This window comes from Cervus elaphus, chromosome 25, assembly GCF_910594005.1.
Source record: "Cervus elaphus chromosome 25, mCerEla1.1, whole genome shotgun sequence".
Classification (NCBI taxonomy): domain Eukaryota; kingdom Metazoa; phylum Chordata; class Mammalia; order Artiodactyla; family Cervidae; genus Cervus; species Cervus elaphus.
In genome coordinates, this window is record NC_057839.1 from 9,126,254 (window position 1) to 9,270,432 (window position 144,179).

Consider the following 144,179-nt stretch of genomic DNA (forward strand, 5'->3'; position numbering starts at 1 on the left):
CACATGAAAGCAGAGAACATATTATTCTTTTAATTTGGTTAATATGCAAAAAACACCCTGTGTTTGTAATGACCTGCTTTCAGTGAATAGAGGCAGGCTGGAAATAGTAGCAGCTTCCTCTAATGAGGGTGTTGGCTCCAGGTCCCAGCTGTTCATCACCAGACGCTCCACGAGCTCCCTGACCTATGCGCGCACGTGCTCCTCTGATGAGGATGCCGAGCCATTTCGCGCCAGGGGAAGAACTGGACGCCTGTGTTTGCTCTGCTGATGGAACCAGTTATACCTGCTCTGTCAGTGGGGGGAAAAGGCCTCGGGCATGGGGTGGAGGGTGGCAGGAAGGAGTGTTCACACACACAGACACACACACAGTGGGAAGCAGTGTACACACACACACCCCGCCCTGTTCACACACACACACAGTGGGAAGCAGTGTACACACACACACCTCGCCCTGTTCACACACACACACACACCCCCCGCCCTGTTCACACACACACACAGTGGGAACTCGTGTATACACACACATACCCTGACCCTGAACCATACACATACACACCTTGCCCTGTTCACACACACACACAGTGGGAAGCAGTGTACACACACACCCCCCGCCCTGTTCACACACACACACACACCACCCTGTTCACACACACACACACACACACAGTGGGAATTAGTGTACACACACACATATATACCCCGCCCCCTAACCATACACACACACATACACACAGTGGGAAGCAGTGTACACACACACACACACACACACACCCCGCCCCTGGACCATAACCTGTGAAGAGTTAGGGCCTAAATCTATTAATAAGAGATTCCATTGTGATCTAGTAATTCTTGTCTTCCTCGTGTGCAGCTTGTCTGCCACGCAAATAAATCCTCCGTTCTGAAGTCCCCTGATAAAGGGATTTATTTATCAGCCCGACCTGAGTGTCCCATTTGCTCCTGCAAATTTGCTTCTCCCTGCTCTTGCGCACTCCGATTTAGAACCGGGGATGCAGGTTCCCCTGTGTTATTGGTATAATCACCCCACTCCCTCCGGGTCTGGCTTTGAACCGAATCTTCTCGCCCCCCTGGCCTGCGGAACTGCTCTGGCCTCACCCAGAAGAGGTGGGGAGGGCCGGGCGGGCCCGCGTGGCGCTGGCCTTCCCGTGACACCCTGGAGCAGGGTCCAGCCGCATTCTTTCTGCCCAGCCCTGGTGCCAGCCTGCCGGAGGACCCCGCCCCGGGACATCCTGAAGTGGCCTATTCTCCAGCCAGGCACTGCTTTTGTGTTTTAAAGGAGGACACTTCCTCTTCTGTTTTTTCATGTTTTTGTTTTTTCTCCTGTTCGTGTTTAAAATTTTAACTCTAGGAGCTATCTTTTTTTTGTGAAGTTAGTTAATTTACAATGCTGCATTAGTTTCAAAACGTACAGCAGGATGGTTCAGTTATACATATATATGTTTTTCTTTACAGGTTATGACAAGATGTTGAATATAGTTCCCTGGGCTGTACAGTAGGTCCTTGTTTACCTATTTTATACATGGTATATACAACATATACATAATTAACATGTATATGTTAATCCCAAACTCCTAATTTACCATGCTCATTGTAGAAAATTTAGGAAAAACAGAAAATACTCCATTAAAAAATAATCTAAATCATACTGCCAAGAGCTTCTACATTCCCATTTGAGGGTATTTCCTTCTGATCTTTTCTGCCTGTGGTAGAACAGGTCACTTCAGCCAGTGAGAATAGTCTGGGCTTCCTCTATTTGTGAAGCAAAAGCTAAGGCAGGATGGAAAAACACTGTGCTGTATTTTAAATATTTACATGCAACAATCAGAGTCACATGATATTAGCAAGAGTATATCTGTGACTGTGTGACTATGAGAGGATCCCTGTGTTTATTTATAGAACTGTATTTAGAGATCCTGTCAAAAATCTAAACTTGAGACCTTCAGTGAATGTGAGGCCAAGTCAAATCGCTCTCCTGGGTCCCTTACCTCACCCCCACGGGTCTTACCTGTGTGTATTCGTGCTTATATCGTATTTGAGATCAGTCTACCTTCACTTTTTATATTAACATTACTTTGGTCACATTTTTATAAATCAATAAAATTCCTCTTCAGTAAGTTTTGATGGCTACTCAGCATTCCATTATGTAAACTTATCATTTAAGTTTTACCCATTATTGCACATTTCAGATAATTTTTTTTTTTTTTACTATGTAAATAATACTGCATTGAACATCTCTCTGTCAAAATCTCTGCAACTCTCTGGGATTATTTCCTTTGGATGGGCTCCTGAAACGAAAATTACTGGTCATAGGGTAGGAACATTTTAGTGTCTTGTTTCATGTTGCCCAATTTGATTGTAAATAAGCGGTACTGACTTACTCTGAAAGAACATTTTCATCATGTCAATTAACCTTTAATTGCAGAAGTCATTCACAGAATACAAGCTCCTTGTAAAAGGTTTTAAAAGGTAAGTCCTATAGCTCTTATCACCACTTCCTCTAGTCCCTGAACTCCTCAGCGGCAGCCATGGTTCTCAGTTAAAAAGCCCTCAATCAATGCATTTATATATGCATTTATAATGCATGTGCTTATATAAAATGTGTGTCTACAAACTAATATAAATTTGCATATCTCTGTAACTATGCAAAACATGGTTTTGTGTGTGGATTTTTTTTATGTGAATGATATCATATTGTATGTATAGTATGTGACTCCTTTTCCTCAGCTTTCACTATAGCCTTGCTGTATATATGTCATATAAATCAACCTTACTCTTTCTAACTTTTCATACATTTCTCTGGGATGGATTCAGCCTCATTTTGACAGTCATTCACCTATGCATAAATATTTGGGTTGATCCAATAGTTTTTCATTTTGACACAAAATACTGCAATGTACACCCTTTTATACAAGAAGTGATTTGAATAGGATTTTCCTCTACAGTAGAAATGAAGGAAGAGAATTTCTGGGTTATGTGGTATGCACACTTTTTCTTTTTAATAGATATTCCCAAATTGTAGAGGAAATTTTAAATTATTTTTATTAAGGATCTTCTAGAATGCCTTGGATTGGGGCTTAGTTATCGGATGTAGTTCTAAAGTGTCTCATCAGGTAGGATGTCACCAAAAGGTCTGCTCATGTATTCGTTCACTTGCCTACCCATCTCTGTCTTCTGAGGATCCAGCATGGCCCCTGATACATAGTGCAGAGTCCATAAATACCAGTTTGGTCCTCTCCTCTGCACCATCACACCCTCAAGGGGCTTCAACCCAACACCTGGTTCCTTTCTGCAGCTGCCAATCCCCAGCTCATCTCTCCAGACAGCGCTCCAATATCCCCTCTTCTTGGAAAGCCTCCCTGGAGCCCAGACTGAATATGGCAGCTTCTCTCTCATGCCCCCATGGCACCCTTATTTACTGACCTGTGCTCATTGCAGCATGGAATTTACTCACCTCATCCCTGTTACACTAGGTCGCCTCAGGATTTCAGTGGCGCATGACGCTCAGGCATCACCTGATCAGTGTTTGTGGACTGTTGATAGAACAAGCCTGTCTGCATGGTAGCTGTTGGCTTTGAAAGAGAGGGGGCCAAGTGTATGCAGCATTTTTCATATCAAGCTTAACAGCAAAGGGTTGTAAAAAATTAGATGGTGAAATTGACCCTTACCAGTGAATATGTTGATAAAAATGATGAATGGTGGGTAAGTAGGGTAAATCACAAACTCTCACACACACAAATGTAGAACCATGTCATTCACCTCTTGGGAAACATTTATAATTCTCTTCACGTCAGTATTTCTCCATGAAATCTAGAAGTTTTCTTACGCAATTTATCTTTTAAAGTGCATCACAGGGAGTGACAAACAGCAGCCAGAAAGCCGTTCAAATAGTTGGAGTATGGCAGCTTATTGTCATAAATCTCTGGGTAAGATCTCTACATTGAAAAGAAACATGAAAGAAGATGGAAACAAATATATCAACATGTTAATAATCGCCGCACCAGTGGGGTTAGGGGGTGATGTGTGATGTGACTTTCTTCATCTTTTTACTCTTTTTTAAAAGCCTTTCAGATTATGTTATCATGTACGTACATTCATTTTATGTCAGAGACACAGAAACAACCACAACCACTTCTAGCAATTAATTAAGTTTGTAAGAAGACAATTTTAAATAATTTGTGATGTGTGGACAGCTATGACAGAAGAAGATAATTCCAAGAGGACTCACCTGAACTAACCTCTCAGGTTAGACAAGTCACTCATTCAGTATGAATTGGGTACCACAGCCGAGCACCATGCTAGGGATGAGGGGATAAGGTGCAACATCAGGTACACTTCCCACCCTCATGAGGCTCACAGTTCTAGTGGGGACCACAAACTCAGGCAGTAACGGGGGCCAGGCAGCAAGGAGAAAGAAGTGAAGGCCACCAGTGGACCCGCTTCTAATATTTGCTAACATTTACAGGCCCTGGGAAAAAGTTTAAATGGAAGTCCATTTGCCAGATAACTCAATACTTAAGTCAGAAATCAAGCTAACAAATTGAAATAACTTCTAGCCTCCCTCCTTGACAAACGTACCTTTATAATGACCTGGAAGGCCAAGTTCAAATGTAGAATTCTCAGACTCCTCAGAATTCCTTACCTGAAGATGATGGAGAACACTGGTACCCATGCCATAGGCCTCCCCAAGCCCGCTCAACACAGCGTGTCTGCTCTTCTTCTCTTCTCAGGCCTGACTTCATCTCCCGTAGCTAGGAACTGTGTACAGGTGGATGGACCCTGGGACCTGTGCATTCAAGCTTTGGTCCCTTGCCTCCACCCAACTTAGTCTTGGCCACCCCTTGGGAGAAATAACTGAGGAAGAGATCTCTGCAGGCTCTGGAAGCAGGCTTGGGTCATGTGGGGAGGGAATTCCAGGTCTAGAAGGGGTAGTGCAGGGATCCCTTGGTTACATGGGGTCAAGGGCAGGGGTCCCACTTGCCTGAGCCTTAGGGCAGCACTGTTGCCTTGGGAAGGTTGGGACTACGTTGTGTTGTAGAGCAAATGTCCCACTTACAACAGCCAGCCCTAAACTGCCGTATGTGGCGAATGGATTCAGATGGCTACCTCTTCCACTTTTTTTAAAAGACAGGACACCAGGGAATTCCCCGACAGCCTAGTGGTTAAGGCTTTGTCTTCCAATGCAGGGAATACAGGTTCAATCCCTGGTGGGGAAGCTAAGATCCCATATGCCTCCAGGCCAAAAAACCAAATCATAGAACAGAAGCAACATTGTGACAAATTCAATAAAGGTTAAAAAAAATAAATAAATAAAAGACAGGACACCAATCTGGGCTTTCTTATGAAACTGCCTAATTTTTACATTACCAAGTAATGATAATAATTTAAGAAAACACAAAAATCATTCTGCTGGTCAAATTAAAAGTATCTGTGAACCACTGTGACCTCTATGAAAGGAAAGAAAATTAAAATTCCATTCACAAGTTGCTTGACCACCATTTGGTTCTGAAAATGATACTCACCAATTAATTAATGTCACTTTAGCCCATAAGTAAATGATACGCCTCCATCACCATATATATGTCTGCACTTCATGTACTTTCTGTTCCCCAGTAGAAATCTAATTTACTTGGTACCTCCTAGTAATGATGAATGTATGTCCCCTTAAGCTATCAGGAAAGGCCTGATTTTTGGATCTCTACTTTTTTCCCTCCTGACACTGACTTTCATCATGTTATCCTCTGGCTTGCCATGATAACCTGGGCACGCACCTCTCACTGCACTTCCCTACGCCACTGTCATTAGCTCTATACACACCTGTCACTTGAAGAATTACCTCCATGTCCCTAGAGCCTGTCATATGGTACACACCTAGCACATTTGTTTGTTCTGGACTGAATTCATTGGTGGTTGGTTCTTTGTGATGACCCACATCTCCCCAATCACAAATGAATAATCATCATAGATGACATTTCTTGGTTCTTTGCTATAGGTAGGCACCATGCTAAGAGCTTTACATGTATTACCTCATATAGTCCTCTCAACTAATTAATTTTTCATCTCCATTTTCCAGATACAGAAACTGTGGCTCAGAGATATGAAAAAATACACAGATAAAAAATTGAGGCCATTTACAAACGATGTTGGGTGAATAACAAATAAAATGGACATTCAGGTGACAAATGTCAGAGGTTGACTTGAACCAATCTTGCCTGATTTGAAAGGAACTTTGTGCAGGTGGATGGCCCCCGGGACCTGCGCATTCAAGTTTTAGCCCCTCCCCTGCCCCCAGCTTTGTCTTGGCCACGCCTTGGACACAGGGTATCCTCCTTAGCAGTACTATTACTCAACCAGTAAGCCAGGCTTCCTTAAAAGTGCCACTGACCATTCTCAAGATGTTTTTAGACAGCACAGAGGAACTCTTATTTCAATTACTAGGCATTTTTTGGACTCAAATATGTACTTATTTTAGTGTGTGTTAGGAAAAAAATAAATGACAGCATCTGTTTATGGCATGGTGTGTTGATTTTTCTATTTACGTTAGTGATACAGGATTTTCCTTTTAAATTTATTAAGTTCTAAAAAAACTGAGTCCATTTACAAATGATGTTGGGTGAGTAATAAGTAAGATGGATCATATAACAATAAAGCAGAAATTATGTGTCTGGGTTTATATAAAGACTAAAATTTGAAAAACACTGCCTCATAAACTGGCATAAATGGACGAAACACACACACACAATGAAACTAACTTTTAAACTCACACCATGCACTTACAAGTTTGTAGAATGTTGCTTAAAAAACACATCCCAGAGTCTACCTAAGAGGACTCCAACTAGCCTCTAAAGTTCTAAATTTGAAGCGTGTTTATTTCTTTTTCCTCTTTCTATTTTTGGAACTTAAATAGCCAAATGGATGAAAAAAAACTGCCTCTAAATAAAAAATGAGCTAGGGGCCTGGAGCTCTCCTCTGCCTCATTTCAACTCTGAGCAAATGGTGAATTACAACACCCCTGGACATAGTGGTTTCTAACTACCAAGCTGCCAGGCTTTTAAATAACAGCAGCACAGAAGTGCAGCCATAATGCTACCTATTTCCCTTGCTAAATTATTTATGCATTTATTATATTTTACATGGGCTGTTGAACCTGAAGTTACTTCTGTAGGGGCTAGGTCATTTCAAGAAACCCATTACTGAGAATCAACTCAGCTACATTAGAAACTGACACATTCAATTGTATGGGATATTGCTCGTTAATATTACATAATTACTGCCTCTGCTGTTGTTTTCAGGTGGTGATAACTTTCTATATGTGTACACGTGTGTATGTGCACTATTCAATGGCTTCTAGGCAATTTGCTTCATTAAGAGGCAGTTTAACACTAAGGTATATCAATAAAGACTAGCTTAATGCAATCATGGAACTGCACCTAAGATGACTTGGCCAAATGAAGCTATTACCCTGTATAATGTGTTTTACATGAGAATGAAATGGTTTACTAAGTTTATAAAAACCACCTGCCAGGATTTACAGTGATGGATTCACTGTAAGATGAGCAGCGTTTTAGAAGTTTTATGTCAATTGAAACTTGATGTACATTATTAGGAAATTTCCCAAATTTTCCAAGGCTTGTTGTTAAAGTCAACCTAACATTCATTACATTGAACTTTGTTATGACTCATATATCAAGAAGAAAGAAAATCGATTAATTAAACCTTAATTCAACAAGCACTCATTAAAGGCCTACTGTGTGCTGGGCATAATGCCAGGCTCACGGGATACAAAGGAAGAATTTCCTGACTTGGAAGAGCAACTGCAGTGGGTGTGATCTAGCCAATTACATAATATTCAGTTACGTGAGCAAGTGTCTGTGCCAGCCTAGGAGATGCCCACCTCTGCTGGGGCAGGGAGGCGGGCTCAGGGAAGGAAGTGAGGGTGCTCGAGTCCAAGCTTCCCTGGTAGGTGTCTGCCTAAGAGGTTGTGTGGTGAGCATAGGATACATTTGCTGATTCCTCCAGAAACTTTCCTACTCCTTTGCTAGGAGAATTCTGATTTTGTTTATTTTACCTCGGGGTCCTTGGGTCTCAGGGAAGGTTGGCCCAGGTCTGGTCTAGATCACAGCATGTGACCCCATCTTGAGCATAAAGATATAATAGGAAGTGTGCTTGGAGGGTCCTTAAGAAAGACCTTTTCTCCCTGATCAGAGGACAGCTCTTAACCAGAAATGCTCAGCTCTTCGAAGCCCTCTGTGTCTTGCTTCTGAATGTCATGGTATGATGACTGGGGCTGTGGAAGACATCTTAAGACCCTGAAGGCAAGGGAAAGAACATCCAGAGATTCCAGCCTAGAGCCTTGTCACACTTGACCAGCCAGCATCAGCAACTGCTCACCTCTAGACTTCTTCATGTGCAAGGAAAATCACCTCTTATTGTCAGTCTTACTCATACATTCTGTTACTTTCAGCAAATAGTATTCCTGACATTATAAGTTCATGGAACCTCAGATTTTTCAGAATGGCTAGAACAGTGCTCTCAGAGAGTTGCAGGTGATGATGCTGAAATCTCATGCAGGTTCATCAGGTGCATGCGGTACCACATTCAGGAATCTGGCAGTGCTTTTCAGACAATGGCTCCCTTCCCACTGGCATACATGAGACAATGGTATACAGATAAGACAGTATATAATCTTGAATCACACAATGAGAAATTTAGTTCCTTTTCCATTCTCTTTCAGTCCTTCACAAGTAAAGAAGACCTTTCCAGGTTGGGCTGGCGAGTCTTTAGCACCTCTCTCTAACCTTATTAATCTTCCCTTTTAACAAAGAGAAAGAAAGTCTCAGACTTATGGCCTTTGTATATATAGAGGATCTAAGAGCAATTCAATACCATTATTTTGTTTTCATTGTTTTAAATGTGATAATTACCTCTTGATTTTGGGTGGCAAATCAAGTTGCCTGGACTGTATATTTGTTTGCTTTTTAAAGCCAGTTTATAAAAATGTTAAAGGAGTGACAATGTAGGAACTACATCCATATGGCAAAAACTGGAAGGCTGGGATGAAAAACACTGAAGTTTGAAGAACAGAATTGAATACATCAGGAAGCTACTGAAAGTATCTAAGCAATACAGTAAGGTCAGTAGACTATTTAGAAAAATCCAGTGAGCAAGGCCAGGTATTAAACCTGGCTTCTGCAAAAAGAAAAAAAAAAAAAAAGAAAAATCCTGGTGAGAAATAATCAGGTTTGAACCAAAGCAGAAGGTGGGGAGAAAAGGGAGATGATGACGTAGCAAAATGAAGAAAACACAGGACCAATTATTAGCTGATGGAGAAGTAGAAGGAGGAGCTTAGAATGACTCCTAAGTGTGGCTGAGGCAACCCAGAGAACAAATCATGGCACCGCTGAGTAAGCTAGAGAAGATGGGACGAGCACCAGGGCTGGGGTGGTGGGGCGGGGCAGGGAAGCCAAGTGAAGTGAAGGGTTCAGTTGGTCACATTCAATGGAAGGGGCTTGTTAAATTCAAATAGAGATGGCCTGTGGACCAGTGGCTCTCAGAGTGATTTCAAGAAACCAACAGCATCAGCATCACCTGAAAACTTGTTAGAAAGGCAGATTCATGGCTTTACCCCATACCTATTCAATCAGAAATTCTGATTTAACTCGTTTTCCAAGTGATTCTGATGCTTGTTAAAATTTGAGGACCACTGAATAAGAGGGAGGAGTTTTGAGTCAAGATACCTGGGCAAAATAACTGAGTTATTTTAGACAAGGCCCTTCCCTGGACCTGTTTCCTCAACTGCAGAATGAGGTCATTGACTTGGCTCTAAGGCCAAAAGCAAGTCATGAAACCTCTCTGGGCCTACATACCCCACCCCTGATATCTGCCTCCCTTTGCTTCCTTGGTAATAAAATATCACTTTTTAGCTTCATACATACAGCATGAAATAAAGACTATATTTCCCAACCTCTTTTGCCATTAGGTGTGGCCATATGTCAAATTCTGCCCAGTGAGAAGAGAATGAAAGTGACGTGTATGTCTCTTGAAAAGTTTCCTCAAAGAGGAGCATTGTGTCGTTCTTCTTTTTTCCTTTGGTCTGGAATACAGATATGATTGCAAAAGCTTGATCAACTATCTTAGATCCCAGGCAGAAGTTAAATACCGAGGAGGGAAGAGCAATGAAATAAAAGGAACACTGGTTCTGATGATTTCCTAAAACTATCTCACCAGCCCTATTATTGACTCTTGCAAACTTCTTTTATGCAAGCAAGGCACTTTTTGTTAATTATTCTTCATTTGGATTTTTCCTCTTACATTATTATGAGAAAATCTTTGTACTTTATAACTTTATGAGAAAATACTATGAAAAAACTTAATCAGAACATTGTGGGGGCAGGACCTGAGAATTTGCATTTGATGGGCTCCTATGGGGACTGATTATAGTTTAAGGTTGGATGATTATGAATCTGGCTTCCCTTCCCAGGCAGTGCAGTGGTGAAGAATCCACTTTCCAATGCAGGAGACATAAGAGATGTGGGTTCAATCCCTAAGTCAGGAAGACCCCTGGAGAGAAAATGGTAACCCACTCCAATATTCTTGCCTGGAAAATTCCATGGACAGAGGAGCCTGGCAGGCTGCAGTCCATGGGGTCGCAAAGAGTTGGACATGACTAGGCAGGCACAACATATAAATATACATACATATATATACACTTCAAGAATAGAGAATCAAGAAATTCGGATGTAAAAGAAAATGGCCATCTCTAGTGCTTTTGTAAAAAATATATTAATAGATGACTTTCTTTGAAACTTTATTGCTTACCAGTTCCAATATGAAATTCCTTTGGTGGTAAATATCCTGGCTGAAAGGAAATCATTAAATTGAACCAGTGCCTGTGGGTTCAAGGCTATACTGGGACTAGAATTTTGGTCTCTGACTCCTAGATCTCTGACCTCTGGACTCTGCAGATTCTCTGCAAGCTCCAAAAAGCTCTTCTTTTTCCAGCATTGCAGCTGAAAATCCCCTAGTCTAGCCACAGCGTGTGAGATGGCAGCAGTTCGGCTGCCTGGCTGTGGTTTTAATACAGGGAAGTGAAGTGTGTCCAATCAAAACAGCCAGGGGTAATCTAGGTCAACTGCCCATCCACACAGGTGACTGGAGCCACAGAAGAATCCAAGTCATTCCATGTGATACAACTCACAGTTTGGAAGGTCAACCCTCCGTTCAGCTCACCTAAATCTTTGCCGGGATTTGCTGACTTCAGGTGAAGCATGACTCTGTCCGAGACCTTTCCAAATCTTTTCTTCAGTGACAGTGCACTGAAGAACTGGCTTCATCAGTCACCACCACAGTGGGCTGTTAACTATGGACCTCATATTAATGATAATATCTGAAATGTGAAAGTAGGAAGAAAACAGTATTTAAAATGCAGAGGGCTTGTACAGGTTATAAAACAACAAACAAAAGGAGAAATTGTAACCTGGCAATTAACTGTAAAAATAAAATGGTGCTTTCCAAGTAAATATACCCACCTTCCAATACTGAAACAAGGTGAAGATCAGAAGTGAGTTTAATGAAATCTGCTTTCAGGACCTGGTTCTATTTCTGTCCAGGTTGCCTTCTGGTAGTGAGCTTCTACTCTTGGAAAAGAGGATATTCCACAAGTAATTTCACCTTTTTCTCTTCCCCTAACCTCACAGGACCTGGTTTTGAATGTAATTATTATATATATTTTTATTTCAGTAACATACATATTCCTCTACTACGTTAGAATGCTTATTAATGCTTCTAGGCAAAATAACTGCTAGGTATTAATCTCTTAGGGGAGTGGACCATATACTTGCCTGGACTTGTCTTCTCATTATAGCTCCCCACCCAGGACAACACCAAGGACACCGTGTCCTTCAGTTCCATTACAGAACTGGGCCACCAAATTTAAAAAGATCAACTGCTTTACATATTTCTGCATGTGATGAGCATGTAAGATTATTGTAAGATATGATCATTTCTGTTGGCTTTGTGTACGTGTCATATTTCCATAATGTGCCTTGGTATCTCATGGAAATGAACCAAAGCAGACTGCATTGTGCAACTCCAGGGGAGTGGCATTCACATCATAGTCTGCGGTGCCTTATGGAGTTGCACAGTGCACAACCTAGGCAACCTTGGGTGGTGGCTCTGATTGCTAGTCATCAGACAGGCCCCTGAGGAGCTTGGGTGTGTGCTGTTGGGAGAAGATCATGTCTGCTTCAAGGGCAGTGGTGGAAGACATTAGCTAGCATGGGGCAGAGTTCAGGCTGTGTGGTTATGGGGTGAGGTTTACACCACTTGTCAAGTTTAAAAGAGGCTGGTGAAGGAAATATTAGGGGGGGCTCTGAGTTTGGGTCTGGTTGACCTCAAACCCCAGAGGGGGCAGGGCCAGCAGAGTCCACTCACTAGCCTACAACATCTTGGAAAGTGTGTCGGCTCTCAATGGACAGGAATGGAGAGTTTGTTTTTTCAAGGTTTAATAAAAAATAATCTGGTAGCTCCTTAATGTTCAGGCACAGCTCCCTTTCTCTGCAACCTGAAAGCTTCCCAGTGAGCATGTTTCATGGGAGGGGCTCTCTTCTGCTAACAGAGTTTTCACGCCAGCACTCATCTGCAACTGTTGATCTCTTTGGAAATCCTAAATAGAGCTGCTGAATTGTTGTCATGGTTACCTGGGGCAGTTTCTGAGCCAGAATGTTCTCAAGGAAGGCAGCCCTGAGCTGGGTATCCTGGGTTTCTGAGTAGTCAACTGACTCAAGAGAATTGTTTCCCTCTTCCTTCTCCCATGCTCTTAATTTAATTGCTACCCAGAAGTCTGATGTCTACAGAGATCATCTTAGCTTCAGCCCAGCCCAAACCCTGATTTAGCTTTAAAAGATCAGGCTGACCAACCAGCATCCTGACTATGGCGCTGGTGTGCCTCCTCCCTCTACAAAGTGACCTATGTTCCTAGATTCACTCATGCATGCAGCTTCTGGGAAAAAGACACTAGTGAAGTAGTTCTCTAGGCTTAATATGTCAATAAGGAACTGACATTTTTGAAAACCTCCTATGAGCCCAGCACTTCACTTGTATCTCATGTAATTTACTACCTTCTAGCCAGAGAGGAACTATCATTCACATTTTATTGATAAGGAACCAGGGGCTTGTAGAGGTGATTCTTGCCCAGAGCTCTACAATTAGGCAGTAGATCTGGGATTCAAATAACCAGTTTGGTTCTAAAGATAATCCTCTTTCCTTCAAGCATGGCAGCCATTTCAGCCACTAAGAATTGGCAGCCCCAAAAGACTCTCAACCATCTACTGAACACTGAACATTCATTCATTCAATAAACATATTCTGAGTCCACTCTGTCCCAAATCCTCTGATGGCCATTAGTGACACACAGATAAATCAGACAAAATCTCTGCCTGTGAAAAAAAACTGACAACCAGCAGTAACTAAATGAGAAGAATCTACAAAATGCTACAGAAAGGAGAGTCAGGGAAACCATGCTGGAGGAAAAGACACCTAATTGAATCAGCTCAGTCTCAAAGTATGACCAGTTATGGGGAATAAAGAGCAGAGTAAGACCCAATCCCTAATACTCAAGGAACTCAAAGCAGAGTCACAAAGACTTATGTTCAGGACATAAGACAATAAATAAATAAATAAATAAATAAATAAAATCACTGATGAAGATCCCAAACAGGTGTTCTACATGGAAGTATGGGAGGATTGATAAACTGAGGCAGCAGAAGTTGGGGCCATTGAGGAAAGGCTAGGGAAAGGAAGTGGAAGTCATTTCTTCTTATGAGATCTTTCTTAAAAGTCTGTGATCTCTCTCCTTTTTACTCACTACTTTTGCCATAGTCACTTGTGGATTTACTCTGATTTCATTTTTCATTTTCTACTAAAGGAAAACACTCACTACTCAACATCTTTAGAACCTTCGCTGAGAGCGGGCTGTTAATATAGGTCCTGATGGTGGTCATAGTGGTGGGTATGTACAAATATGAACAAGACAAGGAACCCTTGAGTAGCAAATGAATAACCTAAATGATGAAAGTTTGAGAGACGTTAGCCCCAAACCAAATGGCAGACCTGAAAAGAGGATTCAGGAAGGATATCATTGTAGTTGGTTTGTTCACTCTTTTTTTCAGCATCCATTCGCTGATGATTCTTATCTATCAATACAAGGTCCTCTCCTCAAAGAGCCCACAGGTGACCACAGGTCCAGGAGACATAAGCAACCATTACAATAGAGGGTGACAAGCATGAGAAATATACTGGGCCATGGATATTCATTCAAGAGGGATTTCAGAAGACAGAATTGGTAGCTTTTGAACCGATTCCTAAAACTAAGTAAGAGTTTACCAGGTGGAGGAGAGAGGAAACGGAAGGTAAAAAGGAACTGAGATTATATTTGGAGGAACTTGGTGTGGGGCGTTTGGAGGAGATGAGATGTTAAGATATACTGCCCCCAGAGTGCAAAACCCTTGAATATCAGGATAAAAAGTTTGGTCTTTTTCAAGGAGGTAGTGGGCAGTCGTAGAGAGAGCAGAACAGGTGAGGATCCTGGTTAAGATTCTTCGTTTTGGAAATGTTCCCCTAATAAGCGGGTAGGGTCCATTAGAGCGGATGGGAATAAGGAGGGCTCGGCCACGGACGCCTAAAGCAGCTGTATCTCTGTGCCTGAAACACTGCACCGGACGGGAGCCTAAACCAAGCAGGAGTGGGGGTGGGGGGATGGAAGGTGAAGGGAGAGTCCCGTTTAAGATCCACTTTCAGGACAAGGACATACGCAATTCTAGGCACCTTACAGCAGCTGGTAAAACCCGCCTCCTCTTCCAGATCCCTCTGGGGCGGAGCTCGAGCCAAAGCACGAGATGCCTGGGGAACCACGTTTACTCTGGGCAGTCCTCTCGTTCATCCGCGGTTTCATGGGTAGCCACTCCGATCTCCTACTCCTGGGCTCTTTTCCACAGTGCTAGGGCAATCCGTTCTCTTCCGCGCGTCCCTCTACGCTCCTCCTGCAGAGCGCGGTTAAGCGAAATAAACAGCGCAGTAGTCCTTTGCCCACACTAAAGATGGCGACTCGCTGGGGTCCCTCCGCGTAGTAGAGCGAGTTCCAGGCTCCAGGCCTCACTGGGCGAGGCGCAGACGGAAGGGGCGTCTCTCGACGTAACTTTTCGACCTTCCTGGGAGGGCACCTGGGTTATGGGCGTGGCCTTATCTGAATTCTAGCAGCTTATTGGCCTTTAGGCAGGTGGGCGGGGTGTCTACCCTAACCCACCCCTCCCTTTTCGAACCGGAAGTGTCTCTAGGTCTTTCCAGCTGGTTGTCATTTCACTCGGCTAGGTCCTGAGGAGAAGGACTCAGCCGCGGCTGCTGGACCCGGGCACCGGGAGGCGGCGGCGGCGGCAGCGGCAGCAGCAGCAGCAGCGGCGGCGACAGCAGAAGAGGAAGAGGAGGAAGAAGGAGAGAAGAAGAAGAGCCAGGCGGAGTTCGCAACTACGACAGTGGGGACTGCGGGACCGGGGTAAAGCAGCGGCGACGACGACGGCCCAGCAACCGTGAGGAGAAACAAAAGCCTTCTAAATTATAGTTTTTAAAAAAATCTGGGGGCAAAAAGAGAAAGAGCAAAGGGGGGAAGCCCTTCTCTTTTAGAACAACTAAGCTAGTGGGGTTTCCTTTTTTTCCCTCTCCCTCCCCCCCCCGCACCCCCCTCCCCCCTCCCCCCCGCGGAGAATCGAACTGAGAGAACTGAACAAACCGCCCCTGGGTCCCATGAGGGAAAAAAACCCCGGAGCCGCAGAGAGGGGAAGAGGCCGAAACCGCAGGACCTTCCAGGTCGCCCCCTTGGTCCCCGCACCCCCGGGCCGCCAGCTTGTCCTCGTCGAGTCTCCCTAATCCATCCTGATCGCGACACCCCTACGAGGGAGAAACGGGTGTGTTTCCAAACCATTTCATGGGGGAGAGGAGGCCAGGGGGAGCCCAGGAACAGCGACCGCAGCAAGATCTGCACCCAGAGCTTCAGGAACAGCCCCAGAGGCCAAAACTGCACCCCGTGAAAGAGCAGAAACAGGACCAGGAAGAGCAGAAACCTCCCTGCAGTCATCTTTCCATTAGTCAATGCTGATTTCCTCTCCCGCAACCAGGAATTTGCCCCCTATCCCAGATAACCTAATATAATCTATATATATAAATATATAATATATAATGTTCTTAAATTATTCCTGATTTTTTTTAACCAAGCTGCCAAGAAAAGAACCTATTCTCCTCTTAGCCCTATTCTAATTTTTATGTGAGTGAATCTAAACTGCTGAAGAAGACCATATGTGATTGTTAAATTATATATATATATATTTTTACTCCTCGCAATGCTTATTCTTCTACATCCATAGATGCTTGAGAAGCTGTGTTTTTGTCATTCATGTACGTTTTCCTTTGGAAAAAGAAAGCGCCTATTTTACTAACCAAAGACTTGATTTTTACCCTCTTCGTTTTTATTCCCTCCTAGAAATAAGCCTAGTTGAATTCATGTCAGTGTTTTAAGATTTTTTTTTTTTAGTTTTTTTTTTTTCTTTCAGAGACCAGAATTCCAAATCTGAACTATTTAGGGTGATAAGCTGCATCTTTGAGCTAGCTAAAATAAGACGTTTCAAACAAGCAACTTACATTTGGAGTAGAGGATACAAAGGCTTGAGATACCAGGTTGTTGTTTTTTATCTTAAGATTCTGAGCCTAAAAATAATAAATGGGGGATTACGGGTTTGGAGTGCTAGTGCAAAGCAATACTGGGAATAAATCTGCTTTTCCAGTCAGATTCCATCCACATCTGCAGCCTCCACACCATCACCAAAATGCCACCCCCAGCCCTGCTGCTTTTATAAATAATAACACAGCTGCCAATGGCAGCAGTGCCGGGTCAGCTTGGCTGTTTCCTGCTCCGGCTACCCATAACATTCAGGATGAGATCTTGGGATCAGAAAAAGCAAAAAGTCAGCAACAGGAACCGCAAGACCCTTTGGAAAAGCAGCAGCTCTCCCCCAGTCCAGGTCAGGAAGCTGGAATACTGCCTGAAACTGAGAAGGCTAAACCTGAAGAAAATCAAGGGGACAATTCTTCAGAAAATGGCAACGGGAAGGAGAAAATAAGAATCGAATCACCAGTGTTGACAGGGTTTGATTATCAAGAAGCCACGGGGCTAGGTACTTCGACCCAACCCTTGACATCAAGCGCATCGTCTCTCACTGGTTTCAGTAACTGGTCAGCAGCGATAGCGCCTTCCTCCTCTACAATCATCAATGAAGATGCAAGTTTCTTTCACCAGGGAGGGGTCCCAGCTGCTTCGGCTAATAACGGTGCTCTGTTGTTTCAAAATTTCCCCCATCATGTCAGCCCTGGCTTCGGAGGCAGCTTCTCTCCTCAAATTGGGCCTCTCTCACAGCACCACCCTCATCACCCTCATTTCCAGCATCATCACAGCCAGCATCAGCAGCAAAGGAGGTCTCCTGCCAGTCCCCATCCCCCACCTTTCACACATAGAAATGCTGCTTTTAACCAGCTGCCTCATTTGGCGAATAATCTTAGCAAGCCCCCTTCTCCGTGGAGCAGTTACCAGAGTCCCTCTCCTACACCGTCTTCTTCCTGGAGCCCAGGAGGTGGTGGATATGGTGGCTGGGGAGGGTCCCAAGGCCGGGATCACCGTAGAGGGCTGAACGGAGGAATAACGCCCCTGAACTCCATCTCGCCTTTGAAGAAGAATTTTGCAAGCAATCATATTCAGCTCCAGAAGTATGCTCGCCCCAGCTCTGCCTTTGCTCCTAAATCCTGGATGGAAGATAGCTTGAACAGGGCTGACAACATTTTTCCTTTTCCGGTAAGATTATGTTCCATTAATAGATTAAGGTGAAATAAGGAAACGGCATGGTGTAATATCTATGTAACTAAGAGAGTTTGAATTGTCTGTATTCATATCAGAGCTCTTCTTAGAAAAAGAGTTCATTGTCAGACATTATTTTGGCAGGAGAGCAGTGTAATTTGGAACAAAATATTCAGCTGTTCTTTTTTTGTAATTTTCTAATTGTTATCTTTCCATAGATAACCATATAAATTAGCATAATTGTGAATACCAGGTAGTTAGTGATGTCATGATTATTAACTGCAGTACCTTTCTAGCCTGACAAGAAAATCGTGGTAGGTTTTTTCCTACTTATTTAAGTGAGAATAAATAATGTAGATATAAATATATTTCGTTATGGAAACTGATTAGCATTTTCTGCCCATATGCATAACTATATACCCTCCCAAATTTATTTTTCACCACTGTAAGGTAGTGATTCGCTGAAAACCAACTACTGAAATACAGTTTTCTTTCTGCTCATATTTTAAACCCGAAACCTCTCTGAACCATGCAGTCTGAACAGTTTGCATTCATCAATTTGGAAATTCCTATTAAACATTTTTTTGCAAATTCTGGCTTGCCTTGTGTCAGTAAGGACTGCTAGAGAAATGATGTAAATATTTTCTTGATCCCCAATTATTTTTGAATACTATGAAACTGTTGGTCTCTTTTATGATGCCTTTTCACCCATTTGTTTATTTCCCAGTGTTAACACTAGGGGTGTAGATAATTAAACCATTCCTAAAAATAGGTCCAGACAAAGATTACTTGTCTTTTTTGCCACCAGTGTATTCTTATTCTCCAAGAGTCACATTGTTTGATGTTTTTGAATTAATGAGCAGCCAGTCTAGTTGATAGATATAGTATAAAGGGAATTTCAGAGTTGATTGAGCATCAGATGCCCTACTAAATTTGTTTTCTTTGGGGGTATGATAATTTATAAGTGTTTAGGAAATTTATATGAATCAGTCCTCACAATGAACCCCACAAGGAAAGTTCTATTATTACCCCCATTTTAGAGATGAGAAAATCGAGCATCAGCAAGATATAATAACTTGCCAAAAAGCACACAGCTGATGTACTAGGCTAAAAAGCAAGGATTAAAACATACTGTGCTATATCTTAAAAGTTATTTTAGAGATCTTTCTGCAAAGGCTAAAACAGATTTCAAAATAGTTGTACTGTATCCAGACATGATGTCAGCACAAGTGGAGTTATCTGTTTTAATTAATAATTTGCTCAGAGGGAGGGAAATTTGCTAAGAGAACTCTGTGTCATTCCCAGGAATTAAATATCCATTCTCTAAGGATTCAGGTATAATAGTTAGGATGTATCAAAATATTTGGTGAAACCTGTTTTTAAATTTTTTTTTTAGTATTTTTTTTGCCCAGGTTGAAAAAAGATGTTGGCTTTTGTTTTTAGAAAGGGTTTTCACTCAAACTGAAGAGAGCAATTTTCATGCTCTAGTGATCAGGTAAAAGGCTGTTTAATACATTGGCAATTCCATGAAGTCTGTTTTTAAAAAGTTGGTTTTGATAGTCCTTTGAACATAAATTTAAGGGAAGTTTAATGCAAAGGTAACTTTTGCAAATTATTCATATATTCCAAATTAAAAATCCAAGATGGCATTCTCAACATTTTAACTGGGTTAAGCTGACAATTGAAAATACTTTTCTTTTTTATTTTGCTACTAATCAAGTGACAGAATGGATTTGTGTGACTGCATAGTTTGTTTTCCATTCTCAGTTTACTGACTTTTGATAAAGATTTGCTTTGGGAAATTAATTTCAAAAAGTGACTAAATTATACATATATACACATTATTAATATTTTTATGGGGCTGATGAGATGTGTTTAACATGTGAGATTTTTTTCAGTCAGATGATTTCTTAAGAGATTAAGCTGATGTATGAAATAATAATGTAGTAGACTAAGATTGATACTAAAAGATATTGTTAGAAACCAGCTCTTGCCTTAGAATTGTCTGTTATGCTGAGGGTGGAAAAAACGATGAGTCAATATACCTGGTTCAAATATGGTAGGATTAGGAACTAAGTTGTTGATTTCTGTATACCATTCCCACCATTTTTAGGAGAATGTGTGTGTGTATTTCTGTGTGTGAGAGAAGAGAAGAGAGAGAGAGATTGGGAGTTGGGGAGCTGAGAGAAGGGTGATTTGAAAGTCGCAATAAATATAAGTGATCTGAAAAAATTCTTTATGAAAAAAATTCCTAATTGAGTTTTGAAAATATAAGAAATTAGTAAACTGAGTACTTTGGTGCTTACTTGTATGTGTGTGTGTGTGTGTTTAAAGAATTATTCTTTAGAAAAAATTTTTGGCTAAAAAAAATGCCATTTTGAGTTGGTATGAATTACTTGGTTAAATTTGATATGAAAATATTTGAAGGAACATTTCTTTGACTGGGAGCTCAGACACCTAGTTTGTGGTCTTCGCCCTGTCAAAGTCATAGCATCTGGGGGCCTCAGTTGCTTCATAAAATTGGCATGGGGGGTGACCTAGGTGATTTCTAAGTTCCTTTTGATCCTAAAGCAAGCTACTGTGAAATTTAAATTGCTGCACTCGCAGTCCATACTTTTTTCTAAACACTGCTATCTTATTTAACTTTATTAACTTAAACTGTTAATTTTAGGAAAGATGTTTTAGACATTAGTAGTTCAATTTCAATTGCTATTAAAAAGAATTCCTTAGTTGTTACAGAGAGATCTTAAAATTTACTACAGAAATTACAGGATAGAATTTACATGGTTATATTATAATATTGGTATTCAAAGTCTAGCATGGAATTATTATATTAAAAGGAAATAATTTACCTGAAATGTAACTAATACTGGGCAATGTTTATTTTATTTTGAAATAAATCAGAATGGTTTTTACATTTGTTTAACACAGGTTTGGCCACATACAGTGAATTAAAATTCATTATGACATTTTAAATTAATTTTTTTTGGCCAGTCTTAATCTTCTCTTTTATCCATGTTTATGGAACCAGGAACAAAGATTGAAAATATTGAATTATCTTCTAAATAAGTGATATGACAGGCATTATATCTTGGCATTTTCTTTGTATTAGTATATGTGCTGCCGAAGCAAGTTAAAGTTCTCATTACGTGAATTCAGATAACATGCCTCAAATCCAGTTTTCAGATAACTAATGTATATTTAATAATTGCCTGCTTATGATAATCTGTTTTCACATGTATTAATTCATTTCACTCAATCCCATGAAGTAAATATTATTGTTATTATTACTATTCACACGTGAGATTAGGCTTTTAACCGTTATACTACAGTATCTTTTCACATAGATATGATGCAGATGAGGAGTTGGGGGTGGGGGTAAGAAATGCCTGCCAGAAGCATGTAGGTAAGAAGAAAATTTTTACAGTGAATAATTGATACCTGGTGTTCAAAAGCTAATTATCAAGTTTTGAAAGTGGAAAGTAGTAGAATATATTTGTCAACTTCAAAATATTAAACTTAGATAATAGCCCTCAAATGAGTATTTTTTTGGTTTTAGTACATGCTAGATATCAGACACTGAGCTAGGTGCTTTCATATTTGTTATCTCACTTCCTAGATAGGATTTTTCAACCCTATGAGGTTTAGTTTTATTGTCTTAATTTCAAAATGAAGAAACAAGGTCCATATCTTGTGACTAAAGGCATGATTTGACCCTTACTTCAAGAGGAAAAGAATCCTACCTGTCCTGCCGAACACATCCTGGAATCCTGATGTGCAAACCAAATAATGTATTGGGCACCTGCCAATAATTATATTTGAATATAGCACGTTTTTGGAGGGGTGCCTAGATCTTCTGTCCTTACAGGAAGTAAATGAAAATTGTGTGCTATAGATTCTAGTATTCTGTTATATTTAGCTCAGTTATGCCCGCATCTCTATTAGCTAAGAACCAAGAAGTAGGCCAAAAAAGAAAAAGAAAACAAAAAGAAAGAGGGGAGACAAAATCTGTCACAAAGATTGTCTTAAAACTGGGTTGTTAGGGAGACATTTTAGGATTTAGAGTCCATTTGCTTTGGTCACCATGAATTTGTTAAGTTGTCTTAACCAGGCAAAATAATTCATGTCACTTTAATAACTCTCCTTGTGTTGTCAATTTATTGATCTACAAAATTCTACATGGCATCTTATATTTGAAAACAAAGTTACTGCATTGCTTTATGTTCAAAAGTCATAGTGAATTATTAAAATTATCTAAAGTGCAACTTTATTACATTACATTTTTTTACCATGTAGTCCCAAGAGAGATCTTTGCATAGGAAACATTTTCTTTGACTTATTATGTTTATTTATATTAGAAGAGGGGAAACTCATTATTTTTAACTGTAAAGCATGGGTTAGATGGTTCTGGCTCCAGCAGAATTGATATATTGGGAAAACTTTGGGAAAAATCTACCAGATACAATTTTACTCCTTTTTGTAGAAAGCCTTTTAACTAGGTTTAATTGCTTTTATGATGAAATCAAAACTTGGGCAGGGTAGTTTTGAAATTTTTTATTTTCTGTTGTGTCTTCAGAAAAGCCGTGGAATATGATCAACACACTGTTCAACATCTTTCAGGAAATGCCTGTTTATTGCAAGCCTAGTGAATGTGGTTGTGTTGCTAGTTGCAGTTGGAAAGATGCTGTTAGTTTATGAGTTTATGCTTTTGAGAATAGTTTTTGTTGGTATTCGTAAGAAAGAAATGGAAAAGTAGGTTTAAAGTTAACATATGCCTGTTTTGAATTTTGCAGTCTAAATTTATTTTCCGTATGACTTTTCTCTCTCTTGCTATAAGGAAAATAAGCTTGAAGTACCATTATCACATTTTTTTCAGCACTACGTTGTACTTTAGTTTTTGGTCCCAACATAGATAGTATATATAATGCATTTCTCAGGGAGCTTGTAACATGAGCATTCATTTTAACTTTTCCTGACAGAAGTCATTTTATGTTGTTCAGAGAAAATTGTTCTTGCAGAAATTAAAGTGTATTTTTGCCATGATACATTTATAGTAAAGTATCATTTTTTAGAAGGAGTTTATAATATTATAATACTTTATAAAGTTAGAAGGAGTTCCACTTTCAAGTTTTTAGAAAATTCTTAGTATATGGAAATATATAGGTATAGATCCTATTTTTAATCAGTTTCTAATTACTGAGAAAGGCCATCGTGTGAGGCCAAAAATACAGTATACTCAAGCACAGGTCCTGAATCCAAACAGACTTAAATTTGACTCTGATCTCTATTTAGCTTGACCTTGAGCAAGTCACTTAAATTTGGGAAGACAGTACCTCATCAAGATATTAGTACCTATAAGTGAAGGGTTATTGTGAGGTACTTTATGTGGCCATATTAAGTAGCTTAGATTTTTTTTGTTTAATTTAAAATAAAATTAAAATTTCTAATATTGAGTACAATCTTGAAATTAAAGTAATTAGAAAAAGCTTCAGTATCTATGACAGATTTTTGAGCAGTTCTTAGTATTGTATCTTATCATACATTCTACACTTCTCAGAATACGTCTTTTTTTTTCTTTTTTTTTTGGCCATGCCACCTGGCATGCAAGAACTTCATTCCCTGAACAGGGATCAAACCATGCCTCCTACAATGGAAGGGAAGAATCCTAACTACTGAACTGTCAGGAAATTTCATCAGAATACTCCTTTAAATAAGCTAGATGCAACCCAGGGCAGATAAAACATTTAGCAGAATTGTCAGTTTCTTTGAAGAGTTTAAAATTGTTTATGTACTTAAACTTTTGTTAGCAATAGCAGTCTGCATCTTTCAGTAGTCTAAAAGATTTTGCCTATTTTTAAGAAATTTACAACATTTGGTTGTTTTTGTATACATTAAAGGAGACTGTACTTTGATGGGGTTGGTTAAAAGACAGGAAAGGCACCATAGATTTAAATTGGATATGTTTTAACTTTTATCCTGAAATTAAGTTTTTTTAATATATATTTTAATTAATTTGTATAATGGGCTTCCCTGGTGGCTCAGCTGGTGAAGAATCCACCTGTGATGCAGGAGACCTGGGTTTGATCCCTGGTTTGGGAAAATATCCTGGAGGAGGGGAAGACTACCCACTCCAGTATTCTGGCCTGGAGTATTTCATGGAGTGTATAGCCTGTGGGGTCACAAAATGTCAGATGTAACTGAGCAAATATAACACATTTGTTGAGAACTTTCTATGTTATGAGCTAGGCACAGGACTGGATATCTCATAAAAATGGTTTCGATTTGATTTGTAATTATTTCTGATCTGTTATAATCTTTTAATGATACTAAACCTGATTTTTTTCTCATTATAAAAATATTAACAACTAGCCCAATAGTTATATATATTTCATCTTAATCCATGGGTTGTTTAAACTCTAAGGAAAACTAACAGGTTAAGCTTTAGGTATAGCAGAAACAAGGTATAAAGGGCATTTTAAAATATTTTATTAATGGTTACATTTATAAATATACACTTATTACACATGTGCTTTTTTAAAATTCTGTGACAAACTGGTACCACAAAAGGCAAACTTTAACCTGTGAGTCACAGAATTCAGGTCTCATTATATGTCAAGGACCACTCACAGGTCCTCTCTCATGTTTGTAAACTGAATTTTTAAAGTGTAAAGTCTTAAGCTAAACACTTATTTTTCCTATTGTAGAATATTTAGATTGGGCAGTTACTGTTTGCTGAATAGTTGCCAGGTATATCCCAACCAGGCTTTCCTGGTGGCTCAGTTGGTAAAGAAAGCACCTGCGATGCAGAAGACATAGATTTGACCCCTGGGGCGGGAAGATCCGCTGGAGAAGGGAAGGGCAACCCACTCCAATATTCTTGCCTGGAGAATCCCATGGACAGAGAAACCTGGTGGGCTACAGTCCGTGGGGTCACAAAGAGTCGGACATGGCTGAATGACTCTCTCTCTCACACACACACACACACACACATCCCAATCATTGTTTTCTTGCAGATCTATAGTGAGTTATAGTTAATCCCTCAGTATTATACGTTTTAAAGCCATGTTTGTATTTACATATTATGCAGCATGTGCTGTGCTGTGCTTAGTCGCTCTGTCGTGTCCAACTCTTGTGACCCCATGGACTGTCGCCTGCCAGGCTCCTCTGTCCATGGGAATTCTCCAGATAACAATACTGGAATGGGTTGCCGTGCCCTCCTCAAGGGGATCTTCCCAGCCCAGGGATTGAACCCAGGTCTCCCGCAATGCAGGTGGATCCTTTACTGTCTGAGCCACCAGGGAAGCCCCATTATACAACATATTTTTAGTAATAGTTCTTGCAGGTGTTTTTGAGGAATGCATCTGGTGCTGGTCAGTAAAACAGTTGCTATAGCCTTACTGTCTATAAGAACCTTAAAAAGAACCAAACAAAAAAAGTTGATGTAAGAACATTGCTACTCAGAAAAAGCTATTAATTATTGTATGGAATTCAGATCTGAGTTTCAGCTATGGCTCTGCCACTTGCTAGCTCTGTGACGTAAGGTAAGCTACTCAGCTTTCCTGAGCCTTCATTTTCTCATTTCTTTTGTCTTGTTTTATTTTGGAATAAGATGAAGTATTTCTAATATTTGGCTTCCAAAAGATTCTGTTGGTATAAGAGAGAAGGTCATCAACTAGAAATACTAATTCAAAATTTGGAAATCACACAGATTATTAAAATGTGAAAACTGTTGTTTAACTGTTGTGTGGTAATTCGAGCTTAACTTTAAAGAAGAATTTTATAAGCTGAACTATAATTTTGTTTAGTAAACTCAGTGCACTAGGGAATCAGCCCAGATGATGCTCTCATTTTCTTGAACACTGCTGGAAAATTTAGTGACCAACTGGCTTTTTTGTTTGCTTCCTCTTTGGGTAAAGTCTCTCCCCCCATCCCCAAGTCTTTTGAATTTCTTATTAGGGAAAAATTTAAACATATTCAATAATAGAATATATAGTAAAATCCCATGTATATGTCTCCTGGCTTCCAACAATGATCAGCTCCTTGGCAGTCCTCTTTGATCTATCTTCCTAACCCTCTCTTCCTGCTTTCATGTTATTTTGAAGCATTTCCTAGGTACTGTATCATTTCATCTGTAAATGGTTTAGTATGTGTTTCTGAAAGATAGTCTTTTTTCCCCCTCTTAAAAACACACAAAGATATCTTCTAGTTGTTTTTTTAAAAAAAGACAGTGAGAAACTGAGGCAAGGCCCATATTTTTGTTGTACCTGCCCAGCCTGTTTTACTGCTCAACCTGATGCTAATCTCTAAAAAAGCCACTATTGGCCACATCTCCCTTCTCAGACAAGAAGGGTGCTGGTGGTCACATGTCTGTCAAAGAAAAGGGAGAGAGATCCAACAAAACATTAGAATATCAGCTGATGACCAGGTATCTGGGAAGGGATTGTCCAGTTTTCTCTCCGCCATCTCAGCTTTCTCCTGGCTTTATATTTCTGTGAATTTGTGAGAAGGCTCTCCAAAAGGAGAGAGAACAGGACAGGACTCAGAGCTTTTTGGCTGTATTTTTGTTTGTTTGTTTTTGTTTTTAAGGGGAATTTAAAGGTTTGGGATCTTTTGCAGGCCTTTGGACTGCCTCACACTTTTTCATCTCTTGTTTTTCAACCCGCAAATGTTTTATGCTTTCTATGGACCGTATGGTGGGAGTACATGACCAAGGTAGACACACTCTCCTCCTTATGAACTGAACTGTCGGTGACCTCTTGCTTTGTGCCTGAATATTGAGAAGTGCCTTCTGCTGAGGAGACATTGGAGAGCTAAGGATGTGAGGGTGGTAGCTGTGAGAGCCCAGAGGCTGCCAGTGGGCACAGGCTGCCTTTTGACGTTATGGTCAAGGCTCATGGAAGAGAAGAAATGCTATGGATTGTATGGGGTACAGGATACAAGCCTCAGTTTAGGAATGAAGATTGTGTATTTGGGTGACCATTCTCTCTGATGACTCAGGACCCTGATCACACCCAGCAGATATGTAGCAGAGGAATGCTGACTGCCAGTAAGCAGCCAAAGACAGAGGTAGGCCTGAGTTTTAGTAGAACTTACTCACTTTCCTGAATTAATGATCTCTTGCCCCGAATAGTGTATCAGGTAGGAAAGATCTTTTCCCCCCTTTTTTGTTTCCCTCTGAAAATGAGCTATAGGAAGTAGCACGGAACAGCTGAATTATCCAGATACAGACAATACCTAATTTAATATGTTGGTTTGGGGCTCTTCTGCCATCGCACTGGAGAGGGAATGTTTGCTGAGTGGATCTCCTAACTGGTGGGTATTGTGCATGATCTATCATGGACTTCATTTCATTTCTCCTCAGCCCAGTTTTATAAGGGAGATGTGTGAAATAAGGGAGATCCTAATTTCACTGATGAAATCAAGGTTCAGAGATGATATGGTGTCAAGACCACTTGTCTAGTAAGTGGTGATTTAAACACAAGTCTTAGAATAGATTTTAGTTATTTTCCTCTGCCAGGTAAAGTGGAAATGAATACATGGTTAACAAGAAGAAGGGGTCTATTGATTTAGGAACTGACTAATCAAGTCTAGAATGCCAAGTTGTTTTCTTAATATGGTCAAGTGGTGACAAGAAATATTTATCACTCTAAGGATTTCTAATACTGAACATGAATGTGGTTTATTTAGTGAAGGTGGAATAAAAGCAAATTTTCTCAAAGGCTTTCTGGAGAGATCTGGTTCATCAGTTCACATGGGAGAAAATCAAGCTATTGATCCAATCAGGGTAATATACTAAAGACATTGATCTGTTTTGTTATAGTTTATTATTCTATTAGGAAGCACTTGGTAGCCTAAGATCTGTAAGACTGTTTGCCTCATTATAAAGTGGTCATAATGAGAAAACACTGACTGAAGAGGGACCCTGCTAAGAAATGTGAGATGCTAGTAACTGTGGTTTTTCCTACTTCAGATAATTACTTCTTTCACTTTAACCTCTGACACTTGTTCTCTGTATTCAGACCCTGTATACAGTGAAGGATTTCATACCTTGCCGGTGTTGAGAGATTGAAATTTCTAGGTTGTGACAAAGTTCATTTAATAACGGACCACTTTTCTGAGCTTCTGCTATAAAGTAGACTCCACCACTTAACTTGGTGACTTTGAGTGCAAGTACTTAACTTCTCATAGCTTCATGAGAAGCCTAAAATGGGGGCAATAATTGTACCCACTTTACATGATGGTCATGAGGAACTAATGCACAGAAATCATGCATCTTTTATTTGAGACACAGCACAGAGCCAGAAGGGACGTTCGCCATTTCAGTAATGATGGCGGCAGTGATGAGGGGCTTACCATGGGCTGCACAGTTGGGCAGTCTGTGGCTTTCGGATGAGTGGAGCTCACAGTCCAGGGAAGGAGGGAGTGGGTAGCCATCACAGAACTTGCTTATAAATATGGGCTGTCAGTGTGCTTGGCGGATATGGGAAAAGGGGACTTGTGCTTGCATAGGGATGGGAGGGTCATCTGAAAGTGGAATCTTGAAAGTTGACTATATTGCCAGCTTTTGATGTCTGTGGCCTTAAATATTTAATCCAAGGCAATATTTACGTTTTGGCAAATTTTGGATTAAAACTGTCATAGTTACCTTTGATTAATTATGGGTTCTGCTGGCATCTCAAATTTCGTATTTATTTTGGCAACTGTTATACTGGCACAGACTTTGCCTTTCAGACCAAAATGTTTTTCTTTCCCTTCTTCACCAGGGAGAAACTTCCAGAGTAAGCCAGAGAGAGAAAGTTCCAAAAGCTAGTACAGATACATAGCAATCTGAGAATGATGCTCACAGTCATGTATGTCTTTATAGGAAGACAGTGAGTAAAGGGTATAGCTGAATTTTGGCTTTGATTCTTAAGAATGTCAGTTCAATTCAGTTTAGTTGCTCAGTCGTGTCCAACTCTTTGCAACCCCATGGACTGCAGCACTCCAGGCCTCCCCATCCATTGCCAACTCCTGGAGTTTACTCAAACTCATGTCCATTGAGTCGGTGATGCCATCCAACCATCTCATCCTCTGTTGTCCCCTTCTCCTCTTGCCTTCAGTCTTTCTCAGCATCAGGGTCTTTTCCAATGAGTCAGTTCTTTGAATCAGGTGGCCAGAGCATTGGAGTTTCAGCTTCAGCATCAGTCCTTTCAATGAATATTCAGGATTGATTTCCTTTAGGATGGACTGGTTGGATCTCCTTGCAGTCCAAGGGACTCTTGTGCTTTAGTCAGGTCTACTAATGCTAAAACATACTAACTCAAGTATGACAAGACAAGAACCAGTAATGGAGTGGTTATAGTGGTGGTTCTGTTGAAATTGAACTTAATTGTAAAAAAAAAAAAAATTGCATCTTAGAGCTTGGAAGAGAGGACTTTGTTTTTGGTTTTGAGAGCAAAAGCTTTCTCTTCATAAGGAAACTGTAAAATAGTTGATATTTAAGCTGGACTGCATCATAATTGTTAAACAGGGTGTAAGCTATAAATCACATTCTGAAGTATCTAATGAAATTAACCTGTGGAATGGACTTGCTTAACTCAGTGGTTCTCAAAGTGTGGTCCCCATCTTCACTTGGAAACTTAGTAGAAATGTGAATTCTTGGACCTACCGAGACCTACTGAATGGAAAACTTTAGGTGTTGACCCTGTAGGCTGTTTCAATAGGACCTCCAAATGATTCTGATATTCTCTTAAGTATGAGTAACACTGGCTTTTATTATTCATCTGGATATATTTTTTAAAGTCTATGAAATTGTAATTTTGGTTTGTGGCATAATTGCAATCAGGTTGTTCCTCCTGGTAGTAATGGACCTACAGATTCATGTGCTTCTTGTGGCTACTTCTGGGATGTTACAAAAAGCCGTGTCATCAGTTACTTGCTGATGTGAATCTTCCTATTTGGCTGTGGCAGTCAGAATTATTCAGGTGTACATTAAAAGGACAGGTCTTGCTCTTTGAAATGCTAATTTGTTTTGCCAGAAGGTTATTTTTATCAACTTTGATTTTCATAGTGGCTTTTGTGGTTTTTCCTTTAGAAATTGCCCTGTGAAGTGGAGATGACATAAACTGAAACCAACCAGTTACTGATGCAACTCAATATATTAAATACAACAATTGAGGTTACCAAAAAAAAGAAAAAAATCATCTCCGCATTGTAATCAAGTTTGCTGAGCCTTGAAAATAATTGGTGGTCTTTTATTTTCATTCGTGGTTGTTAAGCTCACATTTCTAAAGTCAGGCTGGTGGTTCGTTCTGCATTCTCTGCTTAACCTGACATTGATAAAGTTACTTAATCATGCTAAGCTATGCCTTCATCTGTGAAATGGGATAATAACTGAACACTTTTTATATAGAATTTTGTGAGGACTAAATGAGATTCTGCATGTAAAGCATTAGATCTTGATAAATGTTATCTGCTGATATTACTACCACTACTACCATTGCTGCTCCTGTGGTTGGCTCTAGTTAACCTAGAGATGCATGTTCAGTTCAGTTCAGTCGCTCGGTTGTGTCTGACTCTTTGCGACCCCATGAATCGCAGCACGCCGGGCCTCCCTGTCCATCACCAACTCCCGGAGTTTACTCAAACCCATGCCCAGCGAGTCGGTGGTGCCATCCAGCCATCTCATCCTCTGTCATCCCCTTCTCCTCCTGCACCCAATCCCTCCCAACATCAGGGTCTTTTCCAATGAGTCAACTCTTCGCATGAGGTGGCCAAAGTATTGAAGTTTCAGCTTCAACATCAGTCCTTCCAAGGAACACCCAGGACTGATCTCCTTTAGGATTGACTGGTTGGATCTCCTTGCAGTCCAAAGGACTCTCAAGAGTCTTCTCCAACACCACAGTTCAAAAGCATCAGAGATGCATGTTAGGTCTCTTAAAATTGTGGACCACATCGATCTGTCATCTCAACAGGAAGAAGGAAGATAAGCCTTCTCTATCTCTTATGTTTTTAGTATCTCTAGTTTTATATTATCCTATATTTCCTATATACATTTTGTTCTTTTTTTTTGTTTTTCATTTATTGAGTCATGCTTGAGTGCCTCTTATTTGCTAGGTACTAGCCAGCATGTTCCTCACCCCGGGACCCTTAAGGCAGGCAGAGTGTCTCATTTATTCTAATACGTATCTTAATTAGTGTGGTCTTTTGACTGCCATGACCATTATTTTACCCAAAGTAGCACCACCTACTTTGGAGTGAAACTTGGGTTCTTGAATCCAGACTAAGCTGCTGAACTAAGCAGTAATCTACCTGTGCAATAAACTGTGTTTTTCCCTGGTCTTAGTTTGTATCATTAGGTTGAGAATTGTTGTTTAATTGCTCAGTTGTGTCCGAGTCTTTTGTGACCCCATAGATTGTAGCCCCCCAGACTCCTGTCCGTGGGATTCTCCAGGCAAGAATACTGAAGTGGGTTGCCATTTCCTTCTCCAAAATTGAGAATAAAACAATCTAAATTATAAGGAGGTTTGAAGATTACTAATGACAGTATTTAAAAACTACCTAGAATATTGTCAGATACTTAGTAGATTCTCAATAAAGAATAGATCTGCTTTTGTCTGTGGGCTGCCAAGATAAACTGGTAGTGGCGGGTTGAAGCAAGTAGAGTCATCAGTGTTTTTGTTTTATTTTGAGCTTTTATTGGAAATCAGAACATTCCCCCTTCAATAAATTGTGGTTTGTTTTTTTTTTATAAAGCTTGTTATTTTGCATTATGTATAGCATAATGAAAACATAGTGATTGTCCTTTTAAGACTTAATAAGAGTTCATTTTCTTATTAATCAAAAAATTAATTAACTCCCACCTTTTTATGGGCAAGAAGTTATAAACTTTCATCAGTCATCCTCATTCACATCTTTGATTCCTGCCAAACTCATTATAATTTAAACTGCAAATCTTGAAAGAGCACAGACTATTTTAGGATATGGGAAAGCTAAAGTACAAATGTATTTTGTTGCTGGGAAAGGAACCTTAGAGGTTTAATTAGACTCTTTCCTGTTTCAGATCAGGAATGAGGTCTAGAGGATGAAAATGCCCAAGCTCACATGACATGTCACACTTCCTAGTGTCTAATGTTCCACGGATTTAGGCCGATGTCCATATTTTGGTCACCATCTCAAGTTAAATTAAGAAGATTCTATTCTATTAGAAGAAATTTTCTTCTATTCTAATAGAAGAAAATTCTATTACTTAACAATTTCTATTTTATAGTTAGTTTACTTTCTGGGAAATGAATTTTAGAAAGTAAATAAATGGTTATGACGTTTGGCTCAATTAGCAAACCAAAAAGGCAAAATCTAAGGATGAAACGTAGAAATCAGAACATTCTTGATTTGACACTCTGGTTTTTGGGCAGAAAAACCAGCATTGTCTGTCTGTTCTTATTTCTTGGGTTTATTTGTGTCTGTCCCCCTCCATCTACTTCTTAATGGCACAGATGTTTATACTTTAGTCCTTTTGGTAAAATTGGGTATTTAAAATAGAAAAAAATCAGTGAGAGAGTAATCAAAAATGATAAACTTTGGAACCTGTCTGAGAACAGAACATTTGCTTGGCAAAATATGTGGCTTGAATTACTATAGCATCATAAGAAACAAAGTGTTATATAAATGTAAAGTAGTTGTAATAATTATAATTTCAAATAAGATTGAATTGTGGGGAGAAGTACATGTTAGACATATTAGGCAAGAATACTGGAAAGGGTTGCCATTTTCTTCTCCAGGGGATCTTTCCCACCCAGGGAATCGAACCCAGGCCTCCTGCATTGCAGGTAGATTGTTTACCCACTGAGCTACGAGGAAAATGAACATATTAGACCAGGGTTGGCAAAAATGTGGTTCTTGTGCCAGTAGGACTTGTATCTTGCATTTCCATGTGTCTTTTGAGGCACTGTTTTCTTCTAAATCCATTCAGAGCCTGAAAATTCTTCTTAACACATTGCATCTGAGAGTCAGAGTTTGTATATTGGTATTTATTTATTAGATTTATATTAAATTGTGACAAATGAAAAGAAAGCTAGTCAAAGTATAAAAAGGATAGAGAGTTTTTTGTTTGTTTTTTAATTCCATCAAGCACTACTAAAAATTTAGATACTCATTTAGGATTTTAGTTTTAATGTACTCTACCAATCATAAGTCAGTGGTTGTCATTTTAGCAAAAACCTTTATGTTTTAGACAATAGTCTGGAGAGTCCTGGGGCGGGGCAGTATGAAGTGGCTTTGCTGAATTCCACTACCACATTTGGAAACCTCTAGGTGAAAAGGATGCTTCTTGACTTACCAGAAGCAGCTGTCATAAAACAAACCAAACAAAAACACTAGTGTTTTTTTCCAACTGATTCTCTTGGGTGCTCTTGTCATTCAGTGATTGGCAAAATGTAAGTCCTAAAAGTTCACAGGTTGCTCACTACTGTAGTTGCATTAAAAAAAAAGGCTGAGGTCTCCTCTTACATCTCCCACACAGCCATTACAGTTTTATTTTGATTACTTACCCCCCGCCCAGCTCTGAAAGGGGATTTAAAAAACAAACCTCAAGATAAGGAAATAGGAGAGGAAAAATACTTTCAACATTTAATAAAAATTACTCAAAGGAATTCATTCATTCATCAATTGAGGAAACGTGTGTGCTTTTTAAGCTGCCATACCCTGTGTGAGGCACAGTGATACAGATACGTGGAACAAGGCTTTTCAGCCTGTTTCACGTCATGGCATACATAGAAAATGAAAATATAGAAGCAGAAATCGTCTGCCAGGGAGTTCCTGCCACATCAGGCCCTCTGGGCAGTCCTGTGTGTTGAGGAGATGAACATCTCAACACACCATCACCCTTTGGGAATTGTACACATGGGGAATGTTTGATGTAAGACATACTTCCTACCTTTGGGAAACCGACAGTCAGAGGACATAGGCAAGTGAAGACACTGAGCATTAGTGTCTCCAAGACTGATTTTGTTGTGGAAATAGAGATAGTGGCTGGCCTGATTTTGAGTGTGACTTATAGATTGTTGAAGGCAGGACAGATCCAGTGACTGCAGAATGAGATAGTGGAATTTGTTCTTAACTTCTTTCTCCAGTTATGCCTCAAATCCACTTGACTTCCAAAAGAATATGCAGTAAAGTTTTGATTTAATTCAGTGCTTGATATGAGGAAGGCTAAAAACAGAAGAGTTTCTCCTTTTTGTGAACACACTTAGAAGTTCTCATTCTGGCCACCTGTCCTCTTGCCTCTCTCTGTTGACCATATTGAGAAGATGAGGACAATGAGGAAAGAATCAGGAGGAAAAGTGGGAAAGATATTCTGGGGGAGCCATACTAGTTTAGAGCAGAAGAGCATGTTAAGACATCTACTCCCCTTCCCATCTTTATCCCCTGCCATCACAGGGGAAAAAACCTGTAACACTGTCTACTTTAAATATAGATTATATCCAAGTATAACTACCCTTGGACCCTTCAGGTTGTGGAACTTAAAAAAAAGTTTGTGTCCCATAACAGTGAACATTTCTGGATATCTGTTTGGTGGGTGGGGTCAAGAGGAGTGGTCCCTATTTCAGGGAAGAATAATAATAGTACAGGGTGAGTAGTGTTATAGAAGGACAAAGGAGAAATGTCAGAATGATCAAAAGATGGAGGAAGTACTCTATCAAACTTAAAGTTCTAGAAGTTAGCTGGAATGTGGAAAATGAGATCCTAGTAAGTCTGAAAGAAAAGGGGGGAGGGGATAAAATTAGGCATATTATTTGAAAAAGCCAAAACTTTGAATTAAAAAGTAATGAGAGAAAAATACTTCAATGGAAGAGCGAGTTCTGAAATCATGCTTCTAAAATTCCTTTGGAAGCCCCTTTTTATTTAATAACCTTAATAATCTTTGTAGGTGTATATTTATTCTCAAGGTAGGTCAGAAACATGTATTGTACTGCTTTCCCTTTAGTATTTAACTTGAAAATGTTTTCATCTCCTTTTCACTATCAAGCTAAACTTTGGTTTTAGTGATCTCTGATATCCTGAAGAATGCCGCAGCATCAGCATGGTTGTATATTTTCAGATTCCTCACCCACTCATGAAGTCCGTTTTGTTAAGTGTTGAGACCAGCAGTGTTCTCCATATCCTGTCTTCCCTTTATTCTAATGGCAGAAAAATCAAGACTACTTGGCCACTTAGTGGTCTTGTAGACATTTGATGACTATTTTCAGATCTTGGCTTATAAGTAAATATAGCTATTCTGAATAGCACATGTAGATGTCACCTTAACAGATTACTGCTGGAACAAGTTTGGGAAACTTTGCCACATTACTGAAATCTTAAGTGACAGAGAAATATTTTTATATGTATTTAATATTCTTTTTTTTTTTTTAATTTTTTTATTAGTTGGAGGCTAATTACTTCACAACATTTCAGTGGGTTTTGTCATACATTGATAAGAATCAGCCATAGATTTACACGTATTCCCCATCCCGGTATTTAATATTCTTAACCATATGAGAATAGTTTTTGCTTTGTTCTTGAAAGTAATGCTTTTATTGATGATTATTATTGGAAATCAAGTCAGTCTTTGCTGAGTCCTGGGTACTTGTGATTTTGGTGTTTTGCAAGTGTTAAAAATAAAATGTAGTAATAATGTGCCTTACATGGAGAGGGAAGAAAATTCCGGCTTTTTGATCTGTGTCCCATCAGATGCAGCTTATTATTTTCTTTTATAATTATATGCTATTTTAAAAGTGGTTTCTGGCTGTTTGTGTTTACAGGATCGCCCCAGGACTTTTGACATGCACTCATTGGAGAGTTCACTCATTGACATAATGAGAGCTGAAAATGATTCGATTAAAGGTAATTTTCCAAATGTAACTATTTGATTTTAGTAAATAGTGTAAAATGTGTATTATTATTATCTGTGTAACTTGATGAGCAATATGGCAAATATTATAGGTTCACATTTTAAATATCCAGTTCCATCTATTTTATACATGTATCTCATTTTGTTCAAAAATCAAACTTACTTGATAGACATCCACTGTAAGCTCTTTACAATACCAATTAAGGGAACTACAAGAGTACTAATTGCTAAGGGAGGGCAGTTAACTGGAAAGATGGGAACCATGCTTCTCATTTTTTTAGTCTTTAAGGCAAAACCTGCTTAGTATTGCTCACCTGTATGTCTGTTCACCAATGACAATAACTATACATTAGGAAGAGTTCAAATGTTGATAGATCTTTTGGCCTAGTTTCACCTTTTTTTTTTTTAAATGGCCAACAGTTTCAAAGTTAAAATGAAACTTTGTAGTTCTTGAAATCCTTTTTATATATTATGTTAAAAAAATCGTGCTATTCCCACTTGGATCCTGGTCTCAATTCTTTTACTGAATAAGATATTGCAGTTTGACTAGGCCTCAATTTCTTCACCTCTAATAAAGTACTTAGAACCACTCTTATAATAAGGGACTTAATAATGGGGAACTTTTAAAAACACAGATGCCTGGGCCCTGTTCCAAGTGTGGGATGGGGCTTATGATTTTTTTTAATATCTCAGATGATGTTCATGTGTAGCCAGAGTTGAGAATGACCAGATTAGGTGTTCTTTAAGGGCCATTCTAGCTCTGATGTTATGAAAACTACCCCACAAAATAAACATTTTTTCTGCAAAAATTCTCATTTTATTATACTGCAGAGTTTTCCTGTTTGTTTTTAAAAACATTTGGGTTGTTTGGTATATTTGGTCCTATCACTTAAGTTGTTCATTCATTCAATGTTTATGAGTCTGCTTTTTGCCAAGACAGCTTTGTACTAGGATCAAAGGTGGCAAGGAGCCTATGACTTTAAGTGGTAACTATCTTGGCCTAGTTTTCTTTCTGTTTGGTTTACTGTATTTCTGATGCAGTAAAACTGTTTTTCAGCAGACCTATAACAGTAACTTTTTTAATGAGAAATTTTTTTAAGTCTGGAAAGATGAAAACTAATATGTGAAAAATATGTATCTCTCTGATTTTGAAATAGGATTATTTTGAATGTCTTTACTGAATTCCTCATGGACTTCTGATGTTCTCCAGTGGGGTTGTATGCTTTGTTTCTGAGGAAAGATGGTCTTTCGGAGTTGGCTTTTTATTTTGTCACTTCTTAGCACTCTGACTTTGGCTAGTCCTTCAGCCTCTCTGACCCTTTGTTTTCCCAGCAGATAAGTGAGGAGAGTCTAAGGCTCTTCATAGCACCAGAAAAACTGCACACTTTAAAATAAAGTAGCTAAAGGAGAAATCCGAATATAGTTTGTGGATTGTAGAGTCTCACTTTCCTGGTTTTGTACTATAGTTACATAAGATGTTCCCAATTAAGGACACTGAGTAAAGGGTACACAGAATTTCTGTACTACTTTTTGTAACTTGCTGTGAATCTGTGGTTGTTTCCTTAATTGATTTAAATTGATTTAATCAGCAACTTCTTTTAAGAGCCTCTTCTCTTATGTTGTAGATACTAGGGATAATAATTAGAACTCATTTTCATGATAAGTGCCTGTGTCTTTTATCAGAGAAACAGTTTACAAATGGCAGCAGTCATAAACCCTTTATTATGTCATGCTTCTAAGAAGTAGGGCTTCCCTTGTGGCTCAGCTAGTAAAGAATGCCCCTGTAATGTGGGAGACCTGGGTTTGATCCCTGGGCTGGGAATATCCCTTAGAGAAGAGAAAGGCTCCAGTATTCCTTTTAGAATACTCACTCCAGTGTTCTGGCCTGGAGAATTCCATGGACTGCATAGTCCATCGGGTCGCAAAGAGTCAGACACGACTGAGTGACCTTCACCTCATTTCATTTCTAAGAAGTAAGCCTCTAGTATTTTTATAAGAGTTTGTACACATTTTTCCAATAGGATTAACAACATTTGCTTGGTTTATCAGATGTAGTCAGGACAACTCAGATTTATTTTTTCTTTTCTAGTTCACTAAGTGGCTTATTGTATAAACTTCTGCCTTTATTCTATGAAAAGAAAGTGTTAGTTGCTCAGTCATGTCCGACTCTTTGTGACCTCATGGACTGCAGCCCACCAGGCTTCTTTGTCCATGTGATTCTCCAGGCAAGAATACTGGAGTGGGTAGCCATTCCCTTCTCCAGGAGATCTTCCTGATCCAGGGATTGAAAATGGGTCTCCTGCATTGCAGGCAGGTAGTCTTTACTATCTGAATCACCATATTCCCTTTTTAATCTCTTATTACCAATATTTACCTAAATAATTACCTAGACTAATTTTCTAGAGATAATTAAAAGATAAGTCTGGTGATAGAATTAAATCTGATTGATCTAATATGGGAACACAAAGATTTTGTAAAATTGTGATTTATAAGAGGAAATAAGGCAGAATGGAAAGACCGTGGGTTTTCAAGCTAGATAGACTGGGATTTAAATTGCCGTTCTGCCACTGGTTTGTGGTGATTTAGAAGATTAAATGATATGATATGTCTATAAAATCCGGCATACTGCCCAGTTCATTGAGAAAACACTCAATATATGGTATTGATTTTTATTACTAAACATCTATTTGTCTGTTTTCATGCTTATCAAATGAGAAAACCAGTTTCAATATAAGGTGCCAAGGTGACTTAAGCATATTAAATGAATTTGTGTATTTTTTCCTTTTAAGAGCAGTAAGGACTTCATAGATGAGTTCATGGCCCTAAAATGTCAGACAGTAGTTGTGCTTTATTTTTTTTTTTTTTAAACCAAGATGATGAACTTTGTACCATTGTAGTCCATTGCAGTGCAGTTTTGCTCATGGGAACACTTTATTTCTTGTCAGACTCTCCTCTTTCCTTTTAAAGTAATAATGCCTATCCATTTTAAAGGAAATAAGTGGCCTCTTCATGTGCTTTGCTTCCTTAGAAATAGAGTAGACAGAAAATAGGCATTATTTCTGTGAGATTAGTGTAGAACAATATGGTTTTCAGAAAGATGGTATAAAGATGCAATTAAAAGAATTAATATGAAAATTATTTTTAAAAAACTATCATGTGGAGGCAGATTTTATATTTGGGTTCATTTTATCTTAAAATGATTTTATAAAATGTATTTTGAATGACTTCATTTATTTTTATTTTCATTTGCAGTCCCACGTAGATATGTGGTTTGTGTGTATATGTTTAAATAATAAAGCCTAAAATTTATACAAGATCTGTCAATTGAATGAATTTGAAGGCTGTATTATTTATTTACATTTAAAAAAATTAAATTAGTTAATTTTTTGGGGGGGGAAAGAAACTCCCTTAATAAAGTGGATTTAAAATTTTATTTTTGCCATCAACAGACAAGATGTTAATATGTCTATGTTTAGAAACTTTCAACTTTCAAATATAATTTTTCAGTTTTTTTATGAATATGATGTTGATTCCAGTTGGCTTGTTTAGCAGCCTTTAAAAAGATAAAAGAAATGTGCAAATGGAATAGCTAGCTTTCATTTCATAATTTACATTAGGTTTTTTTTCTACAGTTTATTTAAAAATAGTTTTTCTAAGAATTTTAAGGCTTCTTATCATCTTTTCCATGTACAGAGGTTTACCTCTGAGAGGAAAAGGTCCTCCCTCTGCCTATCTGTGGGTCCTTTCACTGATCAGCTGGCATGACTGTATGTTATTTTTACCCATGAAATTATGTATTGCCTTCTCCATAGCTAACACCAGTGACAATCTGTAGCAGTTCTTCCCCAGAGACCGATTTCATTTTCCTCATTGTATACCCAGTCTCCTAAGCTAAGAGCCTGCGCTGTACACCATTTTTGAGTTATCTCTGAGATGGCAGCTTGCACATTGCTACAATAATTATTAGGCTTATCAAGTAATTCCTTCACCTGGACAGGAAAATCTTTTACCATTGTAGATGCTGAGATGTTTATTTGGGAAATATTGTGTCTTAGTGCTATTTGTGTTTTCTCTTGCCTGTGAAATTGGTACTTACTGTTTAGAAATGGAGCAGCATGAAATAGATTAAAATCACATGCCAATGCATCTGCTTTTAGTCTCTGAAGCATAGCGTGGACACAGAGAAATAAAGACTCATGAAGAGGTATTATTTTCAGTATACGTAGGAGAGTCCTCTAAAAATTAAGGGGCTTTTTTTTTCTTTTCTGTATGTGAATGGAATAATAGGCATAAACCAGTTTTCTGGTTTATGGTTATTACTGGAAGCAGAGGGAGACAGCACTGGAATAAAGAGACAAATTATCAGAAAGAAAACTATCAGATGTCAGACAGTTGAACAATCCATAGTTTCATATTAGTGGTTGAGTATTTTAAATCCTATATATGAAAACAATTTAATATCCAGTTTGCTTCATTTCACTGGAAAGCCTAATGAGACAGCAAAATTATTGAGTGAACAAAGGCAATCTGTAAATTGTCAAAACATATAGTTGTTCTTCAGATATTAATTAACTAAGTTACGATCAGAATACCATTTTAATTTTCCTCGAAATATTGTGAAATTAGAGTCTTTTACTCTTCATGTTGTTACAGAATGCATCTTGCTTCCAGGTTTTGGAAGGGGGAGCTCAGTGTTATCTACCCCAGTCTCACTGAGTTTCAGGCATTTTAAAATACTTAATTTGCATGTGGGCAATGATGATTGCATTCAGAAATGGAAGTTATTTAAAAGTGCCAGTCTTTTACATATTCCCCTGGTGCCCGAGAAACCTATTGCATATGCTGAGTAAGTGTGGGAGTATGTTGTACAGTTAAACCTTAGTGCCTTACTTGCGTCATGTATTCATTTAAGAAGAACTTATTTGAAGAGCTGGACCTATCCCCCAAATGCTATGTATTTTAACTCCTGACTGCTTAAGGTATTGTGACCTTGCATTTTAAAACAACTTCTGGGAATTTTTTTCTTTATCTGCACATTAAATTAGAGGGCTCTCCCCCGACTATTTTTCATATGTGTGAATTTGTTTGAAACAAATGCTTAAACGAGTGCGCAAGTGATGATTCCATCTGTGCCTTTTTTCTTTGTTGCTAAGAAAAACCATTTAAAATAATCTCTCTAGAAGAAAATCATGAAAGTCAGTTGAAAGTTGAGTACACAAAGCCAGTTTTGTTAATTTTGAGTAAGATTTTTTGTGTCACTGTGAGAGAGAGAGTGACTGTTGGAATAATTACCTAAATTCTGTATCTCTACAGCAGTGGAAGGAGTAAAGTTAGTGCTACTTTAAAAAGATATCATAAGTAATAACCAGAAAACCTTAAATTTTCCTTGGGATTCACAGTTCTTTTCATATTCCTATATGTAAAATTGTAGTCACGTAGTTCTGTGTCTTCAAGAACAGGTTTTATATACTGATACAGATGTTTTGAACAGATATTGTATATGACTTTATGTACACTGAGATAGCTCTAGAAACTTTCCATCAGAGTTTCTGAAAATAGGACTAAATTTTATATTCAGTTATAAACGTGAGTTTCAGAGTACATGCAGTTTTAAATAGGAAAGGAACTTTTACAAAGTAATTTCTATTGCTACACTATTAAAATGAATTATTTGAAATAGTGGTGGGGGGATATAATTTCTTATAGTGTTTTATCACTTTCTGTTTAAATCAGTGGCAATTTGTGGAAAGACAGCTATGTACTACTATGCAACCCAGTCCCCAGTCACCTTTTTAAAGGATTAGATGGACGTTTTTCTTCAAGGAAAAATGCATATTTTCTTCAATGCATATTTTTCTTAAATATGCACCATATTTAATGGTGCATGATACAAAGTACCATAGAGAAGATATGGATAATGCAAAGCAACTAAATTATACTTGGATTCATAGTCAAATTTCTCTTTCCTAGCAAATTACCATTATGTGGTATCACATGTCTTCTGGTGAATTGGAGTATCTTTAAATACTACAAGCCTTGAAGACTCAAGAGTCTTCCAGGCAGCTGCCCTGCAAACCTGGCTGGTTCTTTCTTCCTGAGTTTGGATGATACCAAATAATTCAAAGCAGCGTAGCAGGGGAGTGAGTAGCGGAGGGCTCTCGGGAGGAGAAAATTGCCTTACTCTTAGAAGCCTTTTGAGTAATGGAGTAAGGCACACAGCAGAGAATACAGTTTATAAACTTGGTTATAGTGAACTTTGCGTGTGGCTGTTCAGAAGTGAAGTGAGTTCCTCTCCTTCTACACTCTCCCTTTCCTGACTGCTGAAATGGAACATCCTAAACAGTCTTTTTCTTTTGCTTAGTTGTGCTGAAGGATGGGACCTGGGCTTCTGCGTTGAGGTAACTTCCTTTGTGAGGAAGGAGGGGACAAAGTGGTGGACCATGATTGTCTTTTCTATTCCTGGTGCAGGTTGGTTTCTGAATTCAGACCCACTCCTTTCTGGTTCAGTGTTGCTCAGGATTCTTTTGATTCCTCATAGCACTGTATACGCAGAGTTTACAAAGGTGTGGGTTTCAAACTGTGTGACTGTACTTTTCCAGGTTGGAGGATTGCTGTTGTTTCAGGTTTGTTTTGTTTTAAATTTTTCAAGGGGAGGAGGGGAAAGGGAAATTCCTGGGAGAACAGAATGGGATGTCTGTGAACACTGATGTGCTGGTAGCCTGAGACTGAAGTCTTCCTTATTCTAAGCTCTGAACTGAAACCAACCTGGTTCATACTAAATGCCCCTTGTGCCTTGGCCAGATCCTCATCTGCCGGACTTTTTATATAACATGTGCTGGTAAATACAAAGTAGTGATCCTTTGCCCTTCACGTGTTGGTGATGAAATATTGACCCTTGTTCTTATTTGTTCTGAAAATCATATAAGTAGGTGTCACAAGGGGGGAATTTGTCTTATGTCATCCATGATCGGTCCATAATTACTCAAGCAGTCGCCACATCTTAATCCTGAACGTTGAACACAAAGAATCTTATTTGAGTCCAGGAAAATTGAGTAGGCATCTTAAAACATTATTGTAACACTGTTTTTACCCAGTTGAGAAGTGAGGGTAAAGGGGGCCAGAGGGGAAAGTGACGATAAATTTTTTATGTTCTTTAGAAGGTTAAAAAGCCTAACTATTTCTAAAGATGCTTTTAACTCACACAGCTTTTTCTTTTTTTTTTTTGCAGCTGTATTAAAGCTCATATACTTTATGGCTGTTGTGATTTAATTTTGTTAGACTCACATTCAGGGCAGGGATTGGTAAAGAAATAAATGTTGGTAATATTTATTGGTAAAGAAATTGGTAATATTTATTGGTTAAGAAATAAATATATGTGACAGTTTACACTTAGAAATACCATATCAAAACCCAAGCAGCAATCAGGTAGCAATTTTATGAGTGCTTTTCTATAATGTACATTTTCACATTAAGTATTGTGTAAAACTTAATAAATATAGATATTACAATGTGGACAGATAATAATGTTATTTTCCATTCAGAAGTGAAATCTGAATAGCATTTAAGTAGTAAGGTTTTCAGACTTTGTCAGCAGGTTGTCAGTGTCAAAGTATTAGGGATCTCCCTACTGTATAAAAAGTAGAAGGAGGTCCAGAACATTTATAGAGATCCATTTTGTTCATGCCTCATGTCTAAATTAACAATAGTATATTGTACCTTTTGATAGTGTCACTTATTATTTTTCTGTTTTTTCCTTCTATATGGTAAAATTCTGTAGAGAGGTGACTTGCTGTTTCATTTCCTGATAGCTACTAGAACAGCTCTATATGCTATTAATCTGCATAATGAAAGCCCTTTTGATTATGGAGTAATACAATGGTGAGTTGTCTGTGAAGGTTTAAGATTTTCTTAATCCTGTTATATAATCCTAGAATGTTATTTGCTGACATTGAGGGAGGGGAAGCCATGCCACTTGATTCATAGCTCTCATAAAAATATCCGAGATTCTCTTTGCATTCAATTTAACAACAGGAAGCAGAACAGTTGCTTAAACTGTGCCACAAATTATTTCTTCCTGAAATGTATGGAATCTCAACCTAAATATTGTAGGCAGTTGATTCATTCATCAGTTGTGTATACCTGATTTGTTAATTTCTTTATTTGCTACTCCTTATTTATTCCCCTCATGTTGCCACTCTCCTCACTACCAAATTTAAAAGAGGGAAAAGAGAGAAGTGTTGATGAACTTGTTGCTGTTCTGCAGTAAAAATTTGCAAAAGGAGTACCTTTTAGCTAGTTTTAAACTAGTTCACTTCAGTTCAGTCGCTCAGTCGTGTCCGACTCTGTGACCCCATGGACTGCAGCACGCCAGGTCTCCCTATCCATCACCACTCCTGGAGTATACTCAAACTCATGTCCATTGAGTTGGTGATGCCATCCACCCGTCTCATCCTCTGTCGTCCCCTTCTCTTCCTGCTTTCAACCTTTCCCAGCATCAGGGTCTTTTCCAGTGAGTCAGCTCTTCACATCAGGAGGCCAAAGTATTGGAGTTTCAGCTTCAGCATCAGTCCTTCCAATGAATATTCAGGACTGATCTCCTTTAGGATAGACTGGTTGGATCTCCTTGCAGTCCAAGGGACTCTCAAGTGTCTTCTCCAACACCACAGTTCAAAGGCATCAATTCTTTGTTGCTCAGCTTTCTTTATGGTCCAACTCTCCCATTCATACATGACTACTGGTAAAACCATAGCCTTGAGACAGACCTTTGTTGACAAAGTAATGTTTCTGCTTTTTAACATGCTGTCTAGGTTGGTCATAGCTTTTCTTCCAAGGAACAAGCATCTTTTAATTTCATGGCTGCAGTCACCATCTGCAGTGATTTTGGAGCCACACAAAATAAAGTCTGTCACTGTTTCCTCATCTGTTTGTCATGAAGTGATGAGACCAGATGCCATGGTCTTAGTTTTCTGAATGTTGAGTTTTAAGCCAACTTTTTCACTCTCCTTTTTCACTTTTAAACTAGTTACTACTTTTCAGGTCAGGTATGGAGATGGCCTGGCTGCCTCTGGGCTTCATTATTTTGTCTGATTTGTCTGACAGACTGAGTCTGAATTCAGTTGCACATCAGTGCACTCCATTCTAAAAGCAGGTCTCTTTTTTATTCTGCTTATTACCTGGTAACCAGTCAATTAAGAACATTAGTGAAACTCTGAAGGGAAAGTCGTTCCATAATCTCTTTGGTATCCAGTTGAGCTGATGCCAGTTGCTATACATTGGGAAAGAGAAGGAGGAATCAACCAAATAGAGGAACTTTTTTTAATTCTTGAGAACCAGAAATAAAGTCTTTACTTCTACTGGCTATAATATTCCAAATAGTAAATGTCTGTCATGATTAATTAAATGGAGATACTTATAAATTGGCCACTTGATGTCTTTATTGTAAAAGATCAGAAGTTGGTAGCTTATAGTAGACTTTCCCAAAATGTAAGAAATAAAGAGAAGCATTGAGGAGTGTATTAAGACCTGGTTTTGCCATTAGCAGTTACATGGCTTAAGTTGGTCACTTCCCTCTAGATCTTGGTGTCTTCACCTAAAAGAGGAAGTGAAGGGATTGAACTTAGTGAAGTTTAAGTTACTATCAGCAATTCCTCACAGTCTCTGGCATGGTATTCCTCAATGTCAAGATTAAAGGTTTAATGACTGGAAACAGCATATGGGTTTCATGTGAGCATTTACTGTTGAGTAGCTTGGAAGAAGGGATGAACCAGAAATCAGTCAGATATGCTCAGTTGGGTGGAGGCTTTGTTTCTAGAGTGCTTTTTTTCTTTTTGAGACAGGCTAAAAATGCTATGTCTAGAAAGCAGTTGTTTACACTTGGCTTTGTGTAATGTTTCTGTTCTTAATTTGTGGATCATGGGCCTCTTCCGCTATGGTAATTATTTGATGGGATCCAGGAACCTCTTGGACTTCCCTAGTGGCTCAGACGGTAAAGCATCTGTCTACAATGCGGGAGACCTGGATTTGATCCCTGGGTTGAGAAGATTCCCTGGAGAAGGAAATGGCAACCCACTCTACTACTCTTGTCTAGAAAATCCCGTGGACGGAGGAGCCTGGTGTCCATGGGGTCACAAAGAGTCGGACATGACTGAACGACTTCACTTAAGGACACTGTTAGAACCAAGCATTCCAGTTAGATGATAGATTTGTTATGTGTATGTTGCATGATTATCTTTTAAAGCATGCAGATGCTGATGTAATACAATGAAAATACATTTAAAGGTGTTGCTGAATTCACAGTAGCCTTTTATTATTAAGGGCTTTTCTTGTGATGGTTTTACTTGTAATATCCACTGGAGTGGGGCTTGAGGGCTTCAGTTATGGTGGGGAGCCTCTGCAAAAATTTTGATTAGCGTAGGTCTTAATAACTATGAAATGTTATGAAACACTGCTGTGGAGAACTTCTCTAATTGTTCAGCTTTAAACTCCTGCCATTAGAATGTTCCCCATTACCAAAAAGAACATAACTGAAAAAGGAATTCCATAGAGGAAAATGGTGAGGATGAGGACAAAGGGGGAGTAAGGAGTCACTTACCTTATCCTAGCTTATCATTTCCACCACGTATTACTAGCATTTTGGAATGTTGTCTCCGGGGGCATCTGTAGCCATCTTTTTGCTTTTTGAAGCATGGCTAGGGGTGTGGACTGTTCAGATTACAGCTGGCATAGTGCCAGGGGCACAGGGAGCCCTGTGACAATGGGGGTGCACCCTGGTGTGGGGTAACACGGCGCCCTTGTTAGGAGGGGGAGAGGGCCTTCTTCAAGCCATGTAGTACTTCTACATTTTAGCTTCAGCTTAAATTCCCGCTCCATGTATTGGGTAGCAGTAGACCACAGTGCACATTTGATGCTGGTCTATATATTTCTTTTTTGATGTGGACCTGGACATTCTTTATAGGAAGCAGTGTTAACAACAAGTTTCAAGTGAAAGGGCAATTACTTCTGATACCATTTCTTTGACTTTTATGCTTTGCCCCTTCTGAAACTTATCTCTAATTTAAGCCTTACAATAACCTTCCATGTGAGTTTTGTGGTCTCCAGTTTATGGTTGAAGAGACTATAGTTCCGAGAGATACAATAGCTTTGGAAGTCAGTCGACTAACTGGTGCCTAGAGAATCAGGATGGGAACACATAGCCTCAGGCTGATGGTCCAGTAGCCACACAATAGATATTTATGTGCAGCATTTATGAGGAGACAAACATTAAAAACGTTTATTTTAGTACACTTTAGGCATTCAAGTGTCTTAATTTCTTTGTAGGAAACTGGGGACAGAATTTAAAATCTATATTTTATCATAATCTTCTGTAAAAATTCAGATTTCACACACCTGCCAATTTCTTATTGGAGGGTACCTTTCAGAGGGTGAAGGTCTGGAATCACTGAGGGAACTTTTCCAAGCTGGCTTTTTCTTTTTCCTCATTCTGATTCACCAGGTCTGTCGTGAGACTTAAGCATGTTTATTCCAGAAGTGATTCAGATAGACTGCTTTCCCTCCTCACCCCACCCTCATTCTGCTTTGAGAACCACTTTGAATATATATGTAAAGTCTGAAATTATGGGAGGCTGTTCATAAAACAAATATGTTATCAAGCAGATAGTGCCAAACACTATTTTAGCCTGTTGGGATATATCAGGAAATAAAAAATAAGACTCGACCTCATGCAGCTTATCCTCCAGATAACTTGCAGACATCTTCGAACAGCCTTTTTATTATTTAGTTTTGAAGACTAATGAATAAGAGGAAGACTAAGTGCCTTTAGTATTAATAAAGGAAAATAAGAACAGGGCCTTTTGAGAAATAACAAATGAAACTAGATATGAAATTCAAGTGAATGTTAAGATTCAATCAAGTCATCAGAATTTATATTCAGTAAGTGATTAGTGTTGCTGATAGGTGTGCATGCAGAATGCCAGTTACTGACTGCTGATTGCTTTTGGGGTTTGGACTTCAGTAACCAGTGTTAAGGGGCTTCCCAGGTGGCACTGGTGATAAAGAACCCACCTGTGCGTGCAGAAGACATAAGAGACTTGGGTTCGATCCCTGGATCGGGACGATCCCCTGGAGGAGGGCATGAAAACCCACTCCAGTATTCTTATCTGGAGAATCCCACGGACAGAGGAGCCTGCAGGCCACAGTCCACAGTGTCACACAGCTGAAGCGACGCGGCACGCATGCAGCCAATGTTAAGAGTGGCTTGTCTCTAAAGTTCTCAGTCATTTGCAAGCAACTTATTTTATAGTCCCTAGGAACTCCATAAATTTGTCTTGATCTTCGTGTCAGTGCAGGGAGCCACTTCTCAAAATCTTTACCTTCAGGTCAGTTCTACAATTATTTATTTTTAACCACTGGTTCTTTTAAAATATGTCTCTTATAACACATGCTTGTTTTAGTCAACCTTTTTACAAGATAGAATTTTAATTAATTTAATTTTAATTTTAACTGCCTTGGCTTTGTTTCTAGATTGCTTAAAACTTTTTTACTACCCATCGGTCTGTTTTTCCACTTTTCTTTCCGTTATATTATCTTTTCTTTTTTTAACTGGCTTTGGCTGGTTTACTTTGAATAAAAAGTATGCCTAATATTTTAAAGCTTGAAAAGTTGCCATTAATCTCTGGTATCATAACATCCTCTTAAGGCAAGTTATCCTGTTGCTGTGTCCTCTGAATGTAGCATCCAGAGTCAGAAGGCCTCTGGCAAGGATAAAAATAGCCTTCCTGCTTGCTGGTTTGTTGTTAGGTTTACTGGCAGTAGGAAATCTTTTGAATTCCTTAATTGGGTCAGCTCTTTGCTGGTGTCTCTCTAGACATTCCCTTCTGCCTGAAATTCTTAGATGCTTTTAGATCTTCCACCTTTGTACCTGCCCTCGGTTGTAGTTAAAGCAATCCTTATGAAACATTCCTCAATCTGTAGAAACATAGCCCATTGACTTTACTTATCTTAAAGATAAAATGTTATTTTCTCTCTGTCTTTTTTTTTTTTTGCCCCTCTATACTCTGATTTTCAGCTACCATATCACAATTGAAAAATTAAATCTGAGCTATTGGCACAAAAAGAAGCTCCTTTTTGGCTTTTATTGAAAAGAATATTTTTAAGTTGAATTTCCAGAGTTTTTATTTCCTAAAATACTGCTGCTACTTAGCCAGTTTGGCCGTCATAAAAGAAAAGAGTTAGGTTTTTTTCTCTCATCTCCTGAAAGAAGAATTATATCCCTGTTTGTAAGTTAGAATATTAGAAAACTCTCATTTCTCTGAAGCTGAAAAATCCCCCAGATGGCCACTCCCTTCTTCAGGGTTCCAGTTTGGGTCTTACTTGGCAAGGAGGAATCCTTCCTCTTTCTTTCTCTCACAAGTGGGAAACTGTTCATTGTCTCTGGCTTTTAAGTTACTGAAGGGAAAGGAATTACTATTAATTGAACACATAATCTATCCAGGGGGACTTTTCTGGGCATTCTGCAAAAGTTATCGTACGAATTTCTCACATGTACATGGAAATATCTCCGTTTTTACTTCAGAGAAGCTAAGTGACTTGAACCTGCCTCACTGGATGAGACTGGTCCAGCTCTACACGTTGCACTGTCTGTTTCATGCCAGAGAGACCACTAGCTGCTAGCTCTGTTTTATTTATTCGACAGCTTTTTATTGAGTGCCTTTCTCTGCTCTAAGCTCTGGGATGTGAGACCCAAAACCTGTCCTCAAAGATTTTGTTGTCCTAGAGGAAGAGAATTTAGAAATAGGTGATTTAAATACAGTATATAGTAAGTGTAAAGAGTGTTGTATGGAGCCGACAGGGCTGTCTGAACCACGGAGCAGGTGGCTTTGGGCAGGTACCTTCCATAGGATGTGAGGCCTAAGAAAGACGCCACCTGGATAAAAGGGAGGGGGCTTGAGTGGTGAAACACTGGAGACAGAGAGAAAGGAAGGCATTCCAGACAGAGGAAGGGACCCAGACGAGAAAGTTAATGGGCCAGTAGTTCTGAATATCTAGAGTATCTAGAAGAGAAATGGCAGTGAGTTAAGCAAGAGAATTCAAGTATTTTTTACAAGCTCCAGACTTGAAATTGAAAGTCAAATCTATCCTGGAAAGGGGTTTTGTGTAGTCTGAATTCTGTGTGTATGCGTGTGTGTGTGTGTGTGTGTGTGTAATTTAAATGGCTTTTAGGGGAGGGGGGCAAGACCCTTCATCCAGTTGATGTCAGTCCCAGCTGTTGTCTCCTTCATAATTTTGCATGGAAACATTTTTACTGGAAGTTGATTGTATCACAGATAGGTCATGAGGTAGAATAAGGTTACTGATTATGCTTTGTGGAGTTACTTTTAGGTCAGTGGAAGAAATTATTAAAAATGATTATCTTTGGGAACTTGCCTGGGGATCTAGTGGTTAAAACTCTGAATTTCAAATGCCGGGATCACAGCGGGTTCAATCCCTGGTCGGAGAATTAATATTCCCACATGCCAACAATAAAACACAAAATGACCTTTGTATCATTAAGTGATAGAACATAATGAGCACATTTTTATCAGTTCATATTGATATGTATTCTGCATTTAAGTATAAAGTTAGTATTCAGAAACTGAATTTATCATTTCTCGGGCCTTGCTTACGCCGTGCAGGCCCCCACAGTGCCATCTTGCTGCAAATCTGACAATGTTGGTAGAAACAGCAAATGTAGAAAGACAGGAACAGCACCCCCTTTAAACAATTATTTATGGCAGTAAGAGCAGAACCAGGAGAAACATCTCCAGTTAAACAGCAACAAATAATGTGTATGTATATGTATGAATATATTTGTGTGAGTGTTGTGCTGTGTTCATAAACTGATATGTCTTAGAAATGGACCTAAGTCCATGCTTATCCTTTCCCTGTGAGAAATTTTAGTGATGTCCACTGACAAGAAAGAAAAGTGAAGTCGCTAAGTTGTGTCCGACTCTTTGCAACCCCATGGACTGTAGCCTACTAAGCTCCTCCGTCCGTTGGATTTTTTAGGCAAGAGTTCTGGAGTAGATTGCCATTTCCTTCTCCAGGGGATCTTCCCAAACCAGGGATCGAACTCAGGTCTCGCACATGGCAAGCAGATGCTTTACTGTCCGAGCCATCAGGGAAGCCTGTCCACTGAAAGCCTCTCCCTTTTTGTTAGTATCTAACAAAAGTAACTCAGAGTTCCAGGCTGTTTGTCACTGTTTTGGTCAGCATGGCTGCATTTTACACAGCCTTGCAGAGTTGTCCCCTGTATCTTTCCTTGGCCTATACCATGTTCCCAACAATGCTCGCATGACTGAAAAAGAGAAGGTCATAGCATGAAATCTAATAGCACGGTAGAACATTTGATATTTTTTATTGCTTGTGTGTTTGAAATGGCAGCATTTATTATATCATTTCCTGCTGCATCATCAGTAGCAATACTATCTGGGTTAGTTTTTAGAAAATAACTTATTTTACCTAATTTTGAAAATAAGAGATACTAATTTATTAGAGCATTTCCTCCTAGTTTTTTTTTTTTCCTTCTTTCATCTTATTAACTTGGTTACTTTAGTTAGTGTCTTAATATGATAGTTATGATAGTACATACTGTTCTTTTGAGCACCTCCTCCCCCCAGTAATTCTTAGTCATTCTGGTTGGTAAATATTGGTTCTTTCCAACTCACAAATGCCTACTTGGAATCTGAATCTTTTCTAAGCTGTAGAATTTGGTAGTGTAGTTCCCCAGAGTCACACTGTATCAGTTGCCTATATTTGGCTAGGTTGAGTCATGTCACCAAATATAGTCTATGCCTTCTGCATGATGTATGCCAGGCTTCTGGCTCCAAATGCCACAGCTGGCCTCCAGGGACAACTACTTTTCCTGTCATAGCGTCCCTTAAGGTTAGGACTGCTGATCTGGCAGTATTTCTTTGTATTTATAACATAATCAATAGTAAGACCCTCCAAAGACTGAATTTTATCCACGAAATAGATTCACTTGCCAGAAATCCTAATGCTTTCCTTCTCCCTTGAGGAATTCAATTCTAAATGTACCAAAGCCTGGGTTATGTTTATAGATAAATGAGTTATCAAAAAACCAAAAAACAAAACTCAGCAAACACTGGGTTATATTCATATTTAGATTTTATTTTACTTCAGTGTATTCATTTGTGAAATGATGGTGTTTTAAGTTCAGTGGAATAAACTCATTGAATGCTTATTTGGTGCCCAAACAGGAAACTCAAGATACCTAGGTTTAATGACAGCATCAGCAACAACGAAGCTCTAGTGCTTAAAGAGAGGGGCTATTACTTAAAAGAGATAAGATAGTTAGTGAGTAGCTGAAATGATTACCTAAGATGGTTGTCTATTGCAATATAGATAGAAATAAAATTTGGTGAGTTAATCTAAAAAGGGGGGTTCTTTTTTGGGAAAGGTGCCTTAGGAAAAATAATTGAAAAAAACACAAGTAAACAAAAAAGATTTGAAAATATTCTCCATTGGAAACAAAGAGGTCTTGGAGGGAGGGAGGAGGGGGTTGTTAGTAATCTAGCCATGGAATAGAAAAATGCAAAAATGCTGGAGAAAATTGGCATCTTTAGAGCAGAAATAATGGAGAAGGCAATGGCACCCCACTCCAGTACTCTTGCCTGGAAAACCCCATGGACGGAGGAGCCTGGTGGGCTGCAGTCCATGGGGTCACGAAGAGTCAGACACGACTGAGCGACTTCACTTTCACTTTTCACTTTTATGCATTGGAGAAGGAAATGGAAACCCACTCCAGTGTTCTTGCCTGGAGAATCCCAGGGATGGGGTCGCACAGAGTCGGACACGACTGAAGTGACTTAGCAGTAGCAGCAGTAGAGCAGAAATGAAAGGGACACAAGGAGAATGTGAAAGGCTTGTAGAAGACTTTAGAGTAACGTGGAACTTGTAATGGGAGCTTTCAGAGGACTTCCAGAAAGGAAGGGGTCTGTGTTCTTCATAACAGATGTCATGAATGGATGATTCTAAATATTTTAATTATAGAAAGAATTTATAGGATAGGGCAGGTAGGGTAGGGAAGCATTATGAAAGTTTTTTCCAAAAGTTTTCTCATGTCACTGCTAATATTTTAAAATTGAAATAGAAAGTATTGCTATTTGTTTAACAAAATATTTAACAGGTGTATTTTTTATACAGAGGGCATAACTGATTCCAGCCCAATAGGACTCATCATAAGAACAGGTCAAAAAATAAAAACAAGTATCACTTTCAGAGTTAAACTGTAAATTTTGCCAGTGATTCTTCAGTGCCCTATTGTCTTAGCTAAAGGATAGAATTACAGTATTTAGAAGTCTGAGGAGCAGAAAAAGTCTCAAAGGATACCTACTTTGTGAGTGCAGGGTGGCATCTCAGGAGGTGTGTGTTGAGGCAGACTGAGAGAACTGAGTGAGGGGATATTTTTGTGCCTGTTTTGTTGAAATATTATCTCCTTCTCCTTAAAAGGTACCCCAAAGTGAGTTTCTGATAAGGTGGAACTTGACTAGTTAAATTGGGCCAGCTAGTGTGGGAATTTATCTTTGGATTCTCATTGTTAGATATCCTTTTTTAGTATCAAATAAGAGGCATTATAGTTCATACAGAACAGCCTTGGTTTCATTAATGATACCTTTTTAAAAAGTTAAGAGTATCTTCTTAGAAATAGCAGAAACTTAACTTCAGTTAATATCATTAAATATTTTTGTTTCTGTGTTGATTTATATCATCTTTTTAAAAAGTGTTTTATGATAAAAATGGTATGAGTGATAACTGTTAGTTCATTGACTAAAGGGTTTTACAGCTGCAAAAGTAATGCAAGTGTTTCATCACAGAAGATCAGCTGCTGCTCCGAGTTAAGTGATTCAGAAACACTACTCCCTCCCTCCCTGGCGCCCTCCCTCCCTCCCAAGTTTTTAACAGTTAAGGTCATGTTCTTGTTCCAGCATCTCAAGTCTGTGCTTTTTTAAAGATATTCTTGTGACAGGTCATATGATCTGGGCTTGCAGTTAAAGCAGTTAAGCTGGAATTCACTGGATTTAGATACTTGGCTGTGTATATAAACATTAAATAACAAAGCCAATTTTTAGGAAGAAATTGAAATATCAAAGTTAATTTTCACCTCCTCCTTGCCTGTCTCCATCCCTACCTTTCCTCCCTAAACAGGAACACACTGAAATTTTAAGTGAAGCAATTTGCAATTTAAAAAATCCTTGTATTTGGTTTTAAATTGTAGAAAAACTTTCAGATTTTGTTTCATATTAGACTCCCAAGTTTCACATGTGGATTAATTAAAGCTATTAGCAACAGAGAACACTTTTCTCTTTTCATGGCATGAGTTTATTTCTGTGGAGACTATTTGAAAGAGGATTTTGAGAGACTGAAGGATAGCTGAGGTCTAAAGTTCCTTTCTAAATACTTTTAAATGTGTGGCTGCTGGTGAATAGGACCACGTACTAGCTCCCACAGTGCTCATTGGAACTAGGTGGGGTCTGGAGTCTTCCCGGCATCCTGAAAGGCTTGCTCCTCATGGGAGAAGCTCTGCTTACCCACCGTTTTTATTGTCTTGGAGAGTCTGTTATGGTTCTGTGGGGTCAGAGTTTAAACTGCTGTTTCCTAATTGGAATGTTTGTAATTCTGAGTCAATTTTATATTCTCACACTACTCCTGATGCGTAGAGTGCTGTACTCTGGTAGGTAATTAACCATCAAGTTCCCCTTTCCATTGCTTAGATGAGCAAGACTTGAGGGTTCTTTACCATTCGTATGAAGGGCATGTGGAATATGGAGACATAAAAATGTTGTAATAATGAGTTTTATAATTTATAGCATAGATCTAGGTTCATAGTATGTGCAGTCTGGATACCTCAACTTACATGTAGAAACTCTTCCAGAGTAGAAATGCATTCCCCCCTTTATTTGTGGAAGATGGTGTATCCTCCAAAAATTTTAGACTTTCATAAGCCCTTTTCTCATGGGTATCTTGAGTACCCATTTTAGGTTCAATATTCAGAGAAAATTAACCCAGCATTTATTGAATGCTCTTCTGCCTCTTGTGCATTTTGCTATGTGCTTTGCTATTTTCTTCATGTGTAAGTACAGTGAAATGTGTTCCTTTACTTTCTGTATTTATTCCCTTAGATGTGAATTTAAACCTACTGGCATGTCTGTACATGTAGGCATAAAACTGGCACTTTTGTTATGATTCATATAAAAAATACTACTGCTAGCTACATACTTTTAAAAAGCAGTAAAGAACTGCACATGAAAGAAAACTTGCACATTTATGGGGGAAAAACATGAAGATTATTATTAGGAGTTGATATGAGGACATCATGGTGTCAAGATTGCTTTGGATGGGGATTTGGAAATTAGAATGACTGAATAGTGAAATATAAGGGTGTTTTATTTTCCCACTTTCAGGCTTTCCCTTCTGAATGTTTGTGAATATGCTGTTTGGTATGTCCTCTGACTCTGTGTGTTTATTAGCACAGCTAAGTTTTATTCCCATAATATGGTTTTTAAAATACCTATTAAGCAATTAATTCAGCTTTGTTGTTGAATATATTTAAACCATCTATGGAAAAAATATAGTAATGGCCTTCTTCTACCCTTAGGTCGTCTAAACTATTCATATCCAGGATCCGATAGCTCTCTGCTTATTAATGGTAAGTGATAATAATTGATTCACCCTAGTGAAAGTCACAGAACTGAAACAAGTTAGTACTGGTTAGAAAATATAGTAGTTGTGCTTCAGCAGGTGGAGAAATGACATTAGTTTGCCCTGCAATGATAACTGCAAGTTGCTATTAATCTGTCAGATACTTTATGAATAATTACTAGTCCTTCAAATTAGAGCAGAAACTTTTTTTAAACTATGAGAGCCAACTAATTTGCTGTCTTAAAACTGGTGACAGTGAAAATAAATGAGGATCCCATAATGACACATAAAGAATGGCTTAATTCAGTGTTTGCTTCTGTAGAGTGACCTTTGAAATGTCAACACGAAAACCATTTCTGTGTAGTTGGAAAAGGAAAGGGAAGGTAATCAGAGATCTAAAATCAGAAAAAACAGCCTAAGACCACAGAGCTTGACCTTGCAAAGGACAAGGTCATTCACTGTTTGTTATCTGATGACAACAAGAAAAATGAAGTTTTATCAGCCTTCGTAGTGCCTTTAGTAAATTCTCCTTGCCTATTCTAAATATTACCACTGAGCTGCTCTCTTTTTATATGTGTATTCTGAAGCAAACTATATTTATTAAGGAAGGAGGGGCCATCTACTCACAGAAGGAATTAAAGAATTTTTAAAAAGTTTTTTATAAGACTATAGTTTAAAATAATTGGGTGGAATACAAAAGTCTTGTTTACTTCTTTTTCACTCTTTTACTATTGTATATGGATTTCAAATTTGTGTATTCATAGTGCCATCTACTATGAATGAGTTGCTAAATGAGTTGCTAAAACTCATTTTAAGTCCCACCACTTCTGTGAAATATTCTTGACCAAATAACCATATTCTCCACATTCCCCAAACAAAGCAAAACCAAAAAAATCCTCCTCCTTGTCCATGGTCTAGTATGAATTAGGAGTTGAAACTTACTTTTTTAACTGGATTTCTTTTTCTGTACTGTTTAAAAATCAGTGTTCTGTAGAATATAGGATTATTGAGCCAAGAAAAGTTAGAAGGAGATTTGATTTATGAGAGTTGCATGCATTAGATCCTCTGGAGACCATGTGGCTTGTGAAAACCTCCATTGTTCATCAGTCTTTGGTCTTTACATGCTACAGTGCCAGAAATAATGCCAAAATACAGTCTTTGAGCATAACTGTGTATAGACTGAAATCCCAAACTGGTGACAGTGGCGTCAGGATAAGGAGGAGTAATATAAGGGTTGCCATTGTAGCGTGGTTTCATCTTTTCCTGTGGAATGAGTTCCAGAGTCAGGTGCTGGAAATTGCAAGCAACCAAGATCTGAGATAGTGTTGTTCTGTCTTAGGCAAAGGGATCAACTCTTCATTCTCTCAATTGTTTCATTACTGCTAAATTATTAATTAGGTCAGTTGTCCCTGGAGTATCTTTGTTGAGTTGAGAAAAAGAAACATTCTCTGCTGGGTTTTCCTTAAAGCCAAATTCACTTAGTTTTTTAGAGTCTACTATAAGATTTTTTTCCTCTTATACCCCCCCACCCCCCTTAATATCCTTTCTTTCAAGATTAGGTTATTTTTTAATGACCCTCACTTGGCAAAGGAAAAATAAAGGTAACTCCCCCCCCAAAAAAAATATTTGTGTTTTGAAATTTTACTGCCTACACCCTCTAGAAGTAGACTAGATGGCTTTTTACTGTTATATACATGGAAATTTTATTCTAGAAGTAAACTGACTGAGGTTAACACTATCTCAAACTGAAAGATAGGAAGATAAAGAACAAAGAGATGTCAAAGAGGGGAAACTTGCTACCTCCTCAGGCAAGACCCAGAGTATGGGGTTATGGCTGCCATGGTCTCAGATCCAGTATTCAGCTTTGTAGGGTCCCAGAACTTGATTTTGTCAGTATGATCAAGTGTTAGTTCTTAATAACAAGCTGACTTATACTGGATGCCAGTTTATACATTCATAATGGGGAAATACTTCCAGTATCTCTAGATACTGGAGTCTACTGATAGATCCATTCCCTCTCTGACAGCAGAGTCCAGAGTATAGAAGGTTGCTTAAAAATCTTGAAATTAACACGAGGTGGAGGGATGTTAAGACAGTTCTTTAGTCACCTTGATTTAGGCATGCAGGAGACTCCAGTTTGATCCCTGGATCGGGAAGATCCCCTGGAGAAGGAAGTGGCAACCCACTCCAGTACTCTTGCTTGGGAAGTCCCGTGGTCAGAGGAACCTGGCAGGGTCACAGAAGAGTTGGACATGACTGGGCAACTAAACAGCAATAACAAATTGCCCATTCTCTTCAGTCAGATTTTTGAAACATCTTCCATGGTGGATTGCTTATGTAGATAAATTGGTCTCATTCGTATGATAATTCTTTTTTTTTTTTTTTTTTGATAATTCTTGATAGCACTTTGTTCTCACTATAGCTCAAGTTTTGGGGGCTCCTGTATTGCAGAGCTAGTTTAATGTATTACTTGTGTTTAATGAAGATAAACTCAAAAATCACAAGTGATACCCATCTTGTAGGATTGTGGGGGAGATTAAGTACATGTAAAATCATTTAGCGTAGCACCTGGTATGTAGTCAAACTAAATTAATTAGAATGTCATTTTGGGAATATTAGTGCTAAAGATTTGCAAGGGGACAAAGAAACACAAACCAAGAGATTATGGTGAGTTGAAAAAATTATCTAATATTGAACATGCTTTCTTTGTCTCTTATTAAGATAGATAACCTGAAATTTAATTTATTTACTTTTAAATGCAGTCTCTTTACATCTTACATCCATTCAGCCTTTTCTGAAAGCTGAAAATAAGCCTAATATGTTGTGTTGCTTTGTATTCATTATTCAACTTTGAGACTTTAAGGAACCAGCAGGAGCTGTTCTTTTCTGTCCATCACAAGTAGTCTGTTCAGGCTTTTAAAAACCTTTAGAAAGGTGATTATATAGCTACTTTACTTTGCTTCAGTTAATAACTTTCAGCTTTTTCTTCCAAACCTCTGTTGAATTGAGAACCATTTCTTGCTTTATTTGAATAAACATATGAAAGAACTGTTTCCTAACTTATATGTACTTTGGAATTTCAACGTGACTTTTATTGTATAACTTGTTTTGAAATTTTCAAGCAATCAAAGGTTTGGGGGAAGAAGTGGGGTTTAAATTCTAAATAAATAAAAAGATTCAGAATACTTAGTCTACTAGCTTCAGCAGTTATATTGGAATAATATCAGTATTTACATGTACAAAGATAAAAAAGGGCTTGCTCACCCAGCAGATCAGATTACTTTCTTTTTTCCCCATGGCTGTACTCAATCATTGGTTTTCAGACTATGCAATTACCTTCATATTACCACTCATGACTTTTAAGAGGCATTGCCAGTATAATTCAACAAATATTAATTGTGTATCCTAGGGAATTATTATTGTTGTGTTACTAGTTGTAGAGATTTTTTTTGAGGGGCATCCTTAGGGGGAGATTCTTGGATTTTAAATGTACTAAAAAAACAAAACAACTTTCTGGCTACATTTTGGATACTGTAATTAGTTCTCTAGGACTGCCATAACACCACTGACTGGATGGCTTAAACTGAAATTTATTTCTAGTCTTGGAAGCTCGAAGTCTGATATCAAAGTGTCAGCAAGGTTGATTTCTTCTGAGGCTTCCCTCCTTGACTTGTAGATAGCTGTCTTTTCCTTGTCTTTACACGGTTTTCCCCTCTGTGAAAGTCTACGTCCTAATCTCTTATAAGGACACCAGTCATATTGGATCAGGGCCAGCCTGGTGACCTCTTTTATTTTAATTTTAACCACCTCTTTAAAGCCCCTGTTTCAAATAGTCACACTCTGAGGTTCTGAGGGTCAGGACTTTAGCATATGGATTTTGAGGAGGGACCACTATTCATCCCTTAACGGATAACATTTCCTAGTTTATCTTACATAGTAGGAATATAGAGTATTCATTTTATAGTTATGAAAAGCAACCCTGAAACAGTTTCTCAGCTAAGTCAGAAAGCAGTGCTAAGCATAGGCCAGATTCATCTCATATGTCTCTGGTGTGTCTTGGTTTAGCTCTGAGCTAGATATCAGATTGAATGGTTAATTTTCCTTTTACCCAACTTGAAACTTTATTTTATCCAAGAAAACTAACATTTAACCACTACCACCACCTCTGTATAAAAGTGCCTGTGTGTGGTACTTTTTTCTTCAACCTCCCACTTTACAGCTTTAGTATTTAGGATTAGCTGCTTCAAAAATGAAGCTTCTGGCAGGGAAAGTTAGAGAGCAGCAAAAAATACTAGTTTTGAACAGATGCATGTATGTATTTCTTTTCCTCTGTGGATGCCTCTCACTTAGAAGCATCAGCTAAAGTACTTGCTTGTCCCAGAAGAGATTAGTAAGAAATCTTTTAAAAGTTAGCATAGAAAAATATCTCTTAATTATAGTTCTTTTAAAGGGAGAAGATTGTTTGCTTAGGAAGGGTAGGGGACAGATATCTATGGAAAGGGAGGGCATAATTTGCCCAGGAGAAATGTAGATTGTAGTCACTTGCTGAAAATGTATGTAATATGGTTCATAGCTGCTACAGGAAGGAGCATGTTGAAAGATCCTTTCATGAAAAAGACAATATGAAAACCTATTGTAAACTCTGAAGTGCTCTACAGTCGTTAGCCTTGGAATAGTAATGAAGAGCTGAAAGTAACTGTTGAAGATCAACCTAAGAATATATATATACATATGAGTTTACTTTTAAGGGAGGAAGAAAATTATTATTTACTGAGGTGTCTGTCAGACCATCATATATATATGTGATATCTTTTGTTATTCATTTTTCCATTTTTATAAATAATAAACTGAGGGTTTGGGAAATACAGAAACTGAATTACATTCAGTCTCTGCCCTTCTGTAAGCAATTTAAATAATCCCCTCATATATTTATTATATCTTGTCAGCATTCTTTGAATTAGTATAGCAAGCTAGTATAAACACAAGCCAATGTGACATAAGAAATTCTGTAAATCATATGAAAGTGAAAGTTGCTCAGTCGTGTCTGATTCTTTGCGACCCCATGGACTCTACAGTCCATGGAATTCTCCAGGCCAGAATACTGGAGTAGGTAGCTGTTCCCTTCTCCAGGGGATCTTTCCAACCCAGGGATCGAATCCTGGTCTCCTGCATTGCAGGTGGATTCTTTACCAGCTGAGCCACTAGTGAAGCCCAAGAATACTGGAGTGGGTAGCCTATCCCTTCTCCAGGGTATCTTCCTGACCCAGGAATTGAACTGGGGTCTCTTGCATTGCAGGCAGGTTCTTTACCAGCTGAGCTACCAGGGAAACTCATAAAGCATATATCTAAAATAATTTTGTGACAGTGATCCCATTAAGAAATTAGGGGATGATTTATAAAATCATTTAAAATGATTCTTTGCATCTTTGTTGAATTATATACTTTGGCCTTTGTGATGATTGTCTGCTTTTTGGTTCTGCCACCTTTATTCTTTTGGTTACAGATTAACTCCTTTCAGCATCCAGTCTTTGATTTATATCTTTTTAACTGGTTTACTAATTTGACTGATTCTCCCACATACTTTTTTTTTGGTCCTACTGGAAAAACAAGTTATTTGATAACATCTTCTACTCTGACCCATCTCCCCTTGTTTTTCCAAGTAGCATTGCTATCTACCTTCTCAACAGGGAGCCTAAATGGAGGTAGACCAGCCTGAGGTAGCATAAGTAGTACAGGTCTTTCATTGCCCACTAAAAGCTAGCCATATTTTATCCTTTATAGCCTAAAGTCCTGTTCTTTTTTTTAAAATTTATTGTTAATTGGAGGAGGATTGCTTTACAATGTTGTGTTGGTTTCTGCTGTACAACGTCAGTCACCCGTAAGTATACACACACCCCCTCCGTCTCGAGCCTCCCTCGCGCCACCATTCCGTCTCGCCCCTCTGGGTGGTCAGCGCGCGCTGAGCTGAGCCCCGTGCTGTGCGGTAACCTCCCACCAGCTCTCCGTGTCACACATGCTGATGTGTGCGTGTTCAGTGCTACTCTCTCGATTCTCCTGCCCTCTCCTGCCCCTGCTGTGTCTGCAAGTCTGTTCTCTCCATCTGTGTCTCTATCCTGCCCTGCACATAGATTCATCAATAACATATTTGTAGATTCCATAAATGTGCATTAATATACGGTATTTGTTTTTCTCTTTCTGACTTACTTCACTCTGTGTAACAGGCTCTAGGTTCATTCACCTCAGTTCAACTGGCTCAAATTCTTTCCTTTTCATTAAAGTCCTATTTACAGAATCAGATGCCCTCATGTAGGAAAGGATGCTTTTAATATATCATTTGTTTTTTTAAATTATTTATTTTTACTTGATTGATGATTGGTTTACAATATTGGTTGTAATGTACCAACATGTATCAACATGAATTAACCATAGGTGTACATATGTGCCCTCCCTCTTGAGTCTCCCTCCCAGCTTCCGCCCATTCCCACCCCTCTAGGTTATTACAGAGCTCCCGTTTGAGTCCCTGAGTCATGCAGCAAATTCTCATTGGCTGTATGTTTACATATGTTAGTGTATATGCATCCATGCTACTCTCTCTTTTATTTCACCCTCTCCCTCTTCTCCCCCACCCTTGTCCATCAGTCTGTTCACTATGTCTGTGTCTCCATTGCTGCTCTGCGAACAGATTCGTTAGTACCATCCTTCTAGATTCCATGTATATGTGTTAATATACAATATTTGTTTTTCTCTTTCTGATTACTTCACTCTGTATGATAGACTCTAGGTTCATCCACTTCATTAGAACTGACTCAAATGTATTCATTTTTATGACTGAGCAGTATTATATTGTATATACGTACCACAATTTCTTTATCCTTTCATCTGTTGATGGACGTCTAGGTTGCTTCTGTGTCTTGGCTATTGTAAATAGTGCTGCAGTGAACATTGGGGTACATGTGTCTTTTTCAGTTTTGGTTTCTTCAGGGCATATACCTAGAAGTGGTATTGCTGGGTCATATGGTGGTTTTATTCCTAGTTTTTTAAGGAATTTCCATACTGTTTTCCATAGTGTCTGTATCAATTTACATTTCCACCAGCAGTGTAGGAGAGTTCCTTTTTCTTCACACCCTCTCCAGCACTTGTTTGTAGATTTTTTGATTATGGCCATCCTGTCTGGGGTGAAGGAGATACCTGATTATAGCTTTGATTTGCATTGAAGTAGTGATGTTGACCATCTCTTCATATGTTTGTTAGCCATCTTCATATGTTTGTTATTTGGAGAAATGCCTGTTTAAGTCTTGTTTTTAATATAAGTACCAAGAAGAAAACTCAAAAGGATCCATTAACAAATATGGTAATATAGTGCACATAAAAGTGTAAATTTGAATACAACAGAAAAGGATAAAACAAGAAGCGGAATCAGTCTTTATTTCATCATTCCAGTTCCTGTCCCCAAAGGTTCTTGTGGTTGTTTCTAGAAAAAATATTTATTCCCATGTATCTATTTATATTTCCTTTATTGTTAAGTTCATATAATAAGAATCATACAATATACACTTAGGTACCTCATGCAAGCTACATTTTAGAGATGTTTAATATCAGCACATGAATATGTACCATATTTTTTAAATGACTATATTTTTTGTGATATATTTTGTGAATATACCACTATTATGTTTAATTTGTTCCTTTTCTAACACATGTTACAACCAAATAAGAAAAAGATACTTTTTAAGAGATAAATATTTTCATTTTTATAATATATATATATATATAATATGTGTTGAAAAAGACTTGATAAGAGTCTTTCTGTACATTTTTGAAAGTCTAGAATGCCAGACTACTGAAATATTTTACTAGAGGAAATTTGCTGATGAATATAGGGCATTTGTAAGCAATCTTGTAAAGATACTTTGGAAATAATGTATTTATCAATACATCTAATAGCAACATTCACCCAAAAGTTATAAAAATTTATGGCCATAATGTTTCCAGCCCATTTAGAACATTCTTGAATCATTTTAGTACTGAACACCAAATTATATAGATCAAAACCAAGTAATATAAGTGATAAGCATATAAATAGTCTTCATGTTAACTCTGATGGGAGCCAGAGGATTTGTATTCAATACTAACATACATCCTTTAAAAACTAACAGTGTACGTGCTGTGCTGTGCCTAGTCACTCAGCCGTGTGCAGCTCTTTGGGACCCTCTGGACTGTAGCCCACCAGACTTCTCTGTCCATGGGATTCTCCAGACCAGAATACTGGAGTGGGTAGCCTTTCCCTTCTCCAGGGGATCTTCTGAACACAGGGATCGAACCAGGGTCTCCTGCATTGCTGGTGAATTTTTTACTAGCTCAGCTACCAGGGAAGTCTTAACAGTGTATATTCTATGGTAATTATTGGAAAATTCTAAGCAGAGTTTATTTCTGCTGACTTAGCTAGAAGTTTTCCAAAATACATATTTCTTTAAACATTATTTAAATGATTTTTTAAACTGCCACTACCTCTGGTGTTTGTAAAATGTGAAATAATGCGTAACGCTTGATAATCTTGAGATTGGAAATCTGTCTGACATTTTCCTCAGGAAACTGATGAAGATCTGTGTTATAAGCATTTCATCATAATACAGTTTGCACCAAGTGTAATTTGAAACTAGTGAGAGAACAATGCTTTAGTACCTCTTTCATACACAGATGAAGTAACATCACTTACTGTTCATTTCATACCTGAGTTCTGGTTACATAGATGTGTTCGTGTTATGGAAAGTTCATTGAAGTGTATGCTTATGATATCCTATATATATATATGAAAGTACACACATATATATCATACATCCAAATCTACATTAAAATAATGTATATCATTATAATAAGTGGAAAAAAAATTTAAGCATTCTTATTTTCTGTGCTCCAGAATGTCATTGTTTTTATTTTTTGGTATTAGTTTATATTGATTTGCCTATTTAATTGGGCAGTTTTTGTTGCTTTAAGCATTATATGCCTATAACCTAAATGTGGGAAAATGTTGTTTTTGGCATTTAATCTCTGAATTTAAGTGAATTCTTTTGTATTAACCAGCTTAATTTTGTGGTTTAGAATGAAAGTTTGAAAGTACACATTTGAAGACTTTGAGTGTCTTCAATTTTTGCTTTTGATGTATAGGCTTTACTGTTCTTGAATCTTACTTTTGAAATAGTGAAACTTACTTTTAAAGTAGTGAAAACTATTTGGATTTCCCAGGTGGGGCTAGTGGTAAGGGACCCACCTGTCAATGCAGGAGACATAAGAGACATAAGAGTTTGATCCCTGGGTCGGGAAGATCCCCTGGAGAAGGAAATGGCAACCCACTGTAGTATTCCTGCCTGGAAAATCCCATGGACAGAGGAGTCTGGTGGGCTACAGTCCATGGGGTTGCAAAACGTTGGATTCAACTGAAGCAACTTAGCACGCAGCATGCACATGAGAGTTTTTAATGTTAATTTTGTAGCTGCTAAATGCCTACTCTTTTTCAAATAACTGTTTTCTCGGAAATCCAAGCAGCATCAATCAACTTTTCAAGATTAACAGAACCAAGATTTTCAAATCATTTGTTTCCCCAAACTCCATTGTCTTTGAAGCAGTCATAAGAATAGAATATTCTTAAACAAATATCTACTTCTGTGATATCTTTCTCTTCCTAACCTGTGTCAGGTTCACTAAGGAAGAAAATACCTCCACCCTCACCCCAATTTTAAGAATTACTAAAGTGAAAAACCTAACTGCAGAGGGAGGTTTTATTGGTTTTAATCCATTTGCCCAAGTACTTTGGTGAAATTCAATATTGTCTAATAATGTTAGAAACTACTTTGGTATGAGACATGATTTCATTTTGGAAAATAGGCACATGGTACTTTTAAGTTACATTTGTAACTCAGTTATAACTGAGTTGTACTTAGCATTTATCTAGAGAGCTAAGAGTGAAAACTTGACCAGTTTATATAATGATCTCCTAAAAGCTTACAGTTTCTAACTGGAAAACCTATCCCGGCTTTCTGTTTAAATTTTCTCTCTAGCCAAGACCTCACTTCTTCCATATTCTTCTGTTCTGGGCATCTTTCCCTGAGTATTATAGCACCCCTATTTGTGCCATTGCCAGGTCAGCAGTGCCCTTTCTCTATTTTACCTTTAAGATCTATCTCAGAGCCATACCCTCTCCTCTCTGACTCTTTAATCAAAACCAGTTTCTCCTCCTCCTCTTTTCCCATTGCACCTGACACTTAACAGGCTTATTGCTATAATAGTCACATTATCATTATTTGCTTATGTGGCTGAATAGCCTATAAGTTCCCTGCAGTCACAGCAGTGTGTTATAGTGATTAGCAAGGTCAGGCGTTCAGGAAGTGTATGTTGAATAGAATTAGAGTAACTACACAACCAAGTTCCAGTTCATTTGAGGAAAACATTTTCTCAAAAGTTTCCTGATTTGAAATTTATCCTGCCATTTCCCAGTGTTCAGATATATACTTATAATTATATGTCTGTATTATCTTGTATTCTTTTTCTTCTCTTATTAGTTGGAATCTACTTCATGATAAAATGCCAAACTTTTTAATGCTTTTCAACTTCTGGGTCATGGTGGAAGATTTAGTTAGGGACAAGAAACTGGCTAAAAGAAAGTTTATAAATTGCCTAAAGATTTCATTTGTTATGAGTTTCTTCACTAGGGAATAATTGAGAAATAGAACAGAATTGCTCTTTATCCTGTCATGGTAAAAAAAAAAGTCATGAATTAAATGGCTAGTTAGCAGGGAATTCTGAGAGAAATTAAGATCAATATGGTGGAACTTGATTTAGACTGTTACATACTCTCTTAGTTTCATACTAGTTTGGACCTCAGGTGACAATTACAGCAGAAAGCTTCCCCTTAATACAAGTAAAACTCGATAGATTTTTACAATGTCCTTGAAGAACTTTAAAAAAAAAATTCATTGACCTCTCGGCATCAAAATTCCATATTTTTTTGAGACATTTACCAGGAAACAAGGAATATAGCCAGTTTTTTTGTTTGTTTGTTTGTTTTTTCAGTTTCTTAAGCTGGTAGATGAAATCACAGTTGATTCTTTTGACAATGTTTGAAAGGTTTTTTTTTTTTGTTTTTTTGTTTTCTCATTTGACATGCAGCAAGGACATATGGGCGAAGGAGAGGTAACATTATTATTTCTAACTTTTGAATGTATCAGTTGTATTTGGAGAGGACCCAAGTTTGCTCAATTTCTAACCCTTACTGGGAAGCGGGGAGGGGGAGTGAAATATAGCTGTGATTGATATATACTTTATGTGTTATAGTTAACATCACAGACATTCTAACTGAGGGAGTTGGAATGGTAGGATTTGGATTTGATTTGAAATAATTTCAAACTCATTTTATTTATATCTAAAGATTTGTTTCTCTTTTTCCTTTCTGAAAGGAGTATCTTAGAATAAAATTAAGAATATGTAAAAAGGAAAATATGGTATGACTAGTCTCAAAATACCTGATTATATCGGAGGTATAAGTTATGCTTGAATACCTTATATCTACTTTCAAAATTATTTATTTATTTATCTATTTATTACTAAGCATAGTTCTGTGTTTTGTTTAAAATTAGATTAAGTAGATACCTAATCCTAGAGATTTCAGACATTGGGGGAAAAAGCTCTAGACATTTTAGATAGTTTTTTGAAGAATCATTTCCTAGAGGTATGTGAATAAACTTTATTTTTCCCTCCTGTATTAGTTTTGCCTTTTTATAAGAAAGTTAGTTAAATAAGGTAGCTTTAAAATAAAAGTGACTTTTGAAAATCCAGAAATAACCTCCAATTTTAGAGTCATTTTTTATCTTTATTATGTAACTTTTGAACTGTGATTTTATAGGGTAAATTCGTACTAAATATACTGTTAAGGAAGGCAAGTGTGACAGAAAGACATTGGAATGTTTCAGTGAAGGAAGAGCACTTAAGATATATTTCTGCAGGATCCATTAACAAATTCCTTATGCAGAACCTAGAAGTAAATTGGCAGCCTGAAAAGTGACAAAACAGTTTTTGAGAGATTCTACAGTTCCTTGTAGCTCTTTATTTTGCTTATGATTTATAAGTTTGTATTTTGCTGGCAGGTAAGTATGGCAAGAATATTAACCACAACTGGTATCTCTGATCTTTTCTGCTTTTATATTCTATACGATAGGATTTTCTAACAGCAAATTTAATGACTAGTTTTTAGAATTAGATACTACCTGTACTAGCTGATGATTACTCAACTAAAAGAAAATTTATCTTTAGCATACCTAAAAATCTTAAATTCTGTCAGAGTAGCTAATGAAGTTAGGAAACAGCATAAATGGGTTTTCATGACCTTCCATTAATTAAGGTAAACCAAGATGAGTGCTTACTTTAAAAATCAACTTCTTCATTTTAGGGGCGGTCTTAAAGGAAATTGGGCAGGCTATATTGTATGATGTTTTAAAGAAATTTAAGTGATCTAGCATCTGATGGTCAAATTTAATACTTAGTGTATATATCTAGATTGCCAGTGGCCATGGGGCCCTGCCAAGGCAGTGCAGTCTCTGCCAACTACTTTCAAAAGACTGCTCTCTCCTACTATACTTCCAGTTCACCTCTCTCAAGTTTCTGGATCCCAGTGGGATGGTTGAGCAGCCCTCTGTTTAACCATGTACTTTCTCTCTGACTCAGTTGGGACCTTAAGGTGATGGAAATTCAAGAGCATATCTAAGTGATTTATTATTCAGTGAGAAAGATAAAAGCAGCAGCGTTACTGGATCTGCTGTTTTCCTTGTTTCTTGTGTAAGATAATCAATGGCAAGGAGGGTTTTCTGTTAGCTTTTTTTTCCTTCCTGCTTTCTCTTCCAGGTCAGTCCTCACTGTTTCCAATGGAAGATGGATTCCTGGATGATGGCCGTGGGGATCAGCCTCTTCACAGCGGTCTGGGTTCGCCCCACTGCTTCACTCACCAGAATGGAGAAAGGGTGGAGCGATACTCTCGCAAGGTGTTTGTGGGTGGATTGCCTCCTGACATCGATGAAGGTATGTTTAGAAAGAGCCGTTCACAGCGCAGTGCCCAGACTGTGGCACATAGTAGATAACACATAGGTAGTGGTTGCTATTAGTATAATAATAATATTATCTGGCTCCAGGTGTTCAGTTGTGATTGCATTGTTCCCTTGTCCTGTCTGCCTAGTACAGCGTATAAAATTAGTTCTCGAAAGGAAAGGGAGTAGGACTTTGGAAACCAGCTGAAGCAAGTGGTTGGACTAAATCAAAAAGCGTAAACATCATTTGGAAAACTCTAGGATTCGATTGTGGGCAAACAGCTGCTAACTGCACTGTTGTCTGTGTGTCCTGCCTTGGCTAAATTCAGTTATGCATTTTCCTATTTCCTACCTTTTATGACTGCTGCTTCCCTCATAGCTCAGTTGGTAAAGAATCCGCCTGCAATGCAGGAGATCCTGGTTTGATTTTTGGGTTGGGAAGATCTGCTGGAGAAAAGATAGGCTACCCACTCCAGTATTCTTGGGCTTCCATTGTGGCTCAGCTGGTAAAGAATCCACCTGCAATGCAGGAGACCTGGGTTCGATCCCTGGGTTGGGAAGCGCCCCGGGAGAAGGGAAAGGCTACCTACTCCAGTATTTTGGCCTGGAGAATTCCATGGACTATATAGTGTACAGTTAATTGTTTATAAGTTTAAAATCTTAGATTAAGTCTGAATTTTTGAAAAATGTAACTAGAGTTGTAGGGAATCTTAAAGAGTTATATCATTTTCTTAATATTTTTTCATTCATCAAATATTTGTATGCTTTCTGAATGCTGTACACTGTTCTTAGGATTATTTAGTAAATAAGATTGTGAAAGAAAGCCCCTGCTCACACAGAGTTGGTATTCTAGTGGGCGAAGGGAGATAAGTGTGAAAATATTAGAGAGTAAGTCCTGAAAAGAAAGCCGGTTGATATGATATGCAAAATTTCAGAAGAGACTTGTGAGATTTGTTGGTTAAGTAAATCCTCTTTGCAGATGTGATACTTGAGCTGATGGCTGAATAAGAAGCCAATCGTGCAAAAAAACAGAGAACTAGTTATCCAGAAGTATTTCATTTAACTGTGGGTCTAAGTGACCCTGACAGAAATCAAAGTAGCAGACCATATAGCAACCATATATCCTTGCTTGCTTTTTTCCCTTATCTATTTTGTCTTGGTTTCCTGAATGGAAATAGAAACGTTATGGAGGATAGAAAGGTTTTCTCTAAAAACCTGTAAGGTCTAATAATGAGGTTTAATAATGTCCCATTTAGATTGAGATTTAATTTACTGTGCCATTACATTTTCCTTAAAATGATCAGTCTTTTGGAAGGTTGAGGCAAAATGGCTTCCAAACAGCCAAAGATTGAAATAAACACAGATTTTTTTTCTTTTTTTCCTCTTTAATAAAATGTCCTGGAGGAAGCTATGCTGAGATTTCAGGCCAGGCAGACTCAGTTTCCATTCTCTCCTCAGAAAGCATATCTTCTGTTCAGAGTGTTCATCTGGGGCTAAACACTTCATCACGATGTTGTCCAGTAAGCTCCCAGATGCAGCCTCCTCGTTCTCTAGCTGGAATCCTCAGTTTCCTTAGTGTTATGAATTCTAGGTTTTATGACCCTTTAGAGGTCAAATCCTTGACACTCTTGAGCCCTGGATGGTCCTCAGTGAGGAAACTATATGCTTTATGCAAGAAAAGAAGACTGAATTTTATCTGACCTTGCTTAGGATAAACTTCTCTGGCCTAGATAACCTGTATCTTTTTGGAAAATTACCAAGAGATCATAAATGTATCATTCCTAAAATTCTTGGCAGCCCAGGTAAATTTGACCACTTTGGCACAGGAAGTGGTTTAAACTGAGCAGAATTAATGGGGATTGTGTTAGTCCTCCTGTTTTAGCCTCATACCACATATGTTGATAAGTCAGTAGCAGTTTAGGTGGACAGGCCTTTCTATTAAAATGTGAAATGTGTATTTCTGAAAAATACTGTGTTCTGTAGAATTATATGCTAAGAATCACAGAGTTTATGGGGCAGGTGGGCTAGAGGCAGATCACTTAGAACCTAATGAATTTTGTACCAGAAGCACTAACTAAAAGAGAGCTAATACTTTGAAAAATAACTTGGACGGTTAAGCAAGTAGCTCACTGTACGACCTACTCGAGGCTGCCTCAAGGAATATTGAAAAGCACAAAACCAATAGAGCAGAAATTCTGGCTTGCTAGCTTGGAGGCAGCACAGATGAAAGTGGACCTTTGGGGCCCTGAGGAGTGCAAACTCTTAGGAGGCAGCCCTGAAAGCTTGCAGGGACACCTCTGACTAGAGAGCCTTGCTTGCTATGCTCACTTTAATTTTCTGTAATAGATCTGAGGGAGTTCCTGCCTGCTGGAGGCTTTTTTTCTTTCCTGCTGAAGATTATGGTTCTCCTACTAGGCTGGCTCACCTTGCTTAGGAAGAGTCATTTGTGAACCAGTATCTCTAGGTTACACTGACATCACTCCCTTATTTAGTGATCTCACGGGGGCTGAATGTAGAAACAGGCATTGTAGCAGTTCATACAGACTACTGCTTCACAATCTGGAGGAGGTGAGGACAGTCCTAGCAGACTGGAATTTCAAAATGTTTCTCATCTCTCTTCTCTGTTCCCCTGTCCCGCCCTACTCCCAGATCTTCTCTGCACATGCTCACCTACTCTTTCTTAGAAGTTCCTTGGAAATTTACTTTCCTAAAGTCTGTTCATTAGTTGTCCAAATATATAGTACAGAGTGACTGGTGTCATTTGCATTAATAGTAAAATATGATTAAGTCTTCCTTGTCCATCCCGTATCCCCTTCCTTTTCCTTCCTCGTAAGACTCAGAGGTGTTGATGTCCAAGGAGGATGGTTGGTGAGCAGGAAGAGGGTGCCAAGCGGAAGTGTGTCCTAGACATACACGTGGAGGGGCCTGTGCCGAGGCCACGGCAGCAGTGTGTGTGGGACCGTAGATCAGGCCAGCATGGAATATGTGCAGAGGTGGAGGGCAGAGGAGATTGCCAGGGCAGCTCGCTGAAAGATGGGTTACGTTGAGCAAAAAAATGAGGCCAGTGAGAGCTTGGTTTCTCATAGTGAGAAGAGAATTTACAAACAGGAGAAGGGGAAAGGCTAGAAAATGACATGAAATGTTGGAGTGGACTTACAAGTACCAATATGAACTCGGTTTTATAAATGTACACAGATACAGAAACAATTATAAATATGTCTGTGTATGTTCATGTATTTCCTAGCTTTGTCCTCTGAGAAGACTTAGAAACAATAAATACCCATCAACAATGACTATAGGGAATACCCAAATCTGAGTTTCTAAGTATCTTCTGTCACTGAAAGGATCCAGGATATCTTGGAGGGGAAAAAGGCTGATTCTGGGGCTAGGGCAGAAAAAGAACAAGATGAAAGCCTGGGGTATCTTCTTGGGTCAGATAGTATGGAAGCACTTGAAGAATGATTTGGTGGTGGTGGGGTGGGTAAGTCAAAGGATATAGGAACACCCACTGGCCAAATCAGGGGCAATTTTGAGGACAAACTGAATAAATGATAGAGAATCAAGCTCTGCTGCTGCTGCTGCTGCTAAGTCGCTTCAGTCGTGTCCGACTCTGTGCGACCCCATAGACGGCAGCCCACCAGGCTCCTCTGTCCCTGGGATTCTCCAGGCAAGAATACTGGAGTGGGTTGCCATTTCCTTCTCCAATGCATGAAAGTGAAAAGTGAAAGTGAAGTCGCTCAGCCGTGTCTGACTCTTTGCGACCCCATGGACTGTAGCCTACCAGGCTCCTCCGTCCATGGGATTTTCCAGGCAAGAGGACTGGAGTGGGTTACCACTTCCTTCTCCAGAATCAGGTTATAGCCCATTAAATAAAATAGGTCCATACTGATATAAATAAATGCATGACTAAATAAATGGAGGAGAGGGGAACACTCTTCCTTATTGAATTATACTAACTAGTATATGTAGAAGGATTGATAGAAATAGATAGCCAGCATTTGGCAGTTATCATTGTGGTAATTGATATAAGCGGGAATTTTTAGTAAATGCCAGGTCTAATGAGGGAACAGGATATTGATGGTTAACACAGTATTCCCCCACAAAATATTGATCGTATCCAAAGGGAATGGTTTCTTTTTGGTGGGGAAATACAGACATTTAGCAACTCGACTAGCAGATCAAGATCAACATACCTTGTGCAAGGACAGGACGACATAGCATCATCATGGTAGCTTTCCTGGATGGACTACATAGTTCATAGGAAACTAGTACAGACCTAGGTTGAGAGCCATCCTGCAGAAGGGATGACCTGTATATTTTGAAGCTGTCAATTATAGAAAAGACAGGAAAGAATGAGGAACTATGGAAACTGAAAAAAATAGATACCCTCAGAACATGACATCTAAAATGTAGCATGATGCTAGGTAGGATTCTGGATCAGAAAGGAAAAGAGAAATATTACTGTGACAGTTAAAAAATTTGGATGGAGTCTGTGAATTGGGAGAATGTTGTATCACTGTTGATTTCCTTATTGGAGGAGAGTTGTATGTTGGTACATAAGGGAGTGACCTTGCTTTGAGCAGTTACCAGTAGTTGTATTTTGTGGTACTAGAGCATCATATCAGAAAAAGATGGTAGATCAATCGATAGATTCGTGCATCAGTAGAAGGAGAAAAAGGAAGAGGGGGAAGGCAAATGCACAAATGTTAACAGTGGGGGAATCCAGACGAAGGAGATGCAGGAGGTCTTGGTGTACTGTTCTTGTAAATAGTAGATTTGAAACTGTTTTTTCTAAACGATTTCCCAAAATGCTCATAAAAATATTTACATCTGCATTTTTGGTTTGTTGTTCGTTAGATGAGATCACAGCTAGTTTTCGTCGCTTTGGCCCTTTGATTGTGGATTGGCCTCATAAAGCAGAGAGCAAATCCTATTTTCCTCCTAAAGGTAATTTCTCAAGATTCAAATACATGTGTAGTTTATCCTTATATTTTCTTCATAAATGTTCTCCTTCAGTGTACAACTGTTTGTTGCTAAACTAACATTTTCCCAATGTGTCTTTAAAATTTCTACTTAATATATACTTGTAATTCAAATTTGATTTTACTCTAAAAGAGGTTTCACGATAATAACAAATTGAACTTAATGTTGATATTATCAGACTTTGGGTGAGATTAAGTTTTGGGGGTTTTTGTTTATTTTTTTCATTTTTTTCTAACCTTTTCCTTACTTTTATGCCTCCTTTCACTTGAAGAATTATGAAAAAAATGGGAAAAATAAAAGTCTTTCAAAATTGTTTTTATTAGGCTATGCATTCCTGCTGTTTCAAGATGAAAGCTCTGTTCAGGCTCTCATTGATGCATGTATTGAAGAAGATGGAAAACTCTACCTGTGTGTATCAAGTCCCACTATCAAGGACAAGCCAGTAAGTGCAGTCTAGTATGAAAATAGCTTCTCATTTTTGCCTCTGTTCATTTTTCCTGAAAAATACACAGACATCTTAATTTATCTGTTAATTGAAACATTTGTAGGTAGAATCAAAATGAAAAAGTTTTGTTGTTGTCGTTTTCCTAACCTTGAGATTCTGTATATTTGTGCACATTATTTTGATATTGAATTTTTGGTTAACTAAAGTATTGGTGAATCTTCCTATTAAAAGATGTCACCTAGTATGCATTTGATAAATATAAAGTAGCTGAATTTCCTCTGAATAATAGAACTCAGAATCACAAATATACCTGTCTTTCTCCTTCCTCTCTTTGGTCAAGATTTTACCCAATACCATATGCAGCAAGTTACGTTATACAAATAACTTGCTACATATGGTGCTCTTGCCAAGTATTAATAAAATAAATTATGTATATACATAAATGTCCATTACATGTTGTTTCTTTCTAAAAGAGTTTTTATTATAAAATTTAGTCTTTTGGGAAGATCCCCTGGAGGAGGAAATGGCAACCCTCTCCAGTATTCTTGCCTAGAAAATGCTATGGACAGAGGAGCCTGGCAGGCTACTGTCCATGGGGCTACGGATTTGGACATGACTTGAGCACACGCTCACACAGTCTTTAGGAATAGTAGCAATAGCAACTGGCCTATTTTGACAAATCTGGCAAACCACAATCTTATCCCTTGACTAATACATAGTGGTGGGGTCCAGTTCAGGATGGAGGCTCCAGTAGGCTTAGCTCAAGCAGTAATTTGTGGAGCTCCTCTTAGTGTCTTGGGTTTGTTCCCAGTTTTCTGTGTGGCTAGACTCTTTCTATTTGACTTTTTTGTCCCCTACTGGTCCCCATAGGTATTTAATTTTGAAAACTTCGGGCCTTGGGACTTGGTTGGTGTACCTGTTGGGAATACCCTGCTGTTAACCCCTTAGCCTTTGGTGTGGGCATTTGTAATGGCTATATAAATGCAAACAGTTAAATAGAGGTACTTGATTCTTGGTGTTGAAAAAGGAGAAAGATTTATATGACCTGAAGAGAAACCAGAGTATTGATTAGTTGTAATGGACACACTGAAGTGTTTTATCATAAAACATTTACTGCAGATATCAATATTTTTATTTTGAAATGCTTTACAATGCAATAGATTTGTTAATATTAGGAGTAGTTTGCATTTCCTGGACATAGATTTGGACACACAATCCTAGTTTCTTAGCACTGTATACTAATCAACATCAAATACCATGCTAAATTTAAATTATATGGCTGCTGAGGGGTTGGGTAGGATCGAGGCCCAAATAAGCTGTAAAATAGTTAATTAACTTACAGATAATTAAAGTTGTGTTACTGTTAAGCAGTTTGGTTTATAATAGGCAATTAAATTGAACTTTCTAGCCTTGGTTAGATTACTTTTAAAAATGAAATGAAGGGTTGGGATATGCTTTTAAATCTTTTTTGGTTTTCCAGTTTTATTGATTTTTAATTATATAAATTACAACTTTGTAAAGTAAAATAGTCTGTAATAATTGTAAACTTCATTTCCACATAAATTGCCTGTGTTGAGACTGAGACATTTTGGTTTGCACACTCCCTAGGTACAGATTCGACCTTGGAATCTCAGTGACAGTGACTTCGTGATGGATGGTTCACAGCCTCTTGACCCACGAAAAACTATATTTGTTGGTGGTGTTCCCCGACCATTGCGAGCTGGTATGATCCAACAGAGCAACAAAAACTCTGTTTATACTTTAGCATAAGAAATATCTTATACAGACTTTTTTAGGATAAATTTTCCGTAATGTCTTAATAGTGAGAGTCCTGGACTCCAAGTGTCTTAGCTTGAATTCATGTGCTCTGTTCCAGTTTGTAATAGCTGAGTAACTTTGGACAAATTGATTTCTCTAATTCTCAGTTTGCTCATCTGTCAAATGGAATTATAAGTATGTCCTTTATGTAGAGTTGTTCTGAGGATTAAATGAGGTAACAGATGCCTGGTGCTTAGTGCAGGGTCCCGTCATGCTCATGCTCATCGCTCTCATCATCATCCAAGAGAGAAAGCCTTTCTGGGGCGGATTAGGTATCGAGATGTTCACTGTTTGTTCCCATGACCCCATGTGTGCAACAGCTACTTACTGAGCTCTTTACAACACGGTTCTCAGCAGTGCATCGTGTTTTTAGAGCAGTACTCACAGAAGAAATTTCATCCTTAACTTCAAATAATATGAGTTTTAATATTATAGGTGAGATGAAGAACATAAAATGAACAAGAATGCCATTTCAAAATTGTAACATTTCATGGAGAATAAGATTCATTTATTATTTCAAATTTCTGTGTGAAATTTGGCAAATAGCTAGACTATAGGGAAAGGTAAAAGGGTTTTAATGGAAATCTTCTCAAAGGACTCCCAGAGAGTCTACCAGTTAGCTTTCTAGTGTTAAATGATTATTAAGCATTACATTGTTAACTGGTAAATTTACGGTGGCGTTGTGGTATGGAGCAGATAGACCAGGGTAGCAAGTCCAGCACAACCACTTTACTACCTGTGGCCTTGCGCAGGTTGATCATCCTCTCTGTGCCTCAGTTTCCCCAGGAAATCGCTACCTGCGTCATAGGGTTGTTTAGATTATATGTGAACCACTCAGCAGAGTCCCTGTCCTTCGTCACAGTAGACGAAAATGAACACAGCGGACAACTGATTATAATAACTAGTTTCATTGTAATAATTACTATAATGATGGACAGATGAGCTTCTTTTGATGAAACCTTTGGTGAGCCAGATGATGTTTCCTGGCCTCAGATGTCCTCTCTGCTCCTTCCATATGTAGTGGAGCTCGCCATGATAATGGACCGGCTGTACGGAGGCGTGTGCTATGCTGGGATCGATACCGACCCTGAGCTGAAGTACCCCAAAGGAGCTGGGCGAGTCGCGTTCTCAAATCAACAGAGTTACATAGCTGCTATCAGTGCCCGCTTCGTGCAGCTGCAGCATGGAGAAATAGATAAACGGGTAAGTCCTGGGCTGCCTTCTGCGGAGTTCTCAGAGGGGCCCTCCGTGCCGTGCCCAAGCGCGCAGTGGGTGAGACTCACATGACAGCAAGGTGACAGCTGACTTACCCCCATTGGATCCACTAGATGCAAGTTCTAGAGCATATCTAGGAACCTCCTGTGGCCTCCTCTGCCTCTCTGTTCTGAGTAGCCTGACAAAGTACTCCAGGCACTTTGCTTGAGTCCACTTAATCTTTCCTAAGCTATCACCTGTATCCATTCATTTGCTCAGTTAGTCATTCAGTAAATATTTACCAGATCCTTCGTACTTCATTATGTTAAGTGTATAGACTTGAATGCCTTTGAGATCTCCTCACCTTTTTTTTTTAACCTGGGATATCAAGAACACCTCAGCAAGCCCTATTTTCCTATGCACTATGTAACAAATGATTGAATAATTCACTTTAAGGACTGTGTCTAAGAAATAATATTTCATTATAACAAATTAAGTAGAAGAACTCAGAATCCTTCTATTTGTAATCTCTTTTACCACCTGAAATTTGGTGGTAGTTCATTAGAATTATTTTCACACTTTAAATTCCTCTTTGTTGTGTTTATCCTCTGTATCAAAAGGCTGGAGAAAACCTCTGAGATAACTCTTCTGTTTTTTAATGTATTGTATTTGAGACTCTGTGTTCCCTTATGTGTCTTGTTTGCAGTCACAAATTTCTTAGCTTTGTGTTTCATGCATTCAGCAAATACTTTAGTGCCTAGGTACTCATGGGTTTATATTCTGGTGGATGGAGTGTGGCCTCTGAATCAATTGTGTTGAGGTAGCAATTTACCCTAAAATGTGAATCCACTGCACTAAGAAGCACAGTGTTTAGTTCAGTTGAATTTTTTCACAGAAAGACCTTCTTGATGAAGAAAGCAGTGCATTGATTTTCATTCTGGTGTCAGCTTCTTATTTCATGCCAGACTGGTACTTTGGTTAGGGCTGACTGAGATATCCAGCACTCCAAAGCCCTGTGCTCAAAAAGAAAAGTCAGTCACTAGTGGTTTACATGGGAGAAGGAAATGGCAACCCACTCCAGTATTCTTGCCTGGAGAATCCTGTGGACAGAGGAGCCTGGAGGGCTGCTGTCCGTAGGGTTGCACAGAGTCAGACATGACTGAAGCGACTGAGCATGCATCCATGCTTTGGAGAAGGGAATGGCAACCGCTCCAGTATTCTTGCCTGGAGAATCCCAGGTACAGAGGAGTCTGGAGGGCTGCTGTCCATAGGGTCACAAAGAGTCAGGTACGACTGAAGTGACTTAGCAGCAGCAGTGGTTTACATTTACTGCTTATGTTCCATTTCATGTGTATTCCACATAAGTGGTAGCTGAAAATTTCTCATCCTAGTGGTCATCATACTGTGAATATGTTAAAGAGAAAGGTATAGATCTGTTAATAAACATGGAGGAAGGGGGCAGGATTAGTTGCTGTGTGTGTTAACATACCTCCTTGATTTTTATTTACACTAAAAAAATATGTACATTTGAGTAACAGTCTCTCCCACCTCATTGCTTCATTCCGTCATCGGTTTAGGAGTTGTAAGTTTAGCCATTAGAAATTCAGACTTATCTTGTATTCCGCTAGGATCTCCAGTTCTTTGGCCAGTGTTCTTGCCACACTGTAGATGTTATGGAATGGCCTCGGGGCCAGAAGCCTAATCTTCTTGTTAGATCTGCTCTTCTGGCCTTCTGTGTCACTCCTCTTTTTGTTCGTGGTCTACCTTCGTAAGGATTCCTTGTCAGAAGTGGATGGCAGCAGTGGTAGTAATAGCCTGGTGTAAGGGAGTTTCAATCGTGAGTCTCTCCAAGACTAAAAATAACCAACTCTTTTTCTCACTGGAGAATTAAGAGCCAGGTTATTTTTAATGCTTGAGAGGCTCAAATGACAGATCGGCCTATTGAACACTGGAACAGACCCAGTTTTATAAATTTACCTCTGACTTTTAGACTGAAGTAAACCATTCTTCCTGACAAAGAACAAAGCAAGGTTTTCGATTATGAGTACTACGGCTGTGTCTTGTTTTCCTGGAGTTTGAGGTTTGTTATAATACCCAGGATGTGTACACTGTAAATAGAAACCATGACCCAAGCCTTCTTACAGCTCAGAGGCTTACGGTGTAGAAGTCAGGAAGCTGCCCTCTGATTTGTACATTGAAGTGCTATTTTGTGGCTCTGGGAATCTCTTAGTTGGTCTTGTGCAAATTATAATTCCACGTATGACAAGAATCCAGGCCCACTAATTAAAGTGATCATTTGTGTCTGTGAGAACTCTCCCAACATTAAGTTGGCTTCACTTTTAAATTTATGCTGGAACCTTGTCTTTCATTTGAAACCTCTTTAATTAATAAGACAAAAACATAAAATAATGGGCATAAAAACCTTACCAGTTTCTTAAAAAATGATAATTTAATTTCAGTAAAGGAGTTATTGACCCTTCCTTTTGGACACCTTGGCACAGATTCATTCAGACAGTGGATGGAAATGTACACACACAGTCTGAGTTGTTAGGTCCATTCACTGAGAAGTGTTAAATGTCTTTCTTTTATTTTTGATTGCAGGTGGAAGTTAAGCCATATGTCTTGGATGATCAGCTGTGTGATGAATGTCAGGGGGCCCGTTGTGGGGGGAAATTCGCTCCATTTTTCTGTGCTAATGTTACCTGTCTGCAGTATTACTGTGAATATTGCTGGGCTGCTATTCATTCTCGTGCTGGCAGGGAATTCCACAAGCCCCTGGTGAAGGAAGGTGGTGACCGTCCTCGACATATTTCATTCCGCTGGAACTAAAGGATAACTACAGTGCTCATTTTCAGGCCTCAGAATAAGTGCACTCTTCTGTTAATTCTGCCCCCTTCCTCAACCTCTTCACGCTGGCATGTCCTTTTGTGCAGTCTGTAACTTAACAGTAGTCTAACAGAGAGAATGACCTATAATATAGGTGTTTTGTAGATTCCCGTGTCACTGAAAACAAGATCTATGAACTCCTTTTTTGTATTGCCATCATGTTGCATGGAAGTTTCATTCTCTTGTTTTGCTGGAGACTAAGAGGATCCAAACTTCCTGCAGCATTTTCTTAGAGGAGAGAGAGAAATATTAAAAGAAAAATGAAACAATAGAGTATTTTGGGTTTTTAATTAAATTATTGTTGATAATATAACAGATAAGAATACTTTTATTAAAATAACCACGTAACAATAACACTATCAGTCTCTCTTGATGCGGGGTTTCCCCCAGGGAAGTGCTTTTGCCTTTCTCTTTCTTTTCTTTCATCTTTTTTGCCTCTCTTTTTTTTCCCATTCCCTTTCTGTTCTTTCAATAGCAGTGGAGGAAGTTAACAATTATTAACAGGAAAGAGCATGTTAAAGCAAACACAAATGCATGAGCAAGATTGAAGCAGCATTATAACTAATTTTAAGGGTTTGGAGGCAGAATATTATTTCATTATGCCTCAAAGTTACTACCACATCAGAAAAAAAAAAGTAAAGTAGGCAGAGCTAGATTTATTTTCTTTTAAACAGGTTTTTAAATTTAGAATGTAAAAGTTGGGTACATTTACTTCTGAGGGGAGTGCACTTATTTATTTTTAAACTTTTACTTATCCGGTCACAGCCCCAGGAAACCTACCAAAGCTAGAGTTAACGACAACTGGTGGGAAAACTAGCATTTCCTCTCCTAAAGAACAAATGTATAAATTTTATTTTTGATGTTATATATAAACTCTATATCCTAATTTCCTAACACTCATCAGGTGTCAGCCTTTGCTCTCCATTTTGACATTAAAAAAAAGCAAGCAAACAGATCAAGAGATACCTCAAGGATATCATTTTTGATTTTGTGTTAGACTACCATGTGTAGCCAAAACTGGAAGACAAAACCAATATTCAAATTGGCTGCTGATTGGCTTACTTTTAGATTTAAAGTTACTTTGGATATCCTGTAATTTAGTTGTAACATAGAAAATGAAAACAAAAAGTAGTTGCAAAGTGTTTTGCACTGTTGAACTAAGTAACTGTGTAAATCTGTGCAAAGGTACGTATGTTTATCTTACTCTTCCTATAAAATAAAATAACATTACAGTTTCAGAATTTAGCATGGGACATAGTCAGTGTTTGAAGTGCCAACTTCATCAAGTAATGCATGCTTTATTATAAATAAAACTCTAGCTTTTGAAAGGCGTTATTATATGTTGAACAGTATGCTTCAGGGGTAAATTGAAAAATAGTCTCTTGAAGCCCTGGTCATTGGAAGTAACTTTTATTTTAGTGGACATTCTCTTATGAAATGCCCTATCCACCATGAAAAGGATTATCATCATCAGTGTGCAAAACATTAAAAACAAAAATCGAATGGCAATCTTGCTAGTTGTGCTACCTAACAGTACCATCTTGGATCCTTCAAAACCAAAGACTTGCCCTAGCACTGCGGTGAAACCACCTGACTGATGACCCCTACTGATCATGTTTAGGAAAAGCAATCCTTTATTTTTAATCCAGGCTTTAATGAACTGTATACCTGTTAAGTTCCAAAGGTCAAAATGGAGGCATTTGCTGTCTAACAGTCAGACACAAGAAAGGGAGCTGCTTATTAAAGAATCCCCTGCAAATATTGAAAGCGGTCATGTGAACGGAGGGTGCTCTTGTGTAGCTGGTCAGGGACTTTTTCTTCTTTTCTCCTGAACGACATAATTCTAATTGGAATGTTCATTTGCCACTTTTTATTCTTTTCAATGCTTGTAGGTGGCTTGGGGTGTGCTGTCGTGCTGTTCCTACTCAGTAAACAGGTGTGATGAGCTAACAAGAAATAACACTGTTTGAGAACTAGCTTTGAATAATAATTTTTCCCTTTGTACATGACCTGCTGAATTTCGGTACAGTGTTTTTGTAGCTAACTTATTTTGTCATGCACATAATGTATATTTGTTATGCACTACTTTTGTATATCTTGTTTTTCCAACAGTGAACATTTTTAGGCACACTTTTCACTGACGGGATATCTCTTTATGCAATACCTCAATTTTTCATATTGCAAAGAGTAGCTTTTTGTACTTTTATTACTGAGAGATCTTCATATACTTCATTTTTTAATATAAATAATTTTAATAAATTTTATTTTCTTATATTCTGCTTTTTATACATTTCAGTGCTCTGCATACATTTTAAATTATGAATGTTGTGCACTGGCAATGCTATTTTAGAGTCTGCAGAGAAGAGAAAGCATGTTGCTTAAACATCCTTCCCCAGCACCAGCTATTGGTGTACCTATAATTTAAGAGATAGTCTATGTAAAGTAACAAATTAATGAAAAAAAATTCGCATGAAAATGACAGATAACACTGTAGTTCCTAAAAAAAAATTAAATGCATAAGCATAGGGTAGAAATTTAACAAAATTGTCTACAGCTTCTTACTAAGTTTTTAAAATTATTCATAATGCAGACATTTTTGGTGAATGTTTAGCCATTTTTAATATTAATAAATTGATGTTAAGTGTTTGATTCAGAGATGTCTGCTCTTTTAAATTATATATAAAGAAAAAAAATAGCCTGCCGTGGGACAGGTGTGTAATGTTAGTATGCATGACTAATGTAAGAAATTGTTATTCTACTAATATTTACTTGTGATTGTGTGACAAGCGTGTTTACAGATTATTTGGTTACACTTCAATTTACAGGGCATAAACAATTATTATCTATTACTCTGAACTTTATTGATTAAATGTCCTTCAGATTACATGGGATTGTAGTTGGGAGTTACCATGTAACTCAAAACATAATTAACATGTAATTAGTTTACAGATTTTAGGGTATCACTTCAATTTACCAAGCATGTAGTTCTAGCGCACTAGCATGGCACCAGCCATGTACTTACAATGTAGTTACAGAGTAATTACATGGTTATTTTTGCAATGTAAAATAAAGTGTTTCTGATTATTTTCTATGTAAAGGAACCCTCTCCCTTCCCCTTCTGGTCCCCACGCTTTGGTATAATATATATACTTCTCCATACACAGACCTCTGCAGAATGCAAAATAAAACTTGCAGTGAATGAATTTAGCATTTTATGAGAGTGCTGTTGGAAAGACTTGATAATTCACCCTTTTTGTTTTGAAGAGTTGAATCTTCTGTTAAAAGGTGATTTAAAACTTGAATGTGATGAATTGTGGCAAGTTAACTTCAAGTTATGTGCAATACTTATTTCAAACTTTTGAAAGATCTTTGCAGTGTAATTCTTTGTTTTTAATTGCAGACATTTAAAAATGTCATTTTCTACTGTTAAGAGTAATCCTCTTTCTTGCTGGTGTTTCTAAAGAAAAGAATCAGAAATCAATCTTTCTACTAATGTAAATTTGAGATTATTTTTAAAAATGGAATAAAAGAGGTTTTGGTCATTTGCTTTATTTTATTATCTTATTTTAAAGCTACTGTGATTGATAGCATTGTAAGAATTGGGACAATATTGTATTCAACTGTTTTATTTTTTATATTTTTAAAATTTAAAGTATAATTAGTTTTTATAATTTTCATCAGATTTTTGTTATATTTTTTGGAAGTGAAACTTTTAGCAAGTGGGTGTCTAGTTTTTACTAATCCCTAATGTTTTTTTTTCCAGTGTATTGCTCATATTATCAGAAGGAAAAGTTATTTAAGTATGTCAGTTAATTGTACTACTTGGCTGAATTTCCATATAGTTTTTACTGTGTATGGGGAGGTTGTAGTATTTATTATAGCATTTTAAATAAGGGTAATTCATTTTTTATTAAAGTCATTTTCACGTTAAGTTCCTATTTTTGTATGTTCTACTCTTAAGTTATATAACACAGTTCCTTTTTTAAAAGAGTTCATTTGTTGAAGTGCTAGTGGAAAATTAATGTTATTAAATAGTTTGCAAATGACTATTTATACCAGTATGCGTATAATTTTTAAATATTTGTAATGTGAGATGTTGAATGAATAAAACTTTTAACTCAGCTTTCTTTTAATATACTTATTTATTTTCAACATAAGTAGATTGTGCTTCCAGGGTTGGGAATATATAACATTTAAAAAATATTAGGAATATATTCTTTGGCCAAAACAGAAGAAACTGAAATGAAAAGATGTTGGTCGTATAAGTGCTCCTGGCAGATGTGCCTTGCTTATGCAAACACCTAAATGTCAGTGGTGGTTGTCTTTGGCCTGCACAGTTACTTACACGCTGCCCTGCAGAGACCTTTTTATCTGTAGTCTTCAGCATGTGTGTGAGGCCTGAGCCCGCGATCCCAGTGTTCAGTCATCTGCTTAAGGCCAAATGTCCGATGAAAGTAGGGGAACATGTGTTTATTTAATAGGGAAAGTCGGTGCCTGAGAGGTTCAGTTTTGAGTCTTTGTCAGTGAAGAACCTTGATTTCCGGCCATGCCAGCAAGAGGATCTGGGTTAAAAAGTGTCTCTTGAATTTTAACCCTCCGGTTCCTCCCTGTATCCTCACATCACAGGACGTGGCCTCTGGGACTATATTCTTTACAGCATGTGAATTGACAGTGTTATCTTTGGATTGGTCCATAAATCATGTGGACCACTGAGTACTGTGGTGTGTCAGTCATTTATATGTTAAGACTGCACTTTCAAGCTTTTAAGGTTTTTGTTTTTGTTGTTTAGTCACTGAATCTTTGCGACCCCATGGACTGTAGCCCGCCAGGCTCCTCTGACCATGGGATTTCCCAGGCAAGAATACTTGAGTGGGTTGCCATTTCCTTCTCCAGGGGATCTTCCCGACCAAGGGATTGAAACCACACACCTAGAACCTAAACCTAAAATATATCCTATTGTGTAAAATTTAATTTCTACCCCTTCTTACTTTGAGCATAGTATTCTTAAGCCTGGAAGAAGCAGTTCTTGTCCTTAGACAAATGGACTCTGAAGGTCTTTTGCTTCTAAATTGCCTAAATATTCCCAGTATGCAACTCGTTCAACTATAGGAGTTTCTGATAGTAGTAACCAAACCCAGCAGTGCATAGGACCCCCCAAGAATACTGGGTCACAGCAGCTTTGTCTGACAGTATGTTCAGAGTTCCGTGCCATGCCCGTGAGACAGCCCCAGGGACGCAGGAGAATGTGGGTGATGTTTGGTTGCCACCTCTGCAGTATCCCTGAACTTTCTGGCATAGTTTCAACACTGTAGGGGCAGGGGGGAAGACATAGGTAGATTTAGCTTCTTTATTTCAGGAAATAATTATTTTAGGCAAGTACTGTATCAACTATAAGTGATGTAACAACTGTATCTTGAAATAATATATAGGTGCAATACTTCTGCTGTCCTAAGTCACAGAATGGTGACTCTGGAAAGGGTGTGCAAGGTTATAAGGGTTGTATTTTCTTATTTTATTCACTGGTCACTTACCTAAATCCAACCAACAAGTAAAGCTCTATTCCATTCTTAACTGTCCTTAACAATGAAGTCATTTCATAACTTCTTTGGTAACAGGTTTGTATTCACACCCAGTTCAGAAGGAAAATAAGTCATTTTGTTAGGAATTTTTTTTTTTCAAGTTTGAGAAATACTTAAAAGTTGGCTCAAAAGTCTGGGAAAGTAAATCCCTGATTTTAAAAATTAAGGAGCATTGAAGATGTCAATGAAGAGAGTCAGACACATTTAAGGGATTATTTTTCTGAAGTATGTACTGATAGAATAATAAATAAGAAACTTTTAATATTTGTTTCCCAATAGTCCTTACTGTGAGAAAAGGACAACAACAACAAAAAATTCTGTCATTAAATTAGCTTAGAAAGTAAAGCATCCTGTTTCTTAGAAAATAGGCAATTGGGTTGGCTTTGAGAAATTCTGCAGTGAAGAAAACCTATTTGCTTTGTTTCAAATGTTTTTCACCCAAAATTGCTCAGACTGTGGAACACTGTCTCCAGGTAAAACAGGATCTCCTGGCACTGGGGTACTTTGGGGTACCCTGCTTTACGTGTTAGTATGTTTGCTGGCATCAGCCTTTGTTCCTGTCCTGGCCAAGTCTTATCCTCGGCTGTCGCCTCGTTCTGCATTGAACTTAACTGGGATTCTACGTACTTGCCTAACCTCTAACCCCTGTCCGATTCCCAGTTCAGCTCCTCCCCTCCTCCCTCTGTTCCCACCCCAGGAGAAAAAGAGATTAGTATGCATGAGCTATCAGCTTGCAAAGCTATTTTGATTATCTCCTCTCTAGCTCAGATCAAGCCTTATGGCTCATGAGTGCCACAAATACCATGTCACCCACAAAACCTGTGCTCTGAATTGGTCTTCTGTGGGATGCTGTCTACCTTTCTGGGAATGCCTATCACTTCTCTCTTTCAAAAATGTCCTTTGCCAACTTCCCTCAGTACACAGTCCCACCCCATGCTCAGAATAGGGACCACAAGCTTCAGATAAATGAGAAATCAGAACATGCACATTTGTGCCCCACTATGAATTCCTCATCTGGCAGCACTCATTCAGCCTCTTTTATTAGAGAACATTTTGTTTTGGCATGCCTGAGTCTTTTCTGGTGTTTTTTTAACTTCGAATCTTTTTCTAGTCAAATCAGGTGTCATTGTTGGCGGGCTGGGGGAAAAAAAAGTGTCACTGTGATTCATTATGGTGACCAGAGTTGGAAAAGTACAGTTTGACTCAAAGAAGTTAAAAATGAACAGCAGCATCGAAATCCAGTGTGTGCTCAAACACAGTATTTTCTATCGCATACAATCTGACTAAGTGTCAGTAAAAACCTGCTTGTGGATAGGTGGGAGGTAGAGTGTGGTGAGTCAGTGAATACAGTGCCAGAAATTCAGCCTCCGCTTGCTTCATCCTTTTCATTGGAGTTCTATTTCAGTAAGCAGGGCTTTAACACCATCAAAATGTCAATGCAGTCAAGCAGATGTCAACATTTTTAAAGAGACTATTTTCAACATTTCTCTAACCCCACCCCCAACACCAAAAGACGCAAGAAAAGAACCAAACATATCCATGAAGGATCCCCACTAAACTCAAGCGTCTTTAACTAGTTACCAGGAAGAGAACTGGCAGTGATATGTCTCTGAAGCAGTATAAGGTTTTAGACAGAATCCAGGAAAGACCTGAGTCCTCTTGTTTGACTGAATCGAAGCATAATTCACCTCTCATTAGAGGGAAAAGCCAGGTGGCCCCCTGTGTGTCTAACTGCAGGGGTGGGGAATGGATGTGGAATGGCTTCATGACTGCAACGATGGTGGTTGGTTCTGGGAAGAGGAAACTAGCAATTGCTCATCAATTGTGGTGGGTCAGGCACTTACATACGTCGGCAGGTTACACCTTCCACTCCTCGCCCATGAGGTACTGAGTGAAATACTGAAAACTCTGCCCCGTAACGGTTCGGTGACCTAGAAGCTTACACAGCTAGTGCGTGGTAAAGCCTGGACTCCAATTCCCACCTACCACATCCCCAATTCTTCCCCTGTAACCCTCATCTGGTCCCATTATTTCATGGCAAATAGATGGGAAAACAATGGAAACAGTGGCAGACTATTTTGGGGGGCCCCAAAATCACTGCAGATGGTGACTACAGCCATGAAATTAAAATATGCTTTCTGCTTGGAAGAAAAACTATGACCAACCTAGACAGCATATTAAAAAGCAGAGACATTACTTTACCAACAAAGGTCTGTCTAGTCAAAGCTATGGTTTTTCCAATAGTCATGTATGGATGTGAGAGTTAGACTATAAAGAAAGCTGAGCACCAAAGAATAGATGCTTTTGAACTGTGGTGTTGGAGAAGACTCTTGAGAGTCCCTTGGACTGCAAGGAGATCAAATCAGTCAATCTTAAAGGAAATCAGTCTTGAAATATTCATTGGAAGACTGATGCTAAAGCTGAAGCTCCAATACTTTGGCCACATGATGTGGAAGAACTGGCTCCTTAGAAAAGACCCTGATACTGGGAAAGATTGAAGGCAGGAGGAGAAGGGGACGACAGAGGATGATGGGATGGTTGGATGGCATCACTTACTCAATGGACGTGAGTTTGAGCAAGCTCTGAGAGTTAGTGATGGACAGGAAAGCCTGGCGTGCTGCAGTCCATGGGATCACAAAGAGTTGGACACAACTGAGTGAACTGAATTGAACCCTCATTGCTCCTAGAATAGCGATGGACAGAATTTTTTTAATTTGTTCTTAAGACAAAAAAATTAATTCCTAAACATAATCTGGGTGCAAGCTGTCATATTTGAAAGTATAGAGGGAGGATGATGAAACAGTTCTCTAGAGAGAAGGTGAGTTTTGATTGTGAACCCAGACATGAGGCCGTTTGCTCCTCAAGAACTAGTTCTTGGTTTAAGGATTTATTTAAGGTCATATAGGTGGGTAGCAGAGGCCAGGGAAGGAAGCCAAGTCTTTTCTGTCAAGCCTGGGTGACTCCCATTCACCTGTACAATTCTTGCCTGCCCCACTGGCCTTCCTTAAAAGTGTGTCTGTGATTCAGCAGTCAGACTGGGTTATACATTTCCAGGAGTAGGGGCAAAGGAATTGAAACCTTGTCATTTCTTTTACGTCAAAGAACTCCAGATTCCTTAGTGCATATCTTTTCTCTTTGACTTCACTACCAGGAAGGGACACATATCAGTTTGAGGGCAGGAAACAAGGAAAAAGGAAGGACCTTTTCTCCAGCACAGTGAACTCCCAATCCCAGAAACACAAGCAATCCATAGCTGTGAGAGTACTAGTCATGATACCGATAACAACATCTACTAACGCAGATGGAGTGCTCACCAGGTGCAGGCGTTGTGCCTCTCTGCCTGCCCCCACAGCCTGATGAGGCAGGTACTGTTGGCATGCTCATTTTAAAGGTGGTCAACATTCAGAAAGGTTCATTGGTTTGCAAAGTTAGGGTTCACACACAGGTGCTGTTTCACTTCACCCCCTGTAAGTTTCTAACAAGAAAAATTTTATTAAACCTTTATCCTCCAACCCTCCCCACTGCATTGACTAAGAAGTCACCAAGAAGTTATACTAAAAGGATACATCAGTTCAGTCACTCAGTTGTGTCCAACTCTGCGACCCCATGGACTGCAGCATGCCAGGCTTCCCTGTCCATCACCAACTCCTGGAGCTTGCTCAAACTCATGTCCATTGAGTCGGTGATGCCATCCAACCATCTCTGTCATCCCCTTCTCCTCCTGCCTTCAATCTTTCCTAGCATCAGGGTCTTTTCCAATGAGTCAGTTCTTCCACCTCAGATAGCCAAACTATTGGAGCTTCAGCTTCAACATCAGTCCTTCCTATCAAAAAAATTCATTTTGTTTGACAGGGATGTCTTTAACAATAAGGTGATGGCTATTCTTTGTGGTTATTATGTTGTCTGCTAAATTGTCATGAGCCTAAGAAGTGGTCCAACCAATCCTGATCACATGGGTGCTAAGGAAGGATCTCTAGTTAGCTGGCTGGCTGGATGGATTCAATGGGTAGATGGATGGAGGGGCGCATGGATGAATGGATGAAGGATGAATGGATAAATGGACAGGTAAGTAGGCAGACAGACAAACACAGATAAAATATACTTGTATATATTTATAAATCATTTGTTCAAATTCAAAGAAAATCCCACCAAAATGAAAGGGTTTTACTTCTTTCTATAGAACACATTCTATATAGAAATCAAGCCTCTTTGTGAATCTTTTCCTTTGAGACTCTGCACCATCTCTGTCATCAGAACCAAAATAGTATTGAAAATCCAAAGGAGAGAGGGAGAGGCTTTCTTACTGCTGTCTCCTGTCAAATTTCAAAACAGCACTTGAATATTTTGCTTCTGGGCCGAGATGTCAGAATCGTTAAAATAGATTTCTACTGAGAATTTATGTTCCATATATATATATATATATATATATATATATATATATACGTAAAGAAAGAAGAAATGTTTGCCATTTTTAGAGCACCAGAGCTGTGGAATGCAGGGCTTTGATCATCGCTGCAGCCTGAACAGCTGTTCCTGAACAGATGTGATGCTGTGGAGCCTGGAAGAAGCAACTTAGAATTCTGGAACATAGATTTGCAAAAAGGTCCTTCTGAGGGAGACATTAGGCAATACTCAAATACAGTCATCAGCAACTTCCTTTTTACTTGCCACCCAAAGTCTTCAAATCTAACAAAGACCAAATGCAAAATTCTGCAATTGGAAGGGATGCAAATGGGGACTCAAATTTACTGCCCTGAAGTATCCCACTTCAAACAGGATCAGCAGCCCCTAAAAGGGGCAGCAGAAGGTGGTGGGGAAGAGGGTACGTGAAGGGGCGCATGCAGGGAATGGAAAGGACAGGAAGAGAAGGACAGCAGAATTCAGCTGTCAAGTGCAATCTAGTGTCCAGAAGCCAATGGCACCTCCCTCAACACACACCACACCCTAACCAGGATGTAGCCTCCCACACTCCTGATGAAAATCTCATCTCTCTTTCTCCTAGGGTGAGGCAATTTTGTAGTGTAGTCACCCATAAAGGGGGGAAATTGGAATCTTGGTTGGCTTTCCTTATACTTGTTTTCCTCGATGGCTCACCGAGTAAAGAATCCGCTTGCAATGCAGGAGACACAGGAGGCTTGGGTTCAATCCCTGGGTTGGGAAGATCCCCTGGAGGAGGAGACTTCCCTGTAGCTCAAATGGTAAAGAATCTGCCCGTGAGGCAGGAGACTAGGGTTTGATCCCTGGGCTGGGGAGTTCCTCTGGAGAAGGGAATAGCAATCCACTCCAGTATTCTTGCCTGGAGGATTCAATGGACAGAGAAGCCTGGTGGGCTACAGTCCATGGGGTTGCAAAGAGTCGGCCACGACCGAGCTACTAACACAATCCACACAGTCCTGGAGGAGGAAACAGCAACCTACTCCAGTATTCTTGCCTGAAAACTCCCATGGACAGAGGAGCCTGGCAGACTACAGCCCTAAGGCTCACAGAAAGTCAGACACGACTCAGTGAGTAAGAGTGCACGCATACTTGTTTTATATCATTATATTTTCTTCTTTAAATTATTAATACATATGGAGAGTGGAGTACCGTAATTCTCAAACGTTGGGGTTATACATGTCTGTTTCGGGTAAGAGTTACTGCCGTGTTATCACAGAGTGAGTACTCAATGCGTTTACCTGTTACTAGTAGCAACATAATGACGTATGATTATCATAATAGTGACTATCTACACTGGTACAGATTGCAGGACCCTGTGCTGGGTGGGAGGCAGGAGTGGGCGGCAGGGTCACTGGCAGCAGGGGGAGCCCTCTGATGCTGCCTTCCCACCTCCTGCTTAGTCTCACATTTCCACCGGATCTAGACTGGCAGAGTTGCCATGGTGACGGAGAAAGCAGAGACTCCAGGCCCAGCACCGCATCGCCTAGTTCCTGCTTTCTTCCTCCTACGGGGTGGGGGTTGGGGAATCCGTACACTGTAGCAGAGGGGCTGAGCCTCTGCTACCAACGTGAGCAAAACACCAAGGGGCCATGAGCTGGGACCTGTTTTCTGGAATCTTCCACTTTAGGGAAAGAAGCAGGAAAAGAGGAGTGGGAGCTTGAAAGTAGGCCTTTTGTCTCCCAGCTGACCACTCCATTATCCTGCCTTTGAGGAAATATGACTTTCAGTTCCTCAATTATTTCCCTTTTGCCCTCACGAATAGCAAATTTCAGGCAAATGGGACCCGGGCATGGTGTGGGATAGTAGAGGCCACTTGGGATCCGTGGGGTTAAGGGTGTGGCTCTGGGGTGAGACCCTCTCCCCCCACCACCCAGGATTTCTGTCCCTTTGCCACGCCTGGCTGAGTGATTTCAGCCACACTAGGAAACCTCTGAGTATTGGTCATCTCATCCATCGGAAGGGGCAAATAATAACGTCTCCATCATTAGGTTGAGATGAAGATTAAATGAGGCAATCATGAAAAAAAAAAACCCACAAACTATAAACATTGGTGACTCTTATTATCATGACCATTATTGTCCTAGATCCTGACATTGTGGCCAGTCCGTTCCCCTCTGTGATATTACACCCAACCCCACCCATCTCTGGTCAGAGGGGGCAGTGATCCTCAGCTCCGATGACTGGATCAGGTGCTGTGAAAGCCTAGTGCTCTGCCCGATGCAGCTAGAGTAGAGCAGAAATCTGGCTTGGCCAAGCCTTGATAAAGCCCTCCAACAGCTTCCCAAGGCCCTGGAAATAAAATCAGCATGTTTTCCCAGGTGTGGGTGACCTGAATGATCTAGCCTTGCTCCCACCCCAACTTCCTCTCCTAACCCTTCTCCATCAAACCTTCCCGGCACAAGACAGACCTCTCTCTTTCCTCCAGTGCAAGCCACTTTCCATGGGCAAGGTCTTCCCACTTCTTTTTACCTCCAGTAAGAAATCATCTGCCTGCCCTGCCCCACCCTCTCCACCCTCAACTCAGAACAGAACTGGCTCTTCCTTCACCCTTGGGGGCTTAGATTAAACATCACCTCCTCTGAGATAAATTCCTGAATCATTCTTTCTAAACGCCCTCTGTTCCCGCACTCACCGTCATCACACTTGACTTGTTATCAGAAGCTCTTCTTCTGACTGGCATTTATTACAGTGTCTAATTATCACGATATGTAATTTGTGAACCTGCTTTTTTAGGTAAGGCAGACAAGTGCGGCCTGCATCCTACTTGTGTCCTCAGGGCTTGTCATGTGCCTTGCGCACCATAAGTGCTTATTCAATGTTTGCCGAAGGGGTGACTCACAGGATCCTGATGTTCGTTCTCTTTCCAAGGCCAGCTCTCAAAACTGCCGTTAAGAGGACGGCTGGGCTGCAGTGGGGCCTCAAGGCTCAGGTGTTTCCCAAGCAAGATAGAGATGGGAATGCTTGATAAAGGCAGCTCAGAGTCCTCAAATGCCAGTGGGTGCCAGGTTCACCTGGGGATATTGTTCAAATGCGGGTTTTAGTTCTGCCCCGAGAGAGCCCGAGATTGCATTTCTAACAAGCTTCTCCGAACCTGCTGGAGAAGCCAGAACCTAGTCCCTGCGGAAACCTCGGAGAAACAAGAGTGGGTGCTGGGAGAAGAGAGTCTGACTGGGTTGTGGGTGCAGTTCCCGGACTGGAAGTGGGGGCACCCAGGACCTGGAAGGGAGGGTGGAGGACGAGAGAGACCTGGCCTCCTCTGATGCCAGAATAGACCAGTCAGATACAGCGAGAGGAGGGGAGCGGCTGTGTCTCAGAATCTGCCTTAGCCCCAAAGAGAGAATGCTATCCATGAGTTTGCTCATTCAACAATTATTTTCATATTATTTATTCTAAGGATACTGTGGGGATGTGTGTGTGTGTGCTCAGTCATGTCTGATTCCTTGTGACCCCATGGACTGTAGCCCACCATGCTCCTCTATCCATGGGGATTCTCCAGGCAAGAATACTGAAGTGGGTTGCCATGCCTTCCTCCAGGGGATCTTCCCAACCCAGGGATTGAACCCATGTCTCCTGCATTGGCAGGCAGATTCTTTACCACTGCGCCACCTGGGGATAAGACACAAGATCTCTGTCCTCTTGGTATTTACATCCTAGAAACAAAGACCTACATTTTGAGCCCTCAGCTGTGTGTGTATGTGTGTGTGTCTATGTGATTTTGGTGATTCATTTCAGCAGTCTGAGCCCTGGTGAAATGAGATGCCCACACCTAGTGTTGGAAGTTGTTGGGTGGATCTTAGGAGATAATGCCTTACAAAGATAAGGGATTATTATTGTTCACAGAACCACTAACCTCAATTTTGGACTTGCATTCTGTTAAACAAAGGTGGCAATTTGCAAAGGAGAATCATATCAAGGAATTTTCTTATTCATTCAATCATTTGCCCTGTTCTAAGCTCTAAAAATATTGGGGAGGCAAAGCCAGCAAAGTCCCTATCTGTTGGCAGTTATATTTCAGAAGATGAAATCTGACAATCCACAAGCAGGCACATACATAAACCAGAAAAAAATAGTGCTGTTAGTGTTATGAGAGAAACAAAATGATAAGTGGTGGAGACTGAGAATGGGGCTACTTGAACTGGGAGATTAGAGAAGGTATCTCTGACAGGTAAGATTTAAGCCGAGATGTGAATAGTAAGAGAAAAAACAAGCCATGCCAAAATCTGAGAGAAACATATTCTAGGCAAAGGAAACAGCACACGCGAAGGTCCTGAGGCAGTACTGGGTTTGGTACATCCAAGGCAGAGTACTGCAACTGGGCTCAGTGACAGGAGGAAAGGGTCAGGAGATGAGCCCAGAGATGGCAAGGGGCCAGCTAAGGAAAGGCATTCCCAGCAAGGGTGCAGACTTTGGATTTTATCTTTAAATCAGGTGGAGAGCCACTGGAGAGGAGCTGAAGCAGAGTGACGGGAGCTAACCTGTGGCCGCTCTGCGTCTGCTCACGGCTGTGGTTCCCAGGGGTCACGTGTGGGTGTGAGAGCTGGACTATAAAGAAAGCTAAGTGCCAAAGAATTGATGCTTTTGAACTGTGGTGTTGGAGAAGACTCCTGAGAGTCCCTTGGACTGCAAGGAGATCCAACCAGTCCATCCTAAAGGAGATCAGTCCTGGGTGCTCATTGGAAGGACTGATGCTGAAGCTGAAACTCCAATACTTTGGCCACCTGATGCAAAGAGCTGATTCATTGAAAAGACCCTGATGCTGGGAGGGGTTGGGGGCAGGAGGAGAAGGGGACGACAGAGGATGACATGGTTGGATGGCATCACCGACTCAATGGACATGGGTTTGGGTGAACTCTGGGAGTTGGTGACGGATAGGGAGGCCTGGCGAGCTGTAGTTCATGGGGTCGCAAAGAGTTGGACACGACTGAGCAACTGAACTGAACTGAACTGAACTGGCAATTGCATGGAGAATAGGTTGTAGGGGAAGAGGCATGGGAGCAGAAGAACCGTTTAGCAGGGGATGGTGGTGGGTCTCTGGATGATGTTGGTGGGTGACAGAGCCTCTGAGACAGGAAAGTGACAGAGCACAATCTCTAAAAGAATGACAGCCATTGAGAACACTACAGAAACTGGTTAGAACCAGCTTGGTCCAAGATGGCGAACAACTGGCTTCCACCGGACCTTGATCCTCGGTGCACTCTGTAACAGGTCAGCAAGCGGAGTGACACGCCCACAGGTGCCATGGCAGTCCCGAGGCTCACCATAAGAGGCCAAAGAGTGGGCACCGGCCCAGCTCCTGGGAGTGTCCGTCCCTTCCCCAAAATAGTTGGGATAATCCTCCCAGTCTTTAGCCTATGAAATTGCCCACCCTATAGAAGCTGACAGCCCCATACCCTGGCGCCTCTCACCTTCTGAGACGGCCCCCACTCTGTGGAGTGTGTGCCTCCCTAAATAAACCTTTCACATGACTGTGGCTCACTCCTGAATTCTTTCCTGTGCGGAGCCAAGAACCCACACTCAGTGGCCGTTCCAGGGGCTCGCCGGAGACTTGAGCGTGACCGTCCTCTCTGGCTCCACATTCTTTCCTGCAACAGCCTGAGCTAGGATGGCGGCAGGAGAGAGGACAGAGCGGGCGTGTGAGGGCTGTGTGTGGGAGGAAGCGTGCGGAGGGAGGGAGGGAGACCAGTGACTTGGGCTTTGGCGAAACCCCACATGCTGCACTCTTTTGGGAGGAGACACAATTGACCCTGCGGCACTAACCCCATTTCCTTGGAGCACAGCAGCAAAGATAAAACCTTCGTGAAAGCAGAGGGAAGCAAGGCCTGTCCTAATCCTACCGGGAGACACAGAAGCTTCGGAAAGAGGGTATCAATTACAAAGGATGGTCTTTACACCAGTCCCCTCCTTGTCCTCTGAAGTCTCATTGAAATGCTTGGCTTGTTTGAAAGGGTGCAGAGATCCTGCTTTAACAAGTACTGAGTGGCACTTAGCAGCATTGAACAGGCTCTAATTCTGATTAAGCGTTATTTTGATTCGGAGAGGGTATATGAAAGGAAGATGAGATAGATGGAGGACGTAGACAATTCAGTTAATCTTAGGGATCGGGCTCAGAAGCCAGGCGCTGGGGGGAGGTGTGTGTGTGTGTGTATCGGGTTAGTGTGGTAAGGCAGCAAGGGAACGGGAAAAGGCGCAGTTTCCCCACTATCAAGTCTAGAGTTTCTCTTTCCGCTCCCCATAGGGTGAGGTCTTCCCATCCATTCTCTCTCAACAAACCCAATGTTAGTCTAGGCCCCCAGGGATCCAAGTCCTTTCAGACACAGAGGGCCCCAAATGGAGACAGTTGACATTAAACTGTGGCCGCAGAGGTCCAGCAACAGGAATGGGAATAGGTCAAGCCATCACGCACCTTTAAGCTAGAGTGCCATTATCACACCTGCTGCTTACAACGCACAAAGAATTCAGTCTTAAAAATAATTCCTGGAATTTCCTGGAGAAAAGGATAATTCTGTTACATTGTATTTTGGGGGTTAATGCCATTTATTGGTTTGATGTAAACATTTTAAACATATCACAATTTCTTCATTTAAAAAAAAATCTTTTCTCTTGCATCCTTCCTTCTGCCATAGAATTGGCCTGGGTTTCTTTGTTTCTCGATGTCCTGGGGTTAGCTTTTCGAAAGTCGAGGCGGGCTTGGCATCAAGGACCATTCTGGCCCGCCAGCCCATCCCACTCACAGGAACATAGTGGAAGCTGCCAGAAGCACACGGCAGAGCCTGGAGAGCAAAGGAACATTTCAGGCACAGACGAGGTGGAAAGGCCCTTTTCTGACAGTCATCTGCGGCTATGTCCTCAGGGGACCATATGTCCCTGGGCCTGCTGCTGGCCAAATGAAATTCATGACTAGGAATATGCATCCTTTGGTTTTCTGCCCCTGCAGCTGCTGGATGAGAGGTGCGGAGGGAGGAGCAGTCCTCTCCTTTTCGTGCTGAAACGACATCTCTCACAATTGCTCCCGGTTTCCCTACGCAGGGCGCCCCCCAAGCAGGTACTGAACTTCTCCACCTGCCCTGGCCGAGCAGCCCTGGCCACGCATCCTAGGGTGCCTAGGGATGGGAAACACGCTTTCTCCAAGTGCCATTTTCAAAAAGCTCAACTGAAGAGAATTGGGGTTTGAATTCAGACTACTCATTCCTAGGCAAAAAAGAAAAATGGAGTTCTTTATTTCTCAAAGTGGAGGGAAGTAAAGGGAGACGATTTTATCTGGGAGCTGCGACTGCCACCTGGTGGAAAATGCTAGCTGAGCAGCTAAAACGGCTGTTCACTTTTAAGTCAGCCCTTCATCCATTTGGTCCCTCTTCTGCTGTTGTCTTCATGGGAAGAAGCTCTTGGGACGGGGGGTGGGCAGCAGGTGGGGTGTTGGAGTGGAGGAGGGGCCAGCTATCACACAGAGAGGTAGAAGTCGTCATAGGGAGAGTCCTGAGCAGGGGTTAAGGGCATGGGTGCGGGAGCCACATGGCCCAGCTTTGATCTCTGCTCTAGGAATTTAATGGGATGCCCTGGTGACTCAGACAGTAAACAGTCTGTCTACAGTGTGGGAGACCTGGGTTCAATCCCTGGGTTGGGAAGATCCCCTGGAAAAGAACATGGCAACCCATTCCAGTACTCTTGCCTGGAAAATCCCATGGACGGAGGAGCCTGGTGGGCTATAGTCCATGGGGGTTGCAAAGAGTCAGATACGACTGAGCAACTTCACTCACTCACTCACTCGCTAGGACTTTAATATTGTCAGTTTGGCTGAGTTGCTAAACTTCTCCTGTGCCTACATTTCCTCAACTGTGAAGTGGGGCTGATGATCCTATCTTACAAAGTGATTGTGAGAAATAAACTATATACCCCATGCAAATGTTTACCAGAAGTCTAGTACATAGAAAACATTCAGTAAAAGCTAGCTGCTGGTATGGAGGAGGACATGGGGCTGTGGGTGCCTCTGGACCTACTACACACTGGTCATGCGGCAGCGCACCGGGATATGAAGGTGAGCAGAAACACTGCCTCGGTCTCATCAAGTTCATTGTCTGGAGGGAGACAGGCATGAGCAAACTAACAGCTGCTCGAAGAGCAAATAGGCATGGTCCCTGTCCAGGGTCTAGCTAGGGAGTTAGACCTGTAAACGGGTGATTATAATTTGTAATAAGCTTATTCCACAATGGTCCTCAGTGCCATAAGAGAACATAAGGGGCAACTCAGTCATCTGCTGAGGGGGACGTTTTCTAAAGAAGGGACCTATGAGATGAGTTCTGAAGGGTGAGAAAGAGCAGCCAACTGAGGCGAGAAGGAGAGAATTTGAATAGTTCAAACGCTGCTCGCAATGGCTCATAGAGAAATCAGACTCAATGCCTTTGAGGAACTGACAGAGGTTGGGTAGGGCTGGAGGCCAGGGGAGAGCTGAGATGAGGATGAAAATGCAGGCAGAAGTCAGCTCCCCAAGGACCCATGAAAGGGACTGCACTTTGTAAGAGGCCTTCATGGCAGTGGAATGGCAGAGGCAGAACACCCTGGTACAAAGGGCTGACTACTAGCTGTACGTAGGAGGATACGTGGCTATGTAATCAGTGGGATAAGTCAGCACGCTCTCCCTACCTGTGATCAGAAGACTAAAGTCAAAGAAAGCCAGTGGAACTGATAGGGGAAAACTGGTACCAGCCCTTAGAAACACAGTGGATAACATCAGGGATGGCTTCTTTTGAGATGGCAGCAACAAGGTGAGATGGGGAACAGGAGAGAATTAGAGGTCTGGCCTCTAAGGCTAGCAGGAGAAACATCCAGCTTTTCCTCCACTGAGTTTTGTTTTGTTTTCTGGCCATGAGACACGTGGGATCTTAGTTCCCCAGTCAGGGATTGAACCCACATTCCCTGCACTGGAAATGCAGAGTCTTAACCACTATACTGCCAGGGAAGTACCTCTTCCATAGAGTTTTGACCTGTATGTAGCCACAGCAAATGAAGGTTTATCTTCACTAAGTAACTCAGTAAAGAGAAACTGCCATGCTGACAGACCCAGCTGGGATTGGGACACTCATATCCACCTTCCTTCTTAGGACTCAAGTCCCACCACCATCTCTATCAGTTGGACAGAGCAGAGAAAGCCATCACCTACCTGGTGGACATCAAAGACATTCCTTGGGATTCCAAGACACAAGAAGAGAAGAGGGATGAGCCCCTCTTGGGCAGGGTGAGGTTTTCTGAGGGAGGTGAGTTCTGGGAGAAATGGAGGAGGCTGCAGGCAAGTGGGGTGGGGCTGGGAAAGAGCAAAAGCCAGGACAGGAGGAAACATGCTCTTTGCAAAGGTCTTTTGTGAGAGATGGTTCCCACGGGACTTTTTGCCTTTCATTCCTTCTGCTCTTGTCCTCTTATAACTTGTCCGGCCATTCATTTGGCTACAGAAACACCTCATTTTATTGCAATTCATTTCATTGCACTTCACAGACATTGCGTTTTTTATACATTGAAGGTCTGTGGCAACCCTGCTCAGACAAGTCTATCTATGCCCTTTTTGCCAACAGCATTAGCTCACTTCCTGTCTCTGTGTCACATTTGGGTAATTCTTGTCATATTTCAAACTTTTTTCATGATTACCATGTTTGTTATGGTGATCAGTGATCTTTGATGTTACTACTAAAACTTGTTGACAGATTGGATGATTAGAAAATTTCAGACAGTATTTTTAAAGTATGTGCATGTTTTTTCAGACACAAGACTATTGCATACTTAATAAGCCACAGTATAGTATAAACATAACTTTCATATGCGCTGGGAAACTCATGTGATTCACTTTATCACTGTATTTGCTTTATTGCGGTGGTCTGGAACTGAATCCACAGTATCTTCAAGGTCTGCCTGAATTCTTCATTAATACAACCAATGAATGTGGAATGCCTGTGTGCATGAGGTACTGTGTTACACACCCGAGAATATGATGTGGGAAGAAAAGGGCCAAGGTTCTTATTTTCATGTAGCAATTTTGGGTATGGTACTCAATAAACAAGTAAGCCACTATATGAAAAAGATAATTTCAGGTCATGGTAGAGACCATGTATAAGGCAGAGACTGGGGAAAAGGAATGCTTTGGAGAGAGGGTCCCAGGGTGGGTTCTTTCAGAACAGGCCTGTAGGCTGAGAGCTGAATGGTGAGAAGGTTCTGACTGTATAAAGCCCTTTCACCCACCAGGCACTCCTGTCATGCTGCTGGTCATCTCATCAGTATGCAACCATGCTGAGCTCCAGTGGATCCCTGGGGAGGCCTCAGGCGACAGGGACAGTGACTGTGAGCTCTGTGACTGTTTCATGTGGTTAGCTTCACAAGGCACCATGACTGCAGACTTCCCTATAGTTGTCCCACCCCTGTTCTTGCCAGGGGGAAATAATTTGTGTTAGATTTGTTGTCTCTTTCACCAAGAAAAAGATCAAACCCTGAGTGAAAAAAGGAAACAAATCTGTTCAAAAGAATTGGAAAGCTAGTGAGGTGCTAAGACTTTGAGGAGCCAAGGTTCCAGGGACAAAAAGGCACTGCAATGACTCAATATTCAGCATAGCTTTCCTGCAATAGATGTGGCAGCCTAGAGGCTAAGACATTGAGCAGAACTACAGGCAGTCCAATGGACTAAAGGAATAAAACCTGGAGTCCAGGGCCAGTCAGGTCTAGGGTCCTAGTAAATGCACTAGATTTTAAGTTGGGACACCTGAAGAGCTTTATTCTAAAGAATAAGACCAAATGAGACATACATTTGGGGCTTCCCTGGTGGCTCAGATAGCAAAGAATTCACCTGCAATGCAGGAGACCCAGGTTTGATCCCTGGGTTGGGAAGATCCCCTGGAGAAGGAAATGGCAACCCACTCCATGGACAGAGGAGCCTGGCGGGCTATAGTCCATGACGTCACAAAGAGTCAGACATGACTGAGCAACTAACACTTTCTCTTTCAAGACATACATTTTCCTGTATAAAGACTGAAGCCAACCTATAAAAAACCCAATTCCTGATAGGATTAAGATGAAATCCCCCTACCTTAACTGCATGCCAGAAACAAGTAAATTCTCTATGGAAGAAAATAATATAAAGAGAATAAAAAGGTGAAGCCCAGAAGAGAAGGAAATTTGCAATATATACAACTAACAAATTATGGAATATATAAGGAACTCCTCTTAATGAATGAGAATGAGAACCCCATTTGGAAATAGGCAAGAGATTAAAATGCAAAAGATAATATCCAAATGGCTAATAAGCTTAGCTTCATACATCATCAGGGAAATGCAAATTACAAGAAAGCAATATCACATTGTAATGGTTAATTTTATGTCTCAACTTTCCTAGTCCACAGAGCCCAGATATTTGGTCAAACATTCTGGATGTGTCTGTGAAGATATTTTTTTAGATGAGATCAACATTTAAACCAGTGCATGCTAAGTTGCTTCAGTTGTGACCGACTCTTTGTGACCTGTGGACTGTAGCCCTTCAGGCTCCTCTGTCCATGGGATTCTCTAGGCAAGAATACTGGAGTGGGTTGCCATGCCCTTCTCCAGGGGATCTTCCTGATCCAAGGATCCAACCTGCATCTCTTAATGTCTTCTGCATTGGCAGGCAGGTTCTTTACCACTAGCACCACCTGGGAAGTTCTTTAAACCAGTAGATTTGGAGTAAAACAGATTACTCTCCATAATATGGATGGTACTCATTATTGCCTCAGTTGAAAGCCTTAATAGAAAAAATAGAAAAAGAATGAATTTTCTTGAAGAAAGGAGGATTCTGTTAGCAGATGGCCTTCAGACTTGAACTGCAGCATCAACTATTCCCTGGGTCTCCAGCCTGCTGACCTGTCATGAAGATTTTGGACTTGTCTACACACATACACACATGTACACGCACACCCTACTGGTTCTGCTTCTGCAGAGTCCTAATAAACACATCCATTAGAATAGCTAAAATGAAACAGACAACCCCAAGGGATGGGGCAATTGGAATTATCAAACTTGGCTGGTGGGAGTGAAAATTGGTACAACCACTTCAGATTCCTCTGTCAGTAGCTGCTAAAGCTGAAAATATGAATACACTAAGCAATTCCACACTAAGATATATCCTATAACATATATTCTGATATATATATATATATATTAATATATAATGTTCCCAGCAGCATGATTGATGATGACCCTAAACTGGAAACAGCCAAATGTCCATCAACAGTGGAATGACTGAATCAATGATAGTATATTCAAATAACGTATAAACTTATGCAATAACTTGTATCTCATAAACACAACAGGTGAAAGAAATCAAACACAACAGGCAAACCTAATTGATCCTGTATGAAGGCAAGAAAGAGAAATTAAACACAATGGGAAAAACTAATTGATGTTGTTTGAAGTCAAGAAAGAAGTCCTTACCTGGGACTGGGTAAGGACATGAAGTGTTTCTGCTGTGCATCATTTCTGAACCTCAGTGGATATTATGTAGAGGTATTCACTATGTGAAAATCTATCTATACATTATAGATCTATCTATTTTATACACTGTTGACTGCAGCATTTTTCTGCACATATTTATAATTCAGTTTTTAAAAGTTTAAGAGTGTATATGTCTCTGTCATTGTCTCTTATTTTGGGGAAGTCACTCAACATTTTGGACCCCCCCACTTCCTCTGCTGTAAAATGCTGCATGGCTTTAAAGAGATGGTTCATGGTAAAGCTATTTGTAAAGTATAAATTAATTATTATCATGTATACATCAGAGGATTTAATTTATGTCATACTTGGATGGTTTAATGGTTTTCCCTACTTTCTTCAAATTAAGTCTGAATTTGGCAATAAGGAGTTCATGATCTGAGCCACAGTCAGCTCCTGGTCTTGTTTTTGCTGACTGTATAGAGCTTCTCCATCTTTGGCTGCAAAGAATATAATCAATTGGATTTCAGTGTTGACCATTGGATGATGTCCATGTGTAGAGTCTTCTCTTGTGTTGTTGGAAGACGGTGTTTGCTATGACCAGTGAGTTCTCTTGGCAAAACTCTATTAGCCTTTGCCCTGCTTTATTCTGTACTCCAAGAACAAATTTGCCTGTTACTCCAGGTATTTCTTGACTTCCTACTTTTGCATTCCAGTCCCCTATGATGAAAAGGACATCTTTTTTGGGTGTTAGCTCTAGAAGGTCTTATAGGTCTTCATAGAACCTACAAGTTCAACTTCAGTTTCTTCAGCATTATTGGTTGGGGCATAGACTTGGATTACTGTGATATTGAATGGTTTGCCTTGGAAATGAACAGAGATCATTCTGTCATCTTTGAGATTGCATCCAAGTATTGCATTTTGGACTCTTGTTGACTATGAGGGCTACTTCATTTCTTCTAAAGGATTCTTGCCCACAGCAGTAGACATAATGGTCATCTGAGTTAAATTCACCCATTCCAGTCCATTTTAGTTCACTGACTCCTAAAATGTTGATGTTCACTCTTGCCATCTCCTATTTGACCACTTCCAATTTGCCTTGATTCTAGACCTAACATTCCAGGTTCCTATGCAATATTGCTCTTTACAGCATCAGACTTTACTTTCATCACCAGTCACATCCACAACTGGGTGTTGTTTTGGTTTTGGCTCCATCTCTTCAATTTTTTTGGAGTTACTTCTCCACTGATCTGCAGTAGCATAATGGGCACCTACTGACCTGGGAGTTCATCTTTCAGTGTCCTATCTTTTTGCCTTTTCATACTGCTCATGGGGTTCTCAAGGCAAGAATACTGAAGTGATTTGCCATTCCCTTCTCCAGTAGACCATTTTCTTCTTAAATTGAAGAAAGTAGGGAAACCCACTAGACCATTCAGGTATGACCTAAATCCAATCTCTTCTGATTATACAGTGAAAGTGACAAATTGATTCAAGGGATAAGATCTGATAGACAGAGTGCCTGACGAACTATGGATGGAGGTTCATGACATTGTACAGGAGGCAGGGATCAAGACCATCCCAAAGAAAAAGAAATGCAAAAAGGCAAAATGGTTGTCTGAGGAGGCCTTACAAATAACTTGAAAAGAAGAGAAATAAAAAGCAAAGGAGAAAAGGAAAGACATACCCATTTGAATGCAGAGTTCCAAAGAATAGCAAGGAGAGATAAGAAAGCCTTCCTCAGTGATCAATGCAAAGAAATAGAGGAAAACAATAGAATGGGAAAGACTAGAGATCTCTTCAAGAAAATAAGAGATACCAAGGGAATTTTTCATGCAAAGATGGGCACAATGAAGGACAGAAATGGTATGGACCCAACAGAAGCAGAAGATATTAAGAAAAGGTGGCAAGATTACTCAGAACTATACAAAAACGATCTTCATTACCCAGATAACCATGATGGTGTGCTCACTCACCTAGAGCCAGACAACCTGGAATGCAAAGTCAAGTGGGCCTTAGGAAGCATCATTATGAACAAAGCTAGTGGAGGTGATGGAATTCCAGTTGAGTTATTTCAAATCCTAAAAGATGATGTTGTGAAAGTACTGCACTCAATATGCCAGCAAATTTGGAAAACTCAGCAGTGGCCACAGGATTGGAAAAGGTCAGTTTTCATTCCAATCCCAAAGAAAGGCAATCCCAAAGAATGCTCAAACTACTGCACAATTGCACTCATCTCACACCCTAGCAAAGTAATGCCCAAAATTCTCCAAGCCTGGCTTCAACAGTATGTGAACTGTGAACTTCCAGATATTCAAGCTGGATTTAGAAAAGGCAGAGGAACCAGAGATCAAATTGCCAACATCCATTAGATCTTCAAAAAAGCAAGAGAGTTCCAGAAAAACATCTACTTCTGCTTTACTGACTATGCCAAAACCTTTGGCTGTGTGGATCACAACAAACTGTGGAAAATTCTGAAACAGATGGGAATACCAGACAACCTGACCTGCTTCCTGAGAAATCTGTATGCAGGTCAAGAGGCAACAGTTAGAACTAGACATGGAACAACAGACTGGTTCCAAATAGGAAAAGGAGTACACCAAGGCTGTATATTGTCTCCCTGCTTATTTAACTTATATGCAGAGTACATCATGAGAAATGCCAGACTGGATGGATCACAAGCTGGAATCAAGATTGCCGGGAGAGATATCAATAACCTCAGATATGCAGATGACACCACCCTTATGGCAGAAAGCAAAGAGCTAAAGAGCCTCTTGATGAAAGTGAAAGAGGAGAGTGAAAAAGCTGGCTTAAAACTCAACATTCAGAAAACTAAGATCATGGCATCTGGTCTCATCACTTCATGGCAAATAGATGGGGAAACAATGGAAACAGTGACAGACTTTATTTTCTTGGGCTCCAAAATCACTGCAGATGGTGACTGCAGCCATGAAATTAAAAGATGCTTGCTCCTTGGAAGAAAAGCTATGACCAACCTAGACAGCACATTAAAAGCAGAGACATTACTATGCCAACAAAGGTCCATCTAGTCAAAACTATGCTTTTTCTAGTAGTCATGTATGGATGTGAGAGTTAGACAACAAAGAAAGCTGAGCGCCAAAGAATAGATGCTTTTGAACTGTGGTGTTGGAAAAGACTCTTGAGAGTCCCTTGGACTGCAAGGAGATCCAACCAGTCCATCCTAAAGATATTCATCAGAAGGACAGATGCTGAAGCTGAAACTCCAATCCTTTGGCCACCTGATGTGAAGAACTGACTCACTGGAAAAGACCCTGATGCTGGGAAAGATTGAAGGTGAGAGGAGAAAGGGACAACAGAGGATAAGATGGCTGGATGGCATCAGTGACTCGATGGACATGAGTTTAAACAAGCTCCGGGAGTTGGTGATAGGCAGGGATGCCTGCTGTGCTGCAGTCCATGGGGGCGCAAAGAGTTGGACACGACTGAGCGAATGAACTGAACTGATACTTCAGAGGGCATGTACTCAATAAATATGAAAGAAAGAAAGAAAGTGAAGTTGCTCAGTCGTGTCCGACTCTTTGCGACCCTGTGGACTGTAGCCTACCAGGCTCCTCTGTTCATGGGGTTTTCAAGGCGAGACTACTGGAGTGGGTTGCCATTTCCTTCTCCGGGAGATCTTCCCGACCCAGGGATTGAACCTGGGTCTCCCGTATTGTAGGCAGACGCTTTACCGTCTGAGCTACCAGGGAAGTTCCAATAAATGTGAACTGAATATTAAATCTAAAGGAATTACCTCTTACTATGTGCCAGGTGCTTAATATGCCTTATTTTGGTATATCTTTACCAGATTACCCTGAGTTTACATCTGAGGAAACCAGAAGCTGAGACAGGGACAGTGGCTTGCCCAAATAACCCAGCTGGTCAGCAGCTAAACCCTGACCGGCTTCAGGACTACCTGAGCAAGATGTTGGCCTCAGGCCCATCACCTCTCTGCACAGGGTCTCTTGAAGCTCATGGCCCAGGAGAACACATGCCAGACCAAGGTCACACTAGAATCCTTTGGCATCGAAGAGTACTGCCTCCCGGCTCCACCTTTCCCCCAAGACTCCCATCTTCATCTGGCTGACATTCCAGACCAGTTAAGTTCAGGGCTAGCTCCTCACTCTGAAATCTGCCCAACCTCGGACCACGGGGAGGGGTGCACCACTGGTTCAGTATCTTTCCTTCCCCCAACCCTGTTTTTGATTCAGTTCTTTTCCTCAGAGAAGCCCTCTCTACATGGTCTGCTCCCCACTCCCAAGTGATCTGGTCTCCAAACTCTTAACACCACTTTTCAGATGAGTGGTATACCATCACCCCCCAACCAAAGACCCTCCTGTGCCCCTGTCCCAGCTCAGTGGTCCAAACGTCCCTTTTCCCGCTGCCCATCCAGTGACCGGGCTCTCTGGTCTCTCTTCACCCTGATCCCTCCCCAACCCACCTGCCACCTCCGAGGCTCACCTCTCATCTCCTGTGCGGTGCACCGTGATCTAGGGCTTCACCCAACCGCCCCCCGCCCCAGCACAACTGCCAATCGAGTCCCTCGGCTCTGCCCCCCCCAACCCCGCACACAGTGGTCCGCTCCATCAGGTCCGCCCCCCCTCCTTCACACACCCAGTGGTCCGGCCCCCGGACTCACGGGGCGGGTCTTTGAGGACCGCGAGGCGCGACGGAGGCAGAGATGGCAGCGGCACGCCAGGAGCTGCAGCGGGACCGGGCGCGCTTCGTCTACGTGACCCGCTTCGGCTCGCACCAGTGTGGCGGCGTCCTTCCGCTGGGCGGCCGCAGGGCCCAGGGCCCGAGGCACGCCGGGCTCAAGGACGGCCACAGCCAGGAGAAGCCGCGGGCGGCAGCGCCGCCGAGTCCAGGTGCTGCGGAGCTGCCCCTTGGCTTCCGGTCCGGGGCCCTCGCGGCCTGCTCCCCCGCGCGGCGTCGAGCGAGCCGAGCGGGCGCAGGCGGGCGGCGCGTGCCGCGGGAGCGGCTGGCTGGGCGGGCGGGGCCCGCGGGCCGCTGACCTCTCCACCCGTCTCGTCTCGGTAGCCATCTTCCCGGGGGCTGGAGTCATTTGAACGGTTGACTTCTCAGTCTCTCCCCCGCCGCCACACCACGCCCCCACCGCCCCTCAGTGGGCGGCTGCGGGTTCGTCGTTTTGCTCTGCGGCCGTTAGGCCAAGGACAGTGGGCCACTCGCCATGGACGGCCCTCCTGTCAGTGTGGGGACGGAGAGACAAGTCCGAACTGCGCGTCGGGGTTGCCCCGAGACGCCGCAGAAGTGCCATGAAGGTCGTTTGAGATAAGCCTGAGATCCGAATCCGAGAGGGGAGACTATTGGGAGGAGCCACTAATGTCTCTCAGGATGATGGGGGCCTTGGCCTAAGTGTCCGTATTCCTTTTAGGACTCATTGAATTTATAAGTTAGCCGAAGGAGAACCGACATCTTTAAAATGCTGTCTCTTCCTGCTTGAAAGCAGAGGAGAGGATATCTTTGTATTTTCATTCCACCTGCTGCTGCTGCTAAGTCACTTCAGTCGTGTCCGACTCTGTGCGACCGCATAGACGGCAGCCCACCAGGCTCCGCCGTCCCTGGGATTCTCCAGGCAAGAATACCGGAGTGGGTTGCCATTTCCTTCTGCAGTGCGAGAAAGTGAAGGTGAAGTCGCTCAGTCGTGTCTGACTCGGTGCGACCCCATGGAGCACAGCCAACCAGGCTACGCCGTCCCTGGGATTTTCCAGGCAAGAGTACTGGAGTGGGTGGCCATTGCCTTCTCCGCACTCTGCCTGACCTCCCTCATTGCTCAGTTGGTAAAGAATCTGCCCGCAAAGCAGGAGACCCGGGTTGGATTCCTGGATTGGGAAGATCCCCTGGAGAAGGGAGAGACTACCCTCTCCAGTATGCTGGCCTGGAGAATTCCAAAAGATCAGACGTGACTGGGCAACTTTCTCTTCACTTTGTGTCCTTCAGGAATGTTTTATATTCAAATGTTTTTTCTTCTATTGGCTTTTCATATATCCTGTTAAATTTATTCCTAGGTATTTGATCTTACATACAGTCGTGAATGTGATTTCTTCTTCCATAATGTCCTCTGAATGTTCATTGTTTGTGTATATCAGGCCTCTTGATTAAAAAACAAAAAAAGTTTGAGGAGAGTTGACATAACACTGGGGTATACAGTGGGTAGTATACCACCTTAGTCAGAATCTAGAACATGCACATCACCTCAAAAAGTCCTGCTTCTCTTTTGAGAGCCCATCCCTCTAGCTGTACTTAAAAAAATTGATAGTTTATTGAGATATAATTCACAATCGACTGAGTTTGCTCATTTAAAGTCTGTAATTCAATGATTTTTTTTATAGTGTTGTGCTACCATCGTCACAATCAATTTAGAACATTTTTATTACCTCCACCCAAACAAACCCTGTAGCCTTTAGCGGTCACTCATCATTTCCTCTCACTGCACCTAACCCCAGCCCTAAGTGAGCACTCAACTATTTACTGTCTCCACAGATTTACCTATTCCGGACATTTCCTATATATGGAATCATGCAGTATGGGCACTTTTGTGATTTGCTTCTTTCAAGTAACATAATGGTATTAATTGATTTTTAATTTTTGGGTTGGACTGAGTCTGTTGCTACACACAGGCTTTCACTAGTTGTAGAGAGGGAGATGAGTCTTCATTGCATTGTGGTTGCTTCTCTTGTGGAGCACTAAGCACTCAGGCCTCAGTAGTTGTGGTGCAGGGTTTTAGTTGCTCCGTAGTATGTGGAACCTTCCCAGATCAGGGGTCAAACCTGTGTCCCCTGCATTGGCAGCTGGATTCCTATTCACTGTACCACCAGGGAAGTTCCTAGCCTGTTGATTTTTGTATGTTAATTTTTGATCCTAGTACTTCATTGAATCCTTCTATTATTTGAATTAGTTTTGTCATTAATGCTCATGATTTTCTGGGTATACTATTATATTATTTGTAAATAGTATAACTTTATTTATTTTTAACCTATTTTTATGCCCGCAGTTGATTATTAAATTATTATTGTTTAATTGCTCTGGCTGATACCATGAATAGAATGTTGAATAGTAGTAGGGATAGTGAGCACCCTTGTCTTGTTCCTGATCTTAGGGGAAATGCCTCTAGTTTTTCCCCATTAAATAAAGTATTGTTTTTAAGACTAAGGCCTGTATGTTTAAAACATTAAAATGTGTCCTTCAGTTTTTATTTTCTTCATTGTTTTTACCAGGAATGGATGTTGAATTTTGTCAAAGACTTTCTTAGATTTTTGGAGATAATATTTTTTCCTTAGATTTATTAATATGGTATATGATAATAGATTTCCTAAGATTGAACCAACTTTGTCTTCGTGAAATAAATCCCACTTGGTTATAATTTTTTTTTTCTTAATATGATGTTGGAGTCTGTTTGCTAACAGTTTGTTTAGGATTTTTGGTTTGGAATTTGAGACAGTGTTTCTTTCTTTATTTCATCTGGTTTAGGTATCTTAGTTAAACTTAGTTCATAAAAGGAATTAGGAACTTTCCCTTTCTTTTCAATGCTCTGGAATAGTTTATAGAGCACTGAGATTATTTGGTATTTGAAGATTTGGTAGAATTCTTTTGTGAAAACACCTGGGTCTAGTTTTTATGGGATAATTCCTCAATAATTGTCTCTGTATCGTCTATGGAAATTGGTCTCTCTACATTTTCTAATTGGATTGGGCCAATTTTGTTAATCTGTATTTTTCCAGGAAATTATTGATTTCGTTGTTTTATTTATTTGCATAGAAGTCTGCTCAGTAGCATCTTTTGATTTTTAAAAATTCTTTGTGTTTCAATGGTTAGTTCCCCCTTTTCATTTTTTGATGTATATGCTTTCTTTTTCTTGATCAAGTTCACCAGTGTTTTATTTTGTTAATTTTTTAAAACAGAGGATTTTGATTTGTTAATTATTTTTCTAATTTCTTTCTCAATAATAAAGATAAATAATAAAGATAAAGCTTCATTATTTCCTTATGTGTATTTTCTTTTGGTTTACTTTGTCCTTATGCTTTTGAGCAAAAAATTTAATTTTTCCTTCCTTTTTGTCAATAAAAGTATTTAGCGCCTGAGTTTTCTTTCTGACTACTACTTTAAATCCCATAGATTCTAATAAATGGGCTTCCCTCCTAGTTCAGTTGATAAAGAATCTGTGTGCAATGCAGGAGACCCAGGTTTGATTCCTGGGTTGGGAAGATCCCTTGAAGAAGGAAATGGCAACCCACTACAGTATTCTTGCCTGGAGAATCCCATGGACAGAGGAGCCTGGCAGGCTGCAGTCTATGGGGCTGCAAGAGTCGGACACGACTTAGGGACAGACTTCCTATTTGAAAGGAATTAATTACTACTTTAAATCCCATAGATTCTAATATATAATGTTTTTATTGTCACTTAAAAAATTTTCATTTTTGTAATTTCAGTTTGTATTACCACTTTCACTCTAGAGTTGCTTAATAGATTTAATTTTTTTTTTAAATTTCCAGGACTTTTTCTTTTTTCTTTCTTTCTTTTCTCCTAGTAAGCTCTAGTTTTATTGCATTGTGATCAGAATGTTGTTTGTAATGTCTCCACTTTATGAATGTTATTGATGTTTATTTTGTGACCCAATTCATGAACTCTGCTTTTGGTTCTTTTTCTCCTCCAAAAAGCAAGAGAGAGGACTGTCCTTTGATGTTTCTTCTTTAAATTATGCTTGCCGCTTTAACCAAATCAGTTCCATTAAATTGCAGGCTTTTGGTCCTTTATGTGGTGTCTGGCCTTTTAAATCACACATTAAATTCTTTCCTGTGGTCTGTGCTGTGATCTGCCTGGTTATCTTCTGTAATAGTATTTTGAGATTTAGGGTGGATTTCATCTTTCTGCTGTTTGCTCCAGCTCTCTTGCAGGCACCTTTTCTAGTGTCCCTCCTTTCTCTTTCCTGTTGGCCACAAAACCTTGCTTAGGGTGAGGTTTAAACAAATAGGATTGTAGTGCTGTGATTTAATGCTTTTTCTCATTTTACTTACATTAATTTTGCGTTTTCAGCGTTCTCTCTCTTCAAGTAATGCTGGGGTTATGGTTTTGTGAAGAATTCTTGTAAAGTTTTTTGGGGAGAAATTTTGGCATGTTTATTACTGTACCCTGTCTTTCTCCCTTCCCCCCGCTACTGACTGTAGCTACCCAGAAGTTCTGCATTGAAAGGTTTTGAACACGAGAAATAGTAGGAACAGGTTTACTTATTTCATGCTGTGTAGAGGAGATTGAGTTGGAGGCAGGCAAGACTAAAGCCCAAGTTGAAAAATACACGAATATTTTGTTTGCTATCTTTTCAGGACTTGATTTTACTTTGCTAATTTAACTGACTTAAATTAATTTTGATAACTGAGAAGTATAAAACTGTACTGTGTGTAACTTCCTGAGAATCAGCTATGGTGGGAAACCTTCAGAGATTCTTCATCAGGGGCACTATTTTAGACTTCATATCCCTCCAAAGGTCCCATTGTTAAAAGGTGCTCAGGTTTTTTGTTTTGGAGTTTTATTTTTTGGCCCTTGTACTGGTCATCTAAAAAGTTAGGACTAGTGTAAGACATTTTAGCATTAGGTTTCCAGTTTCTTTGAATAATAGAAACAGATAAAAGACTCATTCTAGGAATTAGGAGTATGGTGGTGGTGGTGAGCTCTTCAACTTTAAAAAGGAGAGAGCAGGAAGAGAGGAAAGAATAAAATGGATCCAGTATTGCATTAGCACCAGCAGATCAAAGAGACAAATAATAGGCCAGCATTAAGATAGTGGATTGGAAATGAAGAATATTGAAAAACAGAAGAAGAAGCTCATGGGAGAAGGGAAAGGATGCATGAATTAGTACTGGAGATCTCCACGTAAGTTAGGTAGAAACGACAGGATGGCAAAGAGCTGAGATTGTGAAACCAACTCTCTGCTCTTGTAACTGTTCTGTGCTGAGCTAGAATGGCTTTCCTCTAGTTGGCTGCCCTGCTGGGGTAGGAGATGACAATGATTCGATTTTGTTTTGAAGTTTGGTTCTGAAATTTTGAAATTTTTTGCTGTTCCTTTGTGGCAAAAGTGACATGATCAGAGCTGGGGGAAAGATAACTGGGAGTGAGTGAGAGTGGGAGAGACTGGAAGCCAGAGACCAGTTTTGAGGCAGTGGTAAAGTGGAAGTATAAAAGGCCTGAACTAAGAGGTAGCAGTGGAGGTGGCATGAACAGGATTGACGACTGGCTGCAAGAGGGAAAAGGCCAAGTCTGAAGTTTCCGTGCTGGGCAGCTGGGGGGATGATCAAGCCATTATTTGGTGACCACTCTGCTGTGCATTTGAAACCAAGAATAGTGTCAAGGGAAAGAGGTCCTGAGGTAGACTTATGTTTCAGTCAAGCCAGAGTGCTTAAGTGTTTTAAGTCTTACTCATTCTTGGGTGTATTTAATATTAACATTAAGTGGGCATTCATTGAATACTTAGGCCTGGCTCTCTGTAAGGAACAAAGGTAAATGATTTATTCAATAACATTTATTTAACATCTGCCGTATTGTAGACACTAGGTCGGGTGCTAGTGGCATAGATGACGCAGGCAAATGTTTTACTCTCAAGGGACTTTTACATGAATAATGGAAATACAAGCTAGCAGGCATCAGTGCTGTGAGAGAGACAACTTGGAAGGTCTTTGATAGTTCAGGAAAATAGAGACATACAAACAAGAAATCAAGGTATATGAATGGAGAAATTGCTAGCGGGATGGTAGGTATTTTCAAGAGCATTGACTTTGCAGTCATAAAGCCATAATCTTGGATCTCTTATTTACTAGCAGTGTCATGTTGGCTAAGTTAGTTAACTATTCTGATGTTCAGTTTCCTTTTCTATAAAATCAGGATAATAGTTTCTACCTTAGTGAGTTACTGTGAAGATTAAAGGAAGTAATGCATGCGAAGTCCATAGCACAGGGTTTGACAGAGAGAGTAACATGCCAGTAAATGCTGGCACACTCAGCAGAAGTAGCTTGAGGAAAGAGACGGTGATCATCCCAGTGTCTGTACACTAAATATTTATTGAATGAGTGAGAAATAAGTTTTATACCACATTGAAGAATGCCTTGGAGACTCATTTTATGATTAATGCAGATTTTTGAATGGTGGAGTCAAGTTATCAGAAACACATAGGGTTTCCTGTGGCTCAGACGGTAAAGAATTTGCATGCAATGGGGGAGACCTGAGTTCGATTCCTGGGTCAGGAAGAGCCCCTAGAGATGGGAACGTCTATCCTCTCTGGTATTCTTGCCTGGAGAATTCCACGGTCAGAGGAGCCTGGTAGGATACAGTCCATGGGGTCTCAAAGAGTTGGACGTGACTGAGCGACTCATACACACACATATACTTCTGGAAGATAAGCTTATAAGCTGTTGCTGCTGCTAAGTCGCTTCAGTCATGTCGACTCTGTGCAACCCCATAGACGGCAGCCCACCAGGCTCCTCTGTCCCTGGGATTCTCCAGGCAAGAATATTGGAGTGGGTTGCCATTTCCTTCTCCATTATAAGCTGTATATGAGATGTATTATAGTTTAGAAATCCATGCGTGTGTGCTCAGTCATGTCCAGCTCTTTGTGACCCCATGGACTGTAGCCCACCAGGCTCCTCTGTTCATGGAATTTTCCAGGCAAGAATACTGGAGTGGGTTGCCATTTCCTCCTCCAGGGGATCTTCCTGACCCAGAAATCAAGCCTGTGTCTCCTCTGTCTCCTGCATTGGCAGATGGATTTTTTTTTTTACCACTGTGCCACTTGGGAAGCCCCTTAGAAATCCAGGGGCTGGCAAGTCAGTAACTCTTCTTAATGCTTCAAGCAAGACTCATAAGTTAAGCTGGTTCTATGTTCTCCAGAACTTGGGAGATACAGCCATAATTTATATATAGTAGAGCTTCCCTAGTAGATCAGCTGGTAAAGAATCTGCCTGCAATGTGGAGACCTGGGTTCAATCCCTGGGTTGGGAACATTCCCTAGAGAAGGGAAAGGCTACCCATTCCAGTATTCTGGCCTGGAGAATTCCATGGACAGAGTCCATGGAGTCTCAAAGAGTCTCCAACTGACTTTCACTTATATATAGTAGAGGATGATGAATGCTATTGTGGAGGTACAAATAAATGCTGTGGAGGTGGTGAATAATTGGGGGATGAAGGAATTAAGGAAAGCTTTTTGGTGGTGGATGTGGCTCTGTGAGATTTACACACATTCCTGAGATAGTAGGGGATTATAGGTGGGAAAACATGTAAGCAAAGTTCCGAGTAAGGATCAGTGATGGATAATGATTAGGGAAGGAGGAAAATATATTTAGACTGGATCAGAGTGTTTGCAAAGAGTAGAGACAGATTTGAAGCATAAGTTGGAATAAAATCTAGGCATACAGTGGAGCCATAGCCTCAGTAAAGTGCCCAAAATAAATAGAAGAAATGATTTTGCCTTTTTTCCTTTTCTCTTCTCTTATGCTCCTTGACGTATTTTATATTCCTAACTAATACAGATAGATATGAGGGTGCCTATCTTGACCTCAAGGAGTATATATATCTAGGTTAGGTAAGACTTACAAACAGAAAATATTTGGAAATGAGACAAGTACAGTATTCCAAAGGTTGTAGGCACTTAGAGGGAAGGATACACATGGGTATATGAAGAGTAGAGTTTCCCAAACCTAAGTTTTTTTCCTGTTATATCTGTATCTCTGTACTGTCATTTACTTAATATATTTATTTAAATAGGTGCATTTTCCCCTCCCAACTGAATTTCTTTTTAGAACACTTTACATCATTACCTCAGTGGAAAGCATGTATCATTTTCCATAAATAGAAATTAACTGAAAACAATCTAATACAGGGAAAACAATATTATTAAATTCTAGCCAAATAGGTTGTCTTCTGGAAGTTGCTGTAGTCATAAAGAGAAATGAGCAAGAAAAGTTTAAATGACATACTAGTTCCAAACTCAGACTTTCTCTTTGATATAATCAGCAGATTGAAAAAGAATTCAAAAGAGAAAGAGTTTCTCTTCATGTGAGTTCATGTTCGATAGTGCTCTATCTGTGCCCCACTCAGGATCAGGGGTCTGTTCCTCACAAACGGGGACAAGCCAGTTTAGGCTGTGTTTCACTCAACAAACAGAATATTTATTGTGTATCTAATTGCTATACTACTGGACTTCTAATGAATAGAACACATTTCTCAAGGAAACAGCCTGCTAAATCCTGTGGTAACTGAGCATAGGGTGCTTTGTGAAATCAGAGAAGGCCCTCTGCCCCTGGAAAGCTAAATACCGGATGAGTCGAAGAAGGCCAAGTAGAGAGTGGTGGCATGGCAGGAATAAGGTGGGGAAGTGTTGGGCTACATACAGGGTGTTGCAGGCAAAAGAACAAACATAAACACTTTCGGGAACACATGCTCATTGTGCTACAATTTTGTCTTTGGATACACAAACCCTTAGGTTTTCTTCTCACAGTTAATATTTGGGAAGGCAGTATGGTTTATTGAGTAGAGTCAGGAAGCTTATCACTCTGACAGACCTTCATTAGAACCTACTGTGTGTCTGGTAGCATAGATAGAAGAATAATACACACAGGGACACTGCCCCACCAGAAGGTCACCGCGTGGTGAAGGAAACAGTATAAACATATGCTAGGTCCTTGGCTAAGAGGAGACTCTGCCTTGGGCCCGCTGCTGTAATAAACTGCACTCCACTAATAAAAAATAAATAAATAAATAAACATGCTATAAAATTGTGCTAAGTACCTTGAGCAAAGTGTTTCTGGAAGCAAGGGCTGTGGGTGTTTGAGGGGAGAGGCTTTAGAAAGGTGGTGACATATGAGCTGAGTCTTGAAGAGCAGGTAGATATTTGCCTCACAGTGGGGTGTGTGTGTGTGTGTGAGAGAGAGAGAGAGCTTGCGCACACGCGCGTGCATGCGCCTGGGACAAGATGTGGTTTTCTGGTATTTGTTTACTCTCTTGCTAACCTTTCTGGGACTCACCTTTCAAATTAGAAAAGGAAGGAGATCTGGGCACCATTAGATAGTTTACCCTTAGTTTACTTGTTTTATTTTTTTCCAGTATAGAATTAGTTAATTGGTAAACTGCTATTATCTAGTCATCTGAAATATATCAACAAGTGTAAAAATCCCCAAAGAAAGCTTGAGACATTTATAGTAGTTAATTATCAGGATAGTGAATTCTTTAAAGTATGTGCTGACTTGATATTTTACCTTGTTTCTGTCTTTCTCTCTTTTTTTAAAATTAGGTTTAACCCAGAAGAATTTAGCTAAAAAGTTTGACTTCCCCATACCTTTGAGTGAAACTTCCAAAATAATGAAGAAGAACAAAAAGGTATATTTTTGCACAGGGGAACGAGTGATATTTTGAATTTTAGATTAACCTGTTTAAATACAAATGTGTGAAGAAACTCAAGACATTAAAAATAGTTCCATCTTTTGAAAAATTTAGTTTACCAAAATGAGAAAACTAGAATTGTCAGAAATGAAAGTGGGTTTGAAAATATTTATTAATCATGAAGAATATCCCATCCTGTTTTTGAAGATATAAAATACATTTTAATCAAAGTATAACTACAAGCTTTTTCAAAGCATGAAAGTACATATTCCATAGAATATAACAAACTCAGTGTAACATAAGAAAATCATGGATTTCACAGAAAAGTAAAAGGTGTCTATATTGTTGTCACAGTGCTCTTTTAAGGACAAGGGATATACGCTGTTTCTAGCAGGAAATCTGGCAAGCGTGGACCTTTATGCTGAACCATTTTCTTGTCAAGTTGTCCACATGTCATGGTAACTTCAGTGTTTTAAACATATTCAAGATCAGTTATTGTACTAATCTTTGTTTACCACCATATGTTTTACACTTCAGTTTAAAGAAATCATTAGTTGATAATGACACATAGATTATAGTATTTCTGAATTTTAAGTTTGTTTGATTTCTAATCTGTATATGGTATAGAATAGCATTCAGAGTGACTCTTTCAGCAAGTGTATTTTGAGTGAGCATTTAATCCTCCCACTATACTGAGAAGGTTTTCTTCTAAGAACCAATTCCTCTTGCACAGTGGCCAGTGTTTGCCTATAACTACTGTGGGCCAGACACTGGGTGTAAATGCTTTATGTGTATTTCTCATGATGTCTAATAATCCAGTGTATGAAGTTACTCCTAGGTGAGATTAAAACACTTGCCTGATATTAAGCAACGGGTTAAGTGGTTAGGCTAGAATTTGAGCCTAGATTTCTTTTTATTTTTATTTATTTTTTTTTTGAGCCTAGATTTCTATGTTTGCTTCTGTGGTCTCCATTCTTCCTATTCTAGTATATTCATGCTCTCCAGTAAGTTTGCTTTGGTATGTCCTAGGAGAAATGTTTGATTATTAACTAGAATAAAATACACTAAAAATCATATCATGGCCCAGTGGTTTAGACATAGGAATAGAAATTTATTATTTTTACTACCTTTCAAAACAAAATTGAGTATGATGAAACCATAGGACTTACTAGACATTGCCTTTGAAAGACCTTGCCATCATCCAGGAAAGTTTATTTATTATAAATTTCCCCAATTATTTATTTTTAATTTTTTGGCTATGCCATGCAGCATGTAGGATCTTAGTTCCCCAACCAGGGAACAAACTGCCTCCTGTGGAGTCTTAACCACTAGACCACCAGGGAAGTCCCCAGGACAAGTTAGTTTAAATACTACAGAGAGGAAATACTAAGAAGTTAGAAAAGGATATCAGAGAATTCAGTGAATATGGGAAGGCAATTTTGTTTAATTTTTAGGTCTCTGAGTGCTTTGTAATGATACTATCAAATCAAATGTCAAATATCATAGTTGACTTGGGGCTTCCCTTGTGGCTCAGCTAGTAAAGAATCCACCTGCAATGCAGGAGGCCTGGGTTCGATCCCTGGGTTGGGAAGATCCCCTGGAGAAGGGAACGGCTACCCACTCCAGTATTCTGGCCTAGAGAATTCCATAGACTGTATAGTCCATGGGGTTGCGAGGAGTTGGACACGACTGAATGACTTTCAGTCATCACAGTTGACTTACTCCTAGTTGTCTGCATCACACTGTAGTCTGTATTCTCTGCCAAGTGTTCCTTAACTGTGCTTATCTTTTGAAGGTTTTAGTATGGAATGGAGTGTACAAAATCATTTCAAAAATGCTTAAAGAAAATGAGAAATACAGACTTAGGCTGAAATGCCAACAGTTGTCTAGTGAAAGTAAGTAAACACAATTTTCGTTGTATTAAATAGAGCTGGTTTCTCTAATGCTTTATTTCCCTTGGATCACATTAGACCAGTAGTTTCCCTCACTGTCACATTCAGTGCACAGAACTGTAGAATCAAGGCTACCATTTTATCACTGTTCATTATAATTAAAAGTAGAAAGCATTGTAAAGTTCTAAATGTGGAGTAGACCACAGGTGTAGGTATGTGTGGAGGAGTGCAGAAAGTGAATGGTGACTGGAACGTCCTGAGCCAAGGAAACATGCTTGTCTTCTTAAATCTGAAATATTTTTGTTAAATCTGAATTTGAGTGAGTGAGTGAAAGTTGTTCAGTCTTGTCCGACTCTTTGATACCCCATGGACTGTAGCCTGCCAGGCTCCTCTGTCCATGGAATTCTCCAGGTCAGAATACTGGAATGGGTATCCATTTCCTCCTCCAGGGGATCTTCCCTTCTCCAGGGGATCTTCCCAACCCGGAGATCAAACCCAGGTCTTCTGCATTACAGATGTATTCTTTACTGTCTGAGCCTCCAGGAAAGCCAGGTCACAAAACTCATCCATATAGATGAAGAAAAACATTTTAACTATATTATAGTGTACATTCCGTGTTACTTCATACAGTCACTTCCTTTTCATGATGCTGCAGTCCAATTTAATGCATTTAGCAAAATCTGCCCTTGAGTTATAGCCCTGATGTCATTATTTCATTCCTGGAAAACAATTCTTAAATTAAACCATGTTTAAAACTGCATCAGTTGATGTTGTGGTCAGAGCAAAATTAGATGTAATTTAGTATGTTTATTAAAGTAATTGGAAGTTCTGGATTCTCAAACAATTAAGATGGATAAAATTTATGTAACAAATAATGCCACATGAATTGCTTAATCATAAGTGATTTTCTTTCCTTCACATGCATGTCCTAATACATATATTACCATGCTGAATGTTTCTGTAGGTTTTTAGTATAGTTACTCAGTGACAACTTTTATTTTGACAGTCTATAAATCTGCAGAGTTTGATTTTGTGAAAAGTATTTTCATAAGATAATTGAAACAGAATGTTGTAAGCAATATAACACTGGAAACTCATTACTGTTCTTGTAATATTGCATTCATAATAGCATAATTTTTTTTGCAATAATGGTATTTATACTAATGTTCACATTAGTGATACTCTGCTTTGCTTTTCTTATCCAGTTAAGAAAGAGAATGAGGCAGGAGAGGGAATTAGGAGGAAAAAGCTGTCAGTGGTTTCTTAGGTGACAAGGATGCTTGTATAGGCAGAGAAATGTGCAAAAATATCGACATTGTTCTGTTAATCCAGATCCAGTTACTCTAATAAACACACTGGATTACATCTAAGTTTGCTCTGGCCATTACCTTGAACTCGTTAAATTCTTTTGTGCCTCAGCAGAAGGCCTTCTGAGCCCAGATTGCTCAGTGGTAAAGAATTCACCTGCCAAGCAGGAGACGTGGGTTTGATCCCTGGGTTGGGAAGATCTCCTGGAGAAGGAAATGGCAACCCACTCCAGTATTTCTTGTCTGGATAATCCCATGATCAGTGGGCTACAGTCCATGGGGTCACAAAGGAGTCAGACATGACTGAGGAACTAAGCAACAATAGGCCCTTTATTAAACATCAAATGATCTAATGGTCTTATAAGGATTATTTAGCAACTTAAATTGATATGCTGTATTTTCCAGAAGCTGCATGTTATAAAGGAAAAGTATCTTTGTAATTCATTATTTTATTACAATTTTAAATAAGATTATAGAAGCTAATAATTATATTTTTAAATGTATTATAATTCTTGTTCCTTAATATATGTTTATTAATGGAAAAACCAGTGCCAGAGACCAACTTGAATTTTCCTTATACTTTATCTTGTTCCTAGATTCAAAAGATACAAAATGAATCTTCCTGTCATCTTCTGGTAAGAACACACTTAAATAAAAATAAAAAAGTATAGACTTTCCCCTTCGCCTTTACATTCTACCATCTCCAACCTTTAGTGAATACCTATTGCCTAATTTCAGCCTGTTTGCTTTTTTAAACCCAGTGTTTGACACCTAGAAGGCATTTATTAAATGTTTATTGAAATTTAATAAGATTCATTCAGGCCTCATATTCACAGTGCTATTGAAACTACTTTCTCCATGGTCCAGCTTTTTTTGTTTTTTATTTTTGTTCATGTATCTGCTTAGTTCTGTTTTCTTTTTGAAGATGCTGTCACATTTAATATTATTTTACTACTATTCCTTCAAAAATTTTTTTTTTACTTATAACATTAAAGACTGTGTCATGGTTCTCTTTCTGCCTTTCTGAGTGTATTTTCTGTGTATCTTTTACTTGTCCTTTTTGCTTCCATCTAATAACAAATGCTGCTATTGGAGTAATTGGTTCCATTCTCTCTTTATGGGCTTCTCAGGTGGCACTAGGCAGTGGTAAAGAACCTGTCTGACAGTGCGGGAGACATAAGAGACGCAGGTTCGATCCCTGGGTCAGGAAGCTCTCTTGGAGAATGGCATAGAAACCCACTCCAGCATTCTTGCCTGGAGAATCCCATGGACAGAGGAGCCTGGTGATCTACAGTCCCAGGAATCAAACCCAGGTCTCCCATACTGCAGGCAGATTAGTATTCTTTAATCTGTAACAACACTTCAGTCTTTCTTTGTCTTTTATGATATTGACAATTTTGAAGAGTGCAGGCCAATTATTTTTCCGTCTGTCCACTTGGAGTTGCACAGAGCTGAACATGACTGAAGCGACTTAGCATGCACATTCTCTCTTCACATACTTATTCTGAGATAATTCACCTGTTTTGTAGCTCAGTTACTCTTTCTGGGTGTATGACCCTTAAATATCTATTTCACTTCTGACCTCTGGTCAAGTCCCTCTGAATTTCTCTAGGCTGTTCTGCATTTACTTTTAAATGCCACATGGCTTAAACTGATCATGTCATCCCCCTTAGTTTTTTTTTTTTTTTCCATTTGTGCCCTGGTTTACTTATCCTCTGGACTCTTTCAATTCTTAGGGATAGGTTACACCCAGTTTGGTGGGGTTTGGGAAGTAGTAGAGAAGGTAAGTAAGATGAGCTTTGGTGAAGAGAAATTACACTTCTATAAGTGAGAATGTGGGGGAAGGGAGTATATGGACATCAGCAAATTCATGGAGTCCAAGAAAGTGTTTAGGCATGTACAGTTTTATTAAACTTATTTAAAGTAGTCATAGTAAAGAAGGGTATACAGTATACTGAAACTTTGTTTCAAGTTGACTCACCTGGATACTTGGCCAAGGATTTGTACTTAATTCAGTAGGCAATGAAGAAACATGGAATGGTTTCTTAATGAATTCTAAATGATTTATTCTAAATGATTTCAAATGTATATACAGATTGCAAGAAGAATACAAAGACCTTCAGAATACACTTTGCTTGGGTTCACCAATTTTTACATCTTGCCACATGTGCTTTGTCATTATCCTACTCCCCATTCCTCTTTCTCTGTGTATGTGTAAAGTCTTGCCCCTTAATACTTTAGTGTGTATATCCTAAGAGCCAGGATATCTTTATTTTTACAATCACACTATAATTATCAAATTCGGAACATTTATCACTGTTATAAAATTTTTATAAAATCTATAGTCTGTATTCCAATTTTTTCTTGTGCCATTAATGTCCTTAATGGGATTTTTTTTCTTACAGAAGATCTGATCAAGAGTCATGTATCATTACATTAATTAAGAGTCATTAATTGTAATGTCTCTTTAATGTAATGTATTAGTCACTGAGTTGTGTCCAACTCTTTGCAACCCCATGGACTGTAGCCCACTAGACTCCTCTGTCTATAAGTTTCTTGGAGTAGGTAGCCATTCCCTTCTCCAGGGGATCTTCTCAACCCAGGAATTAAACCCAGGTCTCCTGTACTGCAGGCAGATTAGTATTCTTTAATCTGTAACAACTCTTCAGTCTTTGTTTGTCTTTTATGATATTGACAATTTTGAAGAGTGTCACCTAGAGCCAGACATCCTGGAATGTGAAGTCAAGTGGGCCTTAGAAAGCATCACTATGAACAAAGCTAGTGGATGTGATGGAATTCCAGTTGAGTGATTTCAAATCCTGAAAGATGATGCTGTGAAAGTGCTGCACTCAATATGCCAGCAAATTTGGAAAACTCAGCAGTGGCCACAGGACTAGAAAAGGTCAGTTTTCCATTCCAATCCCTAAGAAAGGCAATCCCAAAGAATGCTCAAACTACCGCACAATTACACTCATCTCACACACTAGTTAAGTAATGCTCGAAATTCTCCAAGCCAGGCTTCAGCAATACGTGAACCGAGAACTTCCAGGTGTTCAAGCTGGTTTTAGAAAAGGCAGAGGAACCAGAGATCAAATTGCCAATATCTGCTGGATCATCGAAAAAGCAAGAGAGTTCCAGAAAAACATCTATTTCTGCTTTATTGACTATGCCAAAGCCTTCGACTGTGTGGATCACAATAAATTGTGGAAAATTCTGAAGGAGATGGGAATACCAGACCACCTGACCTGCCTCTTGAGAAATCTGTATGCAGGTCAGGAAGCAACAGTTAGAACTGGACATGGACCAACAGACTGGTTCCAAATAGGAGAAGGAGTACGTCAAGGCTGTATATTGTCACCCTGCTTATTTAACTTATATGCAGAGTACATCATGAGAAATGCTCTGCTGGAAGAAGCAAAAGCTGGAATCAAGATTGCCAGGAGAAATATCAATAACCTCAGATATGCAGATGACACCACCCTTATGGCAAAAAGTTAAGAGGAACTAAAAAGCCTCTTGATGAAAATGAAAGAGAAGAGTGAAAAAGCTGGCTTAAAGCTCAACATTCAGAAAACTAAGATCATGGCATCTGGTCCCATCACCTCATGGGAAATAGATGGGGAGACAGTGGAAACAGTGTCAGACTTTATTTTTTTGGGTTCCAAAATCACTGCAGATGGTGATTGCAGCCATGAAATTAAAAGACGCTTACTCCCTGGAAGAAAAGTTATGACCAGCCTCGACAGCATATTAAAAAGCAGAGACATTACTTTGCCAACAAAGGTCCATCTGGTCAAGGCTATGGTTTTTCCAGTGGTCATTTATGGATGTGAGAGTTGGACTATAAAGAAAGCTGAGTGCCAAAGAATTTGAACTGTGGTGTTGGAAAAGACTCTTGAGAGTCCCTTGGACTGCAAGGAGATCCAACCAGTCTATCGTAAAGGAGATCAGTCCTGGGTGTTCATTGGAAGTACTGATGCTGAAGCTGAAACTTCAATACTTTGGCCACCTGATGTGAAGAGTTGACTCATTGGAAAAGTCCCTGATGCTTGGAGGGATTGGGGGCAGGAGGAAAAGGGGACGACAGAGGATGAGATGGCTGGATGGCATCACCGACTCGATGGGCATGAGTTTGAGTAAACTCCGGGAGTTTGTGTTGGACAGGGAGGCCTGGCTTGCTGCGATTCATGGGGTCGCAAAGAGTCAGACATGACTGAGCGACTGAACTGAACTGAACTGAGGCCAATTGTTTTTCAGTCTATCTGTCTGGACTTGCTGATACATTCTCCTGATTTGATTCATATTTTGCATTTTTGGTTGGTACATTATATAAGTAATGTTACTTTCTTCTCAGAACTTCACATCAGGAGTCATGTGGTCTTCATTTATCTCTTATTGAGGATGTTAACTTTGATCTATTGGTTAAGATGTCCAGTTTTCTACTATACATAGTTACTGTTTTTCCTTTTATAATTAGTAAGTATTTTATGGAAAGATAATAAGAAATTATGCAAATATCTTGTACATTGTCAGTATAGGACGTTTCAAAGCAGTGGGTTGATCAGGTGTGCATTTTGAAAAGAATCTGATGTCATTTTGTGAAAAAGTGGAATGGAGGCAAGACAGAAGGTGAAAAAGAAAATCTAGGGATTGTAATAGCAGTCCAAGGGAAAAGTGAAATGCACTAGAAAAGTGGAGAGGAGACAAATGACTAGATGTAGGGAAATATGTAGATGATACTGAGGTTTGAGAATGAATAGGTAAGAAATAAGGAAGTCAAAAGAAAGAATTGGTTTTATGAACCTACTTAGTTTTATTTTGGCGTGTAGGATTTTCAAACAGTAGGGACTCAGGTGAAAACTGTAAGCAATTGGAAGTGTTGGAGCCTGTGTGATACCGATACTGCAAAAAGGTCATATGCAGTTCTAGCGGTAGGTGCAGATGAAACCTCAGCATGGGGAAGGAGGGAGAGGAGAGGACTGAGAACACAATGTCGGGCATGCCTCGGATGAAGAGGAAGTCTCAGGCTCTCCAAGAGGGATCCTAGGGGCATGATTAGGAGTATTGAGAGAAGTGATTGAGAGAGGGGATACAAATGAAGCTTGCAGGAGATCAAGGGACTGATCTCAAAGGGACTGAGTTCAAAGGAGGGCATTGACCTTGTTCAGTGACAGTATAGGGGTTTGAAAAGCTGTGAACATTTGTTTAAGAGTTCCAACACTTAGAAGTAAAGCAAAAATTCCAAGTGTTGACAGTGACCATCCTTGCAATGACTTTGCTTGTGAGTGGCTGGAGTGGCCTGGTGATAAAGGCCTGTAGTATAGTGTTTTGTGGCACAGTTCTTGTAATTGGGACTGTCACCAAGGGTATTGACAGGAACTGGGGAAGAGAAGAAAATATGAGTTACACATTGAGTCCCTCAGAAGCTTTTTATGGTCAACTAGAAAAGGCAGCTTCCCTGGTAGCTCAGGTGGTAAAGAATCTGCCTGCAATGCAGGAGACCTGGATTTGATCCCTGTGTGGGGAAGATCCCTTGTTGAGAATACCCACTCCAGTATTCCTGCTGGGGTAGCCAGAAAGGAGCCTGGAAGACTACAATCCAAAGGGTCTCAGAGAGTTGGACATGACTGAGCAAATGAGCCCACATAGAGAAAGTGAAAGCTATCAAAACAGTAAGTGCAGGGAGTGGCTAACTGTTGCTTTGCTGTATTAGAAATGTTACAGTTTTTCAGTAACTACTAATTGTGACATTTTATATTAACAAGAATTCAATTTTGTCCTCTTTTATTTAGGTTTAACCTATGTCTGGATCTGTTACCAAAGAAGATTATGAAGAGTTTAAAGACGGAATTTTAACTTGTCATAATTATATGGTTTGTTGGAATTAAAACTTGAACAGTTGAGCAGAAGAAACTACACTTTTTATCAATTAGTGTTTCTTTGAAAATTAATAAAAATTTTAAATGTTGTTATATGCATACAGGTATTATTTTGAGAATTAATACTTATTCCATACTCATTAAAATTATTATTTTACGTAAAATTTAAATTAGCATATCAGTATAATTGCATGCATTTAAAATTGCCAACTTTTCCCTTTTAATAATGAATCTGTAGCCGCTGTTTTATTTATCTCTTCATATAGATTTAATTAAGTTAAATTTGGATTCACTTAAATTATTTTTGGCTTCCTCACTTTTTCTAAATTCCTCAATTATGATAAAAACCTACCATTTACATAGAAATTGTTTGATGTGTTTAATAGTTATTTAAGCCATCTTTTTATCTGAGGGAAAATTAGTAAATTTATGCAAATTCTATATTATAATATGGAGTATTTTGGAGAAATGTTGGATAGAGATCAAAGACATTCTTCTCCTTTATAGGCTCCTAATTAGATACATTTTTAAGTCGATAAATGAGAGATTTAGAACTTTGAAAATAATTTAGAAGTGTTTTTCAGTGAAGTCCCTGTTTTTCTATTCAATGTTAGTAGTAATCTTCTAGTGCCTATAGCAGTTCTGCTTTTTGCTGATGTAGTCTCTCTCCCTAAATTGTATAAGAGACTGGAGCTAAAAATATAGGAGGAAGGAGACAAAAGGATGTTTTCTCATCATCAAGCTCCATGTGCACTCCTTGCTTCTTTCCCTGAGTAAATTTGGCTCAGTTCAGTCACTTAGTCCTGTCTGACTCTTTGCGACCCCATGGACTGCATCACACCAGAGTTCCCTGTCCATCACCAACTCCCAGAGCTTGCTCAATCTTGTGTCCATTGAGTCGCTGATGCCATCTAACCGTCTCATCCTCTGTCGTCCCCTTTTCCTCCCGCCTTCGATCTTTCCCAGCATCAGGGTCTTTTCCAGTGAGTCAGTTCTTCACATCAGGTGGCCACAGTATTGGAGTTTCAGCTTCACCATCAGTCTTTCCAATGACTATTCAGGACTGATTTCCTTTAGGATGGACTGGCTCAATCTCCTTTAAGTCCAGGAGACTCTCAAGAGTCTTCTCCAACACCACAGTTCAAAAGCATCAATTCTTCAGTGCTTATCTTTATAGTCCAACTCTCACATCCGTACATGACTACTGGAAAAACCATAGCCTTGACTAGATGGACCTTTGTTTGCAAAGTAATGTCTCTGCTTTTTAATATGCTGTCTAGGTTGGTCATAACTTTTCTTCCAATGAACAAGTGTCTTTTAATTTCATGGCTGCAGTCACCATCTGCAGTGATTTTGGAGCCCAAAAAAATAAAGTCTGTCACTGTTTCCCCATTTATTTGCCATGAAGTGATGGGACCAGATGCCATGATCTTAGTTTTCTGAATGTTGAGCTTTAAGCCAACTTTTTCACTCTTCTCTTTCACTTTCATCAAGAGGCTCTTTAGTTCTTGTCTTCGCTTTCTGCCGTAAAGGTGGTGTCATCTGCATATCTGAGGTTATTGATATTTCTCCCAGCCATCTTGATTCCAGCTTGTGCTTCATCCAGCCCGGCATTTCGCATGATGTACTCTGCACATAAGTAAATAAGCAGGGTGACTATATACAGCCTTAACGTACTCCTTTCCCTATTTGGAACCAGTCTATTGTTCCATGTACAGTTCTAACTGTTGCTTTACCCCTGCGTTAAAGGTCCCCTTTTTTAATCCAGGATGATAACAGTGATGTGTATTTTTTTGAGTGTACTGAGAGGGTGAGCTTCCTCATTTCTCTTACAGTGGCATTATAGAGTGACAATAAAGTAGAATTCTCATGAAGTGGTACAAGATGTAAGGGTTGTAAGATAATTCATGATGTTAGTTATAAGTTGACTATTTCATGAGACTGGAACAGCCTAGGGTTGTTGCGTCTTTACCAAATCCACCTACTTCCAGTTGAAGGACACATTGCCTGAATAAATGGGCCCTGCCTGCCATGCAGTGTCCAAAGGTCCCCTAGCAGGGAGGGTCATGCAACTTCTTTGGAGTGTACTGGGCAAATGTTCTGCCTGCTAAATTCTTGGGCAATGCTTCAAATTTTAGTTTATACAATTTAAATCATTGTAAAATGAGACAATGACTTGTTTACACTGCAATTTATGTTGCATAAGGTTTTATGATGAATGTAAATGAAGATGTTAGATTCACTTCAATGTAGGTTTATATTTATGTAAGTTATACTACTTGACATAGTAGTCTGTTTTAATTTATCAAGTGTGTCAGTATTTATGCGACATGGCTTCCCTCATAGCTCAGTTGGTAAAGAATTCGCCTGCAATGCAGGAGACCCCAGTTCAATTCCTGGGTCAGGAAGATCTGCTGGAGAAGGGATAGGCTACCCACTCCAGTATTCTTGGGCTTACCCTGTGGCTCAGCTGGTAAAGAATCTGCCTGCAATGTGGGAGACCAGGGTTCTATCCCCTGGGTGGGAAGATCACATGAGTCTAGTGCTGGATACAAGCTTTGTTTGTTTCTCTGTTCTAGACCCATGGAATAAGGGCTTCCCTCATGGCCCAGTGGATAGAGAATCTGCCTGCAGCACAGGGGACACAGGAGATACAGGTTTGATCCCTGGATTGGGAAGATCCCCAGGGAAAGGAAATGGCAACCCACTCGAGTGTTCTCACCTAAAAAATCTCATGGATAGAGGAGCCTGGTGGGCTATAGTACATGGGGTCGCAAAGATTCGGAAACGACTGAGCGACTAAGCATGCACAGTGATGATAGACTAGATTTGAGTTTGGGAGCCAAGCCTGTGGAAATGGAGTTGGAAGCACACTGGTGCTCCTTTTGTTACAGAGAGGATGCTTGAAGGGCAGTGGTATACAACTGGAATAGCATCATAAGTTCCTAAGTCAGGGACCATATATCTATGGCATCTATGTAAATATGCTGCTCAGATTTTCTCCCATGGGGGACATAATTGATGGCCTACCTGAACTGCATTGCAAATCGAGTGCTGCATTTGCATGAGGCCCTTGTTTCCCAATTATTTGCTTGTAGCCAGTCATTAAGCATGGCGGGGATATTAAGGCAGGCACATTTCTGTGAAATGAGCCTTAAAGACTCCCCATTTGCCTTGCTGAAAGTCTCTTAGAACCACAACAGAGAGAGGGAATCTAAGACTTTTCCTACCCAACTCTCTTTCCTCACCCCTTTCTCCTGCAGAGATCAGTCCTTCGCCACGGTGGGATGGCTCTCCTGGCCTCCCCTGACACTCTCTATTTTCCCTCACAGGCATTTCTTCAGTAAGTACTTGCACATCTAATTTCATCTTGGTTTCTGTTTTTGAGAAGTGGTGATGTCAGGAGTGGTCTGATAAAGTAGGCAGTGAGATGGGGCACTGGGATGGTGTGCTTACCATCAAGATGGCAACAACACTCCTTGAATGGTGTGTGCAATATGGAGAGTCTCTTGCACATGGTGGTGGTCCTGTTCTTAAAGATTTCACCTGAGGTCTCTTCGAAAAACTTCACAGTGAAGTAAATGTCTTGGCAGGTGTGTTGATCCAAGCATTTGAAAGATACAGGGTGAGTAATGCTTCAAATATAGCTCAGTTGTCTGGTTACTGCTATGCTGTGTTAACACCCTACAGACAGGATAGTAAGAAACTCTATGTCCATTAACAAACAGTTAAAGAATAAATGTAAGGACCAGTGCTTCTCTCTGGTAGTTTATTGAAAAGTCTTTGTCTGTTGCAGTGGAAGAGCAAACTTTGTTAAGTGGCAAACAGGATCTTAGAGCTAAATTTGCAGAGCTCCATAGATGAATAAATACTCAAGGCAGGTCTGCTGTGACAAAGTCAGGGCCCAGGTTGGAGAAATCTGAGGCCCTGGAATATATAATTGCCCTATCTAGATGGATTTCCCAGAAGTTGTTGGCTCTGCAGATTCCCTTGAACCCTTGGAGTTTGTAAGGTAGTCTACCCTTTCCCTGTGCTTCAAGGTGTTGTAGAAGCCCCTCCTCTTCAAGGCAGTGTGTGTCTCCTCAGGAGCTGCCCTCAGCTCCTCTCCTGGCTACTAGCCCAACTGGAAAAGAGCTAGGCCAGATGAGGCAGGGAAGAGATTACAAACAGAAGGAGCTCTAAGAGTTAGCTAGCATGCCGTGTCATGAGGAAGGAGCATACCCCAGGGATTGGCTTTTGAAGGTGCTTGATCGAAGGGGCTGAAACATAAGACTATACTTAATAAAGAATTCATAGACATGGGGGAACTTTTTTTGGGTAAATGGGGAAAGACGAATACTCAGGATTCTTGGACATGTGTTTTGAGTTTACTTGAATTCTGGAGCTCCAAAACATCTTCAAAGCCCTCCAAAGAGTGGGGGCATCTCAGGACCAGGTGATAAATGGAATCCTGGTTAAGATCTGAAAAACTACTCAATGGTTGTTTCCATAGTCCTCAGGTATACAGTTGATATACCTGGTAGTTGGAGTAATCTCCATACCAGATACTTGTCCTTTGTGCTAAGGGTCTCATAGTGGGGAACGACAAGTGGATATGTCTGGAATGTCCCCCTTTCCCCAGCCAAGATATTAAATTTGAAAAGCAAGATTATATTCTATGGGATGAAGGGAGAGTAAAGATCTAAGTGATTCGAGGATAGTGATTCCTATCATGCCTCTTTTAAATTTACCAGTCTTACCCCTGAAGAAACTAGATGGATCCTGGAGAATAATTGTGAACTACCTCAGACTTAACCAAATAGTAGCACATTTTGCAGCTGCTGTGCTAGAAAAGTATCTTTGGTGGAGCAGGAACAGGATATGTAGCTATTGATGCATCAAATGAATTTTTTTTCATCCCAATCAGAAAGGGTCAGAGGCAGTTGCATTCATGCAGGGCAGACAGTATTCATTTAGTTTTGCCTTAGGGCTATGTTAACGTTCCTGCCTTTCATTATATTATAATACAAAGGGATCCAGACTGCTTGGTCATCCCACAAAACATCACAGTGATTCATTAACATTAATAATGCTGATCAGGCAAGTCAAACAAACAGGGCTAGTACTCTAAAAACCTTGACAATGCACCTGTGCTCCAGAGTGTGTAAAATAAACTGCAAAGTTTCAAAGACTTTCTTGAATTTTTAGTGAAGATTTTAGGATTCCAATGAAGAAAACTTCACTGATGTTTTTAGGGTCCAGTGGTCAGAAATATGCCAAGATATCCCTAACAAAGGGGAAAAAAAGTAAAAATGTATACTGAATCCTTTGCCACAGAAATTGAAGCACATGGGTGGTAGTCTTCTTTGATTCTAGATGAAATACATTTTTCACCTAGGAATGTTGACCTGGTCCATGTATTAAGTGACGTAGAAGGGTTGCCCATGTATTAAGTGATGTAGAAGGGTTGCCAACTTTGAGTGGGACCTTGTGACCCAGTGCGGGAAAGAGCTCTGCGGTAGGTCCAGGCTATGGTGTAAGCAGTCGTGTTGCTTGGGTCCTAAGCTTTGAAAGGCCCTATGGTGTTGAAGATACTTTAAGTGGGAAGAGAGGTAGTGTGAAGCTTATGAAAAGCTTAACACATGCCATCATAGAATTATAAACTATAATAAATTATTCATTTATGTCTACAGAATGAAATAAAATACCTTTTGAGAAATAGCTCCAACATGTTTTGGGGTTCTGGAAGAGAGAGACTGCATGGTAATGAAGCACCAAAGACTGTGAATCTGAAACTTCACTTTATGAAAAGAATTCTGTTGAACCTATCTAGTCAAAAAATCAGAATACCTGCAGCAGACTATCATCAGATGGAAATACCACATCTGGGAAGGAAGACTAAGCAGGACTGGAGAGCATAAGGCACGTGAGCAAGTAGGTCACCTGCATCAATTGCATTAGCTCCGCTCCCCACCTTGCACCTCATGGCCACATAGGCAGTCTCATGTAGTACAATCAGCTGGAAGAGCAGGAAAAGTCTGAGCTCTCGTTTTTGGATGCATTGGTTTGATCATGAATGCAAGCCAGTATATGTGGTGGTAGCATGGCAGTCCTCTTTCCAGAATGGAAAGGGAAAAGAGCAGAGTTGGAAACAGCACACCCAATCATTCATTTATTTTATTTTATTATTTTTTTTTCAGTGGGTTTTGTCATACATTGATATGAATCAGCCATAGAGTTACACGTATTCCCCATCCCGATCCCCCCTTCCACCTCCCTCTCCACCCGATTCCTCTGGGTCTTCCCAGTGCACCAGGCCCGAGCACTTGTCTCATGCATCCCACCTGGGCTGGTGATCTGTTTCACCATAGATAATATACATGCTGTTCTTTTGAAATATCCCACCCTCACCTTCTCCCACAGAGTTCAAAAGTCTGTTCTGTACTTCTGTGTCTCTTTTTCTGTTTTGCATATAGGGTTGTCGTTACCATCTTTCTAAATTCCATATATATGTGTTAGTATGCTGTAATGTTCTTTATCTTTCTGGCTTACTTCACTCTGTATAATGGGCTCCAGTTTCATCCACCTCATTAGGACTGATTCAAATGAATTCTTTTTGACGGCTGAGTAATATTCCATGGTGTATATGTACCACAGCTTCCTTATCCATTCATCTGCTGATGGGCATCTAGGTTGCTTCCATGTCCTGGCTATTATAAACAGTGCTGCGATGAACATTGGGGTGCACGTGTCTCTTTCAGATCTGGTTTCCTCAGTGTGTATGCCCAGAAGTGGGATTGCTGGGGCATATGGCAGTTCTATTTCCAGTTTTTTAAGAAATCTCCACACTGTTTTCCATAGTGGCTGTACTAGTTTGCATTCCCACCAACAGTGTAAGAGGGTTCCCTTTTCTCCACACCCTCTCCAGCATTTATTGCTTGTAGACTTTTGGATAGCAGCCATCCTGACTGGTGTGTAATGGTACCTCATTGTGGTTTTGATTTGCATTTCTCTAATAATGAGTGATGTTGAGCATCTTTTCATGTGTTTGTTAGCCATCTGTATGTCTTCTTTGGAGAAATGTCTGTTTAGTTCTTTGGCCCATTTTTTGATTGGGTCATTTATTTTTCTGGAATTGAGCTGCAGGAGTTGCTTGTATATTTTTGAGATTAATCCTTTGTCTGTTTCTTCATTTGCTATTATTTTCTCCCAATCTGAGGGCTGTCTTTTCACCTTACTTATAGTTTCCTTTGTAGTGCAAAAGCTTTTAAGTTTCATTAGGTCCCATTTGTTTAGTTTTGCTTTTATTTCCAATATTCTGGGAGGTGGGTCATAGAGGATCTTGCTGTGATTTATGTTGGAGAGTGTTTTGCCTATGTTCTCCTCTAGGAGTTTTATAGTTTCTGGTCTTACATTTAGATCTTTAATCCATTTTGAGTTTATTTTTGTGTATGGTGTTAGAAAGTGTTCTAGTTTCATTCTTTTACAAGTGGTTGACCAGTTATCCCAGCACCACTTGTTAAAGAGGTTGTCTTTTTTCCATTGTATATCCTTGCCTCCTTTGTCAAAGATAAGGTGTCCATAGGTTCGTGGATTTATCTCTGGGCTTTCTATTCTGTTCCATTGATCTATATTTCTGTCTTTGTGCCAGTACCATACTGTCTTGATGACTGTGGCTTTGTAGTAGAGTCTGAAGTCAGGCAGGTTGATTCCTCCAGTTCCATTCTTCTTTCTCAAGATTACTTTGGCTATTCGAGGTTTTTTGTATTTCCATACAAATTGTGAAATTCTTTGGTCTAGTTCTGTGAAAAATACCGTTGGTAGCTTGATAGGGATTGCATTGAATCTATAGATTGCTTTGGGTAGAATAGCCATTTTGACAATATTGATTCTTCCAATCCATGAACAGGGTATGTTTCTCCATCTGTTTGTGTCCTCTTTGATTTCTTTCATCAGTGTTTTATAGTTTTCTATGTATAGGTCTTTTGTTTCTTTAGGTAGATATACTCCTAAGTATTTTTACCCCACTCACAACTATGGATAGATCAACTAAACAGAAAATTAACAAGGAAACACAAACCTTAAATGACACAATGGACCAGCTAGACCTAATTGATATCTATAGGACATTTCACCCCAAAACAGTCAACTTCACCTTTTTCTCAAGTGCACACGGAACCTTCTCCAGAATAGATCACATCCTGGGCCATAAATCTGGTCTTGGAAAATTCAAAAAAATTGAAATCATTCCAGTCATCTTTTCTGACCACAGTGCAGTAAGATTAGATCTCAATTACAGGAAAAAATGGTTAAAAATTCAAACATATGGAGGCTAAATAACACGCTTCTGAATAACCAACAAATCATAGAAGAAATCAAAAAAGAAATCAAAATATGTATAGAAATGAATGAAAATGAAAACACAACAACCCAAAACCTATGGGACACTGTAAAAGCAGTGCTAAGGGGAAGGTTCATAGCATTACAGGCTTACATCAAGAAACAAGAAAAAAGCCAAATAAATAACCTAACTCTACACCTAAAGCAATTAGAGAAGGAAGAAATGAAGAACCCCAGGGTTAGCAGAAGGAAAGAAATCTTAAAAATTAGGGCAGAAATAAATGCAAAAGAAACTAAAGAGACCATAGCAAAAATCAACAAAGCTAAAAGCTGGTTTTTTGAAAAAACAAACAAAATTGACAAACCATTAGCAAGACTCATTAAGAAACAAAGAAGAACCAAATTAACAAAATTAGAAATGAAAATGGAGAGATCACAACAGACAACACTGAAATACAAAGGATCATAAGAGACTACTACCAGCAGCTCTATGCCAATAAAATGGACAACTTGGATGAAATGGACAAATTCTTAGAAAAGTATAACTTTCCAAAACTGAACCAGGAAGAAATAGAAGATCTTAACAGAACCATCACAAGCAAGGAAATTGAAACTGTAATCAAAAATCTTTCAGCAAACAAAAGCCCAGGACCAGATGGCTTCACAGCTGAATTCTACCAAAAATTTAGAGAAAAGCTAACACCTATCTTACTCAAACTCTTCCAGAAAATTGCAGATGAAGGTAAACTTCCAAACTCATTCTATGAGGCCACCATCACCCTAATCCCAAAACCAGACAAAGATGCCAGAAAAAAAGAAAACTACAGGCCAATATCACTGATGAACATAGATGCAAAAATCCTTAACAAAATTCTAGCAAACAGAATCCAACAACATATTAAAAAAATCATACACCATGACCAAGTGGGCTTTATCCCAGGAATGCAAGGATTCTTTAATATCCACAAATCAATCAATGTAATACACCACATTAACAAATTGAAAGATAAAAACCATATGATTATCTCAATAGATGCAGAGAAAGCCTTTGACAAAATTCAACACCCATTTATGATTAAAACTCTCCAGAAAGCAGGAATAGAAGGAACATACCTCAACATAATAAAAGCTATATATGACAAACCCACAGCAAGCATCACCCTCAATGGTGAAAAATTGAAAGCATTTCCCCTGAAATCAGGAACAAGACAAGGGTGCCTACTGTCACCACTACTATTCAACATAGTGTTGGAAGTTTTGGCCACAGCAATCAGAGCAGAAAAAGAAGTAAAAGGAATCCAGATAGGAAAAGAAGAAGTGAAACTCTCGCTGTTTGCAGATGACATGATCCTCTACATAGAAAACCCTAAAGACTCTTCCAGAAAATTACTAGAGCTAATCAATGAATATAGTAAAGTTGCAGGATATAAAATTAACACACAGAAATCCCTTGCATTCCTATATACTAACAATGAAAAAACAGAGAAATTAAGGAAACAATACCATTCACCATTGCAACAAAAAGAATAAACTACATTCATTTATTTTAGAAGTGACCCATGGTGAGAATGTATGGATTCCTGGGGTGCAGGCAAGGCTCTGACCATCTCCTTTGGAGCTGTCATCAAATTGTAACAATGGTCTATGATTTTGAAAAAAAATAAAGATTGGTATAATTGGCTTATTTTCAAGTGTTAATTACATGTTAAGGTGTAAAGATACTCCAGGTAAAATGATCCAGTGAATAAAATAATGAAGCAATAAGAAAAAAGGATAACTCAAAATGGATCATAAATCTAAATGTAAAATGTAAAGCCATAAAATGTTTAGAAGAAAATATAGAAGAAAGGCTTCATGACAGAGGATTAAGCAAAGAATTCAAAGCAAGTAAGTTTGATTTCATCAAATTAGGAAAAAAAAACTGTACATGAATAATCAAAGCATCTTGCTTTGTAATAGTCCCAAATTGAAAACAATCCAGATATCCTTCATCAGATGAATAACTAAACAAATGTGGAATACTACTCAGCAATGCAAAGAAACAAACTATTGATACATACAATCTGATGAATCTCCAGAGAATTATGCCAAGTGAAAAAAAGTCCCAAAAGGTTATATACTGTATTCTATTTATATAGCATTCCTGAAATGGGAAAATTATAGAAATGGACAATAGATGAGTGGTTTCCAGGGATTAAGGGAGAGTTGGGGGCTTGAGAGAAGTGCATACAACTATAATAAGGTGAATTCTATTGATTTATTTTCAAATGTTGAATAAGCCTTGCATTTCTGAAATAAACTCTGCTTGGGTATGATGTGATACCCTTTTCTGTATGTTATTAGAATTGACTTGCTATTATTCTGTTGAGGATTTTTGCCTTTATATTCATGATGAGTGTTGATCTATAGTTTTCTCTTATTGCAATGTTTTGGTATCACAGTAATGCTATTCTCATATAATGTAAGGTGAATACATGTTTAGAACTGTAATGACCTGTGATAAAGGTCAGTTCATAACTCTGTTATTAGGTAGTATCTCTACTCCTGGTAATGCTTCTTGCTCTGAAGTCTGGTTTGATGTTAACACAGCCACATCAGTCTGCTTTTGCTTGTCACTGAATGGTGTGTCTTTTTCCGTGCTATTACTTTCAATGTGTCCATGTTATATTTAAAGTATAGTTTGGGTAGAAAGCCTATAACTGTTTTTAAATTTTGGCTTTTAATTGGTATGTTTAGGCCATTTAGAATAAGTACAATTATTGATGTTATTGGATTAAAGTCTACCACCTAAGTAGCTATTTTTTTGTGATTCGGTCTCTTTTGATTCTCTGTTTTCTTTTAGATTGGGTGTTTTTTTATTATTCCATTTTATTTCAATTATTGGCTTACATATTAGTTGTCCATTGCTTTACAGCAAATTATCCCCAAATTTAGTGGCTTAAAAACACACACATTTATTATCTCACGATTTCTATAAGTCAGGAATAACAGCCACAGCTGAACTGAATACTCTGTTTCATGGTCTCTTTCAAGGCCTCTAAGTATCAGCTCAACATCTGTGGTCTTATCTGAAGGCTTGACTGGGGAAAGATCTACTTCCAAGTTCACTCATTGGTTATTGGCAGCATTTGGTTCCTTTTTAATTATTAGCTTATTGTTATTGTTCAGTCACTCAGTTATGTCCAACTCTTTGTAGCCACGTGGACTGCAGCACACCAGCCTTCCCTGTCTTTCACTGTCTCCTAGAGCTTGCTCAAACTATGTCCATTGAGTCGATAATGCCATCCAACCATCTTATCCTCTGTTGCCCCCTTCTCCTCCCACCCTCAATTCCTTGTAATGTAGGCCTCTTCAAAATAGTGAAAATATTGCTGCTGCTGCTAAGTCACATCAGTCGTGTCTGACTCTGTGCGAGTGAAAATATTGCTGCTGCTGCTAAGTCACATCAGTCGTGTCTGACTCTGTGCGACCCCAGAGACGGCAGCCCACCAGGGTCCTCCATCCCTGGGATTCTCCAGGCAAGAATACTGGAGTGGGTTGCCATTTCCTTCTCCAGTGCGTGAAAGTGAAAGGTGAAAGTGAAGTCACTCAGTCGTGTCTGAATTTTAGCGACCCCATGGACTGCAGCCCACCAGGCTCCTCCGTCCATGGGATTCTCCAGGCAAGAGTACTGGAGTGGGTTGCCATTGCCTTCTCCGGAAAGTATTGCTAGCAATGTGGAAATCATACTTTTATAGCCCGTCAGAAGTGATATTTCATCACTTTTTAAAAGTTACATTAGTTTGAAGCAAGTCACTATGTTTCTCCTGTATTCAGGAGGAAGCAATTACCTGAGGAGGTGAATACCAGAGTGGAGATCATTAGTGACCATCTTAGAAGTGTACCTATCACAGCTTTTTATTTATTAACTCTTCAGAAAAATTTAGTGGTCTCTTTAGGGTTGTCAATATACATCTTAAATTGTTCATCCTACCTTCAAATAATCTTTTAGAGCAATTAAAAATAATAAAAATGTGAATTATATGCTTACAGTCATTTTTGCATTTCTACTGATCTTTATCAATAAGAAATTTAAGTTTCTCTCTGTTTTCATCCTGACTGAAGAACTTCCTTTAACATTTCTTATATGTCTGATGGTAGTGATTACTCTTATTTTTTGTTTTTCTGAAAAAAATTCTCTTTTCATTTTTGGAGAATATTTTCCCTGTATAGAACTCTGGGACAACTTTCTGTTTTAAGCATTTTACAGATGACACTCCATTGTCTTCTAGCTTGCATGGTTTCCGATGAGAAGTATGCTGTTATTTCTGTGTTTGTTCCTTTATGAACTTTCTTTTGTCTCTGGCTGCCGTCAAGAGTTTCCTTCTATTTAAGGGACAGTCCTGGCCATTATCTTTTCAATATTTCTTCAGTTCTGTTCTTTCTTTCTTCTTTTGGTATCCAAATTAGACATATATCAGAGATTTGATGTTGTTCCACAGCTTGTGCATGCTCTTGTTTTTTTTTTTTTTTCATTCTTCTGTATCTTTGTTTTTCAGTTTGTATAATTTCTATTGCTTTATCTTCATGTTCATTGATTCTTTTCATCATTTTTGTCAAGTCAACTGATGAGTCTTCAGAAGGCATTCTCCATCTCTGTTACTGGCATTCAGTTCAGTTCAGTTCAGTTAAGCCGCTCAGTCGTGTCTGACTCTTTGTGACCCCATGAATCGCAGCCCACCAGGCCTCCCTGTCCATCACAAACTCCCGGAGTTTACTCAAACTCATGTCCATTGAGTCAGTGATGCCATCCAACTGTCTCATCCTCTGTCATCCCCTTCTCCTCCTGCCCCCAATCCCTCCAAGCATCAGGGTCTTTTCCAATGAGTCAGCTCTCTGCATGAAGTGGCCAAAGTATTGAAATTTCAGCTTCAGCATCAGTCCTTCCAATGAACACCCAGGACTGATCTCCTTTAGGATGGCTGGTTGGATCTCCTTGCAGTTCAAGGGACTCTCAAGAGTCTTCTCCAACACCACAGTTCAAAAGCATCAATTCTTTGGCACTCAGCTTTCTTCGCAGTCCAACTCACATCCATACACGACCACTGGAAAAACCATAGCCTTGACCAGACAGACCTTTGTTGGCAAAGTAATGTCTCTGCTTTTTAATATGCTATCTAGGTTGGTCATAACTTTCCTTCCAAGAAGTAAGCATCTTTTAATTTCATGGCTGCAGTCACCATCTGCAGTAATTCTGGAGCCCCCCAAAAATAAAGTCTGACACTGTTTCCAGTGTTTCCCCATCTATTTCCCATGAAGTGATGGGACCAGATGCCATGATCTTAGTTTTCTGAATGTTGAGCTTTAAGCCAACTTTTTCACTCTCCTCTTTCCCTTTCATTAAACATGTTTAATTCTAGCATTTTTTAAAATTCCTAGCATTTCCACTTGATTCCTTGTTATACTTTTTATTTTTCTGATGAAATTCCTTATCTGGCAATGCGATTCCTTATCTTTTCCACTAGAGACTTTATCCTGTTTATCAGACTTATTTTAAATTCTGTCTGTTAATTCCAACATCAGTATCACATATGAATCTTTTTCTTTTGATTTGTTTGTGTGTGGGATTTTCCCTTGCTTGCTTGTGTGTCTCTTAGTCTTTGGATCCACCAGTGCAGCATTATTTTGCTTGGAGGGAAGACAGGACAAAAGGGTCTGAACAGAGTTTTGTGCCTGTCTTGCACTGCTGCTGTTTTCCTGTCCACGCTCTATACCATGTTGCTGTTTAGTTGCTAAGTCTGTGGTCTCTGTTCTGACTAAAGTCTTTCTTGTGTGCACCTGGTAAGATACATGAATAAATGAAAATGTGAATAGAAGGCCTTTGAGTAGGTGAAAATTCTCCTGTGTGTGGTTTCTGGGGATTCTGTACTTTCACACTGGCTCACATTCAGCTTTTAGCTTCCATTTCATTTTTAAGCTGAATTATTCTTGCCAACTTGTACAATGTCTGGCATTTACCCTAGGTAAGAAAATGCTGGCATCTTGTCTCTGCTTGGACATGCCTGTTTTTCCTCGGATTTCGAGTAAGTAGGTTGTATGGCTACCTCAGAAATCTGATGAATTAAAGAAAAGCTGTGATTTTGCAGATATGCAGCTTTCTTTCCGTTAAAAGTGGGAGTGATGATCTTTCTAGTCTGGTACATACTAAGTTGAATTCAGAAATTTGGTCCATTGACTCCCCAGTTGATTATAATTAATTTCATGTTATGGTGTTGCTATAACCACTTTAATCTCTTCCCTGTCAGATTTATGGATCTCAAAAATAGAGATTGGACTCATCACTAATCCTTGGTTCATGACATTCTAATGATCAGTGCATGGCCCATTTTTATTTAGTTATTTTTAACAGTTATATTTAACTATGATAAAATTATATTTAATTTATAAAAATATAGAATTATATTTAATTTAATTATATTAAAACTATATTTATTTATTTTTTTTTTCCAGTGGGTTTTGTCATACATTGATATGAATCAGCCATGGATTTACATGTATTCCCAATCCCGATCCCCCCTCCCACCTCCCTCCCCATCCCCATCCCTCTGGGTCTTCCCAGTGCACCAGCCCTGAGCACTTGTCTCATGCATCCAACCTGGGCTGGTGATCTGTTTCACCCTTGATAGTATACTTGTTTCAATGCTGTTCTCTCTGAACATCCCACCCTCGCCTTCTCCCACAGAGTCCCAAAGTCTGTTCTGTACATCTATGTCTCTTTTTCTGTTGTGCATATAGGGTTATCGTTACCATCTTTCTAAATTCCATATATATGCGTTAGTATACTGTATTGGTCTTTATCTTTCTGGCTTACTTCACTCTGTATAATGGGCTCCAGTTTCATTCATCTCATTAGAACTGATTCAAATGAATTCTTTTTAATGGCTGAGTAATATTCCATTGTGTATATGTACCACAGCTTCCTTATCCATTCGTCTGCTGATGGGCATCTAGGTTGCTTCCATGCCCTGGCAATTATAAATAGTGCTACACGCTGAGGAAACCAGATCTGAAAGAGACATGTGCGCCCCAATGTTCATCGCAGCACTGTTTATAAATTTAATTATTTTAATAATGCATTAAGCAACTGTGAGCCTACCATCAAAATATTACCTTGAAAATAACTTACACTAGTCATTTTGTCCAGTACCTCCCAACCCATTCTTCTTACCTCTTCTAGTCAACATAACTATCATACTGAATCCATGTATATGGGTTTTGCTTTTTATGGATTTTTATTGTTTTATTGCAATTATATATCTTTATAAAACTTGCATTATAAATCTAGGTGTTTAATTTTCTAATGAGGACATTATGTTGCATATAATCTTTTTAGACTTTTAACATTCCATTAATATTACTTTTAAAATATTATACATACTGTTGACTGTCATTGAGGTTCATTTGTTTTATTCTGAGCTTTCTAAAAGTCACATATATGCCAGAGAGGAAATACTCTCTCTGACCCTGATCTTTTAATTTCTTTTAAAAAAAATCACCATGAAATGCAGTCTTCTGGACATCAAGAGACAGAGACCAATTGAAAACTGAAATTATCTCAACAAGAGTCATACCAGATGGTTACCAGACATGTACTACCCACTCCCACCTGAAGGTGGGAGTCTTCAATTGTCAGTATATAACGGTCTAGGGCAGAGCTTGTGGGAGAGTGGTGACATCAGCCCTAACTTATATGAGTCTCACTGCAGTGAGACATTGATTCATTCACTCATTCATTTATTTATGTAATATTTGCTGAATCCATATCATGCTCCTGATTCTGTTCTAGGCCTGGGGAAACAGAAGTGAACAAAATATGCAAAAATCCATATCTGCAGGGAAAGACATAAAAAAATGTACAGTGTAAGAAAAAAATGCTATGGAGAAAAATCAAGGAGATGAGGTTATGTCAAGGGGTGCACTATTAATTAGGGAGATGAGGAGAAGACATCACATAGATGGTTACATTTAGAGAAAAGCACAAAGTAAGAAAGTCAGACATGCAGAAGCAGCATAGAACATTTGGGTAGAGCTCAAGGACCAGGCTGGAGATTAGGAAAGGAAAAAAGGAAGAGTTCTGGTGGAGTAAGAAAGGTAGGGTAGAAGATGAGGGGAGAGGGTGGAGAAGTGAAGTATACTGTTTTGAGGACTCCCCATAGATGGAAAGCTATTAAAAAGATTTGAGCAGAGAATTGCCAAGACTGGACTAACATTTAACAGAACTACTTTGGCAACTGCTTTGAGAATGGATTAGAAGGAGGCAGGCCTTTCTTATATGAGACAGGGACAGTTTTTCTTCCATTCTTTAATATGGATGTAAAAAGTCAAGCAAATGAAATTTCTCTACAAAAAGGAACTTTTCATTGGAATTTGCAAATATGAGCTCTCACTCCTTGGTGCAGATAGATACATAGTACATCTTTTGGGATGGGTCACTCAAATTCTTCTTGCACTTCAGGAATGACAGGTTCATGAAAAATTGCTAAACATCACTAATCATCAGGGAAATGTAAATCAAAGCCACAATGAAATACCAGCTCACACTGCTAGGATGGCTGTTAAAAAAAAGGGAACCCTTGTGCCCTGTTGATGGAAATGTTCATCCACTATGGAAAACAGTGTGGAGGTTCCTAGTAAAATAAAAAATAGAATTGTCATATGATCCAGCAGTCCCACTTCTGGGTATATACCCAAGGGAAATGAAGTCAATATCTCGCAGTAATATCTGCACTCTCATGTTCACTGCACTATCTGCCTACCTTAAAAGGGAACTGTCTGATTAGACCCGGCACAGAAAGATAATACTGCCTGATCTCATTTATATGTGGAACCTAAAAAAGTCAAACTCATAGGAATAGGGGTAGAATGGTAATTGTCAGGGGCTGGGAAGAGGGAAAATGGGGATATGTTGATCAAAGCATACAAAGTTCAGTTATTCAGGATGAATACATTTTGGAGATGCAATGTAGAGCATGGTGACTACAGTCAATAATACTGTGCCATGGTTTTGGATATGCTCAGGGAGCAGATCCTCAGTGTCCTTATCCCCCCACACAGATGGAGCCTACATGAAGTGATGGGTATATTAATTAGCTTGATTGTGGTGATCATTCCACAATGTATACATATGTTAACACACTACATTGATTACATATGAACAGTGTTTATTTGTTAATTATATATAAAGTTGGAAGAAAAAATATTAATAGATATTTATAATTCATTACTCCTCTCTGGTACATCACAGAGGAATAAAAGAAATTTCCCATAGGTCTTTCATAACACCAAGTGAACTTATATTCAGCCATTTGATTTCACCATGTTGGCTTACTAGTCTCTCTGTACACTCACTCACTCACTGTTTTTAAAAAGTGTTTTATGTTTCTAGAACTTGGTAGTTTTTTTTTTTCTCTAGCAGGAAATTATTCATTTTTTTAAGATTGATTTAAAAATAATGTGTTTTGATGAGATGAACAAGAAGTATTAAAATTGAAATCACCCATAAACCATCCAGAAAAAAAGCTATAAGCATTTTTATTCCTTTCAGTCCTTTTTTAAAATTTAAATACATCTGACATATGACACTATAAGTGTAAGATGTACAACATGTTAGTTTGATGCATTTATATATTGCAATATGATTGTCATTGTAGCAAAAATTAGCACCTCTATCCCATTACATAATTTTTTTTCTTTTTAGTAATTGTTATTTCAGTGTTTATGTTTTCACATAGTTGAAATCATATCTAATACAACTTTGATTCCTCTTTTTACTCAACGTTATAAACACTTCCCATGTTATTCACTGTTCTATTACATTTTTAAAGACTGGGTACTATTTCACAATATGGGATGAACCAAGATTCACCCATTCACCCCTTGGTTGTTGTTATTTAGGTTCCAAGAACCCAGTCCCTACTCTCACTAAACCATATTTACGTAGAGAATCATATGTTATATTTTGGAGAAAATGTATTTAAGCATAGAGGAAGGAGCACTGAGTAAAAGAGTTGATACAGTCTAGTGTCTCAGA

At 39.6% G+C, this 144,179-nt stretch overlaps 2 protein-coding genes across 5 annotated transcripts; both read left to right on the forward strand.

Moving 5' to 3' along the window:
- Nucleotides 1–15,355: 15,355 nt before the first annotated feature.
- CPEB4 (cytoplasmic polyadenylation element binding protein 4) lies at nucleotides 15,356–83,987 on the forward strand. 3 transcript variants are annotated; one of them, XM_043887212.1, is made up of 10 exons: nucleotides 15,356–17,905; nucleotides 35,686–35,767; nucleotides 55,426–55,476; nucleotides 66,633–66,656; nucleotides 68,361–68,534; nucleotides 73,397–73,486; nucleotides 73,846–73,964; nucleotides 75,576–75,690; nucleotides 76,807–76,988; nucleotides 79,581–83,987. In XM_043887212.1, the coding sequence occupies exons 1-10, from the start codon at nucleotides 16,781–16,783 to the stop codon at nucleotides 79,806–79,808; spliced, it is 2,190 nt and encodes a 729-aa protein (XP_043743147.1). In that variant the 5' UTR covers nucleotides 15,356–16,780; the 3' UTR covers nucleotides 79,809–83,987. The 3 variants fall into 3 exon arrangements, with proteins under 3 accessions (XP_043743147.1, XP_043743150.1, XP_043743148.1); XM_043887213.1 differs by lacking the exon at nucleotides 66,633–66,656 and having other exon boundaries at nucleotides 15,357–17,905; XM_043887215.1 differs by lacking the exons at nucleotides 55,426–55,476; nucleotides 66,633–66,656.
- Nucleotides 83,988–106,947: 22,960 nt separating this feature from the next.
- On the forward strand, nucleotides 106,948–125,890 carry C25H5orf47 (chromosome 25 C5orf47 homolog). 2 transcript variants are annotated; one of them, XM_043887569.1, is made up of 5 exons: nucleotides 106,948–107,199; nucleotides 116,625–116,710; nucleotides 118,509–118,608; nucleotides 120,509–120,547; nucleotides 125,705–125,890. In XM_043887569.1, exons 1-4 carry the CDS (start codon nucleotides 107,013–107,015, stop codon nucleotides 120,526–120,528), a joined length of 393 nt encoding a protein of 130 aa, XP_043743504.1. In that variant the 5' UTR covers nucleotides 106,948–107,012; the 3' UTR covers nucleotides 120,529–120,547; nucleotides 125,705–125,890. The 2 variants fall into 2 exon arrangements, with proteins under 2 accessions (XP_043743504.1, XP_043743505.1); XM_043887570.1 differs by lacking the exon at nucleotides 118,509–118,608 and having other exon boundaries at nucleotides 106,976–107,199.
- Nucleotides 125,891–144,179: the final 18,289 nt, after the last annotated feature.

Bases quoted from the DNA above. Each gene is read 5' to 3' on its own strand.
- C25H5orf47 (XM_043887569.1), top strand. From the start codon at position 107,013: ATGGCAGCGGCACGCCAGGAGCTGCAGCGGGACCGGGCGCGCTTCGTC. The intron at 107,200-116,624 runs GTGCTGCGGAGC...TTTTAAAATTAG, and splicing joins GGCAGCGCCGCCGAGTCCAG to GTTTAACCCAGAAGAATTTA. The intron at 116,711-118,508 runs GTATATTTTTGC...TATCTTTTGAAG, and splicing joins TAATGAAGAAGAACAAAAAG to GTTTTAGTATGGAATGGAGT.
- CPEB4 (XM_043887212.1), top strand. From the start codon at position 16,781: ATGGGGGATTACGGGTTTGGAGTGCTAGTGCAAAGCAATACTGGGAAT. The intron at 55,477-66,632 runs GTAAGTGATAAT...TTTGACATGCAG, and splicing joins TAGCTCTCTGCTTATTAATG to CAAGGACATATGGGCGAAGG. The intron at 73,965-75,575 runs GTAAGTGCAGTC...CACACTCCCTAG, and splicing joins CCACTATCAAGGACAAGCCA to GTACAGATTCGACCTTGGAA.